This window comes from Camellia sinensis, chromosome 11 (genome assembly GCF_055761805.1).
Source record: "Camellia sinensis isolate YWXY chromosome 11, ASM5576180v1, whole genome shotgun sequence".
Classification (NCBI taxonomy): domain Eukaryota; kingdom Viridiplantae; phylum Streptophyta; class Magnoliopsida; order Ericales; family Theaceae; genus Camellia; species Camellia sinensis.
Window position 1 is genome coordinate 26,468,385 of NC_138971.1, and position 144,179 is coordinate 26,612,563.

The 144,179-nt window shown below is 40.1% G+C and overlaps 3 pseudogenes across 1 annotated transcript in view; 2 read left to right on the plus strand and 1 right to left on the minus strand.

Annotated features, from left to right (window-relative positions):
• The window catches only part of LOC114302241 (putative potassium transporter 17), a 14,496-nt pseudogene extending 1,706 nt beyond the window's left edge, over window positions 1-12,790 (plus strand).
• A 29,191-nt stretch (window positions 12,791-41,981) lies between these two features.
• LOC114276948 (sodium/hydrogen exchanger 7-like) lies at window positions 41,982-112,977 on the minus strand (annotated as a pseudogene).
• Window positions 112,978-139,881: 26,904 nt separating this feature from the next.
• LOC114276983 (putative potassium transporter 17) overlaps window positions 139,882-144,179 on the plus strand; it is an 8,044-nt pseudogene continuing 3,746 nt past the window's right edge. Inside the window, exons 1-3 of the transcript XR_014343659.1 lie at window positions 139,882-140,170; window positions 141,975-142,182; window positions 144,069-144,179. The exon at window positions 144,069-144,179 is cut by the window's right edge and continues 106 nt beyond it. The product of XR_014343659.1 is annotated as a putative potassium transporter 17 (transcript). The remainder of the gene's footprint in view (window positions 140,171-141,974; window positions 142,183-144,068) is intronic.

Here is a 144,179-nt window from a genome sequence, read left to right on the forward strand (position 1 = left end):
GTAAACGTTACCAAACACACCCTTACTGTACGAAAAACTTGGTTTAAAAAACTACTCTTAGAAAAGAATGAAAATAATTTGCATGTTGCCAATGCCATTGCAAGATCAGAGGTAAAGAACTTCATATCTGAGTGTTTTTATTCTGCTTTAATTTTGACCACAGCTATAAGACAATAATTTTTTACGAGGCTTCAAAATTTATTATTCATGCAACAATTTTTTTGTTCCTTCCATGTATCGCTTTGGTTGATGAAGTATTCTTATTGGTTGTGAAGGCTTTCATATGTGCGAAGGAGGGTGGGGACCCTCTCTACATAGCAATTGTGTGGTGCTTTTCACAACATTCTCCTTATACTTCATTCTTGAGCCGCCCATATTCTCTTATTAGGAAATTTGTTACCCACATTCAATTGAGTGAATTTGTTACCCAATTAAACTCAGATTTAGATTCAACTTGTCCTTATGAAGTGAATTTGATATGTGGAAGCTTGTGGACTCAAAAGTTCTATTCCGAGGAAAAAATATGATCAATCAATCTTGCATGTTTTATTACCAAGTTGTTCTTCGACAATGGTTTTGAGATGATAATGAAAGTCTTATATGGTCGATATACTTATCAAAACAAAAAGCTTGTTTCCGCGATACATTTAATTCTTTTATCATGACTAAATTTAAAATTTTGCTTGCTCAATATGTTAAATTCTATTCTTGATTTGTACGAACTATTTTTCCATATGTCACTTGCATCCATATGCACCCGTTTTCCTGAATTCTCAAATTCTGGATAATGATTTATTGCAGGTGGAGCATTTACTTTATATTCATTACTTTGGAGGAATTTGGATATTGGAATTCTTTCTTCCAAACGTGTAGCTTTGAACTCAAGCTCTGAAAAGTGAAGTAGGCCGGGTATTTTTTTCGAAAAAAGTGTGGTCGCGATCGGTGATGGGATACTTACACCTGCAATCTCAGGTTTGCTACCATTTAATTTAACTATCCTAAACCTTTTTTTCTTTCTTTTTTTTTTTTTTTTTTTTTTTGCAGCAGTATATGTGTTTAATTGTTCATAACAATCTTCTATCTTTTATCAAAATTGTTCCAGTGTTATCAAGAATGGACAGCATAAGAGCACCTTTTCCTTCTGTCAGCAAATGTAAGTATTGACATGGAGTTCTGTAACTTTAGCTAGTTCCTAATATTTGATTGTCGTTAAAGTTCAATGACTATGACACCTTTTGAAGGTGTCATTTTCTTGAAATCAAAAGCCCTTTAACTTTGTGTATTTTTTTCAATTAAGCCTCTAATCTATTTTTTCATTCAAATAGGCCCTCTAACTTTCCAAATTGATTTAATTTAATCCTTATGTTACAGTCTGTCTACTTTTTGCAGTTAAGCATATCATATTGTTCCCTAACTAAATGGTACATTGGTAAAATCAACATTAAAACCCATTTTTCTAGTATCAAAACAAACAGATAAGTAAATCCAGTGTCGACCTTGGAAACATGTGTTGGTGAAGGACTGAACTATTTCTCTGTGAACTTAAGTTTTCTCCTTTGAAATACTTGATATAAGCACTTGACAACAGATATATTAGCTAAAAAGCATGAGAGATGGAAGAGATCATAGTAGCAACTGAAACTTCTTTTCATTTTTATGGAGTTCAGTTTGTTTATGGGCTCACAGATTTCTTGGTTTTCAATTTGCAGCCTTAGTTGAAGTCCTGTCTGCAGTAGTTCTTATTGTTCTGTTCCTGCTGCAGAAGTATGGTACCTCACGAGTGAGTTTCATTTTCTCTCCCATTATGGGCGCATGGACCGTCACTACTCCTCTTATAGGAATTTATAGCGTTATTCGTCATTACCTGAGCATATTCAAGGCAATATAACCGCACTACATCGTCAGTTTTTTTTTTTTTCTGAGAACTGGAAAGGAAGGCTGGCTATTGCTTGGTGGCACCGTCCTTTGCATCACTGGTGAGCCTCGTGTTTCTGGTCTATTAGATTGTGGTTATTAACGAATGACATTACATTGTGGTTATTAACGAATGACACTACTGTTCTTTCCACAAACTACTGTGGAATGCATACTCCTCTAGCCTATAACCTGAATAGCAGTGCTAAATGCTAGTGTTAAAATTTGAAAATAATGTTCGAAAGCCATGATTTAGGTACTTTATTGCAGAAAGATTGAGGAAGACGATCAATTTTTCCTTAGTGGTTTAGATATAATGAATTTACAAGTAACAAGAAAGAATTGGTGCTTAAAGTTTTCTATGTTTTGGTTTGTATATGTACTTATGAAGGTCTTTACTAGGTTTGTTAATTGGATTTGAATCGAATTTGGCATATTTCGAATCCGTCCCAATTATAAAAATCTTAACCTGAACCCGTGCTGATTATGACAAATCCAATAAGAGATCACCTGAATCTGATTTATCTGGGAATTCTAATTCAAAAATTCAAGCTGACCCAATTTATTGTAGTACTCATTTTTTTTTTTTTTTTCCCGTTTGAATATCATTTTCTTGATTTCTTGGTTGCCTTGCCCCCTTTTTTTTTTTTGTGAAGGTTAGGTTCAATTGCTTAGTTGATCATGGTGGAAGAATCTATTGGTTAGGCAAGTACAGTGTTCTAGACACGCTTGATTCATTAATGTGAAATTTCACTTTTTTTAGGTTCAGAAGCATTGTTTGCTGATCTTGGTCATTTCAATCGGAAATCTGTTCAGGTATTGTTTTTGATAAGGATCCTTCATCATCTGTAGATACAGCAGTTATATAATAGCTAGATATATTCTGTTGTAGACTAGCATTCTATATAACAAGATACAATTACATAGTTACATAGTTAGGATTAGTTAGATAGAATTAGTTAGGTGGTTACCATGTGTATATATACTTGTAGAGTGATGGAATGAAATGTATGAAAAAAAATATCTTCAGACTTTCTTCATGGTATCAGAGCCGTTAAGCTCTAGCTAGCACTCTGCAATGGCTTCTTCTTCATCTATTCCTCCCAATCTCACTATGCTGATTTCAAATCTCGATTCTCTCATTACTGTCAAACTTGATAGCACAAACTTTCTCATCTGGAAAAACCAGATGCAGAACATTCTTCGCACAACCGATCTTCTCAAATTTGTTGATGGATCATATCGTTGTCTACTAGATTCAACTCGGAATTCTTCAGTTAATGAAATTTGTAATCTTGAAGCAGTACAATGGAGAGTGATTGATTCACATCTCTTGAGTTGTCTCACTGCTACGCTTTCTCTGGCAATATTTACCACTATTCTTCATCTTCACACCAGTTCTGAGGTATGGATGTTGCTTGAAAAACATTTCACCTCTTTGTCTCGATCTCACATTCATCAGCTGAATATTGTGTTGATTACTTTGAATGGATTGCTTGCTGAATATGATTCTCTTAAAACAGTTATCCGAGCTCGATCGGAGTGTATTAGAATGGAAGAACTTTCTTCTCTCCTCTGTTCCGAGGCTATTCATATTGAAGGTCAGATCAACCATCCCTCTAATCTGACTGTTGCTGACGCAACCATGAAGGATGATAATTCCCCTAAAGGTTTTACTTTGTATCATCATAATCGTGGTTCCCCTCGGGGTGATTCAAGAGGTACATATCGGGGAAATCGATTCGGTTCTAATCGAACTGTTTCCCGACATAAAGCCAGACTTGTCGCTAAGGGCTTCCTTTAGCAACAGGGCATTGATTTTCACGATACATTCAGTCTTGTGGCCAAGGAACCCACAATTTGGATCATGTTATGTTTGGCTTTACATCATAATTGGCCCCTCAAACAACTGGATATTAGTAATGCCTTTTTGCATGGTCATCTTGAGGAGGAAGTTTACATGGATCAACCACCTGGGTTTGTTGATCCCTCTAAGCGTACTACGGTCTGTAAACTACATAAGGCTCTCTATGGCTTAAAGCAAGCACCAAGATCATGGTTCTCTACATTTTCTGGATTTCTTCTTTCTCAAGGTTTCCTTCAAAGCAAATGTGACTCCTCTTTATTTGTTCGCAAGACCACTTCTTCTATCACTTATCTCCTCATCTATGTTGATGACATTCTCCTTACTGGCACTAATGAAGAATTTATTCAAGCTCTTCTCACCCACATGCACAAGGCATTTTCCATTAAGGAACTGGGCCACATCTCCTATTTTCTTGGCACCTCGGTTCAGTCTTCTCCTCATGGCTATTTTCTTTCCCAATCAAAATATGCTACTGATATTCTTGCGAAGGCTGGAATGAAGGATTGTAAACCTTGTGCTACTCCTGTCTCTCTCAAACCCCCTCTTCTTCTCCATGCTTCTCTTCCATTCTCCCAACCTTTTCTCTATCGTAGTATTGTTGGCGCTCTTCAGTATCTTACCATTACAAGGCCTAAACTCTCCTATGCTGTTAACTCTGCTTGCCAGTACATGCACTCTCCTACCAATGGACATTTTGCTGCTGTCAAACGCATTCTACGATATGGTCAGGGCACTTTGTCTCACGGTTTGCACTTTCAGCCCAGTAATTTTCATCTTCAGGCTTATAGTGATTCAAACTGAGCTGGAGATCCATCTGATCGTAAATCTACTTCTGGGTATTGTGTTTATTTGGGTGCCAATCTCCTCCCATGGTCTTCTAAGAAACAATCCACAGTATCATGCAGGTCCACCGAAGCTGAGTATTGCTCTTTAGCTCATGCCACTGCTGAATTAACTTGGTTGCAAATGTTGCTTGCTGAATTTGCTATACCTCAACCTTCTCTTCCTGTGCTATGGTGTGATAACTTTTCTTCTCTTTCCTTGGCTGCCAATCCCGTCTTCCATAGCCGTTCTAAACACATCGAAGTAGACTGTCATTTTGTTCACGAGAAGGTTGCCGCTCGCCGATTGTTGCTCAAGTATGTTCCAACCTCGGCTCAACTTGTTGATGTCTTCACTAAACCACTATCCTCTGCTCGATTTGCCTTTCTCACATCCAAGCCAAGGGTTTCTTCTCCACCCCTTATCTTGCGGGGGAATGATAAGGATCCTTCATCATCTGCAGATACGGCAGTTGTATAATAGCTAGATATATTCTGTTGTAGACTAGCATTCTATATAACAAGATACAGTTACATAGTTACACAGTTACATAGTTAGGATTAGTTAGATAGAATTAGTTAGGTGGTTACCATGTGTATATATACTTGTAGAGTGATGGAATGAAATGTATGAAAAAAAATATCTTCAGACTTTCTTCAATATTTAGCTCCCAATCTCGTGAATTTCCATTTCTCTGATATTATGCAGCGGTTTTCTAACACATTCTCTCCTAGCAACAAGCCTTTTTATTTACTATATACCCATCGTTGGTTCTGACATATGCGGGACAAACATCATACCTGATCAAAAACCCAAATGATCATGATGACGGGTTCTACAAGTTTATACCAAAAACAATTTACTAGCCTATGTTCATCGTAGCCACGTTGGCAGCAATTGTTACGAGTCAGTCCTTGATATCGGCCACCTTTTCCATCATCAAGCAATCAGTCACACTGGATTATTTCCCTCAAGTCAAGGTGGTGCACACATCGTCCAAGAAAGAAGGCGAGGTTTACTACCCGGAAATCAATAACATCCTCATGATACTTCGTATTGCTGCCATTCTCATTTTCGGTGATGGAAAGGATATTGGAAATGCTTTTGGTATGATAAACTAATTAACCTCGAATCTTTATTTATGTTTTAATCAAACATCTGAAAATTTACTTTCTAGTTTATCATAATGTTTTTCAAAAATAGTTCACCAAATGCGTTTTTCAAAAAAAATTAAAAAACTTAAAAAAAACACAATCAAACACGTCTACTATCATTCGTTCTATTGTGTTATGCAGCTTCTCTTTTCCTATTTATAAGTCATTTGACTTTCTTATTCTGTAATTTAATGCATCTACTAATCGTCAAGACATTGTTTACAGGTGTTGTTGTTAGCCTTGTTATGATCATCACCACAATACTATTGACATTAGTCATGATCATGATTTGGGGAACTCCACCGGTGTCGGTTGCTCTTTGCTTCATCGTATATTTTGTAATGGAAGGCATTTACGTCAGTGCGGTTTCCACAAAAATCCCACAAGGTGGATGGATTCCATTTGCCATTTCTTTCATCCTTGCTTTCGTCTTGTTCGATTGGTTCCATGGAAGTCACAGAAAGATCTAGTATGAGCTATCCCTCAAGATAGACAGAGACCGACTGAGAATGCTATTATGCGATCCCAAAGCCCAAAGAGTTCCCGGAGTTTGCTTCTTCTACACCAGCATTCAAGACGGTTTGACCCCAATGCTCGGGCATTACATAAAGAACATGAAATCTCTTCACAAGGTTACTATTTTCATGACCTTTCTATACTTGTTGGTTCACATAGTTGCGCCACACGAAAGAATTGTTGTCAGCAAACTAGGCCTCAAAGGGTTATACAGATGTGTGGTTCAATATGGTTATGTTGATTCTCTTGATCTTGAAGGAGACGATTTTTTGAGTCAACTTATTGATAGATTGCGGGCACATATACAGAACGGCTCTAACTATGCAACGTTAGTTACTTCTGAGCTTGAGGAAGAGATGTCTAATATGGAAGCGGCAAAGCTCACTAGCGCGGTTCACGTTCGGGGAAAGACAAGGTTTTATGTAAGTAAAAATTGTGGTGGGTTTGATGGGTATATGCTTGCATTCTATAAAGTTCTGCATAGGAATTGTAGGTCAGCATTTCCTGTTATAGGGGTGTCGCTATTACAGCCTGTTGAGGTTGAAATGCTCTATGAGGTTTGAGAGAGAGAGAGAGAGAGGAGTTTAAAAGCCAAGGTAATGTTTAAGTTTCAGGTAGTGAAAATTAGAATGCATTGTGGTTTGATAGAGAGATTAGTATAAAAGCCAAAGTAAAGTTAAGGTTTAGGTAGTGGCAATTAAAATGTAATGTGGTTGTAATTTATATATGTATTTTGGATTTTGAGTGGAGAGATAAAATGTATCATAAAAGAATATATAAATGTGACAAGAAATAGTGGATTGTGGTTCACAAGAAAATGATCTATTTATAACTACGAGAAACTATTTCTCAATTTATGATTTTTTTTATTTGGTATAATTTGTGTACTGGCCGATGTCATAGGATTTCGTATTAACTGTTTGTATATTTATTTGATAAGAATTTAATTTCTAGACAAAAAAAAATTAAATAAATTTGTTGGCTCAGGAAAGAAAATTGAAAAAAAGAGAGATAAAAAAAGGATAAATTACTTTATCTCGTTGTGGTTTGGTTTATATGCAGATTACTCATTTGAAAAAAAAGAAAAAAAAAAGGTAAATTACACTGTCCTTTTTATGTTTGATCACTTTCTCACTTTGGCTTTTAATTTATTTTTTCTTACTTTAACCCTTCAAATTTTAAGCTTTTTCTAATTTACTTCTAAATTTAATTTATGTTCAAAATTAGACAAAAAATATCACGACAATTGTCCCAAAATATAAAAATTATATTATGATATTGAGATTTGAATTGTGTCAGAAATGTGAGCTATTTATAATGAAATATTTTTATACCACGTGACCACCAATTTATCATGTTTTGTTTAGCTTTTAACAGAAGTTAGTTTAGGAGTAAATTAGAAAAAAAAAAAACACTTTAAGAGCCGAAGTGAGAAAGTGATCAAAAATAAAGAGGACAAAGTATAATTTATCTTGAAAATAACCACATAACCCTCACAAAGTTTTGTTAGAGTAATTCTGTTTACACACCACTAATAATCTCAGTGCACACTATTACTTAGTACACATAAATAACAATTTTTAGAGTTTGAAAATATTTTAATTTATACCTTAACTTAACATTACTAGTCATAAGATAACGCACCACTTATGCATTTGAATACACACCACAACCCACACCCAAATATCTATATCTTCAGAACACCATATATCTCTATCTTCGGCGTTGAAGATCTCCAACGCCAGCAGAGAGTTTTGTTCGGCTGGTGCATTCTCATTGTTTCACGTCTTCACTGTCGCTGTCATTTCGCCGTTCGCTTGCCAGTGTACTATCGTCATTTCAGATTTCTATTTTTGCCATCGTCTCGCCGTTATTTCGATGGTGCATTGTCAATATTGAAAATTTATCATTCCCACCGTCAATTCACACCTTTTATTCTCACATTGGTATGTTTTTCCTATCTTCTTTTGATTTGGTTATCGATTGAACTTACATAACAATTTCGATTTCGAGTTTAACTCAACTTTGATTATCTGAACATGATATCATCGTACAAAAAAATTAAATTGAACAAATTGAATATATTCAAAATATTTATGTTGAACAAAATAAATACATTTATAGTTTATATGTTGAATAATTTTAACTCGTTCAGACTTATTATGTTGAATAAATATTATATTTATTTATTTATTGTTTGTAAATGTTGAATACATTTACTTTTTGTTAAAAAAAGAAAAGAAAAGAAAATATACTTAAAAAAAATTAAATTATTAAAGTGAAAAATTGAGAAATGATATTCTTAAGGAATTAAAATGTTAAATTTTTTTATGTATGAACATTTATAATTTGGTCAACCTTAATAATTTGAACAAAATTGTTTTGTTCGAATAAAAATAATCGAACATTCGAATGAAAATAATCGAACATTGTGTAAAATTCAGTTCTAGTTATCCGAACATGTGAGAAAGTCACCTTTCCAACCATTATATGAATGAGATAAACAAAAAACAAAAAAACTATATTAATTTGACATTTTCATTGTTGTATTTTTTAAAATCAACAATCTCGGTGTCATCCATTGTATGCAAATTTTCAAAACCAATTGATTTCAATTTTATTAAACCCTAAATCTTCAAAATCATTTTTTTTTATGTCCTTAAACCCTAAATCTTCAAAACTAATTTATTTTAGACGTTTTATTTTGGATGTTTATATATTTAGAGGTGATGATAGTGTGTGAAGAGTATTTTTTGTTTTTATATATGAAATCTTCGAATGGGTAGAATATACCTCCATATTATCCTTAATGATCTTTTCATTTGAGGATATTAGTAAAATTTAAATTTAATCTGTTAGTGGTATATACTGAGATGATTACTAGTGTGTAAATCAAATTTCCCTTTTTGTTAATAGAACATATAAATTGACCTTTATATCCTCTTTTTCCTCTCTTTCCAATTATTCCTACATATATATGTGTACATATATATATATATACACATATTCTCTCATTCCCATGTAAACCAAACTCTCAAGCATTGATCACACCATATTCCTCTCTCTTTCTTCCACTCTCTTAAATTTAATCGGTTGGTTGTCCCATAGTGAATGTTCTTAATCAAGTATATGGATAGCAAACTTATATGTAAACTAAGTCATATATATGTAGACACCCCATTTTTGACGGCCCTACAAGACTTGGATATTCTTTTAGGTACATCCGATGACGAGTCTGATTGCTCATCGAGTGCTTAAAGCCCTCAACGGAACACCACAGGTTTGAGCCTTTCAAACCCCTGCATCCATTTTGTCTCCTTTTTGGACCATGTCTTGGTCTTTCCCTCCTGCAGTCTCTGGTGGCCTACCAACCATCTGTGAAGGCTGCCAGCCAGAGCTTCCAGTCTGTTGGCCATTGATGTGCCTTGTCGGCCATCAATGATGCCTTGTTGGCCATTAGGGATGGCCGGCCGGCCACCAGTGTTTGTTGTAGATATTTTGTGCCAACTGTGCCAGCTGGTTACACAGATGCATGCATCTGTCCACACGTGGAGGGTTGGATCTCCTTATATAGAATTCATGTTTTCTATATATAGGGAGTCCCTCTCTCATGTTTTGAGGTTAGAAGATTTCAAACTCAAAATTTTCTCTCTCTCTCTCTCTCTTTTGTAATTCTCTATACTTTTGCCTACTTACACTACACTCCTGCCTTGACTTCCTTGACAAAACTTGATCACCTTTGAGCTGCGGTTCTTTGAGGCCCTCTTGAAGCTCTACAAGTTGGTTTTGACTTGGATTGTTGCCTTGAATCACTCTTCTCTTCAAGAGGTATAATATTTGTTTTATTAGCTTAATTAGCTTAGCCCTAATTAGTTGCTTGTTAGTTTTTCTTTACTCATTCGGACTCTCCTTTGTGAGGGCAAAGTGTAATAATGTGTATGTCTTCCAGCCCCATGCCTTTCTTCCTTTTATTTAATCGCTTTTGATGGTTAGATTAGGGACATGTTTCAATTAGCATACCTTATTCTTGCAGACATTCATCTTGTCTCGCATGCACCGAGGCTCGGCGCATCATTCAAGCTGCATTATCATTTCAATACCTTCTTTGAATACGTGTTAATCGCATGTTATCAAATCGAATCATATGCCATATTAGTAGCCCAGCCTATTAATTGCATTATTTGCATGCGTTGCATTAGTCATTTGGTATAGTTAGGAATCATGCATATTTTTCTAACTTTGTCTTCCTTTGGCTCAGAGTACTAGGTGAGTTTTTAATACTTTAGCATACTTGCATGAATGTGAATGTTGCCATGTCTGGCATGCTCACCATGAGGCTAAATGCTTATTTGATAAACTGCTTGAATGCTTGTAGATGAAGGCTTATTGCTTGAATTGGAACAATTCAACAAATGTGCGTTTTAAGCCCACTATGTCTAGTGACAAATCAGTCTTAAGCCCACTTTGTTGAGTCGCAAATCCGCAAACTTTAGGCCCACTTGAGGTGGCAAATTCAAACCATTTTCCAAAACAAACATGAAGTTGAATTGTCCCAAATTGAGCAAACTAGTCTATACTTGATTGTGCGCATCACATAGTAATGCTAGTTTGATAATCAGAACAATAGCACATAATGTTTATAAAAAAATCATATCATGATTAGTAGAGGCTAATTTTTGATCGAGCGAGCGTGGGTGCTCAATTCATAACCTTTTCCTCTCGTACCCAAGTTCTCGAGCCGAGGAAACTTTAGTGATGACGGGCACGTGGCCTTTGGCACGAGTCATGGGTTTCCTAAATTTCCTGAAAAATAAAATATTTAGGTGGCAACTCTGTATCTGGAAAAGTAGTCCAATTTTGGCACTTTTGATTCAAAATCAATTTTCCAAAATGATTTGACGAATTTTGACTCTTTGGTGTTTATCAGTTTTACATTGTACTTGTGGGATTAGATTCAGAACTATAGGAGTATGAACTGTAGGGCTTCTTTTTGAGTTTCCAAAAGGGGGCGCAAAAAAGCCGAGCCACAGTTTCTGGCGACTCTGCTAGGGATTTAGAAAACTTGACTTGAACTCATGATATGACTCTTTTATCTACACTTATGTATTTCTTTCCATTTGCATTTGCATTGGTGTACCTAAGTCACTATGTTTGCCATCTGCTATTCCTAAATGGTTTGTCGGAGGCTTGCTTGGAAAAGCTTGCCAAAAGGCTGACCGGTTGTGGGCTTTACCACAATGGGAACACAACCCTTGGATCTGAACTATCGCTATACCATTTGATCTTCCTTTCACTTCTCAGTGTTAGGTGTGAGAGTTATATTAGGTAGTTTTGCTGAGGTACCCTTTTTTTTTTTACCAGTCGGCCTAGTTGCATATCGAAAGCCATAGAGACTGTTCCAAACTAGGACAGGTTGCTTACCCAAATGTAGGATTGTGTGAAACCACTTTGCTTGAATAGCTAACCCTAGTTCCTGACGAAACTATGACAAGGTAACCCTACCCCATCATAGGGGTGTTTTGGCTCTCACTTAACTATTATATGCTTTTAGAGTGAAACTCTACAGGAATGTATGTATCAGTTGCAAGTTTGAGTATCAGTTTTGGGGGTAGGAATCAGTGTTGAGTACAGTTCTATAGCTTATGATTGTAACTGCGTGTTGTTAATATCTAAACCGAGGTGCTGTGCGATTTCTGATTTTTGCTTTCTTTTTTTTTATTTCTTTTTGCAAGGTAGTTTTTTACAATTTCTTTAGACGATTCTATTACCCCCTAATCATTTTTGGACCCGTGTAAGGCGACTTTACAGATCTAGGGATCTTGTCAGGGGACAGCCAGTGTTGGTTTCACTCCCACCGGTTACGAGACGGAGGAGGGTTAGGCATAATTCACTAGTCCAGCAGTTACCTTTTACTTCACCTGTGCCTAGTCAGGCTCAATCTTCTACTTCCACTCCAGTGAGAGATTACTCACCAGTTCTGATGGCTCAATGTCCCCCAGTTGGCATGGAAAACATGCTTCGTCAGCTCCAGCAGACCATTGAAACTATGTAGCTAGATGCTACCCTCCAAGCTAAGGTCACAGCCCACCAAGTGGAAGTGATAAAGGGGCTGCAACAACAACAACCACAATCAGCGATAGCCTCGGCATCCCATGCATCTCTAGCGAACATTCTAGCACCCGGAGTCACTGTCAATGTCCAAGAGAATCTGGGCATTCTGGTAGATCCGATCCCACCTCAGACCTCCATGACGCCAGTGTACCAAATGAAGGCACCATTGGAATTCGAGGTTGACCCCACTGCACTGAAGGTCAACAAGCTAGAAAATCTCTTTAAGCGGGCACATGGTGTGAATTCAATCCCTGACATTGTGGATGGATACCCAAACTCTGCAGTAACTCTATCGGACAGATTCAAGATGCTGCACATAGACTGGTTTGATGGCTCTGAGGATCCTATGGTCCATCTGCAGTTATTTTATGATACCCTACGACCAACGGGTCTCACTAGACTTTAGAAGCTATCACTTTTTGGCCGGACCCTATCGGGTATAGCAGCCATCTAGTATGCCAAGCTAAAAGACTCTATGAAACGAAGTTTGGAGGAAATGGCCAAGGCCTTCATCGCGTAATACTCCTACAATACCCAAATCGAGGTCAAAACCCGTGATCTTGAAGCAACCCACCACAAGCCAAAGGAGGGCTTCTTGGGCTTTGTGACCCGATAGAGGGCTAAGGCCTCTATGATGACTATTAGGCCGTCTAAATGGACCAAATCAGAATGGTGGTCCATAACCTACAAGGGAGATTATTGCAGAAAATGATAGTCTTGCCATTATTTACATTCGCTGAGCTCCATGATATAAGGGTAGAGATTGAAGATGTGATGAAACAGGGGTTAATCGTTGATGAGAAGGAATAGCCCAAAAGGCCCTTTACACACAGCTCCAATACAACCACGAGTGGTAGCACCTCTTCACAACCTTCGGATGTGAGTATGGTTACCACTATACCCAAAATTGCCAACCCTTTCGCCAATTCATCCAACACAACTTCACAAACCTCAACTAGCTAGCCTTGATCTCAACGGATCTTTACCCCACTCTACATGCCTTTATCGAAAGCCCTAGGGGCCCTAATAAAAAAGGGGCATCTTAAGCCACTAGAGCCTCGCCCTCTGCCCGATCCTCTCTCCCCGAAACACAACCTGGCCAAATATTGTGTTTTTCACCAGCAGCACAGTCATGACACGGATCAATGTTATAGGTTGCGTCATGAGATTCAAGATCTCATTGACAATAAGGTGATAGCGTCTCCCCAAAAACCCAACGTCACTACAAATCCTTTCCAACCACATAATCAACTCCCTCTACCCCGGCATATAAACCTCATCCACACACTGGCCGTCCCTTATGACCCTAGTATATACATCACCCCTTCCCACCTACCTAAACTGGCATTGTTCATCCCTGAGAGCACAGACTTATGCATGATGAACGCTTCTACACTTCAAACTGAACCATGGTGGTGACAATGGTAGATAAAGGGAGGTTGACCTTGGTGGAAAATATCAGCCCATTGACTGAGGGCTCTAAGGACTTATCTGAAGGGGTGCATAACCCGTATTGCTATATTGTGCCAATCAATCAAGCTAAGTTGAAAGTGGTGTTGCCAGCTGAGATGGAGGTCAGTGTAGTTTGAGAGGATGGCTCAAGTTAGGGATTAGATGATCTGGACGACCTAGAGGAGAACATAGACAATTTGTAGTTCTTCGAGGAGCAAGATCAAAGGGACGTGCATATTGATTGGTTTGATTTGAATGGGTCGACAAACGATTCTAGGTGGTTAAGTGATGAACTTGATATAGATGAGGGAACTGAATTGAAGTTGGAGGAACAGGAAGCGAGAACCGCTGCAATGGTCGGAATGGCCGATGGAAAGGGTAAACTTCCAGAGAACACTGGTATAGAGCAATTGGCTCAAGAGCTGAGCACTGTTAGCACTGTACATACGGAGCAAGAAGCTGCATTGAAGCGTTTTGAGCAAGAAATGGGTGAAGACAAACAGAAAGTTGGAAAAGCCCAACACCTTACCGGGGAGATTTGTGACGAGAAGATAATCCCAACGGAGCTGGACAAATGCTTATCAGTTGTCGAATGAATCTAGTGGGATGAGAACGACCTACACCTGGTTCATACCGATGAGGATTGGGGTGAAGATCTTCCTAACAGCACTTGGTATGTGGAAGAGGTTGACCATATGACAAGAAGTGGCCGATATTTCAAACCACCATACCTAGACCAACCCGAGTCATCTGGGAAGGATAAAGAAGTAGATAAACAAAAATAAAAACTGCTGGAAGAAGAAGCTGTGTTGAAATAGTTGAAGAAGATTCAAGTTGATATATATATCTGGGGTCTGCTTATGGCTTTGCGAGTGCACAGACAGGTTGTATTATCGATGATGGATAATGCTAAGTTGTCCATCGACATGATCCCGGAACAAATGGTAGGATTAGTCTTCCCGAGAGGCATTGTGCTAACTCTAACCTTCTTAGACAAGGAACTACTGCCGGAAGGCTCTGCACACAACAAGCCTTTATATATATCAGTGGAGTGTCGAGAAAAGTGGGTACTAGTGGTATTGGTCGACACGGGGTCAGCAATCAATGTCTGTCCTTGTCGCACGGCTTATGCTATTGGCCTAAGACCAGCAGATTTTGTACCTACAGCCTAGTTGATTTGGGCGTATGACAATACCAGCAGAGAGGTAATGGGAACAATACAAATCGGAGTACAAGTCAGCCCAGCTTAACAGGATATTGAGTTCCATGTCCTGGATGTTCCAGCCACTTTCAACTTACTTCTTGGGTGACCCTGGCTGCACCAAGTGAAAGTTATCTCTTCCACCCTCCACGAAATGCTGAAGTACCCCCATGGGAAATGGGTGGCCATAGTCTTCTGGAATTCATCTATACATCCTCCGCCAGAGATCACTACACCTGTGCTGGAGATTGTGCATTCCGAAGAGGATGTTTCCCTTTCGGGGTTTACTTTAGCTGAGGCCTGAGTAGTGCAGAATATCTTAGCTGTTGATAAGGGCTTGTATGTTAGCACCCAATCTGTATACTTCATGAACAAACTCCAACACATGCCAGGAATGGGGCTAGGAAGGAGTGGCCAGAAAGGCGTCACTACATTGGCCGATGTACCACATAACCCGCACGCCTTTGGTCTTGGCTATACGCCCACCAAAGAGGATTGGGTTAGGAAAGGGAAAGAGATGGCCAGAAGAGCCAGAGCTAAGTAGACCGGGCAGTGCTATGAACTTGTGCACAGACTAATCCGGGGGACGCTGAATCGTTATTTTGTTCAGGAGGGAGAAGACTTCCCATGCTGTGATTTCCCTGAACCCTGGTTCAACTCTGAGAGGTAGCGGGTTCCCAGCTTTGAGATTTTCTTTGACTTGCAGCTACAAGATAGTGATACGGAAGAAATAGCTGAACCAATTGCTGAAACTGTGAAAATCATCGAAAGTGATTCCAACAACAATGATCTTGAAATAGGAGCAACACTGGCATGTCTTCTTTCGGATCCTCCAACCGACACAGAGAGCTTGGGGGATAACCTGACAATTTCCATGATCGGGGACCAACTGGGTTTGAACCCTTCTAGCAGCATTTTGGATGCATCTGACGGACTGTCTCTCGTTTGGCAGCTAGAGGAGGGCTACTTGTCTAGCAGTTTTGAATCGGGTAGGGAACCAGAATCTGATTCCATAGAGTCTGCATAGTCAGAATCATATTCCGGTTCTTCTGAGTCTGGGTCCGGTATTCTTGGGGTTAATAACCTGGATGCCGAGGTTTTATCTAGATTGTCTTTTTCTTTTTCCTTCGAGTCGGTTGTAACTGAGGAACTAGATCAGCTTGACCTTGTGAATGAGAATGCCACTGCAGATTCTGAGTATTTCTCTGTGCCACTTGTTTATTGCATTGATCATGATTTTCAAAATTTTGATGAAAACGAAGAGGAAGGAATTCCTCTGGTTTTGAAATTTTTGATTAATCGAGAGGAGGAGAGGCTTACAAAACCCCTCGCTGATGAAATCATTGCTTTTAATGTGGGTACTAAAAAGGATCCTCGTCTGGTCCAGATCGGGTCTACGTTGTCTTTAGAGGAGTGCGGGCGCTTAGTCGTTTTATTAGAAGATTTCAAAGATGTTTTCACGTGATCCTACAAAGACATGCCTGGAATCAATCCTGAGATTGTACAGCATTGGATCCCTCTTGACCCCGAGGCCCGACCCATCAAACAGAAGTTGTAGAGAATGTGCCCAGATTGGGCTTTGAAGATTAAGAAAGAGGTCACCAAGCAAATAGATGCAGGGTTCTTGCTAGTATCTGAGTATCCAACTTGGTTGGCCAACATTGTTCTAGTGCCAAAGAAAGACGACAGAATTTGGATGTGTGTGGACTTTAGAGATTTGAACAGAGCTAGTTCGCAGGACGACTTTCCTCTACCGCACATCGATGAATTGGTGGACTTCACTGCAGGCCATGCGTTGCTCTCCTTCATGGATGGATTTTCCAAGTAGAACCAGATTCTGATGGCGCCTGAGTACATAGAGAAGACTGCTTTCACTACGCCTTGGGCAACCTACTGCTGCAGGGTGATGCCGTTTGGACTGAAGAATGCTGGGGCTACCTATCAACGAGCTGTAACCATAATTCTGCATGATATGATCCATAAAGAGGTCGAGGTGTATATGGACGACATGATTGTCAAGTCTAAAGAAAGAGAGGGCCACTACACCGCTTTGAAGAAATTCTTTCAATGGATCAGAGAATACAGACTGAGGTTGAATCCACAGAAGTGTACTTTCATCATAACAGTAGAAAAAATACTGGGTTTTTTTATTACATAGAGGGACATCGAGTTAGATCCTTCCAAAATCAAGGCCATCCTAGAAATGCCCCCACCAAGGACTAAAAAGGAGGTGCGAGGCTTTCTGGGTATGTAAAATTCATAAGACAGTTTATCTCTAAATTAACCTTGACTTGTGAACCACTATTTGGTCTCCTGAAGAAAGGAAAGAAGTTCTGATGGGATGATCGATGTCAATTCACTTTTGAGTAGATCAAGCAGTATCTTCAGAACCCACATGTGTTGTCGCCGTAAGAGCCGGGGAAGCCCTTGATTTTGTATTTGTCAGTAACGGACACAACGATGGGATGCATGCTTGCTCAGGAATCTGAGGGTAGGGTGGAGAAAGCCATCTATTACCTAAGCAAAAAAATGCTGGATTACGAGACCCACTAGTTGGAGAAAGGTTGCTTAGCCTTAGTATAGGTTACCAGGAAGTTAAGGCACTACTTGTTAGCTTACTCCATAATTCTAGTTTCAAGATTAGATCCCATCAAATATCTCTTTGAGAAATCGGCACTTACGGGTAGGCTAGCTCGTTGGTTGCTTCTCCTTTTTGAATTTGATCTGAAGTATGTCACTCGCAAGTCGGTTAAAGGGAGAGCAGTAACAGAGTTCTTGGCAGATCACCCAGTAAAAGGGGATGAAGCGGTAGAATACCTATTCCTAGATGAATCCATTCTACAAGTTGAGGAAGAGATTTGGACAATGTACTTTGACAGAGCGTCTAACTAGTACGGTTATGGGATAAGGGTGTTGTTGATAGCACCCAACAATTCCCATATACCCTTAGCCTTTAAACTCCGGTTCAAGGTATCTAATAACGAAGCAGAATATGAGGCGTCTATCGCTGGTTTGGAAACCTCCCTAGAACTAGGGTCAAAAAGGTTGGACGTCATTGGGGACTCGAACCTAGTTGTGTCTCAAGCAAAAGGAGACTGGAAGGTTAAAGAAGAAAAGATGAAGGTCTATCATCAGACCTTGGATGTTTTGATTCTTAGGTTTGAAAAGCTAACCTTCACATATCTACTGAGAGAGAACAACAGGTTCATTGATGCCTTATCAACTCTATCTTCTATGATAGACATCCCATTTGGAGTTCAGATGCGTCTGATCATTATTAAGTAGAGATATATGCCGGCCTACGAGACTATCGCCGGAATAGATGAAGCACAAGATTAAAATCTTTGGTACTATGATATCTGGAACTTCTTAGAAAAGGAGGTTTATCCACCAGGGACAAATGCCAAAGATAAGAGGGCAATACGGCGGATGGCCGTTCAATTTATCATGCAGAGGTAAACTGTACAAGAGGGGTCATCTGGGAATGCACAAGTTATGTATCGACACAGGGGAATCAAAGCGCCTAATGGAGGCTATCCATGGAGGAAAATGCGGAGCGCACATGAACGGGGTAATGTTAGCCCAAAAGATTCTCAAGTAAGGTTACTACTAGTTTACTATGGAGGAGGATTGTATCGGCTTTGTTCGGCAATGCCATAAATGCCAAATTCATGCCAATTGCATGAATATCCCGTCGTCGAAGCTGTGCAATATGAATTCACCATGGCCTTTCTCAGTCTGGAGAATTGACATCATCAGCACAGTCATACCAAAAGGGTTAAATAGGCATGAATACATTCTGGTGGCAATTGACTACTTTACAAAGTGGGTGGAAGCTCAATCCTACGCAGTATTGAAAGCAACACATGTGGCTAAGTTTATTCGAAACAACATCATTTGCCGATATGGAGTCCCAAACGAGATCATTTTAGACAATGGCTCCCATTTTAAGAAAGAAGTGATCGACTTGTTGGAGAAATAGAACGTGGCTTTTCATAGGTCATCTACATACTAGCCGCAAACCAACAGAGCTGTTGGAGAAATACAACGTGGCTTTTTAGATAATGGTTGAGACCTACAGGGACTGGCTAGAAAAATTGCCATTTGCACTCTAGGGCTATAAAACTTCAATCTGGACGTCTACTGGGGCAACGTCCTATTCTCTTGTCTATGCTATGGAGGTTGTTCTGCCAATTGAAATAGAAGTTCCGTCGCTACAGGTTATGGATGAATGTCAAATAGCAGAGGCGGATTGGCAACAAAGCAGGTTTGAAGAACTCATGCTGTTTGATAAGAAAAGGTTGAAAGCACTGTACCATGTTCAAGGTTATCAACGCAGGATTGCCAAGGCTTTTAACAAGAAAGTTATGTCCCAAAATCTCAAAGAAGGGGATTAGGTGCTGAAAGACAACCGAGCTCCCATCTATAACCCTATGAGCAAGTTTAGACCCAATTGGACTGGTCCTTACATCATCAAAACTATCTGGTTGGGTGGAGCTTTTATTCTCATGGACCTGGATGGCCTAGAAGTTTCCTAACCAATCAACATGGACAAGTTGAAGAAATACTCTCACTGAGAGGCTCGCTAGGCCGAAAACCCGGAAGGGTGACCTAGGTAAAAAGTTAGAGCACAAAAATTAGAAATAAAAGAAAAACTAAGCTTGCAAGGTTGAAAACCCTAAAGGGCGGCCTTGGCAAAAGTTAGAGCGCAAAAGGAGAGCATTAATACTCGAGTGAACCCAAACCAAACTATGTAAGGCCTGATTCCCATCTTCGGGATACGTAGGCAACTTCATCCTGAAGTAAGGCCATAAAAACCCCCAATTCAATTGTCCTGTCCATGTGTTTGATCGGATCATCTTCGTCTGTTCTTTATCTAAAAGTTCAGTTGTGATCCATACTCTGAGAGAAGAGCTGGTTACAGTGTTGAACAGTGTTATTCAGTCAAGGGGAAATTTGTGATCTTTGAATTCGGGGTTATACATCTCGAGGATAGATTCTGCGCGTGTGAAGTGGTGATCTGATCCTTATCGAAAATGGTTTTGAAAAGTTTGAATAAAAGTTGATTTTGCTCAAATTTTCCCTTTAACAACTTAGACCATCTTTGGACCAAAAAGAAAAATTTTCAGTGCTCATAACTTTAATTTCATTGATTTCAATACAAAGTTCTCCAACTCTCAATAGAAATCAAAGTTGCTTTTATTACATTCATAAAACTTGGAAAGTAAGATCAAAGCAATAAATTAGGGGCATTGTTGACACCCCATTTTTTACCATCCTCAAGACTTGGATGTCATCGTTTGAACACTCGATGATTGTGCTTGCTTGTGTTCGTTTTGAGTCCCTGAAGGTCTCAGCTGAGAGCCTTGCCTTAGAGCCTCTAATCTTGTCTGTTTTGTGCTTAGTTGTGGACCAAGAACTTGTTGCTTCACTTCTGGAGGAGAGGGTGGCCTGTCAGCCATCCCCCTAGCCTGCCGGCCATGACTTGTGCCTGTTGGCCACCAGTGGTGGCCGGTCGGCTATGTTTATGGTCGGTCGGCTACATTTATGGCCAGTCGGCCACTGATGATGGTCGACGGCCATTTTTCTCATTTTTCAGATATTTATTTGCTAGATGTGCCAGCTGTTGTTCACTGATGCTCATCTCCATACACGTGTATGGAGGGATGAATACAAGCCTTTAGCTTGATTTTCTATATATCGGGGGGTCTCTCCCCCATTTTAGAGGGTTAGACAATTTTGAACAAATTTTTCTCTCTCTCTCTCTCTCTCTCTCTCTCTCTCTTTTCTTATTTTGTGCTTGATAGTTAGAATTTCCTACACTTTTGCACTAACACCCTTAACCAAACATTTTCATCTTGGAGTTGAGGTTCTTTGAGGCTTAGTTTGAACTCCTAAGGGTGGTTTAAGCTCAGAATAGTGGTTGTTTTTGTGCTGTGCTTCAAGAGGTAAAGTCTAACCTTACAAGCTTTATTTTAATTGCTTGCTTTGCCATTTTTTACACTATTTTTGAGCTAGTTTCCAACAGTAAAGATCTCTGTTTTTCAGTCCTAAAAATGGTGGTTTGAGCCTATTTTGAGTTAGGGGGTTGTCTCCGCTTTTGCTCTTTGGCTTGTGAAGCCTTTTTGTGCCATTGCTTACCATCTTTAAATCAAAATTTTTGGCCCTTTTAAACACTGAAATCCAAAGTTATTTTAGTGGTAAAAATCAACTCTTGAAGTCCAAAATAGGAGGGATTAGCCTCCCCTCCATGTGTCTTGCTTCCATGCCTAGTTAGCATCACATGTTAACTTGATTTTGTAGCTTGTGTTAGCCTAGTTCAAGCATGTTTTAGGCTTTATTTTTGCATGTTTCAACTCTGTTTTGGGATGGTTAAGTCCTTTGAGGCTTGTATTGCATGGCTATAGTGTAATGGTCTTCACTAGCTCATTGTTTTGAGGCTTTAAGCATGAAGTGTTTGAGTTGCTTGCATGTTATAGCATCATTTTACATGTAATTTCAGTGTATATAGCTCTGCCACATGCTTATTTACTTCACTTTTTCATTGCTTTTGGGAGTTGTGTTTTGAGTCTTGTTTGCAAGTTAACATGTGAGCATGTTTTTCTCCCCTTTTGTGCTTTAATCTCAGCATGTTTTGGGCACTATTTTGACTGGTCTTAGCTCTATTTTGAGTTGGTTTGGCCCTTCGAGGCTTGTATTGCATAGTTGTTTTGCAATCTCTCTCACTAGCTTAATGTTTTAGGCTTTGTAGCATGTATTGCATGAGTTGCTTGCATGATTTAGTGTCATTTTGCATGTCATTTCAGCACTGAAATATCTGCAACCTCCCTTGTTTCTTCACTTTTTCATTTGCTTTGAGGGTTGGTTAACCTTTGGGGTGTGTTTAAGCTTGAGATTGAGATTCGTGCTTAATGGTTTTAATCCTCTTTTGGGGGTTTCTACTAACCAACGGCATGATCTCTCTCATGTCTTAAGTCATCCTCTGGTTGACTCCTCTCTCATTAGAGGACACTCACCTTGGACTTAACCGGTTAAAGAATGGTTTGGTAATGTAAAATGAGTAAATAAAACATAACAAGTAAAACATGAACAAGATAAGCATGTTGTGTTGCATTGCATGTGTATGGATCGGATGTTAATCCAAACACAAGGAAAATGGGACGTTTCATACTCAAAGTGATGAAACGTACCACTTTTCTTAGTCACCGTCACCCTTGATCATGCATGATAGGGCGGTGGTTGTTTTGGTCTTAATTGTGCATTCATTGACCTTGTACAATCTTGGTTCTTTGGCCATCATGCATGAAAATGCTTGGTTGATGGCTTGAGAGCCAAGAGCTACACTCCTTTGAGCTTGAGAAATGATAAGGAGAGTAGAAGTACACACATATATTCCTTGGAATACACTGTTTTGCCTCTGTTTGCTCTCTGTTGCAGGAAAAAGGGAAATCCAGGAAATCAGTGGTCGACCAGCCAGTTAAAACAGCCGACCGGCCACCAATGGTAGCCGACAACCTCCATTGGTAACCGACCGGCCAGAAATGAATTTTGCATCAGTATGTTCCTGAGTTGGAGCAGAGGCATTCTGGGAGTTGGCACAATTTTCAGAGATCAAACGAGTGCAAATGGAGGCATTCAAAGGCAAGGCGGTGGATTCCCAGAAGGAAGCAAACCGAGCATGCAAGCATCCCTCGCTTCCCAAGGCCGTTCATTTAAATTGTTTAGCTTAGTCATTTTGTAATTAATTAGTTAAGTGTTTAATTAATTAATTCGATTTGTAATTAATTAGCTAAGTTAGTTAATTAGTTTTGTTTTGTAATAATTATCTTAGCTTAGTGTAGCTTAGCTTATTCATTCGAACCCTCCTTCGAGAGGGCGCAATGTTGTAATAAGTGTGCGTGCGTGTGTGCTTGTCTTTCAGCCCCACGTCTTTCGCTTTCGATGGTTAGATTAGGGATCATGTTTCGATTAGCATACCTTATGCTAGCATGTTTGCATCCATTCATTTGTCATGCATGCACCGAGGTTCAGTGCATCATTCGAACTGCATTGTCAATTCAATACTTGTTTGAATACGTGTTTCAAAGCATGTTATCAAATTGTTGCATTCACGTGCCATATTAGTAGTCGAGCCTATTAATTGCATTATTGCATGTGTTGCATTAGGCATTTTGTATAGTTAAGATCATGCATCTTTCTAACTAGTTTTTGTTTTGGCTTGGAGTACTTGGTAAGCTTTTATGCTTTAGCATATTGCTTGAGTGTGAGTGTCTCCATGATAGCATGCATGCCACAAGGCTATGTGCTTAAATGATTAACTGCATGAATGTTTGTGGATGGAGGCTTTATTGTTTGAATTGGAACAATTCGATGATTATGAGCTTTAAGCCCACTTTGCGAAGTGGCAAATCATGTTTTAAGCCCATTTGAGGTGGCAAATCCACATTTTAGCCCACCTGAGGGTGGCAATTTCAAACCATTTTCGAAAACAAACATGAATTTATTTATTCCAAGTCTTACGACTTAGTCTATGTTTGATTGTGTGTGTGTCACTTAGTAAAGTTAGCTAATAACCGGATAAGAACACATAAGTTTTATAAAACAACATATCATGCTTAGTAGAGGCCGATCTTTGATCAGGCGAGCGGGGGTGCTCATTTCAGGACCTTCCCCTCTCGAATCCAAATTCTCGAGCCGAGGTAACTTTGGTGATGATGGACACGTGGCCTTTGGCATGAATCAGGGTTTCCTAAATTTTCCAAAAATAAAATATTTAGGTGGCGACTCTGTAATCTGGCCAAGCAGTCCACTTTTACCATTATTTGATCTAAAATTGATTTTCCAAAATGATTTGTCGGATTAGACTCTTTGGTGTTTATCAGTCTCGTATTGCACTTTGTGAGATTAGATTCAGAACCGTGACAGGATTCCAAACTATAGGACCAATTCGAGCTCTCCAAAAGGGGGGCGCGAAGAAAGTCGAGTCTACAGGCATAGATGAATAAGGTGCTGCTGCGTCCCCCGCTTGTGCTTGTGGAAGCTTCTGATGCTAAAGTGGGCCCGGATTGTGATTCATCTTCGAGCCAAGACAGACACTCGCTAGAAAGTGCGCAACTAAAACTAAGGGCAGGAGCTAGGAGTTCTCTCGTCCTCCAAGCAGTGAGGTACCTAGCCAAAGGGGAATGAAACTGGGTACTTTACTCCCTCCTCTGGTTAAGTCTGATCATGTCCAAACTTATGCCTGAACTGGAACAAAAAGTAGAATACATAGTGTGTCAAGCCAATCAGCTAAATGCCAGGTTGTCGTGTCATGTTGTAGCTCATTTCGGTCAGATTAAACCAGGGGCAACGCCAAGCAATGTCAGCAGCAGACCTATTGCACATCCAGTGACACCACCATCCCTTATTCGGGAAATCTACTACCTGTTGGCAGAAAAAGTATGCTCGGGTTGAGTATGTAGGGCAAGAGTCCACTACCTTCAGCTTGTCCATTAGCCATATCTAGGGAGGGATGAAAGAAAAGAGAGATTACAAAATAGAGAGATGTATGTTAGGAGAAAAGTTAGAAAAGGGCTTTGAGAGAAAAATAGAGCATGAGTGTCGAGAGATGTGAGAAACACATATTAGAAAGGGTGGAAAACATTACCTAAAGGAGTAGTGGACTCCCCGCAACATTGTTTGTTTCTCGCCGATGGAAGACGTCTAAGCCCATTAAAGTCTCGGTTAACGCTAAGCTAATGCAACTCTTGCCCTCTTTCAAACCTTGGGCCACTTCGATGAGTCGAATTGTCACGACCCCAAACCCGCCCCTAAAAGTTTGGGCATGACCCGTTCGAAAATAAACATTTAGCTTGTTGTATATAACATACGGGGCCTTAACGGAAGCATAAGGTAAGAAAATAACTGTACATATAATCTCCATTGAGCTATACCTACATGCCAGGACCTCATATGCAACACATGCACCATAGAAATAGATAAGGTTCCAAACCATATCTCGCAGCATCGGTTAAATACACACACATATACAGTACCAGCCCCACCATGGGCTTATACCAAAAAATCATTGAAGTTCTATGCATTCAACCTTAATTGGGTAATCAAAAATAAGTAAACATTTTAACAGACTTTACATAAACAAATGGCTTCATGCAGTGCCTGGACACACAGAGGTTGACAAAAGAAAATGGTGGCATGGCTAGGACTGACCACTTGGTTGGTTACCTACAGAAACAGACATAACACAAAGTGAGCCAAGCTCAGTGAATAGTAATACATTAATAAAACGATGCTTAACTTGAAACATAACACATAGCAATGTGTATAAAGATGTAAAGTTCACATAGTTAGTCTGATTCTGTGCTAAGTACATAAAGGCCTTAGGTTCAATCTTGCAACATAAACTTGGTGGCTACAAGCCCTTGAAACATGGTGGCACAAGGCCCTTGAAGCATGTGGCATTAAAGCCCTTGAAACATGTGGCATAAATGCCCTTGAAACATGTGGCATAAAAGCCCTTCAAACATGTGGCATGAAAGCCCTTGTCAGAATGGCATAAAGCCCTTATCAGAATGGCATAAAGCCCTTGAAACATCTTGGCATTGAGCCCTTGAAAGATTGGCATGGAGCCTTTGGACATGCATATATGAACCTAAGAGGTGTCTCACACGGACTCTAGAGGTAACTCACAATGTAGCACTTAGTTCCGTGTAGCACTTTGTTTCATTTCATAACAACTTATACGGATGGCTATAAGCCTCATAACTTTCACAGAATGGCTTTCAGCCTCATAACTTTCACTTATGTATGGACTCAAGAGATGGCTCGTACGGATTCTAGAGGTAACTCGCACCGCAGCACTTAGTTCCGTACAGCACTTTGCTCCATCCCAGAAATTAATAGGTCTTAAGAACAGAACATTTCACATTTTGTCATGGCATAACATATCGATTAAACATAACAAAATATCCCCAGGTTCAAAGAATATACTTCCATAATAGTGTACCTTATACCCCATGGTTTCTTACATATTAACATAATTATCTTATGTGTATCAGAACATTAACAATACCCATCGACAGAAGTCATATACGTAAATACTATATGATCAGTAGGGACAGAATAATTCACCTCATAACGGAAGTTACATGATACAGGTATTGATTTCCAGTTCCCTTCTCAGTAGTCATTAACGTCTAATACGACCTGTGATTTGATTTGTGTATTTCCGATAAACATATTAGGTAAACAGCTATATCGTAAGGCATAAGGCGTGCATGGTAACATACAGACTATAGGAGCCCCTGATAGGACCTCCGGAACCTCATATTTCCGGTGAGTGAAGCTTACATTCTTAATTCTTTTCCAAACAACACAACGTTACCGTAATCACTTGTAAAGAACGGAGTGTTAACAATAAGAATCATTAACAGTACTAAACGTATAATTACAGTACTACTACTCACAGTGATGTAGCGGAGAATATAATTCCTCCCAGAGTGTGTCCTGCACACATTCAAACTTACAAATTAGTTCACTTCTCTTTGTTAAATCCTCTCTTGGTTCAATTCACTTTGAATGAATTTTACAAATGTTAGTAGGCATAAAATGCAAATTCTAAAAATATTCGAGGGTTCAGCACGCAAAGCGGAGAAACCCGTATTTTCTCACATGTGCCGCACGTGCGGCTGGGATCCCCGCACATGTGATGACTGGTCTCACACGTGCCTTTTAGGCAGAATCAAAACCCCAAACTTGTTCTTCCCCCGCACGTGCGGCCACAACCCCCGCACGTGCGGCGATTGACTCCCGCACGTGCGGCCATGACTCCAGCACGTGCGGCGATTCTGCAATTTCAGTCTGAAATTTGCTTCAAAATCACACTCTCTTGGGACACTTCCACAAGGCTCAAATTAACATATTTAATCAATAAAACATAACCTAAAACTCATGTTAATAGGATCTCCAAATACATACATATCAATCTAGACATAAACTAGATTCTTGATTCTCATAACTAAACTTCCTTATGCATTCAACATCACATATATATGCATGGTGAGTTCTTCATAATTCTCATGAGAAACAAAAGATAATCTCTCCACATATATGCATAGACAACTTAGTTCAAAATCATCTGATTCAAAAGCATGTTCCAAGTCTAGGTTGTACAATTATTATGGAATCACACTCAAATTCAAGAGAGGAGTTAGAGAAACTAAAGAACTTACTTCTGAGCTTAGATCTTTCCAATTTTCCCTAGATTATCCGATCTCCAATCTTGTTGAAGTTTCCCCTCTAGGTCTTCTCTCACTCAATCCTTCCTTGTTCCACTCTCCCCTTCACTTGTCCCCCAAGGGGGTTTTATGAGAAATTCTTAAGTCTTCTTCCAAAAAGGCTTCTCATAGACATACATATATATATATATATATATATAGAATAAAGACAAAAATCAATCACTCAAACATCCGAAATTGAAATTTTCCAAACATGCTGAATATTACATAAAAATTATGCTGATCATATACATATAATCAGTTTCAGATAATTAAGCCCCTAAGGCTTCCAATTTCTGCTTCTAACTTAGAGATGTAACAGATATTTTCCCTTGTTGAACAGATGGATACCCTTAAGCATGGGGTTTACTCACTTAGCCTCAATTCCTCATGGAATTTCAAAACAAGCATTCAAAAACACAGAATAGAGTCTGAAAATATATTAGAAAACATGTACGAGGGTCGGGTTATTACACGAATGCTAGACCCTCTGAAACTAGGGGCAAGAAGGAAATGAGCCAACATGAACAAGCAAAGGGCGTGTTGCCGAAAACCTTGCCAAAAAAGATTACCTCAGTCGCCAACTTCAGAAAATTGATGAATCAGACTGGGAATATCCATCTCTCCATTATGAACCAAGGATCAAGTCTTATGTAAAGTAAGTCCACACATCCTTCCCAAAGCTCGGATGTGGCCAAAACGGGGCTGAGGTATCATTTCCTCATCGCTCCAGGGTTCCATTAACATTTTGGAATTCTTTTATTTTCGGGCATACCTCTTGTCCCCCAAAGCTAAAGATGTGTGTATCGGGGTTCCAACATCTAGCCGCGGCATATATGAACGGAAAACAAAGCGGAGAATGAGTCAGCGGGAAAAGTACATTTATGTTGAAACCTTGGAAATGCACCTTTTTCGAGCCATCTAAAGTTGCAATCCAATTCAAGAGTTTTTCGGCGAAGAATGGCTCCATTTGTGAAGAATTTATAGCTGAAATGAAGAAACTATGAAGTCCAACCTTTTTTAGAGGATAAGGCACTGAGTGGAAGCTAGGTGTCAACATTTTGGAGGACCTGCACATTAATGGCTGGCAAGCCATATTGATGGCTGAGAGACCTTTTAGGCTTTAGCATGTTTGTTGAGTTCTATTCATTTTGTTTTGCTTATGGAGTTGTATTTGTATTGTTTTTGTTTATCGAGTTGTTATTGTGTTGTTTATCGAGTTGTATATTGCTTTTCATTTCGGTTGTTGGTCGGTTCATTACCTGATTAAGGAACGTTGTGCCAATACAAGCACTCGATTTTCATTATCAAGTTCAATCTCATTTCCATGCAATGTGGTGCTCATGATGCAAAATACAACACTTTTTCAAATAAAAACTAGTTTTCATTCCGATCATGGTTGTTTTTACAAAAAAGTGTGGTACAAGTTTTTAAAGAAAATAAAACCTGTCTAAAGCTGTACAATGTGCTCAAACTATAACAAAAAGAAACTAAGCAAAAATACAAAAGTCAGCGATGGTCGCCTCAGGACCGGGAAGCCCTCCTCGTCGTCTTCCTAGGAGGAGAGGACTTTGGGGCATTGTCTCCGCCGGTGTCGCTGTCTGAATCTAAACCAGAGTCTGAACCGGAGCCCTCTCCGCTCTTCGCCTCAGAGCTCGCCTCGACATCGCCCCCCGCTCTCGAAACCTGAGTCGGTGTCATCATCTCCCCTCTCAGATGACCCTGAATGCTGACTCGCTGCCTCCTCAGAGTCCCTCGTCTTGGCATCATCATCACTCAGAATGGGCTCTAAAGGGCTTCTCCTGTCTCAGGTGCCTCTAGCTCTGCCTCAATTGCGTGCTGGAATCTATCTCTCTCTCTTCCCTGCTGTTGGAGGAGGTACTACTGGTACAGGTACTGCAGCTCTCACTGGCGCCATCGGCATGGGTGGGATCTGAAAAGACAGTTGGTGCGCATCAGTTATAGCATGTGTGTCAAATGCAAGCATAGTATGCAGCATGAGTATGTGTAGAAGTCAAATAGAGTGTGTGAATATAGTATGCAAGTGTAGTGTGTCATATGTGGTCTATCGATGCAACGTATCAATGTAGTTTGGGAAGTTTTCGATGTTAGTGTCAGTGTGTCAGTGGAAAGTTGATGCCTGGAATGTAAAACTGAAGAAATTACCTGAACACCGAAGAGGCTGAGCAGCGTCTCTCTCCTCTGTATCATCCCCATCAGTGAGGCTATCAGCTCAAGGGTGCCTCTTGTATACTCAATTGGTGCCTGCAAGTGTATTTGAATGATTAGTATCTGCCATAGATATATCTGAAATGAAATATGGAGTGCAAGTGCTAAAGTGTGGCTCATGCTGAAGTCGGGCCTCAGACCCTGACAAGCTCATGACCAGCCACTGCAGGCTCAATCGGGACCTGGTAGGCCTCCCCTGTGTGTCACTAGCAAGTCAGCGTGGTGGGGAGCTCTGGCCAATCAGCCCTCCGCCTCACTCAGGAAGCCCCTCTGCCTCGGGCCCTACTCGCCTGGGTCACTCTGCGCCTCGCTCTCGTAGTAGGAGCCCCCGCCCCCTCATCTCCACGAACACCCGTCAGTGATGGTATCAAGTGTGTCAGGATGAAATCTGCATAATCACCCTCTGCTCGAAAGAAGTCGACGTCAAGGCCCACCATGAACTGGATGACCTCCTCAACTGATAGGCTCTCTGTGGACTGCATGAACTCTAGTGGAGCCATAATCTGGGGCCGAAAGCGCTCACCCAAGAACCAGGCCTAGTAGACTGGACCGTCAAGCAGAATGTGGTAGAGGGAGATGGCCCAGGCACCGGCAAACTAGTCCCGCACCCCCCAAGCATCAAGGCCCATAGATGCCGCGTGATCTGCGAACAAAAGTTGTACAGATTATTAGTTGTTGTTAGCTGCTAAGTGAACAGTTTCAAAACAAAAAATGATTCTGTTTCGGATTACCTCATGGGCGGCTACTGTGTCGAAGTACCGGCAGAAGAAAGTGAAAGGCTCGTGAGTCCTACGGCGAAGCTAACCGTCGTATATCCGCGAATAGGGTACCGTCAATAGAAGCTCCACTACAAGCTCCGGGGTGAGAGTCGGAGTGTATGTGTATACCCATAGCAGTAAGGAAAATGCAGTGTTATGTGATCAGTACAGTATCGAGCAGATGTAGAAAGTGCAAAACAGAAAGCACAGTGTATGAACAGTGTTCGAGCAGATACAGAAATACAAAGCAAAAAGCATGTATTAAAATAGATGTAAAGCAGAAACTGCAAAGTAAATATAAGGTACAAAAAGGGAATTGAGATGTGTACCTCCCAGGCTTGCCAATAGCCTCCAATCAGGTCTTCCCGCAGACGGGAGGTAGAGCTCATATATCCATACAGTGTGGTAAGGCCAGCTCTGCCCCAGTCATAGAAACGAACCCAAGGAAGGGTCACCAGGGCACTCAGCAAATACAGGCCAATGCTATTCCACCTGGTCAAAAACAAGGTGGTACCAAAGACAAACATCAGGAAGCCCCTAGCGTACTGCTCAGTCTCCTCTACTGTCTCGGGCTCAGTCCCTTTGAATCACTCTGCGAACCAAGTGTATCTCACCATCCTTGTCCGGTATATGGGTAGGTATGCCCCCAGCAGCTCAAACCAGGCTGCCTCTCACTCCTCCATATCTATATCAATAGGGATCAGATCACCCCCTATGTCTAAGTCGGTGATCATAGAAAATTTGTAAAGAGTCATCGCCATCTCCCCTATAGTGGAAAAGTGGAAGGAGTTGGTGGTGTCCCACCACCTCTCCACTAGTGCTCCTAGGAGGGGATGGCTCGTGACGACCCGTGTCAAGCCGGAGCAAAAGAGACCGAATCTGCCTTGTCAATCATGAAATGCATTAGATATAAGGGCAGTGCATGGTCAGATAAAGGCAATGTATGAAATGCAATCAAGTGGATCCGAATACGAGGCAGTGCAGGAATTGCAAGTAACTAAAGGCAAAAATACATAAAAAAGAGATTTTTTACCTCGATGGCAATGGCCGACAAAAGAGACTCTAGCTCCCTCAACAAAAGGTCCTCCGATGCACCACGGGCGAACTCGGTGAAGTGTCTGATGCCTCCGGAAGTGGGGAGTATGTGTGTCTGTAGGTAATATCTCGCCGGATTGAAAGGTTGTACCCTCAATGGTAGTGGCTCTAGCTCGGTCTCTGGCTTGAACTCCGCCTCTAAGTCAACCTCAAGATTAGCCATCGACTCCTCTACCTCCGACACGGGTGGAATTACTGGGGGAATCTCCGGAGGAGCCCCATCATGAGGAACCTCGTCTTCCATCTGAAAATAGGTGCGAAATGGGTGAAAAGTGACGAAAAATGAAGAAAAATGATAAACTTGGAAAAAGTCAAATCCTAGGAGAGAGAAAATGGAGGAAAAAGTCAAAGCTAGGAAAAGTGCACAAAACTCAAGAGAAACTCGAGGGGAATAAGCCTAGTATGGTGGAAGTGAGGAAAGAAGCACCGAAATCAAATTTCAATCGGTTCAAAGTGAAAGAAATAAAGAGATTTTAGCGAATCAACTTCGCGTAGGTTGTTGGAAAACGCATAGAAAGTGCAAATCTAGAGAGAATGAGCATCTAGAGAGAGAGGGAGATGATTTTCGGGCATGAGGAAGTGAGGAAACGAGGTATGGTGGCTCATACTTAAAGGCTTGAGCCGAATTGCCCAAATTGCCCCCAATCTGCCATCGATGGCTAGCAAGGACCATTGTTGGCCGACACCTGGTTGGCGGCCTTCCTTCATGGCCGGCAGGTGACCAGTAGTTTTCCTTGGGTTCTTGATGCTGTTTTGTGTCCTTGGTTTCCAAGAATTGAAGGGATTGTTTACTGTCTGATTTAAAATGTCTATGAGGAAACTCAAAACTGTGTTTTTGGTGCGCGATGTTCGTCACTTGTCAATATGAACAAGGTGTATCCTTTAAACACATTGTAATTCTTCCGTGAGGTGAATCAGAAGTTGCCTTTGAGTTTGTTCTTGTCAAATCATGCTTTGATATCTTGCATAGAACATGTATTTCTTATTTGTTGTTACATGGAACATGCACTTCACTTTGTGGCATAGAATATGCATTTCACATATGTTGTTATAAGATTTGCATTTCACGGGAATTGCATTCCCATCTTGCATTCGCTTTTGAATCATGCATAGAATATGCTCCTATTACCAATCATGCATAGAATATGTATTCTTACTATATCTCATTTGTTAAATCTCTTTCCTATACATGCACAATATTGTATGTACGGTTCTTTCGAGGGAGTTCCAGGTACAATAGTTCGTGCCCTTCAGATCACATCCTTTTTACTCTTTCTTCTCTCGCGTGAGACGCGTTAGGATTGATTGCTTCGGTTAAAAACATTCAGGTGCATCCTGTTTTCACACCACCTCTTCTCCTCTCGTGTAAGACGCATTAGAATTGACACTTTGGTTAAAAACATTCGGTGCGTCCCGGTGTTCACACCACTCTTTTCAGTTAAAAACATTAAGGTGTGTCCCAGTGTTCACACCACCTCCTCTTCTCTCGCGTGAGACGCGTTAGGATTGACGTTTCGATTAAAAACATTCGGGTGTCTCCCGATGTTTAGACCACCTCTTCTCCTCTCGCATGAGGCGCGTTAGGATTGACCCTTCGGTTAAAAACATTCAGGTGAGTCCCGATGTTCACACCACTCTTTTTGGTTAAAAACATTCGGGCGCATCCCGGTGTTCACACCACTCTTTTCTGTTAAAAACATTCGGGTTCATCCCGGTGTTCACACCACCCCTTCGGTTAAAAACATTCGGGTGCGTCCTGGTGTTCACACTGCCTCTTCTCCTCTCACGTGAGATGCGTTAGGATTGACCCTTCAGTTAAAAACATTCGAGTGCGTCCTGATGTTCACACCAACCCGCTACTGTTAAAAATATTCGGGTACGTCCTAGTGTTCACACTACTCTTTTCGGTTAGAAACATTTGGGTGCGTCCCATGTTCACACCACCTCTTCTCCTCTCACGTGAGATGTGTTAGGATTGGCCCTTCAGTTAAAAACATTCAGGTGCGTCCCGGTGTTCACACCAACCCCCTTCAGTTAAAAACATTTGGGTGCATCCCCATGTTCACACCACTCCCTTCAGTTAAAAACATTCGGGTGCATCCTGGTGTTCACACCACCTCCTCAGTTAAAAACATTTTGGTGTGTCCCGGTGTTCACACCATCTTTTCTCCTCTTGCGTGAGACGCGTGGGTTACTTGTATTAGTTAAAAACATTTGGGTGCGCCCGGTGTTCACACCATCATTTTTCTCCTTCCACGTGAGACGCGTTAGGATCTTGGTTGAGGCCTCGGGTGTGCCTGATGGTTACGTCGCTCTTTGTCTTTTCTGCGTGATATGTAGTTAAGCTTGCATAGTTTTCTTACATCATTTCTGCATGAAATGTATTTTGGATTTGTGTTTCTCGCACGTGGCGCATGGTTTTGTTTTCGTGTTTGGAATTGTTGTGCCTTGTTTCAATTTGTTTAATTGAGGCATTTTCTTTCAATAGCATTTGCATTTAAATGTTTCATTACACAGCCTCATTTCATGATCATAAGTTATATTACTGCATCATGCATATCATTTTCATTTTGCCCCAGAACTACGCTGGTTTGATTCCTTGCGAAGGGATACGTAGGTAGCCTACGGGCACAACCATTTTGTTTTCTATCTTGATTGTTTGTCCAAGTCTTATGACCTTGTCAAAATGGGTCATCTCTAGGTTTTGACATTCACTCAGGCCATTGCATAACTCCGAGTTCTGTCAAAGAGGGGCAACTGTAGACGCCCCATTTCTGACGGCCCTTCAAGACTTGGATATTCTTGCAAGTACATCCGATGATGAGTTTGATTGCTCGTCGAGCACTTGAAGCCCTCAGCAGAACGCCATAGGTTCAAGCCTTTCAAACCCTGCATCCATTTTGTCTCCTTTTTGGACCATGTCTTGGTCTTTCCCTTCTGTAGTCTTTGGTGGCTTCTAGCCATCTGTGAAGGCTATCGGCTAGAGCTTCTGGTCTGCCAGCCATCACTGATGGGCGGCCGGCCAGCCACCAGTGTTTTCTGCAAATATTTTATGCTAGCTGTGCCAGCTGGTTGCACAGATGCATGCATCTACCCACACATGGAGGGCTGGATATCCTTGTATATAATTCATGTTTTCTATATATAAGGAGTCCCTCTCTCATGTTTTGAGGTTAGAAGATTTCAAACTCAAAATTTTCTCTCTCTCTCTCTCTCTCTCTCTCTCTCTCTCTTTTGCAATTCTCTACGCTTTTGCCTACTTATACTACACTCTTGCCTTGACTTCCTTAACAAAACTTGATCATCTTTGAGCGGAGGTTCTTTGAGGCCCTCTTGGAGCTCTACAAGTTGGTTTTGGCTTGGATTGTTGTCTAGAATCACTCTTCTCTTCAAGAGGTATAATATTAGCTTTGTTAGCTTACTTTGCATACTTGTTTTCCCATCGTTTTTTTTATACTCTTTTTGGGCTATTTTTGAGCTGTAAAAATCTCTGTTTTAATGGGTTGAAATTGGTGTTTTAAGTCATTTAAGGTTAAGGGGGTGTCTCACCCTTCTTTATTCCTTACTTCTAAGGCTTTTGCACCTTTGTTTCCCATTTCCAAATCATTATTTTTGGGGCTTTTAACCACTAAATTTTAGAGTATTTTTATTGGCAAAAAGCATGTTTTGAAGTCCAAAATTAGAGGGGTTAGCCTCCCCTCCTTGTGTCTTGTTTGCTAGCCTAGTTAACTCCATGTGTTGGTATGTTTTTCTAGCTTTTTGTAGCTATATTTCAGCGTGTTTTTGCTTTTGTTTTAAACTGCTTTAGCTCTATTTTGGGCTGTTTGGGTCAGTTGAGCCTTGTTTTGTATAGTTGTAGTGTAAAGGCCCTCACAAGGGTGGTGTTTTAGGCCATTAGACACCCCTTGTTTGAGTTGATTGCATATTTTGTTATTGTTTTACACTTCATTTCAGCACCTAAAGCTCTGCAACCTCCCTCATTTCTTCACTCTTTAATTTTCTTTGAGGGTTGTTTCAAACTTGGGATTCTTTAAGCTTGAGATATTGAGGTCCATGCTTAATGGTTTAATCCTCTTTTCCGGGTTCATTACCAACAGCATGAAGCTTCTCTCACGCCTTAAACCACCTCTTGGTTGACACTTCCTTCTTTTTAGAGAACTCTCACCAATGGACTTAATTGGAATAAGGAATGGTTGGTAAGCCAAAATAAGTAACTAACAACTTGGGACTAAAATTGAACAAGATAACAACTTGTGTGTTGTGTGTTCAATCGAACGTTAATTGAACATAAGGAAAATTGGTACATTTCATACTCAAAGTGATGAAATGTCTCAAGTTTCCTAGGTCCCCATTGCCCTTGATCATGCATGATAGGGTGATGGTTCTTGAGTGTCTTGTTTTGCATTCATTGAGCTTTCACATCTTGAATCATAAGCCATCATGCAATGAAATTGCTTGAATTTGTGGTTTGTGGTTTAAGTTCACAACTCCTTAGATTTATCCATGAAAATGAGAGGTGAATTGTGCAGACAATCCTTGGAAGAACCCTCTTTTTGCTTTGTTTGTACTCTGTTGTAGCATAGTCATCCAGTGCATCAGTGGCCGGCAGTGCACCATAGATGGCTGGTAGGCCACCTTCATGGCTAGCAGATGACCGGCAGCATTCATTCATGGCCAGCTGGCCACTAATGTAAACCTCAACAAAATGTTGGTAAGGTGGAGCAGAATGGTTCTGGAAATGTTCAACTATGCAAGCAGAGGCTTTTGAGAGCAAAACGGAGGTCTTTTCGGGAGGTCTTTTCGGGTGGTATCCAAGCATGTGCATCTTCCATTTCCCGAGGTAGAGTAGTGGCAGTATAGTTAGAAATGTTAATTGCTTAGTTTACTTACATTTGTGTTGTAAATTAATTAGTTGACTTACTAGTTAATTCATTCAAGTGTTGTAATAATTAGTTTAGCTTTTTATTTGGTTTGTAATAATTAGCTTAAGTAGATTAGCTTAATTAGCTTAGCCCTAATTAGTTGCTAGTTAGTTTTGCTCTTCATTCGGACTCTCCTTCGTGAGAGAAAAATGTAATAATGTGTATGTCTTCCAACCCCACGTCTTTCTCCCTTTTATTTAATCGCTTTTGATGGTTAGATTAGGGACATGTTTCAATTAGCATACCTTATGCTTGCATACATTCATCTTGTCTAGCATGCACCTAGGCTCGGCGCATCATTCAAACTGCATTGTCATTTCAATACCTTCTTTGAATACTTGTCAACCGCATGTTATCGAATCGAATCATATGTCATATTAGTAGCCGACCCTATTAATTGCATTCTTTGCATGTGTTGCATTAGTCATTTAGCATAGTTAGGAATCATGCATATTTTTCTAACTTTGTCTTCCTTTGGCTCAGAGTACTAGGTGAGTTTTTAATACTTTAGCATACTTGCATGAATGTGAATGTTGCCATGTCTGGCATGCTCACCATGAGGCTAAATGCTTATTTGATAAACTGCTTGAATGCCTGTGGATGAAGACTTATTGTTTGAATTAGAACAATTCAACAAATGTGCGTTTTAAGCCCACTATGTCTAGTGGCAAATCAGCTTTACGCCCACTTTGTTGAGTGGAAAATCCGCAAACTTTAAGCCCACTTGAGGTGACAAATTCAAACCATTTTCACAAACAAACATGAAGTTGAATTGTTTCAAATTGAGCAAACTAGTCAATACTTGATTGTGCACATCACATAGTAATGCTAGTTTGATAATCGGAACAATAGCACATAATGTTTATAAAAAAAATCACATCATGATTAGTAAAGGCCGATCTTTGATCGGGCGAGCGGGGGTGCTCAATTCATGACCTTCCCCTCTCATACCCAAGTTCCCGAGCCGAGGCAACTTTGGTGATGATGGACATGTGGCCTTTAGCACGAGTCATGGGTTTCCTAAATTTCCCCAAAAATAAAATATTTAGGTGGCAACTCTGTATCTGGCAAAGCAGTCCAATTTTGGCACTTTTGATTCAAAATCAATTTTCCAAAATGATTTGTTAGATTTTCACTCTTTGGTATTTATTAATTTCACATTACACTTGTGAGGTTAGATTCAGAACCGCGAGAGTCTGAACTGTATGGCTTCTTTTCCAGTTTCCGAAAGGGTGCGTGAAAAAGCCAAGCCACAATGTACAAACCCACTTATAATTGCATTTAATAATTTTATTTGATCTAATTCATGTACCCACTTATAATTACATTCAATAACTTTGTTTGCTCTAATTCATGTATACACTTATAATGGCATTCATTAATTTTGTTTACTCTAATTCATGTCTCTGGATGGTGTTTCATGATCAATTCTAAGACCTAATTTGTTAGAGACAGTGGTGAGATTGGGTGATGCGCCAGCAATGTTTGATGGAGTTTATGGCAACACCAAGATATTTATTACTAGAAACATTTTTCAAATATTTGCAAGACAAAACCCAAATCCTACAACAATAGCACTAAAAACTCAACCTCCTTAAGTTGTTGATAGACTAAATGCAACTGTGATTTTTTCCAGCAGGTATACGAGGTGCTAAATGGTTGGAAAGAAAATGGAGTACAATGAGGAAACAATAAGCATTCTTTTGTAAATTTAAAGATGCATAAAGGATATTTTCGTCTTAAATTAGACATACTTTCCACACAACCGTATGACTCTCATAACCTGTTATTTTAGACGAAAAACTAACGGTTCATTGTAGTTCACAAATCACATAAGCATTATATAATTATTTCTAAATGATAACGAGACAATCCATACATAGACCAAACTATGAAAGGGTAAAGTAAAATTTGCCCAAGAAAAAAAAAAAGACTTCTCATTCTACTACTTTATACTAGTGCACTCTCAAAACAGGCTTCAATGAGTATTATAGTCATTGATAAAAAAAAAAAATTCTTTTCATAAAAATACTTGTTTAAATTAGAGCATATTATAATTTGGTATTTACAAAATTTAAAGAAAATTTACAAAATAACTATAAGGGAAGTGATGTTTTATGAAATAAAATGTTAGGCAACTAAAATACAATACATTCAGAAAATGTATAGTTGAAAAGTAAGCAATCAGTCCATTCCAATGTCCGAATGGTAAGGCAAGGAAAAAACCTCATCTCACATGAGATGCGATAATAAATACATATATAAATTTATTTAATTTAAACAAAGTATATAGCCTTTTTCATCCACACAATTCAACCAAGCTCAAATGATATGGACAAGCTATACCACAAAAGATAGTCCACGTCACCAAGCCACATAATCAACAAATTTTCATAAACTACAAAGTGACTCCAAAACCTTAGTATAATTACTTTTTTATTTTTTATTTTAGTATAATCCTATAAAATTTAGACAGTACTAGTAAGACCCTGTGGAAAAAATTGGGGGATGGAACATCACCCATGTGGGGAAGTTGGCTCAATTTCTTTTTCCTCTACTTCACCATGAAGATTGAAGAAGAAAAGAGAAGCTTCGCTTCTCTTGTGAACACCAAACCAGAAGATTCTAGAACAAGGTGTTCATCTTGAATTCAACCTCCTGAAGGTTAACAATGGAGGCACCTTGAAGCTTCCAGAACACGTTTGAAGGTGAAATTTCTGTCATCACCTATGCATCTCACCCTGAAGAAACTCTATAAATAGAGAGGTTAGCTATCGTATTTAATATGCAAACATTGAATTGAAGAAGAAGAGAATGGTGAGAAAACATCGAGTGAATTTGTCTCTCTCCAAAATATATAGAATTTTTGTTGCTTGTGGATGTAGGCTTTGCCGAACCATGTAAACTCTATGTTTCTCTCTTCTGTGTGTTTGTTTGTATCAATCTGTGGCTCCCCTGGCCTAACAATTGGTATCAGAGCCTGGCGAGGTGAATTTTCAGTAAATTAGAGGCATTTTTCAGAACTTCCCAGATTTTGAATTTGTCAAAATCAACTTCTGAACACACCATTAAATAGCTCTCATTAAGTAGAGGAATTTTAAAAAAAAAAATCACCTCAAACGGACACCAAAAGCTCTCCCAATCGCTAGTCAAAGTTGGCTTGAAAAAGTCAACCGTCCAAGCTGAGCCGCAAAGCCAAGTGGAGCCCAAGAAGAATATTCTGTGGAATATTTCGTGCCCTGCCAGCACGCCATGTTAACGTTGACCGAGCCACGTCTATGTTGACCAAAAACCACCTCACTGCCATATCTTCTCCGACAACCTGGTTAATTGCCACGTCAGCAGCCACATCAACATGTTTGACTACCACGCTAGCGTTGATCGCCACATCAGCAACCTAGCCAGAAACGAAATATTCCCTCTATGAAGAATATTTTGACAGAATATTCTCTTGAATAACGAAATATTCCCTGAGGTTTTGGTCAATTTTTGGGGCACTTTTGGGCTGATTTTTTACGTAGGGAGAGTAGCCCCTGCCTAAATCAACTGTTCCAGATGCAACCTTGCTATCCATTTCTTTAGATTTGCATCCAAATTTTGCAAAGTTGTTAAGGGTGTTGTATCCCAAATTGTCTTAGACATCCCTAAGAAAGGCTTTTTTGGTGGTTTCAGAATTTTGAAAAATAATGGCAGAAAAAATAGCTTCATCAAGTAACCGAGGAAGAAGGAAGACAAGGCTTGCAGATCTACTCAATCTAAATGTTGAAGTTGAAGACGAAGACAAGGCTTTATTGCTATTGAATGCTTTACCAGATGAATATGAGCACTTGATTACCACACTGCTCTATGTGAAGGAAGAAATCAAGGTTGAAGATGTGTCTAAAACATTGGTTAACAATGAGTACCAGAAGAAACATAAGAAGGCCCATTATCAAGACACATAAGGTGGAGCCTTAGTTGTACGAGAAAGATCAGATAAGAAGCAATCTGGGAGAGGATCATATAGAAGCAGCAAAAACTGATCCCGTTCATGTCTAAGGAACCGTCAACCAGAAAAATACCCGCTATAGATGAATGTGCCCTTTGTCGAAAGAAAGGACACTAGAAAGCTGATTGTCTGGAGATTAATGACAATGAGATATCTATAGTTAGCCTTGCTCAGGACAATAAAGATTCAGATTGTGTTTGTATTGCTCCATCATTTCCATGCCATTCTGATGAATGCATTATGGATTCTAGATGTACTTTCCATCGGTGTCCCAATTGGGACTAGTTTTTTTGACTTTGTGAAGCTAGATAGGGGAACAATTTTTATGGGTAATGCCACTGCCTGTGAGACAATGGGAATAGGAAGCATCCAACTGAAGGTACATGATAAAATAGTTCAAGCTCTGAAAGAAGTATAGTATGTACCAGAATTGAAGAAGAATCTTGTTTTGCTGAGTATTTTAGCATCCAAAGGTTTCAAGATTACCTTGGAAGGTGGAGCTCTCGAAGTAGCATCGAGAACTCGGGTAATAATGAAAGGAAACAAAAAAAAGAATTTGCATTTCTTGCAAGGGAGTACAGTTGTAGGTGGAGCAGCCACCAACAGTAGAAAGAATGAAGATGTTGACAAATTTGACACAGATTGCATGAAGACTAAAGTTAAGTTTGTGACAATAAAACATTGCATGGAAGAAAAAGTGGACTATGTGCATACCAATGCATGAGGGTCTTCCAAAGTTGCATCGAAATAAGGTAAGCACTGTTTTGTCACATCTATTAAAGAATATTCTCATTGTGTTTGGGTGTACACTATGAAGTATAAGAATGAAGTTGTGAACATCTTCACAATATGGAAAAACATGATGGAAAACCAAACTGGCAGAAAATTGAAGACCTTAAGATCAGACAATGGTTAAGAGAACATTATTGATCCGCTGAAGGAACTCTATCAGAAAGAAGGTAGAGTACATCACATAACTGAAAGGCAAAATCCACAACAGAAGGGAATGGTAGAATGGATGAACAGTACTCCATTGGAAAAGGTGCGTTGTATGCTTGCTCAATCTAGTTTAGGCAATCAATTTTGGATTGAAGTTGTGACATATGTTCATTGCCTTATCAATCGTCTTTTGACTACTTCAAATGAAGAAAGAACATCTTTGGAGGTATGGTTCAGCACTTATGCCAACGACTATGATCAATTGCATATATTTGGTAGTCCGACTTACTATCATGTGCAGAGAAGTAAGCTTGATCCTAGAGCTAAGAAATGGATATTCTTGGGCTTTAGTAATGAAGTAAAAGGATACAGGCTTTGGTGCCCTGAATCGAAGAAGGTCATAGTTAGTCGAGATGTCACATTTAATGAGTTTGAAATGCTTAAGAAAAACAAGCTTGAAGACTCTAGTGAATAGAACAACACCATTGGAATGGAACGGGTGGAATTTAATGCACCAATAGACTCAGAAGAATGAATTGAAGAACAATCAGTCAAAACAACATCCCAGCAATCAGAGTCTATTGCTACATGAAGTCGAATAGAGAGACCAGAAAACTGGCAAGATACGTGAATATCATATCTTATGCATTTCTAGCAGTTAGGAATGATATCTCAACAACTGAAGTTGCCAAGAAGAATCCCGAGCAAAAAAAGCATGTTGAAGAAGAAATATAGAATCTACACAAGAACATGATTTGGGATGTGGAATGACTACCAAACATGAAAAAGGTAATCAGTTGCAAATAGAAATTCGCCAAGAAGAATGGTGATTTGAATGAAGAAATTTACTTATCCCAACCTGGAAGGTTTTGAGTAACTGGAAAGAAAAATTTCATTGGAAAGAAGAAATCTCTTTTACAGAATGAAACAATCACCATGACAGTGGTATGATCAGTCTGATCATTTTACGGTTGCACAGAAGAAGACTCTTGGGATGGAGAATCCCCAAGAGAGGGTTAGGATTCGAAGCACGGTGCATCTCTCCCAACAGAAGAAAACCCAACAGAGAAGAACATAATTGGAGTTAAGTACAAACAGTGTTTGGACTTAATCCACTTAGAGCAAATGTAAGCACCTTCGGGTGCATGGCAGCATTGATTGCTCACTATATAGTTTGGATGGAGAATTTTTGCCAAGGTAGAGAATTGTGGGGAATTGGCTCAATTTCTCTCCCCTCTACTTTTCCATGAAGAAAGAAAAAGAAAAGAGAAGCTTGGCTTCTCTTGTGAAGACCAAACCAGAAGACTCCAGAAGAAGTGTTCATCTTGAATTCAATATCCTAAAGGTCAACAATGGAGACACCTTGAAGCTTCTAGAACGTGTTCAAAATGCAGTGAAATTTCTGTCACCGTTTACACATCTCACCTTGAAGAAACTCTATAAATAGAGAAGTAAACTATTGTATTTGATATGCAAACATTGAATTGAAGAAGAAGGGAGTGGTGAGAAAATATCGAGTAAATTTTTATCTCTCCAAAATATATAGAATTTTTGCTGCCTGTGGACGTAGGCTATTGTTGAACCGCATAAACTCTGTGTTTCTCTCTTATGTGTGTTTGTTTACATCAATCTATGGCTCCCCTGGCCCATCAACCCATAGCCTTTAAAAGAGCACATTGACAAAAATTGATTGATATAACCGATCCCATTTGAGTAAGACACAAAAGGTTAAGTTTGGTTTGATTATTACAATTTAGTATTGAAATACAAAAAATTGACTAATTTTAAAATGTCTCTAGCATGTAACCCACTCTCCATTACTAGGCCAATCTTCCCTATATTTCATCAGGTACATTCTTATTTAGTCAAAATTTCTTTTGTACATTACACTGGAATTTAAAAGTACTTCATATTTTCAAATGAATATCTAAAAATTAATTTACAATTGTGATAATCTAGATATAAAGAACAATCAAAAAGGCTGGCAAAAACAAAGCCTATTTAGTGAATCAATTCTCAAGATCAATTCGTCTTCTGCACTAGACTCATCGCTTGAGTCATCATCTATTACCGCACTATTTTGTGTGTCTAAACTTTGAAGTGGAGTTTCCGAATTTTGTTCTATGACCTTCAAATTCATGGTTGTGATTTCTCATAGTAGTGGACCCTTCTGATCTCACAAAAACAAGAACTTGCTTGAGACTTAATGGAACTACTGGATATGAAAGACAATGTGATGATTTCGATTGACTAACCAACAAAATTCTCACAGATGATTGCGCTTTATTGACCTATTAAAGAAAATAATTTAGACTTAAATTCAAAATATGAAAAAAAATGTAGGTGAGGAGTAAGTTCAAATCAAAAGCTAAAACTCAAAAAATATGGAAGAGTAAAAGGTAACTTCAAGGCATTATAAATTTAGATGCCCACAAGGTGATTGTAGTTGGGTGTTTTTTGTTTTTTTGAAATCTCTTTTCAAGATAAACAAAATAAATAACAAACACGAAAACTGAAGAGCATAACTTCAATAGCTTAAGTTTTTTCTCTTTTTTTTTTCAGCATAGTATTTTCTTGGGTAAATTACAGTTCTTACCCTCAAACTTTCACCCAATTTTTACTTTGGTCTGTCATCTTTTAATTGCAACAATTAGGTCATTAGACTTGAACCGTTTTTTCAATGTGGTTCTCCTATCATCCCACCATTTAAAATATGAGTAAAAGTTAAAACATGAAAGATTGAATTGAATTTTGAGTGAAAGTTGGAAGGTGAAAAGCATAATTTATCATGCAATTATTTTTCCCTCTAACGCTCTAAAATGTGCTCATGTGGCCCTCAAGTGAGCACTTTCAATCAAAAATTTTAACAGTAGGTAACGGAAGGACCATATTAAAACACAAGTTGAAGTATAGGAACATAATTATTGTAATCAAAAGACAGGGATCAAACTAAAATTTAAATGAAAGCTTCGGGGTAAAAAGTATAATTTACCATATTTTTTGTCCTTAATTAAATAGGGACACTAGCAATAAAACAACTCAAAACCCATTGTAGACAGGCCCGCGGGGGACCTCGCTACAGCTCGGACTCGACTTTCGTTAGTCACGGTTCTAAGTCTGAACCAAAGAGTCCAAATCTGGCAAATCGTTTTGAGAAAACTGATTTTTGAAAGAAGTGCCAAACATGGACTGCTTTGCCAGATACAGAGTCGCCACCTAAATATTTTATTTTGGGAAATTTAGGAAACCCTGACTCGGTGCCAAAAGGCCACGTGTCCGTCATCACCAAAGTTGCCTCGGCTCGGGAACTTGGGTACGATTGGGGAAGGTCACTTCGTGAGCACCCCCGCTCGCCCGGTCATAGACCGGCCTCTACTAACCATGATATCATTTTTTGAAAACATTGTGAGTTCTTATTCCGGTTTATTAGCCTAGGTTACTATGTGATGCGCACAGCATATAAATATAGACCGGGTCGCCTGAATTGGAACGAAACATTTCATGTTTGTTTTTGAAAATGGTTTGCTACCCGCAAGTAGGCTTTAGAACATTTGATGATTTATTCCAATTTAAGTAACCCAACCTTCACCCACAGGCATTCAGGCAGTTATATCAGATAAGCACATAGCCTTAGCCTCATGGTAAGCATGCTATTCATGGCAGTCACTCAGACGCATGCAAGGATGCTAAAGCATAAAGCTTACCGAGTACTCCAAGCCAAAATAAAAACTTCATTAGAAATCATGCGTGATCCTAAATATACAGAAATGCCTAATGCAACACATGCAAAATGCAACTATAGCAGGCTCGGCTATTTTAAGATGGTATCTGAAATGCTACAGCTATCATGTATTCAATTTGGAATTGAAAGTACAATGCAGTTAGTATGATGCGCCGAGCCCGGTGCATGCGATACAGATGAATGATGCAAACATGCTGTCATACTGTATGCTATTTTAAATATGCCCTAATCTAACCATCATAAGCGGATAAATAAAAGGGAGAAAGACGTGGGGTTGGAAGACATACAACACACTCACGCACACTTATTACAGTTATGCCCTCGCGCAGAGGGTCCGAATAAATAATACAGTCCAAATATTACAGTCCCAAATAAAAGAATATTACAGTCCAAAATATTACAAAATTCTAATTAATTAAAGAATTAATTAAGAAAGCAAATAAAACTGGCGTGCAGGCCAGGGACTGCCTTGCTTCTGATGGATGATGCATGTCCGGATTGTCTTGCGCGAAAATCCACCGGAATGCCCCAATTAGCCTCTGTTTACATCTGTTCTTGAAATGCGTGCCAAGCCCCAAAAAGTTGCTGATTCCTGATTTTGCTGCAACAGAGAGCAGGAAAGGGGCATAGCAATGTATTTGCACAGATATATGCATGTCTCGATCCTCGTGCCACCAATCACGCATACCAAGGCATGATGGCCGAGGAATCGAAATGCACAACTCAATATAGGATGAATGCACATGAAACTACAGCTAAAACCTAACTCCATCATGGATAATCCGGAGTGTCGGCGACTGGGGAATTGAGACACATTCCGTCACTCGGAGTACGAAAAGTACCTCGTTTCCCGTGCCCGGGCTAACTCCTATTCCGGACATGATGCAATATGCATGATATGCATTGAAAGGCAACTAAGATACAATCCTAACATATACAATGCTATGGAAAATGAGATGCCTCGAAATACGTGCACGTGGGCACGCAAACCGAGATGATACATGAATGCAATGAAAATGAGATGCCTCGAAATGCGTACACACGGGCACGCAAATCGAGGTAATGGTAAAATGCTATGAAAGTGAGATGCTTCGAAATGCGTGCACACAGGCGCGCAAACCGAGGCAATGGTAAATACAATGAAAATGAGAAGCCTCGAAATGCGTGCACACGGGCGCGCAAACCGAGGCAATGGTAAATGCAATGAAAATGAGAAGCCTCGAAATGCGTTCACACGGGCGCGCAAACCGAGGTAATGGTAAATGCAATGAAAATGAGATGCCTCGAAATGCGTGCACACGGGCGCGCAAACCGAGGCAATGGTAAATGCAATGAAAATGAGATGCCTCGAAATGCGTGCATACGGGCGCGCAAACCGAGGCAATGGTAAATGCAATGAAAATGAGATGCCTCGAAATGCGTGCACACAGGCACGCAAACCGAGGTAATGATAAATGCAATGAAAATGAGATGCCTCGAAATGCGTGCACATGGGCGCGCAAACCGAGGCAATGGTAAATGCAATGAAAATGAGATGCCTCGAAATGCGTGCACACGGGTACGCAAACCGAGGTAATGATATGTGTCTCGAAATACATGCACACGGGCACGCAAACCGAGGCAATGATGTGTGTCTCGAAATACGTGCACACGGGCACGCAAACCGAGGCAATGATAGAATGTGATGAAATGACATGGAGATAACAAATGGGCTTATACCAACATGAGTAAGCCTCAGCCACACTCACATAGGATGCCGTCGGATGAAAATGAAGTGCCTCGAAATGCGTGCACACGGGCACGCAAACCGAGGCGGTGGCGGAATGCAATGAAATGGCATGGAAATGACAAATGGGCTTATACCAACATAAGTGAGCCTCAGCCACACTCACATAGGATGCCGTCGGATAAAAATGAAGTGCCTCGAAATGCGTGCACACGGGCACGCAAACCGAGGCGGTGGCGGAATGTAATGAAATGACATGGAAATGACAAATGGGCTTATACCAACATAAGTGAGCCTCAGCCACACTCACATAGGATGCCGTCGGATAAAAATGAAGTGCCTCGAAATGCGTGCACACGGGCACGCAAACCGAGGCGATGCTAAAATGTAATGAAATATGGCAAAAATGATATGCAAGCATACTAATGGAATTTCAGCACTAAAATATGGGGGAAAACAGTCCCGAAATGAAGCGAAATGACATGAAATGCAAGGAAATGTCCCGAAATGCAACATTAGGCACCCGAAATGGCCTATAGCTATGCCAAACATGCACAATATGGACATACAATGCAAAGACAGAAGCTAGGCAGTCCCAAAAGATGCACTTTCACAGTTATAAACATGGACAAACAGCAAGTATAGGCAGGGGAAAAATAGCATGCAAGAATAGGGGCCAAAAGAGGGGTAATGAAGCGAGTGGTATAAGCAAAACCCAAACTGAAAAATTTCCTTCTACAACACTGAAGAGGGACCAAAAATATGAATATTTACAGTATATGGGAGCCTCAAAATCAGTATACAAACATGCTAAAAATATGATGCAAAACAAGGCTCAAAAGGTGCTATAACATGAAGTATATAAAATAATCACCAAACAGAAAAAAAGTGTTAATGAAACATGAAGTATAGGCCAAAATAAGGCCACTTTCAGTTCGGACCAAGGTCCAAAAACAGAAGGAAAGAGGGCTATCAATTTATGAAAAAATGGGGCCAAATAAGGGATATAACTACAAGTGACACATGGAGACACCAAACAATGTTGAGCCCTTCTCCAATATTGAAGAAGGGCTCAAAATAAGCCTAATATCAGTTTACAACATGCTCGAAAATAAATTTCTCATGGGTCAAAAATAGCATGCAAAACTATGACATACAAGATGATCAATGAAGCAAGTGTGTTATGGAGGGCTCAAACAGGGTTGAGCCCTTAATGAGAAGTGAAGATGAGCTCAAAAGATGGCCCTTTTCAGTTAGGGCCGGAGCTTGAAACAAAAAGCAAGAGGGGCTTAGAAATAGATCAAGAAAAAGGGTCAAAAGGGTAAAAGTACTACTTACCCTTGAAGACTCAAGCTTTTGTTGCTTCTTGGATGGATTTGCAGCTTCTTTTGCCTTCTAGAAACCTTCCTTGCTACTGGAAGTGAGGTGGTGGTGGTAGAGCTTGGTGGTGTAGAAGGAATGAAGGTTAGGGACTTAGGGTTTTTTTGAAGAATTGAGAGGGAAGAAGATGGAGTTGGCTATGGAGACTTGAAGGAGAGTTTTTCTAACTCTAACAAAGAAGGCCACCAGCTGGTTATATGGACAAAAAGAGGGTGTAAAGGTGCGGCAAAAAGGAGGTAATCTTTCCCCCACAAGATATTTCCCTCGGATACAGATATTTTGGGGGAAAAAAAGTGCACAGCTGTAAAGTACCAATCATGAGGATCACGGCCGGCCAGTTTTGGAGCTGCAGGTGGCCGGCCGGCCACCTATTATGGCCGGCCGGCCAAGGGTCAAAAGGGTCAATGAGAATTAGTAGTCGACCACCAACTTTTAGGGTTCCCCCATGTGTGTACATCACAAATATGTGGTTCAAAGTTCAAGAAAATGTCCCCAGGGTGTTCAACATTAGCCCGGAAGGAGGGGTTCAAAAGGGTCAAGCAACATTAGTAGCCGACCACCAACTTTTAGGGGCCTCCCATGTGTGTACATCACAAATATATGGTTCAAAGTTCAAGAAAATGGCCCCAAGGTATTCAACATTAGCCTCAAAGAGGAGGGGCAAAAATGGAAAGAACAATTAGTGGCTGGCCATAACTTTTTTGGGTTCTCCAAGGTGTGTAGATCACAGGTATGTGGTTGAAAGTTGGCAACACTAACCCCAGAGTGTTCAACATTGGCCCGGAAGTCAAAAAAACGGGCGCCGGGAGGCTCCGGAGGAGAGATAATTGGTTGCTGCAACAATTACTAGCCTCCCACCCTTCAGTGACCTTCCTGGTGATAAAACAGAGGTACCTGCCAAAAATGAGCAAAAACCGATGCAAAACGAATGTTCGGGGGCCAAAACACGCAGTTCGGGATCCCGAAAATGGGCTGTTAAGCACTGAAAGTGGCGTTCGGCCACGAAGTGGGTTTCCGGGACCCCAGTGTCCCTCAAAAGGGAGCAAATAGGAAGTATGCCAAAAAACAGAGCAAACAGAGATGGTTAGGCGGTCCCGAACCGAGGCACACGGCCTAACGGTCTTGGAAAACCGGAAACCGGGCTCCGAAATGGGCAAAATGGCCTACGGCCACCAAATGTAGCCTACGGACATTGAGAGATGGTCTACTAGACCTCTCCCTCCCCTCAGGAAAAGAAACCGAGAAAACCGAGCCTGGTTCACAAACCGAGGCAAGGCACAGAAGAGGGTTCGGAAGTTCGGAGGCAGGGCGCACGGCCGTGACTCTGAAACTTCTGAACGAGCACATTACACAACATCACCAAGCGCTCAATCAGTGACGTCTGAGTCTTAAGGTCGGTCAAAAATGGGGTGTCTACAGTTGCCCCTCTTTGACAGAACTCGGAAGTCACAAGTGACGGGAGTGAATGTCAAAGCCCAGAGACAACCCATTTTTGACAAGGCCGAAGACTTAGACAAACGGGCAAGATAACAAAGATGTGCCCGCAGGCATGCCCACAGGCAAGGGGCAAGATGCAAAACGATATGCAAGAAGATTTTGAAGATTGGACTTATACGCTACGCGAAGCCGGTTTTGAAAGTTGGACTTATACGCTACGCGAAGCCAGTTTTGAAAGTTGGACTTACCTCATGGGGCTAAAATGCAATGTAATAGCTAAGAGGTAAAGGCACCTTACAGGGGCAATTGGCAATGACTTACCTCATGCTGCTGGGGATCTTTCGCTTCTTTCTTGGTTGAACTGCAGGTATTACTTTTCTTCCTGACCAAGGTCGCAGCTTTCCCTATTCTCCAACGGGGTGACAGACTAGGTTGGTTCAGTATCCAGAATTGAGGTGCATACATGCTATCTCAACCTATGGGGCTTCCATATAGATTTCAAGCCGAGGACGCGCCTCTGGGTATTTAAACCAGACTTTAGTCTCGGAAATCCCGAACCTTTGCGTTCTAGGCATAAACCATTCGAACTCTAGTTTCCACCGTCGCAGTTGGTCTCCTAGGAACTCACTGCAAACACAGGCAGGTGGCTATACCGGATCACCGAAAGTCGTTCGGGCACGACAAACACCAAAGGAATTACACCTTTAGAGGATTTAAGGTCTCCTAGACCAGGAGTGCACAAGATAGTGCGAATAAAGATGCAGGATTTAAGGTCTCCGCAGACCGGAGGATTTAAGGTCTCCTAGACCGGGGAGTGCACAAGACAGTGCGATGCAGAGTGAATGCACAAAACAGTGCTAAACAGATGCACAAAATAGTGCGATGCAGAGTGAATGCACAAAACAGTGCTAAACAGATGCACAAAATAGTGCGATGCTAAAGGTGTACAAAACAGTACGAGCAAGGTGAATGCACAAAACAGTGCGATACAAATAAGGTGCGCAAGATAGCGCGATACAATGCACTAACAAGTACAGGTGAGATGCGCAAGATAGCGCGATGGAATGCATGCAAAATGCAAGTAAGGTGCACAAAACAGTGCAATGCGCAAGAAAGCGCGAGTGATTTGAAATGCACAAGACAGTGCGATACGCTAAACAGCGCGATTGAAATGAAATGCACTAGACAGTGCGATACGCTAAATAGCGCGATTGATTTGAAATGCACTAGACAGTGCGATACGCTAAACAGCGCGATTGATTTGAAATGCACTAGACAGTGCGATGCGCTAAACATCGCGATTGAAATGAAATGCACTAGACAGTGCGATACGCTAAACAGCGCGATTGATTTGAAATGCACTAGACAGTGCGATACGCTAAACAGCGCGATTGATTTGAAATGCACTAGACAGTGCGATGCGCTAAACAGCGCGATTGAAATGCACGAGACAGTGCGATGTGAGATACAACCACCAGATGCACAAGACAGTGCTAGTGAGACACAAAGTGTAAGTGCACAAGATAGTGCGAGTGAATGCATGTTCTATGCAAATGAGGTGCATTTTCTATGCAAGTATGGAAGAGTGCATTTTCTATGCAAAAGATACGAGCATTTTCTATGCATAAAACAAGCAGAGCATATTCTATGCGGAATCAAAAGCAAGCATATTCTATGCATGAATCATTACGATACGCGGCACGTATGCAACAACAGTGTATATGAAAGTTCACATTCCATGTAGTAGAGGAGCATCAAATATGTACTCTGGTGCCTCTGATTTACCTCTTAGAGGACTTTGCAACATACTCAGCTCAAAAGGGGCACACCCTGTTCATATTGGCGGGAGATAACATCTGCTGCTGCTGCTTTAATTGCCGTTCTGGCTTGAAGCATGCTTAAGCTTGGAGTAGAGGCACGCTCATTCTTCAGGGCACTGGCAAGGCCTGAAGAGGTACATATGGAATGCAATCTTAGAATTTTCGGAAGGTGAAACACACTCAGATGCTCAAAATTTTCCCTATTTTCTTTTGCTTCGTAGTCCGGAACTTATATAGCTTCGGATAGGTCCTTGTTTTACCGCTCACACTTATCGGGGGTGGACCCTGCAGTTTTATGAAAGAATGAATCTTGTTTTGCACAGATGTGCAGAACGGCACGGCACTCGGAGCGCAAAACGATTTTATTTTGAAATTGATAAATGAGCTCTCGACCGGGTATCGAGCCTACGACTGAACACAGCAAGACAACTCAACACGGAAATAAAAGGCACACAACCTAGACACATCGAGTAACACTAGAAACGACTCAAAACAAGAATCGAGATAAAACAAAAAGACACGACACTCAAATGTGCACAGGGAGCCTGTTTCACCGGGTAGTGTTTCCCACCCTTTCTTATTTGTGGTTCTCACATCACTCGGCCCTCAAGCTCTGTTTTTTCTGAAAAAGCCCCTTTCTCACTTTTTCTCTCATCGTACATCTCTCTATTCTTCAATCTCTCGTTTTTCATCCCTCCCCTGGGTGGTTGATGGATGAACAGGAAGTTGCGGGCTCACGCCCAACATAATCAGCTCGCGGCTTTTTCCTTCGGTGACATCTGTCGATGCGCCGGATGAGGGAATGGAGCATCTTGATCCATTCCGAATTGTGCTTCGCACTCGGCTTGATACCTTGCTGCTTGGAGGATGGGAGAGCTTTCAGCCCTTTGTTGTTAACTTCGGTCATCCCCCTTTTTTTTTTGGCGGGTAGAGTGGCCTTTCTGGCAAGTATGTTGGCAATGGGGAAAAGACAGGAAGCCTGACTCAACTGTGCCCGTAGTTCATCATTTTGACCATTTTTTAGTTTTAGTTTTCTCCTTAAAAAAAAAAATTTGACCAAAATGAGAGTTAGATTAACATACTTGTTCAATTTTTTGATTTAAAATCATACAAGTTAGGCTGTGAGCACTGAAAATTTTCCTCTTTTGGGTCCAAGAAATGGTCCAGTTTTGAAAATGGAATACTTTTCGAGAAGATTAGTCAACCTCAGTAAAAATTCTCAAAAACTATTTTCGTAAACGACCACTGCTCAACGAGCATGGGACCTACTCTTGAGATGCGCAACCTCGGATCCATGGCAATGAAAAATTGCCCCTTGTCTGAAGGACACTGTATGGCAACAGAATGTTGCCCCTTGTTTGAATTGACACTGCGGCGTTCTGAATGGCAACGGAAAGTTGCCCCTTGTTTGGATAGCACCGCAGCGCATTGAATGGCAACGGAAAGTTGCCCCTTGTTTGAATGACACCGCGGTGCATTGAATGGCAACGGAAAGTTGCCCCTTGTCTGAATGGCACCGTAGTGTATTGTAGTCAGTCCTCAGAGCGACGAACGCAACCAGACTCTCAGATATAGAGAAGGCAAAGATTATCAGAACCATTACATGGACACGATTGAGTTTGAAGTGTTTTACGGCTGGACTTCAGAATAAAGTTGCCTACGTATCCCAAAGATGGGAATCAAGCCTCACGTAGTTCGGGGTTAAGGTACACTCGGGTATTAACCTCTCCTTTTTAGGCTCTAACTTTTGCCAAGGCGCCTGTTGCAGGTTTTCGACCTTGCGAGCTTTGTTTTTCTTTTCTTTTCAATTCTTTTCATTTGATTTTCTCTTTTGTTCTTTTCTTTGCATTTTTCTTCATTTTTCTTTTTTTTTGTTTTCTCCTTTTTTGTTGTTGTTTTTTTTTGCTTCTTTTCTTTTTTCTTTTCTATTTTTCTCTTGCTCTAACTTTTGCCTGGGTCGCCCTTCTGGGTTTTCGGCCCAGCGAGCCTCTCAAAGGGTAAAAGTGTAACAAGTCCATGTCAAATGGTTTTGAGATCCTAAAGTCATCTGAATCCAGGAGAATGGCTGCTGTTTTGCAAGAGGACTCATCTTCAGTTCTTCGAGCATGTCTGATATCTTTGCCCCTAGTTCGGGGGGTACTTCTGTTCTAGCTTTGCAAGCTTCTTCTGATCTTCTGATCTTTTGATCTGACTTTCCTAGCCTCTTGTTCGAGGGCTGCTTTGAATCTGGCCACACAGGCCTCACATTGTAGTTGACCGTTGAACGTTCTGAATGGGCCCAAGGTTTGAAAGCAAGGGCTCGAGTTTCGAGGCTGAGAGCGATCCTACGCTGCACAGTCTCAAGAGCGATTCCACATAGGTCTTCGCGGAACCGCGCGAAATATTTTGTTTTTGAAAATTTTTAAGAAAGCGACAAATCGCTCGCGCTGAAGATAGTGTAGAACCAATCTGGATCGAGCTAGGATCCTTCCCAGTACTTACGCTAACAAGCATGATCTCAATCATTAAGGGCTTAGCATGCCTCTCTTTCTCTCAAATGATCAAAGTTTTGCAAATCCCGAGGAATTCCTTCCTCTTCGTTTTCACCGCAGTGTTTAAAAAAAAAATTTGAAAAAACTTAGGTCAATGCAATGATTTTGGGGTGCAGAAGAGTAGGTGGAATGCACTGCCATTTCATTCAAATCCCGGCACAACTAGCACATGGCAGAAGCAAATGTGAGAGTGTGGAAATCACTGCTGTTTCATTCAAAATCTGTTGGTACAACTGGCTCCCTGGCAGAAACAGACTCAAAACAAAACGAAAAGACAAACACAAAACAAAATGGTGATGCCCGAGGTAACACCCCCCGGAATCACCCGACTCCTATACAACAGGACTGACTCGATACAACAAGACAGATCCAAAATAAAAAGAGACTGACTCAAAACAAAAAAAACAGACTCAAAACAAAACAACAAGACTGACCCAATACCCGAGTCGGAAACCGGCATTCGCCAATGCTCAAAACAGTGCATGCCATCCACCATATCTGGAGTAAACTGAGCGCTGCCCGCAGGTGGTTCATCCCTCCAATCGCATCACACTATCCCCTACAAATTCACTGATCAAGTGCCGATAGACTTTGCAGGACCTGGTGTGGGGATGACCCCATTGTCAAATAGATCCTGTACTTCATGGCGAAGACGGAAGCAGGCGTTGGTAGTATGGCCAGTTTGTTGATGGTACGCGCAGTACTGGGTAGTATCATGTGTAGCCGGAAGAGGGTTCGGGAGAGGCCGAGGCTCAAGGGGTTTGAGATGGCCTTGTCCAACAAGGATTTGGAGAGCTTTGGACAAAGGCATATAGAGGGCATGGAAGACCCTCCGACCTCGAGGTTGGTACTTCAAGGCTTGTGGATTTTTGCTGGACGCACCAGCAAAGGGATTGGCCGATGCTGGCCTGGTTTGCCGATCTCTTCCGAGTGGAGGATTAGAGATAGCAGGATCGTCTCTAGTATGACAGTCCTTCTCCCGATGTTCCTTTTGATTCAGACCGCCCCCAACTTGAGCAGCGAAAGTGTCATCCACAGCTTTTGCAACAACTGCGAGGACTTGCTCTTTGTTCAACCCCCCGGCTTTCAAAGCCTCAATATCCCACCGAAGGTGTTCATGGGGACCAATGCCTGCCCCTACTTTGCTCCTACTAGTCGCTTCCACTTTGTCAAGAGATTGGCTTTCCTCAAATGCAGCCCGTCCCAACATCGGGGAGTCTTTCGACATGAGGTTCCCGGTATGTGGTGTGGTCAATGATGGAGCCAATGTCCCGGAGGCCAGATCCGTCACGGTTTTTTGAAGATCTTTAATCATTCCCATCAACTCAGAAGTAGTGGGTTCACGGGTTTGAGATGGTTGAGGTTCAGGTGCACCCATCATGCATAAGTCCATGCTTTCTGGAATAAGCACCTTAGGCTTGGGTAGATGGGCCGGGGTGATGTATATGCTGGGGTCAAAGGTGGACAGCAGTATGTAGATGTGATTGAGGTAGGCAGGAGATGTTTGGTCATTAGGGTCTGAAGGTGGAGCTATCGTCCGGTTGTCGATGAGATTCTGGACCTCATGACGAAGGCGGTAGCAACGGTCGGTGCCATGACCGCGCTGTTGATGGTACACACAGTACTTGGCGGGGTTATGTCTGGCTGGGAGTGGGTTGGGAAGAGGTTGAGGATCGAGGGGTTTGAGATGCCCTTTTTCCATCAAGGCTTTTAGTGTGCTAGTCAGGCTCATATAGAGGGGGGCGAAAGTTCTGCCCTGAGCTCGGGCTGGGCCAGCTGTTTGTAGGCTTGGTTTGGCAAAAGGGTCGGCTGTGGCGACTGTATTGATTTCGGTGGGTTTGGAAATAGCGCTACTACCAGCGTTGGTACTCCCTGAAATCACCCTGCTTGTCAGTTCCCTTGTCCTGGGAATGATCCCACTGTTGAACGCATTCTCGACTTGAACCCCCAGTTCATGCAAACTTTTGAAAGTGAATAGTGGAGCGACTATCAACTTTTGCAACATATCATGCTCGAGGTTTCGGACCATCATCTGCACTTGATCCTTCTCAGAAGGGCGACGATCTGTCATTTGTGCTGCCTTTGCTCTCCACCTTGCAACAAATTCCACAAAAGGCTCTGTTGGGTTCTAGCGAGTTGCTTCAAGCTCTTGGATGGTCATTTCAACTTGGGTATTGTAGGAATACTGATCGACAAAGGCCTCAGCCAGTTCTTCCCAGTTTTGCTTCACTGTATCCTCCAATTTGGTATACCAGGTGGCTGCTACACCCGACAGGGTTCTTCCATACAGAGAGAGTTTTTGTGGCTTAGTCAGACCCATCGGTTTTAGGACATCCAAGAAAAGTCGGATATGTACCATTGGATCTCCAGACCCGTCGAAACGGTCGATATATGGCATTTTGAATCTGTCTGGGAGCCGGATGGAAACCTCGGTGTGCCCATCCTCAATGCCAGGAATGGAGTTAAGGCCCTGTGCCCTTTTGAATTGCTTCTCAAGGTTTGCAATTTTCACTGCAGTCGGATTGAACTCATCAACATGAAAGGGTTGAGTTTTCTCATTAGGTTGCACCAGGGGTCTGAGCACCTGAGCTTGAGCCAAGCCTTCTCGAGGATTCAGATACTGCAAGTCTTCAATTGGCAGAATTGGATCAAAGTTCGGCTGGGGTCCCAAAGCTGGATGTTAGGCAGATGCTCCAGATGGGCGCTGCGTTTCAATACTGGTCTCAGCCTGCATGGTAGTTCCCTGATTTAGCGCTGCTGTCACGGCCGCTAACTCTTCCGAACCCTGTGCCATCACGGTCTGCTGAGTCCGAACAAAGGTGATGTGACTGGCGACTGACGGATTAGATGAACATATGAGCCCTGACCGGCTTTTCTTTACCTTGCCTCAGCGAAAGAACACTGATTACCCTTGAACTGAATCTCTGACCTGACAAAGTCTATCAGCACAAGTTCGATGAACCTCGGGGGATATCGGAGCCTTCTGAACCGACAGTTCCAAGACTACCTAGCAAAAGAGAAAACAGACAGCACCTCAGCCTGATTTCACCTGAACAGATACGAGCATAGTTGAATGAGTGTGCCCTCTACTGAATTCTGCCCAAAATTCGGCCTCAAAATCTGAGTCTGATACCCACAGGTAAAGCTGACTCCCAAATACTGATAGTAATGCCCGCAGGCCTGATGCCAAAATTCGCAAACTGGTGCCCACAGGCCTGGTGCCCAAACTCATACACTGATACATGCATTCCTGTAGAGACGCACTCTAAAGCACATAACAGATAAGTGAGAGCCAAAACACCCCTATGTTGGGGTAGGGTTTCCCTGTCCTATTGTGTTAGGAGCTAGGGTTTCATTATGCACGCAGCGGTTTCAAACAACCTATAAACGGGTAAGCAACCTGTCCTAATTTGGAATGGTCACTATGGATCCGAATATGCACTAGGTCGAATGGTCAAAGAGGGTGCCCCGGTAAAACCGGGGTTTGTGTTCCCATACTGGCAGAGCCCACAACCGGTCAACCTTATGGTCATGCCTTGACAAGACAAGCCTCCGGCAAACCGTTCAGGAATAGCAGAGGGCAAACACGGTGTCCTAGGCGCACCAATGCAAATGCAATGCAAAGAATCACACAAGTGTAGTCAAAAACAGATATCATGAGTTCGAGTCAAGCTCTCTAAATCCCCAGCAGAGTCGCCAGAAACTGTAGACAGGCCCGCGGGGGACCTCGCTACAGCTCGGACTCGACTTTCGTTAGTCACGGTTCTAAGTCTGAACCAAAGAGTCTAAATCCGGCAAATCGCTTTGAGAAAACTGATTTTTGAAAGAAGTGCCAAACATGGACTGCTTTGCCAGATACAGAGTCGCCACCTAAATATTTTATTTTGGGAAATTTAGGAAACCCTGACTCGGTGCCAAAAGGCCACGTGTCCGTCATCACCAAAGTTGCCTCGGCTCGGGAACTTGGGTACAATTGGGGAAGGTCACTTCGTGAGCACCCCCGCTCGCCCGGTCATAGACCGGCCTCTACTAACCATGATATCATTTTTTGAAAACATTGTGAGTTCTTATTCCGGTTTATTAGCCTAGGTTACTATGTGATGCGCACAGCATATAAATATAGACCGGGTCGCCTGAATTGGAACGAAACATTTCATGTTTGTTTTTGAAAATGGTTTGCTACCCGCAAGTAGGCTTTAGAACATTTGATGATTTATTCCAATTTAAGTAACCCAACCTTCACCCACAGGCATTCAGGCAGTTATATCAGATAAGCACATAGCCTTAGCCTCATGGTAAGCATGCTATTCATGGCAGTCACTCACACGCATGCAAGGATGCTAAAGCATAAAGCTTACCGAGTACTCCAAGCCAAAATAAAAACTTCATTAGAAATCATGCGTGATCCTAAATATACAGAAATGCCTAATGCAACACATGCAAAATGCAACTATAGCAAGATCGGCTATTTTAAGATGGTATCTGAAATGCTACAGCTATCAAGTATTCAATTTCGAATTGAAAGTACAATGCAGTTAGTATGATGCGCCGAGCTCGGTGCATGCGATACAGATGAATGATGCAAACATGCTGTCATACTGTATGCTAATTTAAATATGCCCTAATCTAACCATCATAAGCGAATAAATAAAAGGGAGAAAGACGTGGGGTTGGAAGACATACAACACACTCACGCACACTTATTACAGTTATGCCCTCGCGCAGAGGGTCCGAATAAATAATACAGTCCAAATATTACAGTCCCAAATAAAAGAATATTACAGTCCAAAATATTACAAAATTCTAATTAATTAAAGAATTAATTAAGAAAGCAAATAAAACTGGCGTCCAGGCCAGGGACTGCCTTGCTTCTGATGGATGATGCATGTCCGGATTGTCTTGGGCGGAAATCCACCGGAATGCCCCAATTAGCCTCTGTTTACATCTGTTCTTGAAATACGTGCGAAGCCCCAAAAAGTTGCTGATTCCTGATTTTGCTGCAACAGAGAGCAGGAAAGGGGCATAGCAATGTATTTGCACAGATATATGCATGTCTCGATCCTTGTGCCACCAATCACGCATACCGAGGCATGATGGCCGAGGAATCGAAATGCACAACTCAATATAGGATGAATGCACATGAAACTACAGCTAAAACCTAACTCCATCATGGATAATCCGGAGTGTCGGCGACTGGGGAATTGAGACACATTCCGTCACTCGGAGTACGAAATGTACCTCGTTTCCCGTGCCCGGGCTAACTCCTATTCCGGACATGATGAAATATGCATGATATGCATTGAAAGGCAACTAAGATACAATCCTAACATATACAATGCTATGGAAAATGAGATGCCTCGAAACACATGCACGCGGGCACGTAAACCGAGATGCCTCGAAATGCGTGCACACGGGCACGCAAACCGAGATGATACATGAATGCAATGAAAATGAGATGCCTCAAAATGCGTACACACGGGCACGCAAACCGAGGTAATGGTAAAATGCTACGAAAGTGAGATGCCTCGAAATGCGTGCACACAGGCGCGCAAACTGAGGCAATGGTAAATACAATGAAAATGAGAAGCCTCGAAATGCGTGCACACGGGCACGCAAACCTAGGCAATGGTAAATGCAATGAAAATGAGATGCCTCGAAATGCGTACACACGGGCGCGCAAACCGAGGCAATGGTAAATGCAATGAAAATGAGATGCCTCGAAATGCGTGCACACGGGCGCGCAAACCGAGGCAATGGTAAATGCAATGAAAATGAGATGTCTTGAAATGGGTGCACACGGGCGCGCAAACCGAGGCAATGGTAAATGCAATGAAAATGAGATGCCTCGAAATGCGTACACACAGGCACGCAAACCGAGGTAATGATAAATGCAATGAAAATGAGATGCCTCGAAATGCGTGCACACGGGCACGCAAACTGAGGCAATGGTAAATGCAATGAAAATGAGATGCCTCGAAATGCGTGCACACGGGCACGTAAACCGAGGTATTGATATGTGTCTCGAAATACGTGCACACGGACACGCAAACCGAGGCAATGATGTGTGTCTCGAAATACGTTCACACGGGCACGCAAACCGAGGCAATGATAGAATATGATGAAATGACATGGAGATAACAAATTGGCTTATACCAACATGAGTGAGCCTCAGCCACACTCACATAGGATGCCGTCGGATGAAAATGAAGTGCCTCGAAATGCGTGCACACGGGCACGCAAACCGAGGCGGTGGCGGAATGCAATGAAATGGCATGGAAATGACAAATGGGCTTATACCAACATAAGTGAGCCTCAGCCACACTCACATAGGATGCCGTCGGATAAAAATGAAGTGCCTCGAAATGCGTGCACACGGGCACGCAAACCGAGTCGGTGGCGGAATGCAATGAAATGACATGGAAATGACAAATGGGCTTATACCAACATAAGTGAGCCTCAGCCACACTCACATAGGATGCCGTCGGATAAAAATGAAGTGCCTCGAAATGCGTGCACACGGGCACGCAAACCGAGGCGATGCTAAAATGTAATGAAATATGGAAAAAATGATATGCAAGCATACTAATGGAATTTCAGCACTAAAATATGGGGGAAAACAGTCCCGAAATGAAGCGAAATGACATGAAATGCAAGGAAATGTCCCGAAATGCAACATTAGGCACCCGAAATGGCCTATAGCTATGCCAAACATGCACAATATGGACATACAATGCAAAGACAGAAGCTAGAAAGTCCCAAAAGATGCACTTTCACAGTTATAAACATGGCCAAACAGCAAGTATAGGTAGGGGAAAAATAGCATGCAAGAATAGGGGCCAAAAGAGGGGTAATGAAGCGAGTGGTATAAGCAAAACCCAAACTGAAAAATTTCCTTCTACAACACTGAAGAGGGACCAAAAATATGAATATTTACAGTATGTGGGAGCCTCAAAATCAGTATACAAACATGCTAAAAATATGATGCAAAGCAAGGCTCAAAAGGTGCTATAACATGAAGTATATAAAATAATCACCAAACAGAAAAAAAGTGTTAATTAAACATGAAGTATAGGCCAAAATAAGGCCACTTTCAGTTCGGACCAAGGTCCAAAAACAGAAGCAAAGAGGGCTATCAATTTATGCAAAAATGGGGCCAAATAAGGGATATAACTACAAGTGACACATGGAGACACCAAACAATGTTGAGCCCTTCTCCAATGTTTAAGAGGGGCTCAAAATAAGCCTAATATCAGTTTACAACATGCTCGAAAATAAATTTCTCATGGGTCAAAAATAGCATGCAAAACTATGACATACAAGATGATCAATGAAGCAAGTGTGTTATGGAGGGCTCAAACAGGGTTGAGCCCTTAATGAGAAGTGAATATGACCTCAAAAGATTGCCCTGTTCAGTTAGGGCCGGAGCTTGAAACAAAAAGCAAGAGGGGCTTAGAAATAGATCAAGAAAAAGTGTCAAAAGGGTAAAAGTACTACTTACCCTTGAAGACTCAAGCTTTTGTTGCTTCTTGGATGGATTTGCAGCTTCTTTTGCCTTCTAGAAACCTTCCTTGCTGCTGGAAGTGAGGTGGTGGTGGTAGAGCTTGGTGGTGTAGAAGGAATGAAGGTTAGGGACTTAGGGTTTTTTTGAAGAATTGAGAGGGAAGAAGATGGAGTTGGCTATGGAGACTTGAAGGAGAGTTTTTCTAACTCTAACAAAGAAGGCCACCAGCTGGTTATATGGACAAAAAGAGGGTGTAAAGGTGCGGCAAAAAGGAGGTAATCTTTCCCCCACAAGATATTTCCCTCGGATACAGATATTTTGGGGGAAAAAAGTGCACAGCTGTAAAGTACCAATCATGAGGATCACGGCCGGCCAGTTTTGGAGCTGCAGGTAGCCGGCCGGCCACCTATTATGGCCGGCCGGCCAAGGGTCAAAAGGGTCAATGAGAATTAGTAGCCGACCACCAACTTTTAGGGTTCCCCCATGTGTGTACATCACAAATATGTGGTTCAAAGTTCAAGAAAATGTCCCCAGGGTGTTCAACATTAGCCCGGAAGGAGGGGTTCAAAAGGGTGAAGCAACATTAGTAGCCGACCACGAACTTTTAGGGGCCTCCCATGTGTGTACATCACAAATATATGGTTCAAAGTTCAAGAAAATGGCCCCAAGGTATTCAACATTAGCCTCAAAGAGGAGGGGCAAAAATGGAAAGAACAATTAGTGGCCGGCCATAAATTTTTTAGGTTCTCCAAGGTGTGTAGATCACAGGTATGTGGTTGAAAGTTGGCAACACTAACCCCAAGGTGTTCAACATTGGCCCGGAAGTCAGAAAAACGGGCGCCGGGAGGCTCCGGAGGAGAGATAATTGGTTTCTGCAACAATTACTAGCCTCCCACCCTTCAGTGACCTTCCTGGTGATAAAACAGAGGTACCTGCCAAAAATGAGCAAAAACCGATGCAAAACGAATGTTCGGGGGCCAAAACACGCAGTTCGGGATCCCGAAAATGGGCTGTTAAGCACCGAAAGTGGCGTTCGGCCACGAAGTGGGTTTCCGGGACCCCAGTGTCCCTCAAAAGGGAGCAAATAGGAAGTATGCCAAAAAACAGAGCAAACGGAGATGGTTAGGCGGTCCCGAACCGAGGCACACGGCCTGACGGTCCCGAAAAACCGGAAACCGGGCTCCGAAATGGGCAAAATGGCCTACGGCCACCAAATGTAGCCTACGGACATTGAGAGATGGTCTACTAGACCTCTCCCTCCCCTCAGGAAAAGAAACCGAGAAAACCGAGCCTGGTTCGCAAACCGAGGCAAGGCACAGAAGAGGGTTCGGAAGTTCGGAGGCAGGGCGCACGGCCGTGACTCTGAAACTTCTGAACGAGCACATTACACAACATCACCAAGCGCTCAATCAGTGACGTCTGAGTCTTAAGGTCGGTCAAAAATGGGGTGTCTACACCCATAAACATGCCCGCTTCTTAAAAAAAAAAGAAAAAATGAAAGCATGCTTCCTAAAATTGATGAGGAAAAAAAAAAGGCAAGAAGAAAAAATGAATTGTTCTTGAATCTTGTGTTATAATTTTTTTGTTTTGAATTTTTCATCCAATAAGTTACTTCCAAACATAGACTTAAAGTAAAGTAAAGAAAAGATAAATTGAACATACCATTCTTTCAAAGTTGTTCAGTTGCAATGCCTTAGCAGACATGTTCACTTGTTGCCTTGGATTGAAGAAATGCTCAGGCCAACTCATAAGACCACAATATTCTTGACTTAGGAATCTAGAGGGGTGATCAACTGAATGTGACACCACTGAAGACGACCCTCTCTGGAGACTCTTATGGGCTTCAAATGCAACGATGTCAAATAATATTACTCTTGCACTCGATTCAAAGTGATACTAGGATGCTTGATGAGAAAAACTGGCTTGCCTAGTACCTGTCATTGATTTAAAAAAGGAAAGATTATACATAGGACCTAGTTTCATAAAGTTCCCAAAAAAAAATAATAATATGGCTTTCATTTGTTTTAGTTCAATTGCTTCATTGAATTGGAGACAACTGCGAACTGAAAAGAGGGACCATTTTTCCCTCTGCAAGTTAACTGCAACGGCTGTTTCTCACGACAAGTTCAAGTGGCAGCACCGAAAATACTGGAGATATCGACGCCGACAAAGTACCTCAGCAGCTTTGCCACGGCAAGTGCTACCTCAGCAAGTTAGTTGCTACAATTTTCTTTTTTCCTCATCAAGTTCAAATGGTAGGGCCAACAGTACTTGGGATAGCGGCACCGACAATCCTAGAAATGGCAATGCTGAGACAAAAGTGCCTTAGCAACTTGACTACTAGAGGAGTTGGCTCCGCAACTTGACTTAACAATTTTTTTTCATGGAGCTTGTTTGGACCTTTGGCGGGTCAAACCTGTTCTGGCCTACTGTTGACCCACTTCCCTTGGGCTTTAGCCCATGTTCTTTTAATCATTCTTACTCGTATAATAGGGGCGACCTCAACACTTAGGTCCACACTTAATTTCGACCTTAATTTCTGACCCTTTATAGTCTTTATATGCTACACAATGATTTTTTATTTTTATTTTTATTTTTTTGGCTGTGTTTTATGAAAATAAAACAAACATGTAGATAATATACATGCATTTAGCCGAGCGTGGCATGGGTTTGACACTACATAAAGTTCTAAAACCAATTTAATTAAAGAGAAAATTAATCCCACATTAGGGGTAATTAGCTGTTAATAAGGTGAGTAAAAGACCTAGGTAAATCTTGTGGAGGTAAGAGGGAAGAATAATAGTTAGGTGTGCCATTGTTATTTATTTGGAAACATATTTATTATAATTGTTAGGTCCCTACTTGTTGCCAATTCTGCGAACAAGCTCTGTTTTATAGAGTTGTAATTTTTCCTTGGTTTTGGTCTTCCCGCTCAAACGGGAACATTTGCGCTTGAGCGGAGATTGCACCCTCTCAGTAGATTGGCTTGTCTAGACAAATACTGGGAGGCATGTTTTTGCGCTCGAGCGTGAGTTCCAACGCTTGAGTGGAGACCTGTTTTAATCACACGCGTTTTAGTGACTCCGCTTGTGCAGCAAATTCTGTGCTCGAGCAAGGTACGCGGCTTGTGTTTTCTATATATATGTGTTTAAGTTATTTTTTAGGGTTAAGGCTTCTAGATCTATTTTGGGAGCTCTAGGGTTTTCTTTAGAAGCTATTTTACTAGTTTTCCATTGATGTTTTCTTGAGTATTAAACTCACATGGTTTGATAATTCACATTAAAGGGTTGTTTGAATGATCATCTTCAAGAGTGTGCTTCTTCGGTGGAATCCGGAGATTCAAGCATGAAGCGTTCGAAGGTGTTCGAAGCTGTGGGCAGTCATTGAGTTGACGTGGATGTTGTGGAATCAACATCAATCTAATCAATCCAAAGACGAAGGCTACGGTGGATGATATACAAAGCGTTGAAGACAAATTGACAGAGGTCGGGTAATTTGTTTGGGTATTTTGTATTCTTTCTTTCCTTCATAGTGAATTGATTTGTGGCGTTTTGCCCGTGGTTTTTTAATTACAATTGAAGGTGCTCCAATAGTGATTTTTTCTATGTAAAAATCGTTTGTGTCTATTTATTGTTTCTAAAACAACACTCTAAATCACTTGCGTACATGCTTGATGATTTAGATTGTGAGTTTTAATAGTTTGGGAATTGGTACAATTAAATCTTGATCTAATCACGAATCACTTAGGTTTTTCAGTAATTATGTCTTAATATAGAAGGGAGAACTTTGAACTTAGGTGTGCCATTGACCTTGCTAGGCTCCCTCTAATTCCTCCATTACATGAAACCTATTTCTTCAAATAGACGCATTTAATTTAATTTTTTATTTTTTTTTTAATTTTTTTTTTATTTTTTTTGTACCTACAACCCATCTATGAATTGTTCTCATTCCAAGAGCTAAATTCTCAAACATGTTTCTTGAATGTTGACTAGTTTTTCTGAAGATTTATAGGTCTCTTAATGTGGATTTATTTAGGCTATCAAATTTATATTGTTGGACAGCTTGACATATATTATTGCGACTATTGGTGATCTAACATGGTATCAGAGTCCAGGTTGGGGGACATCTTGGATTCAATTCTCTCCAATTGCAATTGGTTCCTGCTTGCATTCTCTCTTCTCTGTATGTAAGGATATCTACATCTCTATGTGTTGTGTGTGAGGGAGGGTTTCAGAGAGCTTGATATACATTGTAAGGCACATTTCCCCTTGTCAAGTGAAAATGCAAACCCAAAACACAAAGACAAGGTCACTAATAGTTATAAACAATGAATTTATATCAAACCCCAAGCAAAAACATCATAATTATACATAACAGAAAACAGTATGTAAACAAAATGTGGAGTACTAGTAAACATGCATATTATGGGATGCTAAATAAATTTCAATTACCTAATGTTTCTGATCCTAGGAAGTTTAGATCCCCATATGAAGGAAATAGTGCTGCAAGATATGTAATCAATTCTTCTTGGATAACTTGTGTTTTTACGAATCCTTCTAATAGAAGGCCAATGGAATGTTGAGGTATTTCTATAGTTTCTCCCTGTAAGCATATACTCATTATTGACCTTTCTGCAACAAGGGTTCTCATGTCTTGCGTGGCCATTTTCTCAAAACATTGAGGAAGTAGAAGTTTGGCAAGAATAGCTGCTCTTTCCTACCAAAAGACAAAAAAGAAAATATACCCATCTAATTTATAATAAAAAATGTAAAACAAAAATAACAATAATAGATAACTTGCATGACCCATTCTGTGAAACACATTTTTAAGGGATATGGGACACCATAACCACTCTAGAGTTAATCAAAATTTTTACTAAATTGTAATGCCATTTTACCCTTATTTCCATAGTTAACATCCACAGACGAAGAAAACACATCAATAGATGAACGGCATATCCTTGACTTGGTGGCATAACTTAACAGTTCATGTCCAGTTATAGATCTAATGGAATGTATATTATGAAATTAAGAACTAGAAATCAATGTTCTATACCAAGTTTGTGTTTGGGAGTTACATACTATGTTACTATGGACTTAGGAATTAGTGTCGGCTAGAGGTATGTAGGTATTTGTTGCTCATTTCCTAACGTCTTAAGCTTTTAGGACAAATGGTGCCTTAACATAGTATAAAACTCAGGTTGAGAGAGACCTTGAGTTAAAATCTTTCTGTTGGTATTTGGTATTCGGTCCCCATTTGGTTTCTTCTTTTTTGTTTGGTTGTCTAGTTCTCTTTTTGTTTGCATTTCCATCTACAAGACGGGGTTGAACATAAGGGATGGTTTTGGATAGCTTGATATACATTGCTGGGTAGTTTAAGCTTTTGGAACAATTGGCGACTAAACAGTATTAAGTTCGTCAAATTCGTATGTCTTAAGGACATCACGATGTAACTAGATTTTATATGTTTAAATACTTCTTTTTTTTTAGGATAAAATGTTGTTGAACAACAAACATAGAGCCTTTTATTGCATACAATGGGGGCCATGCATATTTATATACTAGTAAACTTGACTACTTAAGACATACTTGTTAGATGCATGTCTAACTAAATTTATCGGTCACGTATCCCATGCATTTCCTAAATGTTTAGTGACATGGGTGCTTTACAAATTTAGAAAAGTCCAAGTAACATAGATGCCAATGAATGAGGCCGTAGATGTTCTACACTGATTAGAATCACGAACTCCCAATATCATCATACGTGCCAAAAGATATCCTCTGCTGCTGAATTAGATTTGAGCACTGTACATATCTTTTCAACTTCAATGAAGTAACTCAGTACCATAGAATTTGTGATCATGTCGCATACGCACAGCTTGCCAATCAACACTTCATACATGCCAAGAGTACTTCCATGGGTAAATGTTGGATGTAATAAGTGCTTATTTTTTATACTATTACTTGCCCACTACAGAACAAAAATTCGCATTTGTGACATATTGAAATTCAAAAATTGTAGTGAGAGATCTTAAATGAAATAAAATTTTATCCCTCAGATTCTAATTGGCCCAAGCAAATTGTTTAATTACCTTCACCACATCATTTAAAATGAGCCAAATTCCATCAAGCTTCGAACCCTCCTTAAATAGTGTCACACCACATAGTTTCATTATCTCTTTGGGAGAACCTGCAAGTTGCTCATGGACAGAATAAGGAAGATCTACCAAGAAACGATGGACACTGCTTGGAATCTTCGCTAAAGGAGGGTTCCTTAGTAGCCTTTTAAAATTGGTCTGCATAAAAATTGGAATAATACTCTCAATATAAATGGAAAAAAAAAGATTAAATTATATACATAAAGGAAGACCATAAGAAGGAAAAATGACAAAACAAAGTATTTATCATCGAGCCTGGACAGCATCATGAAGATGAGTTGTCTTTTTTTCTTCCAATAACCTCATATTCTCAAGATTTTTGACATAATCAATTAATTGATTAAGCACACAATGTGTTACTTGCCTTGTTTTCATATAATGAAGAACCGGAAAATGTATCTGGACCTATTTATTGATGTTTGAGCATGTATTAATAACTTTGTTGTATTGATTTAATATAAACATTGTATATGTTTTGAAAATATGAATTGTATATTCAATATCGAGAACTTGTTTATCATTATGATAAGAATGGATGACTGGTGGACGGATCATGGTTATGAATTTGATTTACTACCCTTGTTGTAATTGGTTTAAAACATGGATTTGATGTTTGGTTTAAATTTCAGGGACGAAATTCCATAAGGGAGGGAGGTTATAGCGATTCTGGTTTAGACCCGACCCATTTAATGTTCTAGATTCGGGTTTCATCATCTTACATGTGATTCAAGTCTTGCTTCTCTTTGTCCTCATTGAGTTTGGTCATTGGAGTGTCAGGGTTGTGTTTGGAACAGATTGTGAGTTAGTTTTTCAAAATTGTTGTTGCCCAAATTTTGACTCTTACACTCAAGCGGACTTTGTGAATTCTCAATACTTTTGCAGGCCTGCAAAACTAGTAAGAGTGTGCATTCTTCACTCGAGAGGTGTTTTCTGCACTTGAGTGGTATCCTGCTCAAGCGAGACTTCTTGTGCTCAGGTGGTGGTTCTCTAATTGTAAAACTACTGGGAGTTTGTATTTTACACTCGACTAAAACTTCTTGCACCCGAGCTGTCACATCTTTTGTGTTTGGATACTCGAGTGACACTTCTTGCGCTCGAGTGGTCTGCGCATATATCAGTCCATAAAAGTCACTTTTTATATCACTTTTTCATCTCTCTCTCTCTCTCTCTCTCTCAAAACATTTCAAAGCCTTAAGTTGAGACACTCTCTCTCTAAAACTCACATTCTCTCTATAAATCCACCTAGATTCGTTGATCTTTTCACTCGTGTGCCTTTGTTAAAAAGATATAGCTCGACGAGGGCTTTGTTCTAACTAGAGCAAAGTTGATTTTTAGCGTCTTTGGGTTTCCTTCACTCACTCTCTCTCTCTCTCTCTCTCTCTCTCTCTCTCTCTCTCTCTCTCTCTCTCTCTCTCTCTCTCTCGTGGTTTAGCTTGTGGTAGGGATACTTTCCACACTTTTTATGAGTTTTAACGTAGTTATTTGTTATTTCTAAACAATATTGAGATTTTGGAAGATTTGGAACAACCTAGGGTTTTGGGTAAAAATCAACAGAGGGGTTTTTTAAATAGGTCCTTCAAAATGATTTTGGTATGGAAGAAAATGTTGAGTTGGGGTTGATTTTGGTATTTGGGATGCATTTTGGAAAGAAAAGGGATTTTTCCCTAAATGCCTCAAATGCTGATTTTATATAAATTATGAGATTGATATTAAAATTGTGAAATTGGATTGAGGTTGATGATGAAGGTGGAGTTAGATATGCATTATCACTCACCTTTTGAAAATTTGGAGTATTTATCTTTATTGATAATTGTTTATCTGTTTAGAAATATCTATTTTGGGCTATCGGTGGAGGATAGTTATGAGTGTTGTAGAAATTATATGTGAATTAGGATAATTGAAATTATTTTCTCATTCATTTGCACTGAGCATTATCTCACACTTATATATTGAAAATGTTACTATTTTGAGAAAATGGGTGAATCTGGGAAGGAATTGTTGTTACATCAAATAAGTTACTATGTGTGTCTAGGGTGAAAGTCTTAAAAACCATGTGTATATATGGGTGCCAATCCCACGGACAAAAATTCCGTAAAATGGCAATAGTTATGCTTGTATAACCTTTGTTTACATAGGTCTTAGTTTATAGTTTCCTTCGGACGAAATTTCCGAGAAAGGTTGTATAGTTTGAAATTCCCAGAGTGTGATTCACCACCCTAGTTTCTATTATAAAGGAAAATGATTTATGAACCATGATATTAACTTGGCATTGCATGGTTTTGGAAAGAGCGTAAAATGTTTTGGTACGAGCATTGCATATGCATTCATCTTATAGCTTTGTTAAGGTTCATATATTGTGTTGGATTATTTCTACTGGGCTTTGGCTCACCCTATGTGAGAAAAACATTTCAGGTGCCGATGATATACCTCTGCCAAGGAAATAGCTTGGGAGGACTTGAAGCGAAAGCTTCTTTTGTGTATTTACCGTATTTACTTTTGTAGAAGCCAAGGGCTTTAACTATATAGGACTTAAGTCCACTTTTGTTGTATCAAAGCATTGTCTTGAAAAGATGTAAGCATTTAGGGTAGTTCTTATTTGTCTAACTTTTATCTTTTCTAACTTTTATCTTGTCTTTCTATTATATCACCCTTTCGTAAAGTTTAATTGTAAATCAATAAGAGATAACTACTTTATTATTGTGATCACTTTTTTATGTTGAGTATGGGTTATAGTAATTATTTCAGGGCGTTACAGATTCTAAGAAAAATCTAGCATAATTAACGATTAAAAGTACATTCAATGAGGGTGTTTAAACACAGAAACCTGAGGAAATGTAGCCGGAACATCTTCCAAGAATTTTCTTGCTTCCTCTCCTTTAGCTTCACTTTCTTTAATGACATTAGTTGCAATGCCACTATCACCTAAATTGAAAGAAAAAAAAACACGTGTAAGAATTAAAGGATTGTCTCCAATAATAGAGAGGTAGTACAAACAGATTAGGGGCAAATCCATTTTTGCCCTTTATGGATTGCTGTATAAGCACTTTACCATGTGTTGTTTGAAAATGACCAAATAACCCTCATGTGGTTTGGGAGTAATGCATTGCTACGAACTATGTCCAAATTGATGGATATTGTAACATGCCTATCTAAGAGTTAGGATGAGAAAAAATCAACCCAAAGTCAACTTTTAATGCAAAAAGGCAATTATTTACAAGAGGACAAAACAAAAAATCTGTGTCATTTTCATCTTCATCTTTTACTGTATTTATCAATATATATATATATATATATATATATATATGTATATATCATATTTGCAAGTTGGCACCCCTACAACCACTGCTCAACCAATAATAATGGCAAGACCGTGCATGGAGCTACATGTAGACGTCCCCGAACGCCCCGGGAGGACGAGTCCCGCCCCCCATTCTGTTCGTTTTGCGGGTCTACTACAGTTTGGACTCTCAAATTGTCACGGTTCTAAATCTGAACCAAAGAGTCCAAACCCGGAAAATCATTTTGAGAAAACAGATTTTTAGAAAGAAGTGCCAAACATGGACTGCTTTGCCAGATACAGAGTCGCCACCTAAATATTTTATTTTGGGGAATTTAGGAAACCCTGACTCGGTGCCAAAGGCCACGTGTCCGTCATCACCAAAGTTGCCTCGGCTCGGGAGCTTTGGTATGATTGGGGAAGGTCAGCTATGAGCACCCCCTCTTGCCCGATCCGAAGATCGGCCTCTACTAACCATGATATCCAGTTTTGAAAACGTTATGTGTTCTTATTCCATTTATTAGCCTAGAATTACTATGTTATGCGCGCAACAAACAAGTATAGACCAAATCGCCTAAATTGGAACAAAACATTGCATATCCGTTTGTTTGGAAAACGCTTTGGAATTTGCTACTCAAAGTAGGCTAAAATACGGATTTCAATGAGTTATCCCAACTCAAACAATCTAACCTTCATCCACAGGCATTCAAGCAGTTATATCACATAAGCAGCTAGCCTCATGGTAATCATGCAATTATGGCAACCCTCACACGCATGCGGTATGCTAAAGCAAAAGGACTTACAGAGTACTCCAAGCCAAAACAGAAACTAGTTAGTAATCATATGCATGATCCTAGTTCATGTTAAGATGGCTAATGTAACACATGCAGGATGCAGCTAGAATCGGCTCGGCTATCTTGAACATAGCATGTGAAATGCAACAGATAACACGTATTCAATTTGGAATTGAAATACAAATGCAGTTAGAATGATGCGCCGAGCCCGGTGCATGAAAAATGAATGAATGGATGCAAACATGCCATCATACTGTATGCTAATTGAAACATGCCCTAGACTAACCATTGAAAGCTAATAAATAAAAGGGAAGAAAGACATGGGGTTGGAAGACATACACGCACTCACGCACACTTATTACACAATTGCCCTCGCTCGGAGGGTCCAAATAAATATTACAGTCTGAATAAATAATACTAAATTAATTATTACAGAACTTCTAATTAATTAACAAATTAAATGCAAAAGGAAGGGGGCCACAGCCCAGCCTCGGAATGCGTGAATGATGCATGCTTGACCCATCTCGCCCGGAAACTCGCTGCCATAGCACAGTTGCCTCTATTAACACTGCCCTGCTCCTCTGAAGACTGCACAAGTCTTGGAATAGGTTCTCTGCACACTTTGGAGCACCACCGGATAGGAGGAATGGTCACTGGCCACGGGGAATGATCACCGGCTGCATTTTGATATATCGGCCGCAAATTCCTGGCCGGTCGGCACTATATATAGCCGACCGGCCAAAACTTCCTGCAGAACCTGCAATTGACAGCAGCAGAGGGCAAGCAGTGTATGGCATGGAATTTTCAAAGCAATGTATGCATGGCCACTCTCCCAATCATGTAATGGACTCAAGGGAGTATGCCCCTCGACCCTCGGGCAATCAATTATGCATGATGGCCTAAGAGGCCAAGTTTTGTAATTTCGATATCAAATGAAATGCAAGCACAAAACACATCAAAGGGCCCCAACCCCTATCATGATTGATCAAGAGGCAAGGGATGCATGCTCAATGAATTACAACCTAGGCATGCAGGCTAAGTATGCAACATGAACATGCAAATGAGCAATGTATACTAGGCGCGCAACCTAAACATGTAAGCAAACATGGCATGCAACAACATGAGATGATGGACTTAAACTAACATGGATAGCTCGCAAGCATGCCAAAATCAGTGGCCATTAGATGAAAATCAGACACTCGAAATACGTGCACGCATGCACGCAAATCGAGGACCGAACCTAAGGCATCAAATGCCACTCTACCAAAGCATGGCAAGGCATGGAATATGGTATGTAAACATGCAAATTTCAGCACTGAAATATGATAAAAAATAGTCCCGAATCATGGAAATATGGCACCCGATGCATGAGATGAGCCCCGAAACTCAAAACTAGGCACATATGATGGCTTACAGCTATACAAAGCATGCATTATTTGATCATGAAGCATGAAGACAGAGTCAAGGCAGTCCCAAAACATGCATATTTCCAGTTCAAAGCATGGCCAAAAGATGTTAGCAAGATGGACTAAAATAGCATGCAACTTTGACTAGCAAACATGGGTTGTATGGCAAGTATATGATGCACATGGAATCTCACCAAACCATCAAAAATCAGTGAATAAAACATGTAAAAATAGGCCCAAATAACCACTGATATGCAACCATGGCATGCAAAAATGATGAGTTACTTTAGAGGGCCATGCAAGGAGTTATTAAGCACATGCAAGATAGACATTTAGCAAGACCAAATCAACTCTGAAAATGAATTCTGAGGGTCCTAAAACCCACTAAAAAATGCCTAAACCGAGCTCAAGATGTGTGCAAACATAGGCCCCTTTGTAAGGCCAAAAATGCAAGTAATGAAGACAATAAGGAGAGGGGATGGCCCTCTCCTTCTTAGGACCTTAAGACACCCTCCTCACCACTGAAATCCCTTAAGATTTCAGTGGTGAGGAGGCCAAAACAAGGTGGTCCCGGAGCTCACCAAAAATGCATAAAAATGAGGCCAAACAAGGCCTAAGAGGGGGTAGACAACCCCAAACACAAAAGTGTTCTTAAACAAACTTGAAAAGGAGCTAAAAACAAGACTTTTTTCAGTTATACACTAAGCTCAAAACAGAAAGCAAGATAGGCTAAAAGTGTGTGCAAAAATGGGGAACAAAGAGGGAAAAGTGTGTTACCCTTGTAGCCAAAAGGTGACAGCAGCTCTTTGGTCCAGAAAATGAGCTCCTAGCCTCTGAAAATCAGCCTCAAGGTGTTTGAATGGATGGTGGAGGTAGTAGGCTTGGAGGTGTAGTGTAAAGGGTCCAGAACCTCACACTTTAGAGCCCTTTAACACACCCAAATGAGGAGAGAGAGGGAGATATAGAGAGAGAGGGGGATATATATCAGATATATATGTATAGGTCTGGTTTTTTGTTCAACCCATCAACCCTTAACAATGGAGGAGGAGAGGCCCTTAAATAGGCAATGGAAATGGCTCTAAGCTTATAAGACAAGCTTAAGAGAAAGAGTTAAGGGGGGCAAGAGGGCCAAGGCTTCTCACGAAAGCTAGGACAGCTGGTAAGCTTCTTGAGGAAGCCAAGATAAGGGGTCAAGGCTTCCTCAAGAAGCCTTGAGCAAAGGGTGCAAAAAAAGGGGTCAAGGGCTCAAAACAACCACCTATGTGTATTAGGGGACGGGTTTGTGCATCCCAGCTGGCACAGCTGGCATGCACCATGCCTGGAAGTTGCAAAAAGGTCAAACCTGCCAGAAAAGGAGGTCGTCGGCCAAAATAAATGCCCGGTCAGCTAAATAAATTTTCGATAGATGCTGCCAAGGTCAACAAGTGGCCAGTGGGTGTCCAAATTAAAGCCCCAGAAGTTAGCTTTCCAATGCCGCAAACCTTGCATTAAAATTCCTCTTGTGAAAAAAGTTATGCCCTTTTTGGTGAAGCCGCGCAGATTCGATCCAACCGGGATGATGCCCAACTTCAACCAACCATATCTCCCCCACCCCGACTTGGCTTTAGGAGATTCTTGAGTGAAAAATGAAGCCCTGGAAGTAAGCTTTCCAACAATGGTAACCTCATAGCTAAAATCCAAGTATGCAGATGAATAAGCCTGATTCAGCAAGGGTCGCTCGACTCCCTTCTAACCGGATCCTTGCCGAACTTCTTCTCCAACTTGTTTTCTCCCCTCTTCTCCTCTTTTCTTCAACTTCAAACCCCTAAGTAAGGTGTTTTGAAAGATTTTTCAAAGATTTCATCTCTCTTTCATTAATTTCCACTTTGTCCTTGCTCGGTTTATCGAAAAGCGCATTATTTGACAAAATGTGAGTCTCAGAGCATCGTAGGAATTTTATTTCAAAAATGTTTTGAAAGAAAGCGTTTTAAAGTCTAAAAACTATCCAAAATAGCTTTGGTCCAAAATGGGGTGTGAAGTTGAGATTTGGCTCTCTCCTTGCCGAAGAAACTGAAATTTTGCCCTACACACCTTTCTCCACCAAGTAAACCATCAATAACGCCCAAGTCTTAAGGGCGGTCAAAAATGGGGTGTCTACAGTTGCCCCTCTTTGACAGAACTCATGAGTCATGAAATGACGTGAGTGAATATCAAAGCCCAGAGATGACCCATTTTTGATGAGGCCAAAGACTTGGACAAACAAACAAAATACAAATGAATGAATGGTTATGCCCGCAGGCTGCCTACGTATCCCTTTGCAAGGAATCAAACCAGCGTAGTTCAGGGGCAGGATGCAAATGATATACAGGAAGATTTTGATAATTGGACTTATACGCTACGCAAAGATGGCTTGTAATTGGACTTATACGCTTTCGCGAAGCCGGTTTGATAAAACAATGCAAGTGGAATGTGCGTGACAACGCAAGCGAAGAGGTGTGCATGACAATGCAACCTAAGATGAATTCCAAACACACTGAAATCGTGTGGGGAAATGGGACAAGGAGAAACATAGGGACATATCCCGGTGTTTCGGAATGGTGTGAGCATTAGAACGTATTCTGAATGCTTTTAACTGAAGAGGGAGAAACATAGGGACGTATCCCGAGGATTAGGGATGTATCCCAAGGATTACGGACGTATCCCAAAGGTTAAGGACGTATCCCAAGGATTAGGGACGTATCCCAAAGGTCAGGGACGTATCCCAAGGATTAGGGACGTATCCCAAAGGTTAGGGACGTATCCCGGTGTTTAGGAGAGGAGGAGAAACATAGGGACGTATCCCGGTGTTTCGGCGAGAAAGAGAAACATAGGGACGTACCCCGTTGCTTCGGAATGGAAAGAGAAACATAGGGACGTATCCCGTTGTTTCGGAATGGAAAGAGAAACATAGGGACGTATCCCGTTGTTTCGGAATGATGTGAGAAACATAGGGACGTATCCCGGCGCTTCGGAAAAGTAGGAGAAACATAGGGACGTATCCCGTTGTTTCGGAATGGAAGAAGAAGCATGGGGACATATCCCGGTGCTTCAGAAAAGAGAGGAGAAACATAGGGACGTATCCCGGTGTTTCGGAAAGAAAGAGAAACATAGGGACGTATCCCGATGTTTCAGAATGGAAGTAGAAGCATAGGGACATATCCCGGTGCTTCAGAAAAGAGAGGAGAAACATAGGGACGTATCCCTGTGTTTTGGAAAGAGAGAGAAACATAGAGACGTATCCCGGTGTTTCGAAAAGAGAGAGAAACATAGGGACGTATCCCGTTGTTTCAGAATGGAAAGAGAAACATAGGGACGTATCCCGGCGCTTCGGAAAAGTAGGAGAAACATTGAGACGTATCCCGTTGTTTCGGAATGGAAGAAGAAACATAGGGGCGTATCCCGGTGCTTCGGAAAATAGAGAAGAAACATAGGGACGTATCCCGGTGTTTCGGAAAGAGAAAGAAACATAGGGACGTATCCCGGTATTTCGAAAAGAGAGAGAAACATAGGGACGTATCCCGGTGTTTCAGAAAGAGAGAGAAACATAGGGACGTATCCCGGTGTTTCAAAATGAGAGAGAAACGTAGGGACGTATCCCGGTGTTTCAAAAGAAAGGAGAAACATAGGGACGTATCCCGGTGTTTCGGAATGGTGTGAGCATTGAAACGTATTCCAAATGCTCTTAACCAGAGAAGGTCTAACCCGTCGCACACGCGAGGAGAAAGAATGATAATTGCAAGTGAAAAGGTGCATAAAAATGCAAGTAATGAGCGTGACAATGCTAGATAGATGTGCAAAATCAATGCAATAAATGAGTGTAACAATGCTAGTGAAGTGGGTGCATAACAATACAATTGGAATGTGCATCACAATACAAGTGAAGTGGGTGCATAACAATGCAATTGGAACGTACATCACAATGCAAGTGGAACGTGCGTGACAACGCATATTTGAAACAAAATGCCGAATAAGGGAATACAAGCCTTAACAAGATCAATTCAAATATAACCTCCAATTTACCTCTAGGAGGGGTCACAATATATTTCAAAAGGATACACCTTGTGCATGCCAACTGACGATGAGCTACGCATCGAAGACATGAATTGAAAATTTCGCAGAAACAATTTGAGCTGAAAAGTGGGTTTCTCTTGCTTATACTTCCAAAACGCAGTTACTACATTTCTTTCCCGGCCATGTTCACAACTTTCCCTATTCTCCAACGGGGTGACAGACTAGGTTGGTTCAGTATCCAGAATTGAGGTGCATACACGCTATCTCAATCTATGGGGCTGCCATACAGATTTCAAGCCGGGGATACACCCCTGGGTATTTAAACCAGACTTTAGTCTCGGAAATCTCGAACCTTTGTGTTCTAGGTAATTGCCGTTCGAACTCTAGTTTCCACCGTCGTAGTTGGTCTCCTAGGAACTCATTGTAAACACAACCAAGATGCCTCTGGCAGGGACTGGTTTCCTGAGGGAGCACTTTGATTGCCATTCTGGCTTGAAGCAGACCTAATCTTGAGCATGAGGTAGAGGCACACCCATACTTCGAAGTAGTGACAAAGCCTGAAGAGGTACATCCGGAGTACAATCACGGAATTTGCTGAAGGTGAAACACACTCAAATGCTTTGATTTTCCCTCTTTTCTTTTGCTTTGCTGTCCGGAACCTATATAACTACGGATAGATCCTGATTTTACTGTTCTCACATGACCTGGGTTAAACCCTGCAGTTTTCGAAAGAACAAATTCCTTTTTTTGCACAAATGTGGAGAATGGCACAGCACTCTGAGCACACAACAAATCATTTTTTGAAATTGAGAAAATGAGTTCTCGACCAGGTATTGAGCCTACGACTAAACACAGCGAAAAAGACTCAACAACGAAAAACAAAAGGTAAACAACCTAAACACATCGAGACACGCTCGGAACGACTCAAATCCAAAATCGAGACATACAAAACAAGAGACACGACACACAGACATGTTACAAAGACGAGAGACCTCTCAGCGCACGAGGAGCCAGTTTCTCTGAGTATTGTTTCCCACCTTTTTCTCATTTGTGATTCTCACGTCACTCTGGCACTCAATCTCTATTTTTCTGAAAAAGCCCTTTTCTCACTTTTTCTCTCAGCGCACATCTCTCTATTCTTCAATCTCTCATTTTTTATCCCTCCCCTAGGTGGTTGGTGGATAAACAAGGAGTTACGGGCTCTTGCCCCTAGCATTCTGCTAGATTCTCTTCTTCTGCTCACAACAGTGATCTTCTCCCACGGAGAGGTTGTGATGCGGCTGGATGTGCAGCAGATTTGTAATTGACATCGGTTGACGATGCTTTGCTGGGGAGTTTGGATGTGATCAGATCTGTCCAGATGAGGGAGTGGAATATCTTGACCCTTTCCAGTTTGTGCTTCGCACTTGGCTCGATACCTTGTTGCTCAAAGGATGTGAGAGCTTTCTGCCCTTTGTTGTTATCTTCAGTTGTGCCCTCTTCTGGCAGGTAGAGTGCCCTTCTTGGCAAGTATGTTGAAAATGGGAGAAAGACAGGAAGCCTGACTCAACTGTGCCCCTTGTTCATCATTTTGACCATTTTTATTTTTGGCTTTCTACTAAAATAACTTTGACCAATATGAGAGTTAGATTAACATGCTTGTTCGATTTTATGATTTAAAATCATGCAAGTCAGGCTGTGAGCACTGAAAATTTTCCTATTTTAGGTCCAAAAAATGGTCCAGTTTTGGAAAAGTGGAATAATTTTCGAGAGAATAGTCAACCTCAGTAAAAATTCTCAAAAACTATTTTTGCAAACGGCCACTGCTCAATGAGCACGGAACCTACCCTCGAGATGCACAACCTCAGATTCGAAGGAAAATTGCCCCTTACTTGAGGGGAGCTGCATGGAAACGGAAAGTTGCCCCTTGTTTGAATAGCACCGCGACACATTGTATGGCAACGGAAAGTTACCCCTTATTTGAATGACACCGCGGTGCATTGAATGGCAACGGAAAGTTGCTCCTTGTCTGAATGGCACCATAGTGTATTATAATCAGTCCTCAGAGTGATGATTACAACCGAACTCCCGAATACAGAAAAGACAAAGATGACTAGAACCTTCACATGGACACAGTTGAATTTGAAGTATTTTACAGCTGGACTTCATAATGAAGTTGCCTACGTATCCCAAAGATGGGAATCAAGCCTCACGTAGTTCGGGGTAAGGTACACTCGGGTATTATCCTCTCCTTTTTAGGCTTTAACTTTTGCCAAGGCGCCCATTGCGGGTTTTCGACCTTGCGAGCTTTGTTCTTCTTTTCTTTTTAATTTTTTTCATTTCTTTTTCTCTTTTTTTTTTTTTTTGCTTTTTTTTCTTTCTTTTTTTCTTTTTTTGCTTTTTTTTTTTTTTTTTGTATTTTTCTCTTGCTCTAACTTTTGCCTGGGTCGCCCTTCCGGGTTTTCGGCCCAGCGAACCTCTCAAAGGGTAAAAGTGTAACAAGTCCATGCCAAATGGTTTTAGGGTTTTGAAGCCATCCGTATCCAGGAGAGTGGTTGTTGTATTGATTTATTGAAGGATCCATCTTTGGCTCTTCGAGCATATCTAACATTTTTGCCCCTAGTTTGAGGGGGGGCTTCTGATCTAGCTTTACAAGCTTCCTTTGATCTGATCTTCTTGATCTGACTTTGGTGCCTCTTGTTCAAGGGCTGCTTCAAAATGGCCACACAGGCCTCACGTTGTGGTTGACCGTTGAACATTCTGAACTCAGGTTCAAGGCTTGAAAGTGAGGGGTCGAATCTCGAGGCTGAGAGTGATCCTAAGCTGTACAATCTCAAGAGCGATCCCACACAAGTCTTTGCAGGACCGCGCAAAATATTTTTTGAAATTTTTTTAAGAAAGAAACAAATTGCTCGCGCTGAAGACAGTGTAGAACCAATCTGGATCAAGCCAGGGTCCTTCTCAGTACTCACATTAACAAGCATGATCTCAATCATTAAGGGCTTAGCATGCCTATCTTTCTCTCATTTGATCAAGTTTTGCAAAACCTGAGGAATTCCTTCCTCTTCGTTCTTATCACAATGTTTCGAAAAAAGTTTTGAAAAACTTAGGTCATTACAATGACTTCAAAGGCATAGAAAAGGCAGGCGAAGAGCACTGTCATTTCATTCAAACTTCTGGCACAACTAGCACACGGCAGAAGCAAACACAAGAGTGTGAAAATCACTGCTGTTCTATTCAAATCTGTTGGCATAACTGGCTCCAAGGCAGAAACAGACTCAAAAGAAAGCAAAAAGACAAACACAAAACAAGATAGTGATGTCCGAGGTAACACCCTCGGAATCACTCGACTCCTACACAACAGGACTGACTCGATACGACAAGACAGACCTCGAAACAAAAGGACTGACTCAAAACAGACTCAAAACAACACAACAAGACTGACCCAATATCCAAGTCAGAATGTACAAAACTAGCATTCACAAATGCTCAAAATAGTGCGTGCCATACACCACATCTGGAGTAAACTGAGTGCCGCCCGCAGGTGGTCCAACCTCTGATCACATCACATTATCCCCCCACAAGTTCACTGATCAAGTGCCAATAGACTTTGCAGAGCTTGGTCCGACGATGACCTCATTGTCGATCAGATTTTGTATCTCGTGGCGAAGACGGACAAAACTGTCGGTGTCATGACCGGTTTGTTTATGGAAGGCACAGTACTTAGCCGGGTCATGCTTTGTAGGGAGAGGATCGAGTAGGGGCCGTTGTTGTAACGGTTTCAGATGTCCTTTCCTGAGTAGGACCCCTAGAGCTTTAGACAAAGGCATAAAGAGTGGGGTGAAAACCCTCTTGCCTCGGGGTAGATAGTCCGAAGTTCGGGGGTTTGAAGTAGATGCACCAACAAAGGGGGTGGCTGCTCTCGGTGTGGTGGTGGGGACCATGCCCACGTCTGAAGTCCTAGTAGCTGCATCACCGCTGGTGGTCGCATTCGAACTGCGGGTGAACGCCCTCCTGGGCTGCTCCTTCTCCTGGTCAATGAGGCCCTGCTTCATGGCATCCTCGATCTGTACTCCCATCTCATGCAAATCTGAAAAGGTAGGGAAGGGGAGCACGATCATTTTCTGCATTAGCTTAGGCTGGAGATTGTGCACAATCATCCGGATTTGATCCTTATCAGTAGGCCTTGGAGTCATCATCGAGGCCTTCGCCCTCCATCAGGCCACGAATTCCGAGAAGCTCTCCATAGGCTCCTGCCTTGTCGTCTCAAGATCACAGGTCGAAATCTCGATTTGAGTGTTATAGGAGTACTATGCAATGAACGCCTCACCATCTCATCCCAGTTTCTCTTGACATCATCTTCCAGTTTTGCATACCAGATGGCCGCTACACCTGACAGGGTCCGGCCAAATAGTGAAAGCTTCTGTAGTCTGGTGAGGCCCATCGGCCTTAGAATATATGAAAACAGTCGCAGGTGCACCATGGGATCCCCGGATCCGTCAAAACAATCAATTTGTGGCATCTTAAACCGATCTGGCAGCGTCACAGCTGCGTCGGTATACCCGTCCTCAATGTCCGGAATGGACTTCACACCTTGAGATTTCTTGAATAGCTTTTCAAGCTTGCTCACTTTTAATGCCATGGGGTCCACCTCGGACTCGAAGGGAGAATCCGGTTGATTGATAGGAGTGGTGCCTTGGATAGTTGAGGTAGAATCGGGGGCGAAGCCTGCCCCGTTGGGATGTCTGTATCCTCCTGAACGTTCTGAACATTCGCCGTCTCCCCGGGTATTGGGACTCTTGGTAGGGGAGGGACCTGGTGTGGAGCAGATGCTCCGGTTTGCTGTTGTAACCGGGCAATTAACTCTGCCTGTTGAGCCATGACCTCGGCCTGTTGTTTGGCAAATTCAGCTTGACGAACAGCGTCCTGCTGCATGGTTTTCATACTTTCTTGGAGTTGGCGCACCATCTCTTCCATTCCTGCCATACTACCCTGATCTAACTGATCTATCGGTATATCTGTCTTTGTGGTAAAAGCAGATATCTCAACCCAACTGCACGCAGGTGAGATGGATAATGACTGCTGATCCGAAGACTGTTGAACTAATGATCTGTGCGTGACTGGCGTTTTTACCCTGTCTCTGGTGAAGGAACACCGATTGCCCTTGAACTGAATCTCTGACCCGACAAAGTCTATCAGCACAAATCCAATGTACCCGGGGGATAGTGGAGCCTTCTGAAGCTATGGTTCCCAGACTACCTAGAAAAAGAGAAAACAGACAGCGCCTCAGCCTGATTTCGCCAAAACAGATATGAGCATAGTAGGATGACTGTGCCTTTCTACTGAATTCTGCCCCAAAATTCTGCCTATAAACCGATACCCTCAGGTAAACTGAATCCCAAAATACTAAAATGGTGCCCGCAGGCCTGATGCCCAAACTTGCAAACTGATACATGCATTCCCTGTAGAGACGCACTCTAAAGCACATAGCAGATAAGTGAGAGCCAAAACACCCCTATGTTGGGGTAGGGTTTTCCTGTCCTATTTTGTCAGGAGCTAGGGTTTCACTACGCACGCAGCGGTTTCAAACAACTTAGCATCGGGTAAGCAACCTGTCCTAGTTTGGAATGGTCACTACGAATTCCGAATATGCACTAGGTCGAATGGTCAAAAAGGGTGCCCCGGTAAAACCGGGATTTGTGTTCCCATACTGTCAGAGCCCACAACCGGTCAGCCTTATGGTCATGCCTTGACAAGACAAGCCTCCAGCAAACCGTTCAGGAATGGCAGATGGCAAACACTGTGTTCCTAGGCGCACCAATGCACATGCAATGCAAAGAAGCACATAAATGAAATCAAAACAGGATATCACGAGTTCGAGTCAAGCTCTCTAAACTCCCCAGCAGAGTCGCCAGAAACTGTAGACGCGCCCGTGTGAGGCCCTCGTGCTACAGTTCGGACTCGATTTTTTGTCACGGTTCTAAATCTGAACCAAAGCGTCCAAATCCGGCAAATCGTTTTAGAAAATATATTTTTAGAAAGAAGTGCCAAACATGGACTGCTTTGCCAGATATAGAGTCGCCACCTAAATATTTTATTTTGGCGAATTTAGGAAACCCTGACTCGGTGCCAAAGGCCACGTGTACGTCATCACCAAAGTTGCCTCGGCTCGGGAGCTTGGGTACAATTGGGGAAGGTCAGCTATGAGCACCCCCTCTCGCCCGATCCGAAGATCGGCCTCTACTAACCATGATATCCAGTTTTGAAAACGTTATGTGTTCTTATTCCATTTATTAGCCTAGAATTACTATGTTATGCGCGCAGCAAACAAGTATAGACCAAATCGCCTAAATTGGAACAAAACATTGCATATCCGTTTGTTTGGAAAACGCTTTGGAATTTGCTACTCAAAGTAGGCTAAAATACGGATTTCAATGAGTTATCCCAACTCAAACAATCCAACCTTCATCAACAGGCATTCAAGCAGTTATATCACATAAGCAGCTAGCCTCATGGTAATCATGCAATTATGGCAACACTCACACGCATGCGGTATGCTAAAGCAAAAGGACTTACAGAGTACTCCAAGCCAAAACAGAAACTAGTTAGTAATCATATGCATGATCCTAGTTCATGTTAAGATGGATAATGTAACACATGCAGGATGCAGCTAGAATAGACATGCCATCATACTGTATGCTAATTGAAACATGCCCTAGACTAACCATTGAAAGCTAGTAAATAAAAGGGAAGAAAGACGTGGGGTTGGAAGACATACACACACTCACGCACACTTATTACACAATTGCCCTCATTCGGAGGGTCCAAATAAATATTACAGTCCAAATAAATAATACTAAATTAATTATTACAGAACTTCTAATTAATTAACAAATTAAATGCAAAAGGAAGGGGGCCACAGCCCTGCCTCGGAATGCGTGAATGATGCATGCTTGACCCATCTCGCCCGGAAACTCACTGCCATAGCACTGTTGCCTCTATTAACACTGCCCTGCTCCTCTGAAGACTGCACAAGTCTTGGAATAGGTTCTCTGCACACTTTGGAGCACCACCGGCTAGGAGGAATGGTCACCGGCCGCGGGGAATGATCACCGGCTGCATTTTGATATATCGGCCGCAAATTCCTGGCCGGTCGGCACTATATGTAGCCGACCAGCCAAAACGTCCTGCAGAACCTGCAATTGACAGCAGCAGAGGGCAAGCAGTGTATGGCATGGAATTTTCAAAGCAATGTATGCATGGCCACTCTCCCAATCATGTAATGGACTCAAGGGAGTATGCCCCTCGACCCTCGGGCAATCAATTATGCATGATGGCCTAAGAGGCCAAGTTTTGTAATTTTGATATTAAATGAAATGCAAGCACAAAACACATCAAAGGGCCCCAACCCCTATCATGATTGATCAAGAGGCAAGGGATGCATGCTCAATGAATTGCAACCTAGGCATGGAGGCTAAGTATGCAACATGAACATGCAAATGAGCAATGTATACTAGGCGCGCAACCTAAACATGTAAGCAAACATGGCATGCAACAACATGAGATGATGGACTTAAACTAACATGGATAGCTCGCAAGCATGCCAAAATTAGTGGCCATTAGATGAAAATTAGACACTCGAAATGCGTGCACGCATGCACGCAAATCGAGGACCGAACCTAAGGCATCAAATGCCACTCTACCAAAGCATGCGAAGGCATGGAATATGGTATGTAAACATGCAAATTTCAGCACTGAAATATGATACAAAATAGTCCCGAATCATGGAAATATGGCACCCGATGCATGAGATGAGCCCCGAAACTCAAAACTAGGCACATATGATGGCTTACAGCTATACAAAGCATGCATTATTTGATCATGAAGCATGAAGACAGAGTCAAGGCAGTCCCAAAACATGCATATTTCCAGTTCAAAGCATGGCCAAAAGATGTTAGCAAGATGGACTAAAATAGCATGCAACTTTGACTAGCAAACATGGGTTGTATGGCAAGTATATGATGCACATGGAATCTCACCAAACCATCAAAAATCAGTGAATAAAACATGTGAAAATAGGCCCAAATAACCATTGATATGCAACCATGGCATGCAAAAATGATGAGTTACTTTAGAGGGCCATGCAAGGAGTTATTAAGCACATGCAAGATAGACATTTAGCAAGACCAAATCAACTATGAAAATGAGTTCTGAGGGTCCTAAAACCCACTGAAAAATGCCTAAACCGAGCTCAAGATGTGTGCAAACATAGGCCCCTTTGTAAGGCCAAAAGTGCAAGTAATGAAGACAATAAGGAGAGGGGATGGCCCTCTCCTTCTTAGGACCTTAAGACACCCTCCTCACCATTGAAATCCCTTAAGATTTTAGTGGTGAGGAGGCCTAAACAAGGTGGTCCCAGAGCTCACCAAAAATGCATAAAAATGAGGCGAAACAAGGCCTAAGAGGGGGTAGACAACCCCAAACACAAAAGTGTTCTAAACAAACTTGAAAAGGAGCTAAAAACAAGACTTTTTTCAGTTATACACTAAGCTCAACACAAAAAGAAAGAGAGGCTAAAAGTGTGTGCAAAAATGGGGAACAAAGAGGGAAAAGTGTGTTACCCTTGTAGCCAAAAGGTGACAGCAGCTCTTTGGTCCAGAAAATGAGCTCCTAGCCTCTGAAAATCAGCCTCAAGGTGTTTGAATGGATGGTGGAGGTAGTAGGCTTGGAGGTGTAGTGTAAAGGGCCAAGAACCTCACACTTTAGAGCCCTTTAACACACCCAAATGAGGAGAGAGAGGGAGATATAGAGAGAGAGGGGGATATATATCAGATATATATGTATAGGTCTGGTTTTTTGTTCAACCCATCAACCCTTAACAATGGAGGAGGAGAGGCCCTTAAATAGGCAATGGAAATGGCTCTAAGCTTATAAGACAAGCATAAGAGAAAGGGTCAAGGGGGGCAAGAGGGCCAAGGCTTCTCACGGAAGCTAGGATAGTTGGTAAGCTTCTTGAGGAAGCCAAGATAAGGGGTCAAGGCTTCCTCAAGAAGCCTTGAGCAAAGGGTGCAAAAAAAGGGGTCAAGGGCTCAAAACAACCACCTATGTGTGTGGGGGGACGGGTTTGTGCATCCCAGCTGGCACAGCTGGCATGCCCCATGCCTGGAAGGTGCAAAAAGGTCAAAACGGCCAGAAAAAAAGGTCGTCGGCCAAAATAAATGGCCGGTCTACACAATAAATTTCCGGTCGGCTAAATAGATTGCCAATAGATGATTCCAAGGTCAACAAGTGGCCAGTGGGTGTCTAAATTGAAGCCCCGGAAGTTAGCTTTCCAATTCCGCAAACCTTGCATTAAAATTCCTCCTGTACAAAAAGTTATGCCCTTTTTGGTGAAGCTGCGCAGATTCGATCCAACCGGGATGATTCCCAACTTCAACCAACCATATCTCCCCCACCCAGACTTGGCTTTAGGAGATTCTTGAGTGAAAAACGAAGCCCCGGAAGTAAGATTTCCAACGGTGGTGGCCTCATAGCTAAAATCCAAGTATGCTGATGAATAAGCCTGATTCAGCGAGGGTCGTTCGACTCTCTTCTGCCCTGATCCTTGTCGAACTTCTTCTCCAACTTGTTTTCTCCCCTATTCTCCTCTTTTCTTCAACTTCAAACCTCTAAGTAAGGTGTTTTGAAAGATTTTTCAAAGATTTCATCTCTCTTTCATTAATTTCCACTTTGTCCTTGCTCGGTTTATCGAAAAGCGCATTATTTGACAAAATGTGAGTCTTAGAGCATCGTAGGAATTTTATTTCAAAAATGTTTTGAAAGAGAGGGTTTTAAAGTCTAAAAACCATCCAAAATAGCTTTGGTCCAAAATGGGGTGCGAAGTTGAGATTTGGCTCTCTCCTTGCCGAAGAAACTGAACTTTTGCCCTGCACACCTTTCTCCACTAAGTAAACCATCAGTAACGCCCAAGTCTTAAGAACGGTCAAAAATGAGGTGTCTACACTACCAAACTGTGACCAAACAACCATGGCAAACTCATAACCGAATATAGAAGCCACCCACAACCATGGACAGAGAGGTCAAAGAGAATGAAGGGAGTGAGCAAAAGAGACCAAAGCTCAAAACATGTGCTTTAATGGCAGTAGCTATATTTGGAGAGAAAAAATTAAGTAGAGAAATGAATCAAGAGAGGGAATTCATGATCGCACTATCTGGAGAGAGAGAGGGAGGGGGGAGAATTCAATGGAGTTTTGTGTTTATAGTCACTTGCAAGTGGAGATCAAACAAGAAGTTTGTGGCTCTAGACATCAAGGATAAACTGCATCCAAATTCGGGTTCAAACTCACTTTTCCTAAATCTTGTATTTAAAACACTTGGTCTAATGGATTGTTTACTCTAAGAGGGCTAATCATGGTTTTTCCACATAGGAATGGTTGCTCCTAGGGTTTTCCATGTATATTTCTTGTGTATCTTATTATGACTGCAATTTGTGTGGTTGCCTTTGGATTGATTGACAATACTTTGAATTGTTATGTTGAACTGATTCCTATTATTGCTTGATCTAAATTTTTAATTGGCTTGTAATACCTAGGGTTTGGCCTATTCACTCCCGTCTTGGCACAAACATTGTATGCATTCTCTTTTTCATTCTCTATTGTCTAAACTAAAAAGAAGCATTTTTAGTTTCATAGAATTTGTGCACTCCTACAAAGTAAAAGACATTGTAAAAGACAAAGTTATGACAACCTAAAACATTCAAGAACATACAAAAAATTCTTACAAATGAAGTCATGTACTTGCCGTCGTACGATTCTATGGGCTTGGAGAAATGCAGCAGAAATGCAACAGGCAGATTCCAACCTTTCCACAGTGAAATATGTAACCAGCTTTGGTAGACAAATGCTTGATTGAAGAAACTTGTAATAATTTGGGAAATGCACCTGTGCTTTTAAACCTTTCCAATCGCACAAGGGCCTATGAGATACCAAGTCAATTGCTTCATCCACAGATTGCATCAAGGTATTTGCAGTAGTTTGCGTGATCATTCCCTTGTCAAGCACTTCCCAATAAGCATCTTGAACACCTATGATGAAATGTCTTTTCTTAAATTAATAAATGGAAGTTAAAATCAAATTAAGGGAGGCTTTAAAACGTGACACAAGCTAGTGGGTGCTAACATTAATTTGATTAGCATGGAAAAGAATTTAACTAGTTTTGTTATATGTTTAAGGTAAGAGTCTACAATGTAAATCACCAAATTTCAGAATCTATGGAATTTCTAAAAAGTTAAAGAGAAAATTATTAATATTTTACTAGTTGTGACGATCGGGTCTTGTTTTCTTTCTTTTTCTTTCGTTTTCACTCCATTCTCTTCTCGCTCTTATTGGGTTTGAAGCATTCGAAAATAATTTTCAAAATAAAGTTCTTATTCTTATCTTCTTCGGTGTGGAATTTCACCTATTCCGGAGAGTGCACAGTTGGGTTCGAAGTGCCCGGGAGTGGAATCAGGAATTTTTGGGCTGCTGGGTGAGAGCCGCACATGTAGGGTCCTAGGCCGCACGTGCAGGATGGGGGCCGCACGTGCGAGAGGGCAGGCCACACGTGCGGGAAACATGGGAGGCTGGGCAGTGCATACTTGAATAAATGCACGTTGTAGACACCTCATTTTTGACCATCCTCAAGACTTGGACGTCATCGCTTGAACACTCGATGATCATTCATGTTCGTGTTCGTTTTGAGTTCCCGAAGGTCTCGGCCGTGCGCCTTGCCTTAGGATCTCAACTTGTCTGTTTTGTGCTTGGTTGTGGACCAAACACTTGTGTTTTTGCTTCTAAGGGAAGAAGGTGGCTTGTTGGCCATCCCCTCAACCCATCGGCCAAGGCATGAAGCCATCGGCCTTGTTTTCTTGCCATCGGCCAAAAGTGTTGGCCGATCGGCACTCTTTTTAGTCGATCAGCCCTTGTGTTGGTTGATCGGCCATGTTTTTTGGCCGAACCCTGTTCATTTGCTTTATGCAGATATTTTATGCCAGCTGTCACAGCAGGCATGCACAATTCACATCCTCCATACACGTGTATGGAGGGATTTGAACCTTGTTTTAGCTTGCTTAGGAAGCTTTGGAATTGGAATTCTATAAGAAGGGAGTTCCTCCTCCCTTCTCAGGGGTTCTGAAAATCTGATATAGGAGTGATACATATCTCTCTCTCTCTGTATATCTTCCTCTCTCTGCATTTGTGTGTGTGTTTGTGCTCTAAAGTGTATTTTTGTTCACACTTTAGCACTAGAGCACCTAGTAGAACACCATCCTTGGTTGCTGAGGTGCTAGGGAGTTGGTGTTAGAGTTCTTGAGGTGGTTTAAGCCTGGAAAACCTGCTAGAGCTTTGTTCTTGAAGGTGTTCTTCAAGGGTGAGCAAACTTGCTTTTAAACCCCCATTCTTGCCTAAGCTTTTAGCCCCTTTTGCTTATTGTTTTAAGCTTGACTCTAAACTACAATAAGTTCTGATTTTTTATTCTTTAAATCTTTGTTTAAGGTCACTTTTTGGTTGGGGGTTATCTCCTCCCTCCAAGGCCTTATTAGGCCTTGCTTTAGGACATCCCTTTTGGCCCTTGTTCTTGGTCTTGCATGAACTTCCTACCACTGAAATCCAGAGGATTTTTAGTGGTGAAAAGGTGGTTTTGAGGTCTTAAATAGGAGAGGGTCATCCCCTCTCCTTGTTGTCTTGTATGCTAGTATAAATGGCTTATATTGGTAGCATGCTTGCTTATCTTGTTTTAGCTTCATTTCAATATGTATTAGGCTTTGTTTTGCCATGATACAACACTATTTTTTCTTGGTTTTGTCACTCCATGCATGCCTAATACACTTGTAGTGTAAGTCACACAAACTAGTCTTATATGCTTCATGTTTGAGCATGCCTTTCTAGCTTATGTTGACTCCATTTCAGTAGGTCTTTGGTGTTGTTTTAGCATGCCATGACTTTATTTTGGGTGGGCTTAGTTGGCTCTTACATGCTTCATGTACTTGTCTTACAATCCTCTCAATTGCCTTAACATGCTTTGTGCTTTAAGCCATGTTTTTAGCATGATTTTGGCTTGACCCAAAGAAGTTTTTAGCCTTGTTTTACCATGCTTAAAGTCTGTTTGGTGTTGTTTTGGTCATGCTTGACTTGCTTTGTATAGCCTTGGTTCAATCTAGCTTATTAGCTTTGAGTATTGAGTCCTCTAGCATGCATTACTTGGACTATTATCATGATTTGGCATCATTTAAAATGTTATTTCAGTCCATGTTTCATGCTCACATACTTGCACTTATCACTCCTTTAATGCTTTAAAGAGTTGATGTCTTATGTCTCATGAATGGATCATTGTGCATGCCTCCATGCTTAGGTCTTTGGGATACCATCTAAGTGGGTTTTTGGGCTTATTTTGATATGCCATAACTCTGTTTTTCATTGGATAATTCATTCCATGTTTGGTTTTGATAGGTGTAGTGCAACACCCCTTTGTAGCCTTGCATGCTTCATGCCTTTTGGAGTTGTATTCTAGCTTGTGTTGGCTAGTTTCAAGCATGTTTTTGGTCTTGTCTTGACCTGCCTTGGGACTATTTTGAGTGCCCTTGGCCCTTTGGGGCTTGCCTTGCATGGCCATGGTTTGAGTCCTTTGGCTAGCCTTGAGCTTTGGGCTTTCTTGTATGCTTTTCTTTCTTTGTTCGGTTGGTTTGGCACCTTTCCATGCATGATTTCAGAGCTTACAATGTTTGTCACATGTCCATATTTGTCCCATTTTAAGTGCTCTTGAAAGTTTCCCTCCTATGCCTAGGTGATGGACCATTTATATGTGCATGTTTGCTTTGCATTTTCATGCTTCCAATTCATAACTTTGGCCACTGATTTGGGCATGTTTGAGAGCTGTCCATTTTAGTTTAAGTCCATCTTCGCATGTTGCATGCTTGCCTTACATGTTGTCGCATGCTTGTTGCATACTTGGCATATTACATGTTGTTACATGCTAATTCCATTACATGTTGTTGCATGCTAATTTCATCACATCATGTTTTCATGTTTGCATAGCATTGTGTGTGCATGCCTTGCCTCTTGAGCAAACATGATAGAGGTTGAGGCCCCCTTATGTGTTTTGTGCATTCATTCCACATTGAATTGCACACTTGGCTCCTTTGGCCATCATGCATTGGAATGCGTGATTGATGGTCCGAGGGTCAAGAACTACACACCTTTGAGCCTTAAACATGATAAGGGGTGTAGTTGCAAACATTGTCATGTAAATGTACTGCCATACCTCTACTGCAGCAAAACAGCTTTTTGCAGGAAAAGATGGCCGATTGGCTAAAAGTGTTTGGCCGATGACCTCATAAATGGTCGATGACACCTTTTCTTTGGCCGATGGCTTCACCATTTGGCCGATGGCCTCTTAGCATGTCCATGAAGTGGTTCTAGAGCATTACATGACTTTTCACAGTTCTCAGAGGTGCAGAGCAGTGCAAACAGAGGCAACATGAGGTATGGCAACGGATTTCCGAGCAAAGCCGATCAAGCATGCATTTGTCCCTCTTCTTAAGGCCTCTTTATTGTTTTTCGTAGCTTAACTAATTTGTTAATTATTTAAGTGTTGTAATAATTAGATGTAGCTAGTTATTCATTTGATTGTGTAGTAATTAATTAGCTTGTTAGTTAGTTAATTAGATGGTTTGTTTTATTCTTTCGGACCCTCCGTCGAGAGGGCCTATTGTTGTAACAAGCGTGCGTGTGTATGATGCATGTCTTCCAACCCCCATTTCTTTCTCCTTTTTACTTAACTGCTTACGACGGTTAGTTTTAGGGTATATTTCATTTAGCATCCTTATGCTATGCATGTTTGCATCATTCATCTATATTGCATGCACCGGGCTCGGCGCATCATACTAACTGCATTGTATTTCAATTCCTACTTGAATACATGTATCAAGTTGTCGCATCTCATATGCCATCTTAGAATAGCCGAGCTTATTTCTAGTTGCATTTTGCATGTGTTGCATTAGCCATCTTAACATGGACTTGGATCATGCATTGATTACTAACTAGTTCTTTATTGAAAAATGCTTGGGAGCACTAATTAGTGCTCCCACTAATTAGGTGGCAGTGGGTCCCGCCATTAATGATGTGATGTTTTGGTCTTGGAGTTGTATTTTTTTTATTTTTTTTTTACTTTTTTAATGCATTAGTGCTATTAGTGGTGATATTTTTAGTGGGATGAATCATTGTTGTTCTTTATTTTGGCTCGGAGTACACTGTGAGTGTTTACGCTTTAGCATCTTGCATGTATGTGAGTGTTAACATGATAGCATGCTTGCCATGAGGCTAATTGCATATGTGATATAACTGCCTGAATGCTTGTGGGTGAAGGTTGGATTACTTGAATTGGAACGATTCATTGAAATCCGTGTTTTAGCCTACTTGCGAGTAGCAAACTTCAAACCATTTCCAAACAAATGGATATGCGATGCTTTGTTCCAAATTAGACAGTCTAGTCTATACTTGTGTGTTGTGCGCATCACATAGTAATTCTAGCTAATTAGTCAGAATAAGAACGCGTGTATTTTCAAAAACAAGATATCATACTTAGTACAGGCCGATCTTTTGATCGGGCGAGCGGGGGTGCTCATTGCATGACTTTCCCTTCTCATACCCAAGTTCCCGAGCCGAGGGAACTTTGGTGATGATGAACACGTGGCCTTAGGCACGAGTCAGGGTTTCCTAAATCCTCCAAAATAAAATATTTAGGTAGTGACACTGTATCTGGCAAAGCAGTCCATGTTTGGCACTTCTTTCTTAAAAATCAGTTTTCCAAAACGATTTGTTAGATTTGGACTCTTTGGTGATTTATCGGTCTTGCATCGCACTTTGCGAGATTAGATTCAGAACCGTGACATTGAGTCCAAACTGTAGTAGCTAGAGAACAAAACGAGATTTTCTCAGGAGTTCTCTGGGCACGTCCACACACGTGCGTGAAGAGGTGCAGGGAGGTGTCGCACGTGCGGGAGTGAAGGGCCGCACGTGCGGGAGACACTTGCCGCACGTGTAAGAGTGGGCTCCGCACGTGTGGGAAAAAGCCAGATCCGATGCTCTGCTTTTTGTTCTTCTTTGGGACTAATTGTATATCATTTTCATTACACCTCTCTCTCTCTCTAAAATATATCCCTCTCCTTCTCTCTATATTTCTACCCCAAAAAACAAGATTAAACCCTTGATCCTTCATCATTCATTAAAGATTTGTCCATGGTTTCTCCGTCAATGTTGTAGAGCACCTCTAGAACTACTTTGTGCACGGTAGAGATTGGATTTCTACACCACTTGATCCTAGGGTTTCAACTTCTCCTCTTCATCAAACATTGAGGTAGGGATTTCTTGAGTCATATATACAAGTTTTGCCATATTGATGTTGATTTAAAAGTGTTCTTGAAGTTTTGTGTTGGTTTTAGATTTTGATTCAAAATGTAGAGAGTTTTGAATGTGGGTTTGTAACTCAATCTTTTTACTATTTCTTAAGGGTTTTCCCTCTATTAAACTCATGAAAAATAGTTGATGGAGTTTCTCTTGGAAAATAAGGAAGGTTTGTTTCTAATGAAAACCCTAGAAATTGGGATTTTGGAAAAATGGAAAATGCCCTAGAAATTATTTGTTTTCTTGTGTCAAGGGGATGAATGAGAGCAAGTTTCATCAAATGTTTAGCAAAATGGCAATTTACTTGATGTTTGAGAAATGATATGTCATTTTAACATTATCACTAATACTTGAACATGTAATGTTGTAAATGGAAATTGTGGTACACCATGGGTTATGAGAATTGTAACCATTGGAGATTAATATTTGGAAACATCATATGTAATCTTGAAGGGACTTGATTGTTGAGGCATGTGAAATGAGAAATTGTAAATATGTGTTTATGACATATGGGGGTTTTGTGAAGGTGATTGTGGATATTCTTTTTGAAACATTTTGAAATAAAGAAATGCTATGAGTTAGTAATTATTTGCATCCCATTTTCAATCGATTTATTGTCATTATTGTACATCTTGACATGTGCTGGAAAATGTTTACTTTGAAGAAAGATTATATTGTAATGAGAACTATGGTATTGTGTATAGGGTAAATACGTGATAAGTCCGGATAGGGGGTGTAGTTGAACTCGATAAGTTGGCCTACGTGTCCATGGTGAAAGACCAAAAAACCTCACGGATAGGTGTCGAGCCTTCCGGTTAATACCGGCAAAAATGACAATTTGGTAGTACTTGTAAAGTCTACTTGTAGACACCAACCTAGGGATTACCAGTGTCATATTTACCGTCCCTATTGATTAAATTGGAAGTTTTAAAATGTGTTGCGATTGTAAGCTTGTATTGAAAAATGGAAATCTTCAAGAAGAGCATGAAATGAATTTCTTTAAAAGAGCATGGCATGGCATGGACATTTGCATTTTTATTGGGAGTTGCATAACTGTATATACTTTGTGAGAATTCTCTACTGAGCTTTATGCTCACCCCTATGGGATTTGGTGCAGGTAAAGATGTGGTGTTCCCGCCGAATTGACGACATGGATATTTTGTGAAGAGTAAATAGCTCTCTTATTTTGTTGTAAATTTTTGTAAGCCAAGGGCTAAATGTGTATGGGTCCGAGAGACCATTTTGTGTAACCGGGCCTTTGCCTTGGAAGATGTAAGTCCTTAAGGGCATTTTATTGTTTTGAGACTAGATGTTTCACATGCTATAGATTCATGTGTTCTTTTGTTTCATTGAATGTATACCGCATGTGGAACTTTTGTATTGGACTCAATTATTAAATATGTAAAGATGGAAGGATTATTGTTATTGTTAAGTGAATGTTCATTAATGTGGGTAGTTCATGTTGAATTATTTCGAGGCGTTACACTAGTGTTAGTTAATGACAAAGGTTGGGTGCAAATTATTATAGTGCGAACAAAAGTAATAATTGAAAACCATAGAAATTTAAGCCTAACCACATCACTTGTAATGTACTCAAGAAGTGTATAATTTTATAAAATAGAGTCCACTCTATGTAGAAAACCACCATATTTTAGGAGTAACCCAATGGTTCACTTGTTCAAACAATGGTTAGGTGATTCCCCATCAGTTGTATAAAATCCCAGTTTGGAACTTTTCTACCCTAATTGTTCTTTCCCCGATGAGAGAATATTTTGAGGAGTTGCATTTTGTCTTTATCTTAAATCTCTATAGTTTTTAATCATCTCCTACTCCTCTTTCTACCTTTTCTCGAGTGACCCTTTCGCCCAGAGCTCTGATTCTTCAAATGTATTAATCAAAACCCACAACAAACCTAATGGTAAGTAGATTATAGTGCCCATTAGTGATTCTCTAGCTGTGAACATCGAAAATTGCTTTACCCTAGTCTATTATTAGAATCTTACGATTCCCGATTCGATTCGTAATTTTTACAAATCAATACAAACTTATGAGTGAATCTATTTTGGCAGTGAATCTTTTGTGAATCGCACAATTCACAATTGATTCACAATTCAATTCACTTTTTACGATTCATGCAATTCTTGAAACTATCATGTCCAATATATTTCAATTCTTTTTTCTCCCCTTTTCTAGTTAAATGACATGATACAACTAATAGTGTTTAGTACAAAAATAGCCAATATATTTACATGATTTGTTGTTATTTTGGGGATCAATTTGCTTTCAATAGGATCCAATTAGATTTAGTTAGACCCAACATGTTTTTAACCTTTTTTTTTCTTTAAAAAAAATCATAGTGTTTATTTTAAAGATGTTAAGGTTAAAGCAACTTGCAAGATGAATAATCTATTGTTATTTTATTGAAATAAATATACTTCAATATTGTTTATTTGAGAGAAAACTAACTTAGAGAATGATTAGACAATCATCCCTTTTATATTGATAATAGGTAGCTTACAATGGAAACCTTGGAGGCATAAATAAGGAAATAAAATAATAAGGAAATAACAACTAATAGAATAAGAAAGTCCTGAGGCACTAATTAAGAAATCAAAATATAATCTAAATAAGGAAACAAATAATAGAATGATCCTAACATATTGTAGACACCCCATTTTTGACCGTCCTCAAGACTTGGACGTCACCGTTTGAACACTCGGTGATTATCCATGTTTGTGTTCGTTTGGAGTTCCCGGAGGTCTTGGCTCGCGCGCCTTGCCTCAGGATCCCCGAACTCGACCGTTTAGTGTCTGGTTTCACACCAAACACTTGCATCTTGCCTTTGAGAGGCAGGGTAGGGCTTGTAGACCATCCCCACCCACCACCGGCATTGGCTAGAGGCCACCGGCTGGTTTTTGTCTCCACCGGCAATGTAGTTTGCCGGCCGGTAATGTTTGTTGCCGGTCAGCACTATTTTGTGTCGGTCGGCACTCCTTTTGGCCAAGATGGCATTTTTAGCCGGCCGATTGCTGTTCATCTACTTTTGCAGATATTTTAGGACAGCTGTCTTGCTTTTGCATCCCTCCATACACGTGTATGGAGGGATCTCCCTCTTGTAAAGCTTGTCTTGTAAGCTTTACAAGACAATATAGAGAGAAGCTCTCTCTAGTTGCAAAAAGGAGAGACTTGGAGAGACTTAGGATATTTCTTGAGAGGAAGAACAGCCATTGTTAGGGTTTGAGTTCTAGGGTTAGAGTTAGATACATTTTCTATCTCTCTTTCCATCTCTTTTGTTCACTAGGTGCTTTGTGTCTTACTATTGCACACAAACACCTAGTGTTTCACCTTCCTTTCATTACTGAGGTTCTAAAGGACTGATTTTGTAGTTTTGGTGTTAGATTCAAGCTAAAGGAGGCCATTGGAGCACCATTTGTGAAGGGGTCTTCAAGGGTGAGATTCTAGTCCATTTTTTCCCCATTTTTGCATTGATTTTCTACCTATCTTAGAGCTGTTTTTGTGCTTATTGTATAACACAAAAAAGTTCTTTTTTTAATCCCTCTTTATTGTTTATTAAGAGTGTTTTGTTGTTTGAGGGTTTTTGACCACCCTTAGGCCTTGAAAGGCCTCATTTTGAGCCATTTTGTGCTAGCTCCGGGATTTTGGTGTTGAGGTCTCTTCACCACTGAAATCTTGAGGGATTTCAGTGGTGAAGATGATGCTTTGAAGTCCCAAGAAGGAGAGGGCCACCCCCTCTCCTTGTTGTCCTTGAAAAGGGCATGTTTTGGCCTCTTAAGGAATCCTATGCTTGAGTGTGTGTTGAGCATGTTTAGGTTGTTTTTCATGCTTATATATCCATAATATAACATGATTTCAAGTTGGTTTTGGTACTCCATGCATGCTTAGCATAGTTGCCTTGTAATGCCTTTTTATGCCTTAACATGTCTTAGGTTGTTAGCCTTTGTTGAAGCATGTTTTAGGCTTAGTCTTGTGAAGATTATGTGCTTATCTTGACATGTTTTAGGTCTGTCCATAAGTGTTTGGGTCGATTTTAGTATGCTTGGTATAGCTCCTTTGTATTTGGGCTTGTTGGCCTTGAGTATGTGCATGTGTAGCATGACATCTTTGCATTGTTTTGGTGATTTGAGGTCACTTTATATGTTATTTCAGTCCCATTTCCATGCTTGTTTGATTGCCTTGCATGTCTCTTTGATGCTTTGAAAGCATGTGTAGCAATGCTCCATGTTTTGGTGCTTGTGCATGCCTTTGCATTTGAGTCATTTAGATGCCATCTAAGTGGTCCTTAGGCCTTGTATTAATGTCCCAAAACTCTGTTTTTGGTTGATGAGTGCATGCCATGTTTGGTCATGTTAAGTGTAGTTCAATGCTCCTTTGATTTGCTTTGAACACTTGGACTATTTGGTGCATGCTTAGCTTGATTTGTTGTTTGGTTTGGCACCATGTATTAGCATGATTTCAAAGCTTATAATGCATGCTAATTATTCATGTTTGTCCTTTTCAAGTGTGCTTGAATGTTGCTTGATTTGTGCTTAAGTGTTGGTCCTTATGTGCATGTGTGTGTGTGTATGCCATTTAGCCCTCACTTTTTAGCACTTTGGCCACTGTTTTAGGCCTTATTAGAGTTGCCTAATTCATGTTGAAGTCCATCTTTACATTGGTTAACATTGCCTCATGTTTGCATGTATGCTTGCCTAAGCTAATTGCCATGCCATGTTGCATTCTTAGCTTGTATGCCTAGGTTGCATTGCATCTAGCATGCATGCCTTGTTCCTTGAATTGGTGATAGGAATTGGGCTTTGTTTGTTTGATTTGGTGTGCATGCATTTGAAATCAAAATTGCATACTTGGTTCTTAGGGCCATCATGCATGGAAATGCGTGATTGGTGGTCCGAGAATCGAGGCACATGCCTCTTTGAGTCATTACAATGATAAGGGACATGGTTGGTGCATATATGCCTTGAATTGTGCTGCCATGCTTTGCCTTGCCCTCTGTTGCTGTGAGTTGCAGGTTCTGCAGGAATACTCTGCCGACCGGCAGTGTAAGGTGCCGGCCAGCAACAAATTCTCTGCCGACAGCTTCAATTTTGTGCCGATGGCCATACCATACTGCCGGTGGCAATTTCATTCGGCCGGTGGTGATCCCCTCTGTCCAAGGGAGCAACCCTGAGGTTTTGACAGCCTCCAGAGGAGTGAAGGAAGGAAAACAGAGGCAGCCCATGCATGGTGGCGAGCTTCCCGAGGCGATTTACTGTTTTCCTAGATTTGTTAATTAATTAAGCAATTTGTAATATTAATTAGCTTGCGTAGTTAATTAATTTGTAATATTTATTTGGTCCCTCCGAGTGAGGGCAAATCTGTAATAAGTGTGCGTGAGTGTGTGTATGTCTTCCAACCTCACGTCTTTCTTCCCTTTTATTTACCTGCTTACGATGGTAGATTAGGGCACGTTTAATTTAGCATACCTTATGCTATGCATGCGTGCATCCATGCATTCGTATCACATGCATTAGGCTCGGTACATCATGCTAACTGCATCTGTATCTCAAATTCCAAACTGAATATGTGATAGTTGTGCATTTCTCACATACCATGTTTAGGATAGCCGAGCCTATTCTAGCAACACTTTGTATGCAATGCATTAGGCACTTAACATGGACTTGGATCATGCATGTTTGCTAACAAGTTCTTTGTTTTGGCACGGAGTACGATGTAAGTATTTCCGCTTTAGCATATCGCATGAGTGTGAATGTTGCCATATCAGCATGCTTAACATGTGGCTAGATGCTTATGTGTTAAAATGTTTTGAATGCCTGTGGGTGAAGGTTGGATTGTTTGAGTTGGAAAGACTCGTTGAAATCCGTATTTTAGCCTACTTGCGAGTAGCAAATTCCAAACACATTTTCCGAAACAAACGGATGTGCAATGTTTATTTCCAAATTAGGCAATCTAGTCTATACTTGTTTGCTGCGCGCATAACATAGTAATTCTAGGCTAATAAATGGAATAAGAACACATAACGTTTTCAAAATCGGATATCATGGTTAGTAGAGGCCGGTCTTCGGACCGGGCGAAAGGGGGTGCTCATAGCTGACCTTCCCCGATCGTACCCAAGCTCCCGAGCCGAGACAAACTCCGGTGATGACGGACATGTGGCCTTCGGCACCGAGTCAGGGTTTCCTAAATTTCCCCATTTTAAAAATATTTAGGTGGCGACTCTGTATCTGGCAAAGCAGTCCATGTTTGGCACTACTTTTTTTCAAAAATATGTTTTCTCAAACGATTTGCCAGATTTGGACTCTTTGGTTCAGATTTAGAACCGCGACAACAAAAATCGCGAGTCCGAACTGTAGTAGCATGAGGCCCACGCGGGCGCGTCTACAGTTTCTGGCGACTCTGCTGGGGATTTTTAGAGAGCTTGACTCGAACTCGTGATATCCTGTTTTGACTTCATTTATGTGTTTCTTTGCATTGCATGTGCATTGGTGCGCCTAGGAACACAGTGTTTGCTATCTGCCATTCCTGAACAGTTTGCCAGAGGCTTGTCTTGTCAAGGTATGTCCATAAGGCTGACCGGCTATGGGCTCTGACAGCATGGGAACACAAACCCCGTTTTACCGGGGCACCCCTTTTGACCATTCGACCTAGTACATATTCGGAATCCATAGTGACCATTCCAAGTTAGGACAGGTTGCTTACCCGATTATAGGTTGTTTGAAACCGCTGTGTGCGTAGTGAAACCCTAGCTCCTGACAAAATAGGACAGGGAAACCCTACCCCAACATAGGGGTGTTTTGTTCTCTTTACTTGCTATGTGCTTCTAGAATGTATTTCTACAGGGAAAGTACATGTCAGTTTGCAAGTTTGAGTATCAGACCTGAGGACACCAGTATCAGTATCAGTTATGAGAATCAGTTATCTGCGGGTATCGGGTTCAGTTTTGGGGGACAGTGATTTCTGGGAACAGTGATCAGCAGTAGGGTACAGTTGTTTGACAACACCCATGTTTGATCAAGTTTGGGCTGAAATGCTGTCTGTTTTTCCTTTCAGCTCAGAGAGTTGCAAAGTTGATACAGAATAGCCAGTGTCTCCCCTTGCTGTGGCAGGATTTATGGCGGCACAAAATTCAGAAGAAATTGTGGTTATGACAGCTGCATTGGAGCAGGGAACCGCTCCGCAGAGTGAGGCCAGCATCAATATGTCACATCCACCCAGGTCGCCCGTTGTGCACCCGGTCTGGGCTCCCCAGTTATACCAGGCTCGTGAGCCCACCACCTTTGAATTGATGGGGATGATAGGTGACCTCCAGAGGTCCGTGGCCGATCTGGCCTATGGAATGTCGACTTCACCGCCAGCGGCGCTGTATGCCGGGAATTTCATACCACAGGAGCCTCCGCTGTTGGGGCGGATTGTGATAGAGCTCAGCCAGCCAGAGGTGGCTTCCGGCTACAGCCGCGACATGTCAGTAACAACCGGGCTTCGCTCTGAAGTAGCAACCCAAACCCTTGACCAGGCTGAGGCCGGAGAAAAAAACAAAATGAAGGCAGATGCCGATCCTATCGAACAACTGCTGTGGGCAGTCGAGGCTTTGAAAGCCGGGGGGATGAACAAGCAACAGATATCCGCAGTTGTGGCAAAGACTGTGGAAGACGCTTTCCCCACTCCACCTGAGGGTAGTTCAAGTCAGCCGGAAAATCGGGATAGGCCCCGTCATGCCAAGGCAGTTCCTCCTATTCCCGCCCCTGCACCCAGGAAAGATCAGAAAGCTAAGGTGGCGCCTGCCGACCCTTTCGCCTGTACAGCTAGTAAGGGCGCTCAAAAGTACCTGCCCCAGGGGCGCCGGGCCTTTCACGCTCTCTACATGCCTTTGTCCAAGGCACTTCAGATCCTTGCCGAGAAGGGGCACCTTAAACCCTTGGAGCCTCGGCCTCTCCCGAAAAATCTCCCTGCAACACATGATGCTGCTCAGTACTGCGCGTACCACCAGCAGATAGGCCATGCGACCGACAATTGCTTCCGCCTCCGTCATGAGGTGCAAGATTTGATTGATAACGAGGTTATCCTCCCACCCACCTCAGCCAAGTCCGCTACCCCCCAGTTGTTGGATTTCGAGGGCTCAGATACTGCGAGTATGTAAAGTGAACCGCCTGCGGGCGACATTTGGTATGTTTTGGATGTAGCGTCTGGCACGCATTTTTGAGCATCGGTGAAACCGAGTTTTGTAAATCCTGGCTTGGATATCAAGTCAGTCTTTTGTTTTGAGTCTGTCTCTTTGTCTTGAGTCAGTCTTTTTCACTTAAGGGTCTGTCTTGTTGTATCGAGTCAGTCCCCTTTGTATATAATACCAGGTGATTCTGGGGTTGTTGTCCCGAATACCGTTTTGTTTTGTAATTATTTGTTTTCGTTTTGAGTCTGTTTCTGCCGAGGGGCCAGTTGCACCAACAGATCCAGATGAAACAGCTGTTGCTATCTCAACTTCATGCTTGTTTTCAGCATAAGTGCCAGAGAATTTGATTAGGCTGACAGTACATCTCACCTGCTCTCCTGCGTGCCAAACTCATTGCATTAACCTAAGTTTTTCAAAAAAAAAACTTTTGAACACTGCAGTGATGAAAACGAAGAGGACGGAATTCCTCGGGTTTTGCAAAATTTTGATCATTTTGAGAGAAAAAGAGGCGTGCTAAGCCTTTTAATGAATGAAATCATGCTTGTTGGCGTGAGTACTGGGAAGGACCCTGGCCTGATCCAGATTGGTTCCACACTATCTTCGACGCGAGCGATTTGTCGCTTTCTTAAAAACTTTCAAAAACAAATGTTTTACGCGGCCCTGTGAAGACCTGTGTGAAATCGCTCTTGAGATTACGCAGCCTAGGATCTCTCTCGGCCTCAAGATTCGACCTGTTGTCTTGAGCCTCGAACTCATTCGAAACATTCAACAGTCAACCGTCAGAAGAGGCCCGTGTGGCCAGTTTTGAAGCAGCCCTCGACCAAGAGGCGCCGAAATTGAATCAAGAGGAGTAGATCTCACCAGAAGAAGTTCGTGGAGTAACCGGGATGGATTCTTCCGCAAATCATTGCAACAGCCGTTCTCCTAGACACAGAGAGGCTTCAATTCAGAAAACCATTTGGCATGGACTTGCTACACTTTTACCCTTTGAGAGGCTCGCTGGGCTGAAAACCCGGAAGGGCGGCCCAGGCAAAAGTTAGAGCAAGAGAAGAATAAAAAAAATATACAAAAGAAAAAAAAAAAGAAAAAAGAGAAGAAGCAAAAAATGCAAAAAAAAAAAAGAAGCAAAAAAAAAAAGAAGAAAAAGAAATTAACAAAAGAAAATAAAAAGAAGCTCGCAAGGTCGAAAACCCGCATTGGGCGCCTTGGCAAAAGTGAGAGCCTAAGAAAAGTGAAGGTTAAAATACCCGAGTGTACCTTAACTGGAACTACGTAAGGCTTGATTCCCATGTTTGGGATACGTAGGCAACTTCATCATGAAGTCCAGCCCCCAACGCTTTCATAGCGTCTCAGTCCATGCAATGGTTTCGACTTCATCCCAAAGTCTAGTCGCCAACACCTTCCAAGGTGACTGTGTCCATATATTTGTTGTGACCGTCTTCGTCACCTCTGTGTCCAAGAGCTTGATCACCGCTAATGGAGACTGTCTGCGGACTGCTGCGGCACCATCCAAACAAGGGGCAACTTTCCGTTGCCACAAGCCGGCGTGAGGCGCAATTCAAACTAGGGGCAACTTTCCGTTGCCTCTCACCCCCTTCAAACCAGGGGCAATTTTCCATTGCCTCCGATCCGAGGTTGCGTATCTCAAAGAGTAAGTTCCATGCCCGTTGAGCATTGACTGTTTGAAGAATAGTTTTTGAAAATTTTTACTAAGGTTGACTATTTTCTCGAAAACTATTTCGTTTTCCAAAATTGGACCATCGTCTTGGACCCAAAAAGGAAAATTTTCAGTGCTTACAGCCTAACTTGCATGCTTTTCAAATCAAAAGTCGAACAAGTACGTTAATCCGACTCTCATTTTGATCAAAACTGTTTTAGTAGAAAGCAAAAATGAAAAAATAGTTAAAATGATGAACCAGGGGCACAGTTGAGTCAGGCGTTCTGTCTTTCCCCCGTCATCGACGTACTTGCCAGAAGAGCACTCTGCCCGCCAGAAGAAATAGCCGTGAGCTAACGGTGTTGAGCATGAACCCACACCTTTCTTTTCATCCATCAATCACCCCGGGGAGGAATGAAAAATGAGAGAATGAAGAATAGAGAGGTGTAAGTTGAGAGAAAAGTGAGGAATAGGGTTTTGAGAGAAAATCCGAGCTTGAGAGTCGAGTGATGTGAGAATCACAAATCAGATAGGGTGGGAAACAATACCCAGATTGAACTGGCTCCTCGTGGTCCGAGGTCCCCTGTCGTCGTCAACGCGTCTGTATGTCGTGTCTTTTGTTTTGTTTATCTCAACCTTTGTTTTAGGTCTTTTTCGAGCGTGTCTCGTTGTGTTTAGGTCGTGTACCTATATTTGAGTCCTCCCTACTGTGTTCAGTTGTAGGCTCGATACCACGGTTAATAAAACCCCTTTTCCGAAAGTTAATCGTTTATGCTCAGAGTGTTGTGCCATTCTCTATATCCGATTGTGTTTCAACCCTAGCTGGTTTCACCTTTGAAGGCCGTCTTGTCAGATTGGGCTGTTTTGTTTAAAGTTTGCTGTGTGCAGGATGAATCGAATGCTGTGTTATGAGCTGTATGCAGATTAATCCCCAACAGAGTAAGGGCTGTGTGTCCAGAATCAGGCAGTGGGTTATTTTGCTATTGGCTGTTTAGCTATCTGATTATTGCAGTGCAAGTGTTCAATTTTCAGATAACCAATCAATTTCATTTACATTGAGGTGTAACATGATGAAATGCGATGCAATACATGAGATATGTAAATGTAACACTTTTTAAGCAAAAATCTGTTCATTTCATAATTTTTCTCCAGTACAAAGTTTTGAGGAAAACAAAATCTGCCTGTGGCAGCACAAGGTAATCTAACTACCAAGGAAAAGAGGAAAAGTACAAGAAAGAAAAGAAAAATAACAAAATCTGCATCTGTGTCGAGCACTCCGAGGGCCGTCAGTCTGTCCTGATCCTCTTCCTGGACGAGGGTCCAGGAGCATCATCAGCATCGTCGTCAGAGCCCGAGCTAGAACCGCCTCCGGTCTCCTCCTCCGATGACTCGGACTCCGCCTCTGCCTCTGCCTCTGACTCCTCGTCATCATCATCGTCCGAGACTGGGGCTCGCGAGCTACTCCCGACATGAGTACGCCCTCCCCTGGTGCGAGGAAATATCCTACCCCCTTTATCTCTCCCCCGAGCAGAAACAGAAGGTCCAGCTGGGACACCTCCTGCCATCGGAACCTGGAAAGGAGGCTAAAAAAAGTACATGAAGGGAAATGCATCAGTATACTGTGAACAGTTTAAAGGTGCAGAATACAGTGTATGAGTACAGTGAGTGTATGCCGTGAGCAGTTTATCAGTGCAGAATGCAGTGGAATGCAGTAAGTGCAGTGTGTTTGAATGATTCAGGGCTAGTGCAGTGTGTGTGCATGTGCCAATCTCAAGCAGATATCAGTTGTATGTATGTTTACAGTCAACTACAGTCTACGGCATATGGCATGTCAGATTCAAGCAGTTAAAGAATACGACTAGCTACGGCAGTTTTGTATTCTACATTGCAGAAAGTAAAGCAAAAGAAAGAGAGTTACCTTGGAAGTGCCAAATGAAAGGTGGGAGGTAGGCTCGCGCAGTAGTAGCTCAGGCGCCACGTGCCTCTCAAAGCTCCGGAACTGACGCAAACCGTCGGGGGGCAGAACATGGATCGCCGGTCGGTAGGTCGCCGGGTCGAACGGGCGCTCGCCCAACGGTAGGAGCTCGACCCCGGGATCCATCTCGTGGTCCGGGGGAGTCCCGCCACGTGGAATGTCGTCCACCATATCGAAAATGATGAGAAAATGGCCGGAGGAAGCGAAACCGGGTTGGAATGCGAAGAGTCAACTGAAAAGTCAACTCCCGAGAGGGTCGGAAATGGCCGGAAAGGCCGGAATGTGAAAAGGCACGGGAATGAAGAGGAAAGCAAGGGGAACAAACCCCGAAAAGGCGAGAACGCCAAACGAGGCACCGAAACGAGAATGCGATCGGTTGAAAATGTCCGAAACGCGAAGAGAATCGCGAATCCGACGACGAAACGGGCGTAGAACGCGAAGAAACGGGCGAAGAACGAGAGAGAAACGCTCTAGAGAGAGAGAGCAAGAGATTTCGGCGGAAGAGAAGTGAGGAAATAGGGCTTGGAGCCCTATTTTAAAACACCCAAGGTGAAAAGTCGAAACTGCCCTGAATCAGCAACTGTTTGCCGATCGGCAATGTTTTGTGCCGGCCGGCACTTTTTTGTGCCGATGAACTTATTTTGATGCCAGTGGCCAGCCGGTGGCCTCCCCTTCCGGCCAGTGGTGTTCCCACAGCCTTGTTTAGGCCATACGAGAAGTTTGTGGTCTTCATAGCTCAAGAAAGTGCAAGAAAGTGCATCTCCGACGTTCAACCGGCCTCCGTTTTTTACTTCGGGCCGGGTCTCCAGTGCGTGGCACTCAAATTCGTGCAAGGTGTATCCTTTTTGTATCCTTTTAAATTCAAAAGTTGCCCCATGTGTGTTGCACGAGTTCATCACACTACTTCGGTGCATTACATCGCGCTGTCATGCGCCTCGAATTCGCATCGTCTTGCATACTACATGCGTTGTAACACGCACCCTTTTGCATTGTCGTGCACATTTTTCATGCATTGTCATTGCATTTTTATTCCATGCATTGTCATGCATTCCGGAATACGTGCGTTGTTGCGCACTTAAGCCCTTTTACATTCCGTGTGGCATGCGTGTCACACTTAGCATCGCACTGTTTTGTGCATTGTATTTGTTCGCGCTGTTTTGCGCATCGCACTGTTTTGTGCACCTCACTTGCATCCAGCATGTATCCTCTCGCGTTATCTTGCGCACCTTATTTGTACTTGTTAGTACATTGCATTGTTTTGCATACAAACTGGCTTCGCGTAGCGTGTAAGTCCAATTTTCAAAATTTCGCATTTCGTGTGGCATGCGTGTCACACTTATATCATTTTGCATTTTATGAGGCCCGCGTGTCTCAGTTGTATCATCTTGTATCATGCTTCATTTGCATCGGCATGCGTGCCTCATTCTTACATTGTCATGCATGTTGCGCCACGGTCTTGCGAGACCTTAAACACGCACGGTCTGGCGAGACCTTAAACACGCACGGTCTAGGAGACCTTAAATCCTTGGGAGGTGCGAAACCTCCGGTGCATTGATGTGCACAGTTTTTCGTGGCGTGTAAGTCCAATTGTATCAGTTTACATTCCATGTGGCATGCGTGCCTCATTCTTGCATTGTCATGCATGTTGCGCCATGGTCTGGCGAGACCTTAAACACGCACAGTCTAGGAGACCTTAAATCCTCGGGAGGTGCAAAACCTTCGGCACATTGATGTGTGCAGTTCATTTGCATTGTCATGCATATTGCTAACAATATTGTACCTGTTAAGTCTGTTTTCTTTTCAGGCACGTTATTGTATGTACGGTTCATTTGAGGCTGGAGCGACCCGACGAACCGTGCAGGTATCCCCAGTCTAGGAGACCTTAAATCCTCTGAAGGTGCAATTTCTTCGGTGTTTGTCGTGCCCGAACGACTTTTTGGTGGTCTGGTAAAGCCACCTGCCTATGTTTGCGGTGAGTTCCTAGAAGACCAACTGGGACGGTGGAAACTAGAGTTCGAACGGCTTATGCCTAGAACGCAAAGGTTCGGGAGTTCCGAGACTAAAGTCTGGTTTAAATACCCAGGGGTTTACCCTCGGCTTGAAATCTGTATGGAAGCCCCATAGGTTGAGGCGGCGTGTCGACGCCTCAGTTCTGGATACTGAACCAACCTAGTATATCACCCTGTTGGTAAGATAGGGAAAGTTGCAATCATAGTCATTGCATCATAGTGCATTGTCATGCATTTCCATTGTAGCTTGCATTCATTGCATTTTCCCAGTAGGTCGCATCATACTGCATTGTCATGCATTTTGTGAATATCCATTCCATTGCATATTTGTAAATATTGCATTGTAGATTGCATGCATTCATTGCATCACCTTCCATCTATGGCTTGCACCTTTCCATGTTGAGCTTGGTCTGGTATGTGCCCTTACTTTTCACGTAAAACACAGTTCTGCATGTGTATCGCGCCGATTCCACGCTGGTATGTTGGTTGAGGGTTGCGGCACCTTTTCTGTGTTAGACATGGCTTGTATGTGTACATGCCTTTCCTAGGCAAGATTTGGTTTGGCCCGCGTGCCATATCCATTGCATTGTAGTTTGCATGCATTCATTGCATCACCTTCCATCTATGGCTTGCGCCTTTCCATGTTGAGCTTGGTCTGGTATGTGCCCTTACTTTTCACGTAAAACACAGTTTTGCATGTGTATCGCGCCGATTCCACGCTGGTATGTTGGTTGAGGGTTGCGGCACCTTTTCTGTGTTAGACATGGCTTGTATGTGTACATGCCTTTCCTAGGCAAGATTTGGTTTGGCCTGTGTGCCATATTCATGTCCATTACATTGTAGTGTAATTTTTGCATCCGGCATTAGGATCATTGTCATTTCCCCAGCGGGTCGTTTCCCCACTTATGTCAATTCCACCCAATACTTGTTCTTGTGTCTGTCTACAATGCTCACAGTTCAGTTGACCGTTCTGTGGTAGACAGACTTGTTACCTCCATCAATCTATTTGACATAGGTGTGGTTTCGAACCACTCGTAATTGGATCGTGATTCGATTGCTTTACATTTAGCTTGCATTGTTTCAATTACATTGCATCTTCATTTGCATTGTTTATACATTGTTTTGTATATATTGCATATCATCCTTGCATTGTCATGCATGTTGCTAACAATATTGTACCTGTTAAGTTTGTTTTCTTTTCAGGCACGATATTGTATGTACGGTTCATTTGAGGCTGGTGTAACCAGACGAGCCGCACAGGTATTGTATCTCCGAGTGAGACGTATTGAGAATTCCATAATTCTCTTACATCCTTTCTGCATTGTAGTGTAGTTTGGTATGCTAGCTTAAAACTGTCGCATGTTTGCTTCATTACAGCTGTCTTTGCATGATCGTAAGTTATGCTCGGCTCTGTGCATTGTCTTGCATTTTACCCCTGCCTTCGGGCGCATACCTTATTTGTCTTGCATGTTTGTCTAAGTCTTCGGCCTTGTCAAAAATGGGTCGTCTCTGGGCTTTGACATTCACTCCTGTCATTGTTATGACTTTCGAGTTCTGTCAAAGAGGGGCAACTGTAGACACCCCATTTTTGACCGTCCTCCAGACTTGGACGTCACCGTTTGAACACTCGGTGATTATCCATGTTTGTGTTCGTTTGGAGTTCCCGGAGGTCTCGGCTCGCGCGCCTTGCCTCAGGATCCCCGAACTCGACCGTTTAGTGTCTGGTTTCACACCAAACACTTGCATCTTGCCTTTGAGAGGCAAGGTAGGGCTTGTAGACCATCCCCACCCACCACCGGCATTGGCTAGAGGCCACCGGCTGGTTTTTGTCTCCACCGGCAATGTAGTTTGCCGGCCGGCAATGTTTGTTGCCGGTCAGCACTATTTTGTGCCGGTCGGCACTCCTTTTGGCCAAGATGGCATTTTTAGCCGGCCGATTGTTGTTCATCTGCTTTTGCAGATATTTTAGGACAGCTGTCTTGCTTTTGCATCCCTCCATACACGTGTATGGAGGGATCTCCCTCTTGTCAAGCTTGTCTTGTAAGCTTTACAAGACAATATAGAGAGAAGCTCTCTCTAGTTGCAAAAAGGAGAGACTTGGAGAGACTTAGGATATTTCTTGAGAGGAAGAACAGCCATTGTTAGGGTTTGAGTTCTAGGGTTAGAGTTAGATACATTTTCTATCTCTCTTTCCCTCTCTTTTGTTCACTAGGTGCTTTGTGTCTTACTATTGCACACAAACACCTAGTGTTTCACCTTCCTTTCATTACTGAGGTTCTAAAGGACTGATTTTGTAGTTTTGGTGTTAGATTCAAGCTAAAGGAGGCCATTGGAGCACCATTTGTGAAGGGGTCTTCAAGGGTGAGATTCTAGTCCTTTTTTTCCCCATTTTTGCATTGATTTTCTACCTATCTTAGAGCTGTTTTTGTGCTTATTGTATAACACAAAAACGTTCTATTTTTAATCCCTCTTTATTGTTTATTAAGAGTGTTTTGTTGTTTGAGGGTTTTTGACCACCCTTAGGCCTTGAAAGGCCTCATTTTGAGCCATTTTGTGCTAGCTCCGGGATTTTGGTGTTGAGGTCTCTTCACCACTGAAATCTTGAGGGATTTCAGTGGTGAAGATGATGCTTTGAAGTCCCAAGAAGGAGAGGGCCACCCCCTCTCCTTGTTGTCCTTGAAAAGGGCATGTTTTGGCCTCTTAAGGAAGCCTATGCTTGAGTGTGTGTTGAGCATGTTTAGGTTGTTTTTCATGCTTATATATCCATAATATAACATGATTTCAAGTTGGTTTTGGTACTCCATGCATGCTTAGCATAGTTGCCTTGTAATGCCTTTTTATGCCTTAACATGTCTTAGGTTGTTAGCCTTTGTTGAAGCATGTTTTAGGCTTAGTCTTGTGAAGATTATGTGCTTATCTTGACATGTTTTAGGTCTGTCCATAAGTGTTTGGGTCGATTTTAGTATGCTTGGTATAGCTCCTTTGTATTTGGGCTTGTTGGCCTTGAGTATGTGCATGTGTAGCATGACATCTTTGCATTGTTTTGGTGATTTGAGGTCACTTTATATGTTATTTCAGTCCCATTTCCATGCTTGTTTGATTGCCTTGCATGTCTCTTTGATGCTTTGAAAGCATGTGTAGCAATGCTCCATGTTTTGGTGCTTGTGCATGCCTTTGCATTTGAGTCATTTAGATGCCATCTAAGTGGTCCTTAGGCCTTGTATTAATGTCCCAAAACTCTGTTTTTGGTTGATGAGTGCATGCCATGTTTGGTCATGTTAAGTGTAGTTCAATGCTCCTTTGATTTGCTTTGAACACTTGGACTATTTGGTGCATGCTTAGCTTGATTTGTTGTTTGGTTTGGCACCATGTATTAGCATGATTTCAAAGCTTATAATGCATGCTAATTATTCATGTTTGTCCTTTTCAAGTGTGCTTGAATGTTGCTTGATTTGTGCTTAAGTGTTGGTCCTTATGTGCATGTGTGTGTGTATGCCATTTAGCCCTCACTTTTTAGCACTTTGGCCACTGTTTTAGGCCTTATTAGAGTTGCCTAATTCATGTTGAAGTCCATCTTTACATTGGTTAACATTGCCTCATGTTTGCATGTATGCTTGCCTAAGCTAATTGCCATGCCATGTTGCATTCTTAGCTTGTATGCCTAGGTTGCATTGCATCTAGCATGCATGCCTTGTTCCTTGAATTGGTGATAGGAATTGGGCTTTGTTTGTTTGATTTGGTGTGCATGCATTTGAAATCAAAGTTGCATACTTGGTTCTTAGGGCCATCATGCATGGAAATGCGTGATTGGTGGTCCGAGAATCGAGGCACATGCCCCTTTGAGTCATTACAATGATAAGGGACATGGTTGGTGCATATATGCCTTGAATTGTGCTGCCATGCTTTGCCTTGCCCTCTGTTGCTGTGAGTTGCAGGTTCTGCAGGAATACTCTGCCGACCGGCAGTGTAAGGTGCCGGCCAGCAACAAATTCTCTGCCGACAGCTTCAATTTTGTGCCGATGGCCATACCATACTGCCGGTGGCAATTTCATTCGGCCGGTGGTGATCCCCTCTGTCCAAGGGAGCAACCCTGAGGTTTTGACAGCCTCCAGAGGAGTGAAGGAAGGAAAACAGAGGCAGCCCATGCATGGTGGCGCGCTTCACGAGGCGATTTACTGTTTTCCTAGATTTGTTAATTAATTAAGCAATTTGTAATATTAATTAGCTTGCGTAGTTAATTAATTTGTAATATTTATTTGGTCCCTCCGAGTGAGGGCAAATCTGTAATAAGTGTGCGTGAGTGTGTGTATGTCTTCCAACCTCACGTCTTTCTTCCCTTTTATTTACCTGCTTACGATGGTAGATTAGGGCACGTTTAATTTAGCATACCTTATGCTATGCATGCGTGCATCCATGCATTCGTATCACATGCATTAGGCTCGGTACATCATGCTAACTGCATCTGTATCTCAAATTCCAAACTGAATATGTGATAGTTGTGCATTTCTCACATACCATGTTTAGGATAGCCGAGCCTATTCTAGCAACACTTTGTATGCGATGCATTAGGCACTTAACATGGACTTGGATCATGCATGTTTGCTAACAAGTTCTTTGTTTTGGCACGGAGTACGATGTAAGTATTTCCGCTTTAGCATATCGCATGAGTGTGAATGTTGCCATATCAGCATGCTTAACATGTGGCTAGATGCTTATGTGTTAAAATGTTTTGAATGCCTGTGGGTGAAGGTTGGATTGTTTGAGTTGGAAAGACTCGTTGAAATCCGTATTTTAGCCTACTTGCGAGTAGCAAATTCCAAACACATTTTCCGAAACAAACGGATATGCAATGTTTATTTCCAAATTAGGCAATCTAGTCTATACTTGTTTGCTGCGCGCATAACATAGTAATTCTAGGCTAATAAATGGAATAAGAACACATAACGTTTTCAAAATCGGATATCATGGTTAGTAGAGGCCGGTCTTCGGACCGGGCGAAAGGGGGTGCTCATAGCTGACCTTCCCCGATCGTACCCAAGCTCCCGAGCCGAGACAAACTCCGGTGATGACGGACATGTGGCCTTCGGCACCGAGTCAGGGTTTCCTAAATTTCCCCATTTTAAAAATATTTAGGTGGCGACTCTGTATCTGGCAAAGCAGTCCATGTTTGGCACTACTTTTTTTCAAAAATTTGTTTTCTCAAACGATTTGCCAGATTTGGACTCTTTGGTTCAGATTTAGAACCGCGACAACAAAAATCGCGAGTCCGAACTGTAGTAGCGAGGGCCCCCTCGCCGCGGGGCGCGTCTACACATATATTCTAACAATCCCCCCTAAGATGGTGCAAAGATATCTCTCATGCCCAACTTGCCAAGAATATCATGAAATGGTTCACTACCAACTCCCTTAGTGAGAATATCTGCAAGTTATTCACTATACTTCACAAATGGAGTACATATTGTACCACTAATGAGCTTCTATTTAATGAAATGACGATCAATCTCAACATGCTTGGCCATGTCATGTTGAACAAGATTGTGAGCTATGTTGATGGCAGCCTTACTATCATATTATAGCCGCATTGAGTCTTTTTCGTCAATTACCAAATCATGAAATAACAACTTGATCCACAAGAGCTCACACACACCTTGTGTCATAGCTCTAAACTCAGCTTCCGCACTAGACTTGGCAACCATATTCTGTTTTTTACTTCTCTAAGTATCCAAATTGCCCCCAACAAAAATACAACACCCTGAAGTGGACCTCCTATAAGTTATTGATCCTACCCAATCAACATCCGTATAAGCTTCCACACCAAGATGATCATGCTTGGAAAAATAAAGACCTTTTCGAGGAGAAGATTTCAAGTATTTCAAAATTCTCATAACTGCAGCCAAGTGTATTTCATGAGGAGCATGCATAAACTAGCTAACCACACTAATGACAATAGCAATATCAAGATAAGAATGGGCTAAGTAAATAAGCTTACCCATTAGTCTCTAATAACTCCCGCTATCAACAGTTGCTTCCCCACTATTATCACAAAGTTTCAGATTAGGTTCCAGTGGTGTGTCACAGGCTTTACTTCCAAGCATCCTTGTTTCCTTCAACAAGTCAAGGACATATTTTCTCTGACAGATGAAAATTCCATCTTTGGACCAAGCTACTTCAATCTCCATAAAGTATTTCAGGTTTCCCAAGTGTTTAATTTCAAACTCACTGGCCAAATATTTCTTCAACAAAAGGATTTCCTCAACATCATCTCTTGTAAGCACCACGTCATCCACATATACAATGAGAGTTGTTGTCTTACCATGAGAAGAATGTTTAACAAACAGAGTATGATCAGCCTGATTCTATTTGAAGCCATATTTTGGTATTGCTTGAGAATGTTGCATGCATGTCCATGTAATTAGATGTTGTGGAAGGAGAAGGGTTTTTTTTTTTTTTAATGCTTTCAATTTATTTAACAAAAAAATTTATCCACAATCTTTTGGTGCCAAAAGAAAAAAAGCTAGGACGGGGATGCATTACTAACTTATCTTTATGACGTTCTTATTTTCCCTATTACCTACAAATTAAAATGACACAATTAATTTAGTATTGTTCCATAGCATACTTTTTGAATGTGAATGTCCCCTTTTAACCAAATTCACTCATGTAAATCCTATGCCCTTAAAACTAGAAAACTGGGATGGAGATACATCACTAAATTATCTATATGATAGTCTTATTTTCCCTATTACCTACCAATTAAAATGAGATAATTAATTTAATATTGTACCCTAGCATACTTATGTTAAACAATTATTCGTGGCATTGTCATGCCAAAAGCCAATAAAAAGGGTCATTTTCATGTTATTTTCCGAATTAGTAGTTGGAGAAATTATTCATTACTTTCAAAATAATATTTAATTCTATTTATTAATTAATACTTTTTATGTTGTCTCTTAAAATTTTAATACAAAAGTGATGAATCTTTAAATTTCAGCCATAACTAATAATTTGAAATACCATATGAACTTTGTTTTAAAAGTACTGAGTATTTGAGATTTACTTTTTGCTAATGTATTTGTAGGGGTACCATACATGTGTAATGATGGGTTCCATAACCCCATCAAGCTATCCAAAAAAAAAATTAATTATTTAAATTAATAATATTTTATTTAATATAATTTAATTCTATAAAAAAATTAGGGACCCATTAAATAAGGATTCATACCCGTTAGACACCTTGCCATGTTGCGCTGAGGCCCTTGTGGCTGAGTGGCATGTAGCCGCGCCTTAGGGTGTGATGAGTGGAAGGTCTGGGGTTTGAGTTGATGAATTAACGGTAGCCCCTTTACGTTGTAACCTAACTTTACTAACATACTAACATTCTATTTTTGAAAAAAAAAAAAAAAGGGACACCTGGCCATGTTTAGTTTGCTTTCAAAAACTTGTTTCAATTTTTTTTTTTTTTTGAAAAACTAAAAATTAGTTTTTTGAAACAATTTTTTTTTTATATATATATATATATAACACTTAGGGTTTGTTTGGTAACGTTTATATTTACCATTTTCAATTTATATTTACATAATTTTTGAAAACTGTGAACAAAAACGGGTAAATTATTTATAAGTCCTATTTGGAATAAGATATGATCCTATGAAAAGCTCATAACCTAATAGGTCCTATGGTTTTCTTGTAGACACATCTACCTCCAATCTTGATTAATTAATAGCCTAATTAATGATAATACCATATATGAAAAATCTAATGTTACCATAGGTTGTGATCATATGGTTAGAAATTTAAAATTCAAAATAACCTAATTAATGACAATACCATATATGGAAAATTCAATGTTACCATAGATTGTAATCATATCTATATGGTTAGAAATTTAAAATTCAAAATAACCTAATTAATGGCAATATCATATGTAGGAAATCCAATGTTACCATAATTTGTAATCATATCTATATGATTGGAAATTTAAAATTCAAAATGTAAATATAGCATGTAACATTCCAAACCCAATGTGACATTCTCATAAACTTCTGAAATTCAAAATAACTTGATTATTGACAATATCATATATGAGAAATCCAATATCACCATAGATTGTGATCATATCTATGTGGTTGGAAATTTGAAATTCAAAACATAAATGTAACATGTAACATCCCAAACCCAATGCGACATTCCCAAACCCAACATCACATTCTCATATGCTTCTCATCCCAAACACAACGTAAATGTAACATGTAACATCCCAAACCCACCGTGACATTCCCATATACTTCTCATCCAAAACTCAACGTGTCATTCCAATACTCCACCATTAAATTATGAATAATGTCACCTCCTAAATGTAACATATAACATCTCAACCCAACCCATGTATTGAACCACCATCACTCCCAACCCAACGTAACTTCAACATCAAGCGATAGGATTCAATCCACATTCTATTACAAACCCAAATCCCCAATAATTTTGCGCAATGTACTATGACATTGTAGACACCCCATTTTTGACCGCCTGCAAGGCTCAAGCGCTTTGCCCGGTACACTCGATGATGAAAGTGGTGTTGTGCGTTGTTTGAGGTCTCAACGAAGGGGCCATGTTTAAGCTCCGAAACAATCCCAAACCTTCCATATTGCCACTAATTATACCCAAGAAATCCATTTTTACACATGGTACCACCTTATGCTGAGTCTGAAGGAAAAAAACAGGGGAACAATCTGAAGCCCGACCGTAGCTATTGATGGCCGGCCGTGCCTTAGTAGCGAGAAACATTGTTCTGAGCGGGAGCTCGCCAGCTGTCCATTTTTGAAGATATTTATGACCCCTCTTGCTCAAATTCCATAAAAACGACCATATATCTCTGTTTTGAGAGTTGAAGAATTTCTAAAAAGCCTCTACACCTTCTTAAGAGCTCCTTCTTCTCATTCGTTTTGTGCAAGCAACCCTTTGAGCAAGCCTATCACCTTGAACCTATATCCATACATCATATATAGCTTCACACCTTAGCCTGGGAACCTTGGTTGAGCCTTGAACATCATAATTCAAGCTTGAGAGTGTGTTGGGACTTAGTTTGATTCATAAACAAAAGCTCATTTCTTTGAAAGGTATAAGCTTGTCATCCTCTCTTTTACTTCTTGTTCTATCTATTACTATCTAGTTCTTTTAGATTTGTGTTGTTTTGATTCTCTTCCAATGTTTAAGTTTGGGTTTGGAGAGCTACCAAAAGGGTAGAGAGAGTTAACACTCTTTCTTACACCTTTACCTATAGCTCAAACCCTTGCTTTTACACTCTTTTTCTTTGCTTTCTAAATTGATTTTTAGAGTTTAAAAAGGGCTAAAAATCATGTTTTGAGGTTTCAAAAGTGGAGGAGTTAGCCACCCGTCCTTGTTCTTACTTACTAGCTTTATTTTCTCTCTTTGTTGTTTAGCTTATTAGGCTCTTTTCATACACTTTGAGCCACTGTTTTTCATCCATTAAGGGCTGTTTTAGAGCTGTCCTAGGTTGTTTAGTTAGTTCATGCTTTGATTAGCTTGATTGTTGTCTCATAAGTCTGTATACATAGCTTGTTTAATATTGTTATAAGCTTTTCTTTAACTAATTTCCGTGTTTAGGAGCCTCATTTTAAGAATCAACTTGCTATTCATTTCTTTCATTTAAGAGTTGTTTCAATCGGTTGACAGTTATTCAAAACATAAACTAGAGATCTACGCTTAATGGCTTAATCTCTACGGAGGTTCATTATCAACGGCGTAGTCTCTTTTTCATGTTGGGAATCACCTCCCGTTTGACATATTTCTCACTTAGTGGACATAATCATTAGTGGACGTAAAAATCATCTTGGACTTAATGGATTAAAGGATGACAAAGACTAGTGAAATGAACCAATCGACATGAAGAAAATGAGTTATATTGCTTGGGGTTTGGCCGAACGTTTTGCCGAGTCCATTGTGTCAAGGGTTGTCTTACATCAATTCATGATATTTTGATGAATCTTGAAACGTCTCTACCTCCCTCTTTGAGTTCACTCCATGATAGGAGAAAGGGTGGTTGTTGTTCCTTTCATTTATTGATCTTTGTCCAAATTATACCCGAAATCATCAAGCAATCAACTTGCTCATTGATGGTTTTGGAAACGATTCCAACCTTCTTTCGAGGCTTTCCCATGACAAAGAAATGTGAGAAGGACAAACAAAGTCTAGAATAACTCTGTCTGCATTGTTTTCACTTCAGAGCACAAAACAGAATTTTGCATGAAATTGATGCACAACTTGCCTTCTTTAGGCTTGGTCGGGCTTCATTGAGGGTTGGTCGGTCATCAATGTTTGGTCAGTAGTGTATTTTGCAGAAAATAGAGGGAAGTGGCTAAAGGTGAAACAGAGCAAGCCTAGGCAAACAAAGTTGTTCTTGGACACTATGCATGCAACCCTTGCGCATCCTTGCTTACATCATTATTATAAATTAATGCTCCGAGTATTGTTGTAATTAATTTATTTATTATTGTTACAATTAGTCTTGTTAATCATTAGTGTTGTAATTATTATTATTGTTTATTTGTAATTGTTATAGCTAATTAGCTTAGATAGTTAGTTTACTTCTCATTTTTATCCTTGTTGTAATAGAGTGGTTAGCTAGTTAATTCCTTGCTTATCCATTCATTCGGTTTTGTAATAATTAGTTTAATTTGGACTTTCGAACTTTGATTCGCACCCTCTTGCATGAGGGCAATTATGTAATAAGTTGTATGTCTTTCAACCCCACATCTTTCTTCATTTTACTTACTCGCTTACGATGGTTAGTATAGGAACATCTTTTTTCAAATTAACATTCTTATGCGTTCCATCCATTGTCTTGCATACATTCAAGGTTCGGCTCATCATACTAACCCGATATCAAATGTTCAAATTGATTACTTGAATATGTGCTTTATCACATATCTTCAATGGAATCATATGCCATGCTCATAGTCGAGCCTATAAATTACATAATGTGTGCGTTGCATTTAGTCATATTACATTAATTAGCAGTATGCATATTTTTCTAATTATTTTTCTTTGTTTTGGCTTGGAGTACTAGGTGAGCAATTTTTGAGCTTTAGCATCTTGCCTCGAATGTTTGTGTTACCATGTCAAAACATACTTCCATGAGGCTAATTGCTTAAATGATATAACTGTTTGAATGTCTGTGGATGAAGGCTAGTTGCTTGAATTGGGATAGTTTGATTAATGTACATTTTAAGCCCACTTTTTCAAGTGGCAAATTCACAAAACAATTTCAAAATAAAAATACAAAATCAAATGTTCCAATTCTTGCAAATTAGTCTATACTTGTGTGTGCGTCACATAATAATAATAGCAAATAATCGGAACAAGATCATATAATGTACATAAAATCACATCATGATTAGTAGAAGCTGATCTTTGATCGGGTGAGTGGGGTGCTCAATCCATGACCTTCTCTTCTCGTACCTAAGTTCTCAAGCCGAGACACTTTGGTGATGACGAACTAATGGCCTCTGGCACAAGTCTTGGGTTTCCTAAATTTTCCAAAAATATTTAGGTAGCAACTCTAAAATCTGGTAAAGCAGTCCATTTTTTGCATTTGATTCAAACATCAATTTTCCAAAAGAATTGTCGGATTTGGACTCTTTTTGTGTTTTCACTGTTTCACATTACACTTGTGAAATCAAATTTAGAACCACGGGAGTCCAAACTATAAGGCTATTCGTCTTCCGAAAGGAGCTCGAAAAGTCAAGCTACAAACATGTATGTAAACATTGATTACAACAAAGACACGATACATGTTCAGACACATATACAACTGAACAAATGCACAAACGTCATCTATTACATAGTGTATGTGGATTAACGTTACACACTAAATGTAACATGTATTGTAACATGACCATTCAAGTCTCAATGTATAATTGCATCCTACGACGTCGTTCACATTCAACATCTAATTAACAACCAAAACCAAATACCCCCAACCCAATCCTTGAGCCCATACACACCACTCCATACATTGAACATATCAAAATGCATCAACTATCACAATGTCAAATACACACATTCAATTAGAACATTGGCCAAAGTGCACTTATCAATGAGTGTAATAGATTGTCAATGTTGTATTAAAGATGAACAATCCACACTTCAACAAATAGCAACACATTTCAACACCAAAAAAAAAAAACATACCTTTTCCCCTCAACTAATTGGTGTCAAAATCTGTCGAAAGAATCAACACACAACCCTTAAATTTCATCATATCATCAACCATATCTACATCAATTTAAGCAACATTTAGAAAATGTACTAGAATCCCGCGATCAAGGCAAAAAAAACTCGCACAGTCGTTTCCTGTAGACTTGTTTTTCCTAAAAGCCTTCCCAACGTGATATGATGAATGAGAAAATAAGGTACAATATGGAAACAAATTAAGGGTATAATAGTACACTAATGTCATTCATTTATAACTCATAGGAATTTGTGGAACACATTCCTATTTAAATAGGACTTCAAACTCTAAAAAAATATTCATAGGACTTCACATTAAATAAATCTTCCAAATAGGACTTATAAATAATTTTCCCAAGCAAAAACTCATTTGGTTTATGCTTTTGTTTTCAAAAGGTAAGAAACAATTTATAAAATTTACTAAATTTTGTAAACACAAAAAAAGTTGATTTTGTCTTTTGTTTTTATTTATTTTTTCATGTCTTCTTCTTTCTCCCATTCTTTCTGACTACCACCCATCACTCTCCTATCCTGATCTACCCTATTTCCACCTCAATCTTATTTATTAAATATATTTATATAATTTAATTTTTTTAATATAACAAAACTAAAATATTAAAATATTATACTTAATATTTATTTTCACTCATTTATTTATCGTATTATATTTTTTTGACTCTCATTAATTATAATTATTATCTATAATATATTATATTACCTTTAATTTTTATTAATTTTTTATTTGTAAAGCTACAAAACCAATCTATCCCTGCCTCCGATATGATATAGGGTGGGCGAAGGACAGTAAATTCGCTTCAAACCTATCTCGTTGTCATTCATTCTCATCGCTATCAATTACCATCACCAATAATGACATCATATGTCAACCATCTTCAGCTACCACATCTCTCAACCGCCAACCAACTTCCATTACCACTAACCATGTCTTACTGGCGGTAACCATCTTTGACCATCACTTTATATTAAAAGCTACATTCAATTACCACTTTAGGCGGCTAATCGACCATCATCTCCAACTATTGACAATCACTTTTGACCAACACTTCTTGCGGCCAATAACCACCTCTAGCCATTGCCAACTGTCTTTTATCGATGGCAACCACTTTCGTCCATTACCTCCTATTCCCCACAACCACCTTGGGCCTACCTGTCATGTGGGTGACTCGGGTTCTATCCTTGGCAACGACACCAAAAATTGATGGCTTACTTTAGTGTAGCAAAAACAATTTTAATATTTGTAAACCTTACCATTTTAATATTTGTAAACCTCGCAATTTCAAATATGATTTGATCAAAAGGTTATCGATGTTCAATTAATTTGATTTTTTTTATAGGGATATATTACTCAACGGACTCTGAAAAAATGAATGGTTAAGATTATCAAAATAAGATCCAAAGTGAGTCTCATTGAAAGAACAACAATGACAGATATACAACAATCACCCCATTTTCAAATCTCACTCAAATAAAAATGCTAACTCTAATTTTTAGAGGGATTAACAATTCCATAAAATTTTCAATTCCATTATTTTTTTACAACTAAAAATAAATTATATGAAGAAAAGAGATATATCTATTGTTTACTAATTCAATGTCACAATCAAAAAGAGGTATAACATTGGGAAATTACATATTAGTGGAAAAAATAAAAGAAAAAAAAATATTTATAAAAAAGTGAAACTGTTCATGATTTTAATTGTTAATATTTATAATATTTATCACTTTTTTATAGATATTTTTTACTTTTTTGTAAATATTTTTTTGTCTTCTCCATTGATATGTAATTCTCCGATATAGCATTACCAAGAGTTTTTAAACAATAGGTGTATCAAGTTACTAATATATTATAGGTAGGGGTATGTGCGGTGTGATTCGATGCGATTTGAGAGTAAAATTATAAATCAAACCGCAATTGGCGGATTAGCAAATAATCGAACCATTGTTTGGATGGTTTTGGCTATTTAAATTTGCTAGTTGATTGAAGAATAATTTTAAATAATTATCAAGCATTTGCATAATATCTAACACTAATTTGCATAATAATTTCATTTATATAACACTAACTAATTCTACATAATATTTTTCATATATATAACACTAATTTACAATAAATTTTAGTTCTTAAATCTTTCTCATACTACTTTTTATTTTAATATTTCATTAGAGGTAAAATATAAACAAACAAGCGGGCAAATTGTGATAGTAGTCCCTGTGCTTTGGTTCTTGTGTCATTAGGGTCCTTGTAATTTCAATTGTCTTGATTTTGACCATAAATTTATGATTTTGTTTCAATTTGGTCTAATTGATTGTAACTCTTAACATTTTTTTATGAAAAATATGCATATAAATGGCATGCGTCATATTTTTTAGAGTAAAATTAAGAATTTATTAACCTCGGTGAGTTAACCTCAACCAATTCAATAATTATTTTCAGTCAAAAACACTAACAATATTATCAATTGAACCAAATTGACACAAAATTTAAAATTAAGGGTCAAAATTGTGCAAGTGTAAGAACTAAAATGACATAAGGGGTAAAATGTAAAGACCACCAACGAAATTTGTCCAAAAAATATATGTATTAATTATAGAGGAGCAGAGCAGTTTTGAAAGCTAATTATAAATTTCAAACCGCGATTGGTAGGTAGATTGAGCAAATATGGATTGAGTGGTATTTTACACAGCTCTAATTATAGGCCACTACTAACAAAGAGATACAGCAGAACATATCAAATCTTAAAAATTCAAGAAACAAACCAAAGATGAAAGTACAAGATAATATGATTAGGAAAAATTATTCATCTCTCTAATTTTGTCCCTCCATTCTACCCCAATGATGCGGAATTAGTAAGACTAAAAATGAGAGAGAGAGAGAGAGAGAGAGAGAGAGAGAGAGAGAGAGAGAGAGAGAGTATGAAACCACTTTATATGGATCTTAACCATGTCATTAGGGATGAAATTAGGAGGTCTCAATTAAGAGATGTAGCAGACTGATTAGTTCATGATCAAGTAATAGACAGAACATAGCTTAGTCAAATGTGATGTAAATGTTCACCTTCCATATGAAGAAAAAAAATTAAAGGGTTGTTTGAAAATTGAATTTTTATGAAAAGATATGTAAAAAAATTAAATAAATAAATATAAATAAAAATAGAGATGATGAGGTTTTTGACATTTTGGCTAGAAATATGGATTTCCAAATGAGACCTACGTATTAAGTATATTTGATACGTGCAACTGAAGAATATTATTTTTAAATAAACGATTATTTTGAAAATTAGTTATTTTAATTAACTTTTAAAAAATATATATGTATAAAAAAATGAAATAATAATTAACTTATTAATAATAATTTTTGATATTTTAATTAAAATAGAGACTTCCCAAACTCGCCCTAATAAAAAAGGTATTAATTGAATATGTTGCAGTGGATATGGGTGGTCCTAAAATAAGCTGTCCAAGTAGACCACTTTGGTTAACTGACTAAATGTAGAACTTTGGGTTAGTGTTATCTCTTATAGGCATAATATCGTAGTGTGAGATTTTGAATGTGCGTCCCAAATTTATTTTAATAATCTGAACTGTTCATAGTATAGGGTTTGTTCGGCAGATAATCTATGAAAAAATTCAAATTAATTAAACATCTGTAACCCATAATATGATCACGTTTATGTTTAGAAAAAATAAACGATTAGTTTAATTTTTTAAGGTTATTATTCAATTTGATCATCGGGTTATACTTATCTAGGGGTGTAAATTTGGCCCAGCCCGGCCCATGTCGGGCCTCGTGGGCTTCCGCCCAGGGGGTATTTGGGCCTTGGAAGGGCCGAGCTCGGGCCAGGCCGGCGGGCTTGGGATTGGGCTTGGGTGGGCCTGAACAATTATTTTATTTTTTCTACCAAAATTTTATTATTTTTCACTAAAAATGACATTGGGCCTCGGGCAGGCTGGGCCTCGGGTCGGGCCTTGAGTGGGCTTTAAGCGGACTGATGGGCCATGCTAGGCCTAGCTTCAAAATGATGGCCCAGGCCCAAGCCCAGGGTCTCGGGCTAGGCTCAAGCCTTTGCTTAAACGGGGTCGGGCCCACCCCGGGCCGCCTACGAGCCGTGGGCCATTTTTACACTCCTATACTTATCCAATTAAATTAATTTTTTATATGAATGATTGTAACATGCCCGGGGGGAACCCGTGCGCGTTAAACAGTTTGAACTCCCGAGATCTCTTTGATTTAGTCTCATGAGTGCAATGTCAAACATAGATGAAAATCCAAATTTGACAACTTGTAAAAAATCCATTTTATTGCAAAACCTTTTGTCAGAAATGGACTGCATCATTAGATCTCAGAGTCACCACCTAATATTTATTTTGAGAAAATTAGGAAACCCATGACTCGTGCCAAGGCCACTGTTCGTCGTAACCAAAGATGCTTGGCTAAGAACCTTAGGTATGAGAGGGGAAGGTCAATAACGAGCACCCCCGCTCATCCGATTGAATATCGGCCTATACTAAACCATGATATGAATTTTATTTACTTTATATGTTCATATTTCAATTATTTAATAAATCCTAAAATTTACTATGTGAAGCATACAAGTATAGACTATGTCATTTATTTTGGAATAATTTGATTTTATGTAGTTTTGAAAGAGTTTTGGAGATGTACAACCCAAATAAATTGAGTTTACAAGCATGAAAATCAATACTATTCCAAATTAAGCGACACAACCTCCATACACTGGCATTCATAGAGTTATATCACATAAGCAAATAGCCTCATGGTAGAATGCTAAACATAGTAAGAAAAACACACACAAATGGGGTGCTAAAGCATAAACACTTACATGTCTAACGACCCGTGAACAAGCTACAAAACAAAGTTAGTAAAATATGCATCCTAATGCAATTCACTCATGAGATGCAACTAAAGATTCGGCTTCTAAGATATGACGTCTCAAGAACATGAGGTAGCACACATAATCACATAGGAATTGATTAAATCCACAAATGAAAAATTAGCCGAATCAAGATGCATGAAACATGGATGCAAAGCATGGATATAATGAAAGACGAAATATGATGCATATTCACAGATAAAGAAAGCAAGTAAAGGAACGGGATAGAAAGAAGGGGGGCGGGGAATTATTACAACACTTTGAATAAATTATTACAAACCAAATAAGAGAGAGAGAAAGGAATATTACAACAAAATAAAACCCTCACAAACTCTCAAAATAAAAAAATAATAATAATAAAAGTAAAGAAACTTCATGTGCTTTGGAGATTGCCAGAAAATATTCTGCTTGACGCAGAAAGACTGCTCCGTTCTGCCTGGGAAAACTTATTTTGCGGGAGCACTATTCATCTCGGGTCACTATTCATTGCCAACAGTACTATTCACCACAATAATTACTATTTACCCTTTTTTATCGCTATGCATTTTATCGGGCATTTTTCATCCGCAATTACTATTCTTCGTTGGAGGTACTATTCATTGTCGGGGTTACTATTCACCGCCGGAGGTACTATTCACCGCCGGAGGTTACTATTTATCTAGTGGGGTAAATTATTTAAAGTAATAAATTACAACAGTTTATATAAAATATTTAAATTACAGCAGATATGTGGGTGGTGCAACCTTCCCGTTAAAGCAGTAAAACAGTTATGAAAAGCAGTAAATGAAGTATTTAAATAAATTATAACACATTTTTAAATGAAATGAAAGTTTGTGAAAACTCACCTTTTGGGGAAATAATGAATTTTCTGATTCACAAACTTTCTTTTGATTTCCCTGAAGTCTGTGTAATGTGTTCTCAATTCTCAATCCAAAATTTGGAATTACAGCTTTAGTGGTTGGTTTTTGAATGGTGTATTGATGAAATAGAAATAAAAGTTTGGTTCAGAAAAATAAAATATCTAACAAAATATTTTATTTTCCCTCTCTCTCTAAAAACAACTAATTTTCCTTCTTTCTGATTCTTTTTCTCTCAAACTCTCTCGCACCACTTCATTTTTCTCTCTGATTAGCCCCCCCCCCCTTTTTTTTGCCGAGCCTCTCCCTCTTTGTCCTTATATAAACAAAAAAGTATAACATAATAATATAAATATAATATTATAAAGATTATAATATAGATATTATATAAAGATATCTTATATATATGTTATGCTAATAGCTTTGGATGTCGGTAATCGAGGGCTTACCTATATATATATATAATACAATATATAAAATACCTAAAATATATAATTGATACCAAAATACTAAACATATAATATAATAATATAACTTTTTATTATTTATTTTTATATATACAATATATAATTTATATCAATTTATATAAAAACACCAAAAATATGAACAAACACATAAAATTATGCAAAATTACAAAAATACTAAACTAATGAAATATTTAGTATTTTAAAATAATTTGGCTATAATGGTGAAGGTTGGGATTAAAGTTCAAATTTCATCTCTCGTACTGAGGATTCTGTGAGAAACAAATTCTAATTGTCCTCATCGGGTAATCAAAAGAAAGCGCCCAAGTCTTAGGGCCGGTCAAAATGGGGTGTCTACAGTTGCCCCTCTTTGACAGAGCTCGAAGTCATTTCATGACGTGAGTGACTGTCAAAGGCCGAAGACAACCCTTTTGATAAGGCTGTAAGACTTGGGCGAACAAACAAATGTGCAAATGCAAGTGGTTGAACCAGAATGTTGCCTACGTATCCCATTGCAAGGAATCAAACCAGCGTAGTTCAGGGGCAAGATACTAATGATATGCACGAAGATTTTGAGAACTGGACTTATACGCTACGCGAAGCCAATTGTTTTTGAAAACTTATGATCATTCAATGAACAATGTGATAACATGAATGAAAAGCTTAAATCAAAACAAAAAGCAAGTCATGTCTCACACGGAAAGAAGTAAGAATAACAAGACGGTGCAACCAATTAGAAACATCTTCTTGCATTGTATACGGAAAGAGAGGGAAGACCTCAACCAAGAGAAATCAACAATCTAACATGTCTCACGTGAAAGGAGGAAAGATGGTATAAATATCAGCCGCACCTGATGTGTTTAACCGAATAAATCAACAACCTAACTCGTCTCACATGAAAGGAGGAATGATGGTGTAAACACCAGGCACACCTGATGTTTTTAACCAAGTAGGACAACAACTTAACATGTCTCACACGAAAGGAGGAAGGATGGTGTAAACATCAGGCGCACCAGATGTTTTTAACTAAGTAAAACAACAACCTAATGCGTCTCACGCGAAAGAAGGATGGAGGGTGTAAACATCAGGCACACCTGATGTTTTTAACTAAGTAAATCAACAACCTAACGCGTCTTACGTGAAAGGAAGAAAAGGTGAACAAATCCAAACGCTTCTCACGCGAGAGGAGAAATAGTGAACAAATCCAAGCGCGTCTCACGCGAGAGAACAAATAGTGGTGTAGCCTACAGATGTTCCTAGTCGTATTTCATATGAAAAGGGAGAAGGTTTCAAGTTTCACATGAAACGAGCAAAGGTGGTGTAACCAACAGGCGTACCTAACCATATCTCATACGGAAAGGGAGAAGGTTTTAACCGAGAGGAAAAACAACGGTGAAACCAACAGGCATTTCTTAACGTATTTCATACAGAGAGAGAAAAGGTTTTAACCAAGAAAAACAATAATGGTGTAACCAATAGGCGTATCTCAACGTATTTCATACAGAGAGAGGAAATGTTTTAACTAGGTAAACTTCTCATCCTAACACGTTTCACATGAAAGGAGCAAAGGTAAATTCGAAGTCCAAACGCATCTCACGCGAATGAAAGAAGGTATGGTAGAATGACAAGGGGTAACCTCTACATGTAGAAGCCACTGATGCCACTTTTCTTCCTGATCATATTCACAACTTTCCCTATTCTCCAACAGGGTGACAGACTAGGTTGATTCAGTATTCAGAATTGAGTCACATACATGTTACCTCAACCTATGGGGCTGCCATACAGATTTCAAACAGAGGATACATCCCTGGGTATTTAAACCAGACTTTAATCTCAGAAATTCTAAACCTTTGCGTTCTAGGCATCGCCATTCGAACTCTAGTTTCCGTCGTCGCAATTGGTCTCCTAGGAACTCATTGCAAACATAGGCAGGTGGCTATACTAGACCACCACCTGAAGTCGTTCGGCAAACACCAAAGGAATTGCACTTCTCGAGGATTTAAGGTCTCCTAGACCCTGGGAGTTCACAAGATAGTGCGATGGAATTGAAATTGCACAAGATAGTGCGATGTGCACAATAGCGCGATTGATTTGAATTTGCACAAGACAGTGCGATAGAATTAAAATTGCACAAGACAGTGCGATGGAATAAAAATTGCACAAGATAGTGCGATGCGCAAAATAGCGCGATTGATTTGAAATTATACAAGACAGTGTGATGCGCAAGATAGCGCGATTGATTTGAAATTGCAAAAGACAATGCGATGTGCAAGATAGTGCGATTGAATTGGAATTGCACAAGACAGTGCGATGCGCAAGATAGCGCGATTGAATTGAAATTGCACAAGACAATGCAATGGAATTGAAATTGCACAAGATAGTGCAATGCACAAGATAGCGCGATTGATTTGAAACTTTGCACAAGATAGTGCGATGGAATTGAAATTGTACAAGACAGTGCGATGGAATTGAAATTGCACAAGACAGTGCGATGTGCAAAATAGCGCGATTGAATTGAAATTTGTGTGGTAGGTGCTCGAAGTGAGATTATTGTGCGATAGATGCACAAAATGAAAGGAGGAATTCTAAGTCGAACCAAATATCGTATACATATATTTAAATACAGAAAAAATACACACAGATACGGACATACGATATACATATATGCGTATACAGACAAAATACTCACAGATATGTACATATGGTATACATATACAGATTCAGGGAATATACCATTTGTGGCCGTTAGCGAGAAGATGTCGTCACTGAGAAGGCATATTCCATTTGCTGATGTCAGTGCGCGTACGCAAAACATGCAAAAAGAAAGGAGAAACACAAAATGAATGGATACGGGGGCTCGACGCTCTGATCTCAAGCTTAGTTTCCCAGTCCTCCACCACTGAGCCGAACCACTGAACCAAACCACTCTTGTGACAAAATATTCAAACAAATATATATACATATAATACATAGGTATACAAGATATATATACATAAAACCAAAATAAAACAAAAGAAACACTCATTGTTATGGGGGCTCGAACCTCTGATCTCAAGCCCAGCCCCTCAATCGTTAACCACTGAGATGAACCACTGAGCCTAAGCCACTCTTGTGACCAAATATTCAAACAAATATATGGAATACATAGATGTACAATACATGTACACATATATATACATATACAACTCTCCTGCATCTCTCTCTGTTTTTGTCTCACTCTCTCTTCCTTCATCTTCTTCAAGCGTCGTGTCTAGCGCGCGATTTCAATAATCGTGGCGCCTGACCGACAGGCTATCCAATCCTGCCCCGATTGTCAATAATCGTCTCGGCCTGTCTCCCTCTTTGTCTGCTTCTTCGCTCTCTCCTTAAGTTGAGGCCTGCGAGAGAGAGAGAGGCAAAGCAAAATCCTACAAACTTTCTCTACCACCACTTTGCAACCTCTTTCTTTTGCATTACTCTCCTCTGCCATGGCTTTTTCACATGGTTCTCTCACTCTTTTTCCAGACCTGAACGAGTACACGATAGAGATGACCGATTCTGACTCCCCTGAACCTCAACCACAGGCTCCTCATTCTTCCCATGTTTTCAACTTTCCAGTGATGTCAGTTGAACAAATAATGGCACCACAGTCTGATATTGAAGCAAACTCGTATACGCTAAGGTCATGTGTGGGGACCATGATTGCAGTCTCCAACTTGTCCTGTCGACTGCAGAACAGGATGTGTGAGGTACATCAGTTAAATGCACAACTATTCCTCCTCCAACTTATGTACAAAGACGCTCGAGTAGAAATGAGTGCACTAAAAAAGAAAAACAAAGAGTTGAAACAACAGGCCACCTGCATGGCTTGATTCGGAGTTTCTTCGCATAACCAATTTGATGGCCGACGAGGAATAATCTCCTTCGGAAGCTCTGCTAAGGCCGAGGCAGAGTCTACAAGAGCTTCGAAGGAGTAAAGATAAAGCGAGGCAGTTGATGGTAAAGTCAGGCAACGAAGTTGTGTGCAAATGAAGTCGGTTGTAATCTTCGCCGCCGAGCTGCTGCCGGAGAAGAAGAAAAAGATCCCTCTCTCTCTCTCTCTCTCTTTCTGTTTTTTTTTTTGTTGCTTTTGTTTTTCTTCTTTCCTTTTCTTTTATTTTTGTATATATGTTTGGGTTGTTCAACTCTCTTGTTCTTTTTCTTTTTTTGCAACTCTTTTTTTTGTTATTCTGGTTTTTTTTTTTAATTTTTTTTTTGTCTCTGTAATCGGGGATGTCATCCCCTAACTTCAATAAAATCGGTTTCCTTTTTTGCACATGAATTGCGTGACTGGCATATCACTTTGAGTTTGAAAACCATTTTAATTGAATTTGAGAATGATTGAGTTTTGAACTCTGAATTGGACACTGATTCCATACTGACCCATACTGACCTAAATCAAAGAATGACTTAACGAAAGAAAAATGAAGAAAAACGATCCAAATACACTTATTTACACTGACTGGTATGAAAGAAACTTAAAAAAACAAGACTCTGAAGCACAACCATTGAGCCTAAGCGATTCTGTAGTTTTTCATGATGGGTTGAAATTGACACTGGTGGGCAGACCAAAAGGTTGGAATCGAACCCCGCCAGATGAATAGCAACTTCCGATGGTGAATAGTTGGCTTGAGCAGTGGGAAGACAGAATCTTTGACTTGACTATGCCCCTAGTTCATTACCTTGACTTTTTTCTCTTGATATAATTTTGTAAAAATGTTTTGATCAACATGAGTTAGATTAGCATACTTATTCCATTTTCTATTTTGAAATCATGTAAGCTAAGATGTGAGTACTGAAAATTTTACCTTTTTAAGTCCAAAGAATGGTTTGGTTTTGCAAAAATGGAACAATTTTCGAGAAAAAATTAGTCAGCTTCATTCAAAATAATCAAAACCTATTTTTGCAAATAGCCACTATCCAACCAACATGGAATCAACCATTGGGGTGCATAGCCCCAAGCCAGATAATCAATGGTGATAACCAAACCGAGCCGATCCGAACCGAATGAAGCCGAGCAGAACTGGACCGAATCGAACCGAACCAAATCAAACCAACTGAACAGAGTAGAACGAAGACAAATCAAGCAAAGGGGAATAGGATAACCAAGTCGACTAAGGATACACCAATCAAACATGGACGAGATGAATGAGTTAAAAAATTACTAGGGCCGAACTTCAAGATGAAGCTACCTAAGTATCCCAAAGATAGGAATCAGGCCATACGTAGTTCCGGCTAAGGTTCACTCTAGTATTGACACTCTCTTTTTGTGCTCTAACTTTTGCCAAAGCCACCCTTTCAAGTTTTCAACCTTGCGAGCTTTTCATTTTTCATTTTTTTTCCTATATTTTTCATCTTTTTTATTTTTTCATTTTTTTTCTATATTTTTTTTTTGTTTTTCTGCTCTAACTTTTGCTTAGGTCGCCCTTCCGGGTTTTCAGCCCAGCAAGCCTCTCAAGGGGTACTTTCATTTTAGTTTGTCCATGTTGATTGGGTGTGAGATCTCTAGACCATTTATAAGAATGACTGCTACACTTGACCAGTAGATATGATGATGTAGGAACTAGGCTAATTGGGTCTGAATTTGTCCCTAGTGTTGCCTCTAGTGTAGTGGATAGGAACTCGACTGTCCTTCAATAATAAAACTCATTCTCTCATATTTCGGGATTTAACTTCTTTTTTGGTCTTCATTAGCTTGAGAAACATTCTAGTTTTAAATCTTTGATCATATCCAACCTTATTGCCCCTAGTTCAAGGGTTGCCTCCATTTGAATCACATCATTGCCCCTAGTTCAAAGGTTGTTTCCGATCTGAATCACATCATTGCCCGTAGTTCAAGGGTTGCCTCCATTTCGACTATGCAAGCCTCACACTTTGGTTGATCGCTGAATATTTTGAATCACGGTTTGAAAGCTAAGGAGGTCGGACCTCAGGTCAAGAGGGATCCTATGCTGTATAATCTCAAGATCAATTCTAGGCATGTCTTCGTAGGACTATGCAAAAACAGTTTTTGAACTCTTTTCACAAAGTGACTAATCACTCGTACTCTTACGAAGACAAGATAGAACTAATTTGGACCAAGACAGGATCCTTCTCAGTACCCACATTAACAGAAATGATTTTATTCATCAAAGGCTTAGCACACATCCTTTCTTCTCAGTTGATCAAAATTTACAAATCCCTCAGAATTTCTTCCTCTTTATTTTTATCAGTTTCTAAAAAAAGTTTTGAAATTTTTGGTTAATGCAATGAATTAAAGGCACAGAGAAGTAAGCAGACTCTATGGCACTTTTATTGAACAAAAACTACGACTCAGCAATGATAGCAGACTCAAAAGAAAATGACAAAAAAAAAGACCTAGACAGGACAAAAATGTCTAGGTTAGCACTCTCAAAATCAACAGACTTTGACTCACTAGAATGACTCGAGCTTGATCCCAACTCTACAAACTTGGTGGAATCAAACTTAGACTCAATACTCAATTTCAAACTCAGAATACAACCATTCTCAAATTGCCATTCAAAGTGTGGGCCATCCACAATACTCAAAATAAAGCCTGTGTAATCAACAAGTGGTCACTCCCCAATTACAGAAACAAAACGGAACTTCCAATTATGCCCTCATTAAAAACACACTGAACCCCACAAACTGAAATGCCTGAACCACTCATTCGAATTTGAGAACCCTTATATAGATCTAATACATTGCACATAACACATAGCAGGAAAGAGAACAAACACCCCATGGAGGGTAGAGTTATCCTGTCCTATGCTTTTGAAATGATCTAGGATTCACTATTCAAACAAGCGGTATCATACATCCTAGAAATAGGAGAGTGTCCTGTCCTAACTTTGAAAGGTACTATAGCTCACTATATGTACAAGGTTGGCTTTACTTTAGGGGTTAAAGTCAATGTGACATTACCAAAGAGTCCTTCGGGCCATAACCAATGAAGATCTATAGAAAATCAGAAGACTCAACGTAGCCTCTCTTCAAAGTCTGAGAACCTTCAAATCTCAAAAGGTTATAACACAAGGCCTCCAAAGTAATATAGAGATAAGTGTAGTGTCACAAAAAGTGTGCATGTGCTTCCCCCAGTATCTGGGCAACACAGGAACTTTAAGTGCACTAATGCATGCAATGTAATAAACATATAATTGAAAATAAAAGTAATATCATGGAGTTCGAGTCAAGGTTTCATAAAATCCCCAGCAGAGTCGCCAGAAACTGTAACCTGCCTGGGGGGGACCCGTGCGCTTTAAACAGCTTGGACTCCCGAGATCTCTTTGATCTAGTCTCACGAGTGTAATGTGAAACATAGATGAAAGTCCAAATTTGGCAACTTGTAGAAAATCCATTTTATTGCAAAGCCTTTTGTCATAAATGGACTGCGTCATCATATCTCAGAGTCGCCACCTAATATTTATTTTCGAAAAATTAGGAAACACATGACTCGTGCCAAGGCCACTGTTCGTCGTAACTAAAGATGCTTAGCTCGGAACGTTAGGTATGAGAGGGAAAGGCCAATAATGACCACCCCCGCTCACCCGATCGAAGATCGGCCTTTACTAAACCATGATATGAATTTTATTTACTTTATATGTTCATATTTCAATTATTTAATAAATCCTAAAATGTACTATGTGAAGCATACAAGTATAGACTATGTCATTTATTTTGGAATAATTTGATTTCATGTAGTTTTGAAAGAGTTTTGGAGATGTACAACCCAAATAAATTGAGTTTACAAGCATGAAAATCAACACTATTCCAAATTAAGCGACACAACCTCCATACACTGGCATTCATAAAGTTATATCACATAAGCAAATAGCCTCATGGTAGAATGCTAAACATAGTAAGAAAAACACACACACATGGAATGCTAAAGCATAAACACTTACATGTTTGACAACCTGCGAACAAGCTACAAAACGAAGTTAGTAAAATATGCATCCTAATGCAATTCACTCATGAGATGCAACTAAAGATTCGGTTTCTAAGATATGAAATCTCAAGAACATGAGGTAGCGCACATAATCACATAGGAATTGATTAAATCCACAAATGCAAAATTAGCCGAATCAAGATGCATGAAACATGGATGCAAAGCATGGATATAATGAAAGGCGAAATATGATGCATATTCACAAATAAAGAAAGCAAGTAAAAGAACGGGATAGAAAGAAGGGGGGCGGAGAATTATTACAACACTTTGAATAAATTATTACAAAACAAATAAGAGAGAGAGAAGGGAATATTACAACAAAATAAAAACCTCACAAACTCTCAAAATAAAAAAATAATAATAATAAAAATAAAGAAACTTCATGTGCTTTGGGATTGCTAGAAAATATTCTGCTTGACGCGGGAAAACTTCTTCGTTTTGCCTAGGGAAACTTATTTTGCGGGAGCACTATTCATCCCGGGGCACTATTTATTGCCGACAGTACTATTCACCATGATAATTACTATTTACAATTTTTGATTGTTATTCATCTTATTAGTCATTTTTCGTTTCTAGTTACTATTCATCACCGGAGGTACTATTTATCGTCGGGGTTACTATTCATCGCCAGAGGTACTATTCACCACCGGAGGTTACTATTTATCTGATGGGGTAAATTATTTAAAGTAATAAATTACAATAGTTTATATACAATATTTAAATTACAGCAGATATGTGGGTGGTGCAGCCTTCCTGTTAAAGCAGTCAAACAGTTATATAAAAAAAAAAGTAATTTACAACAAATATGTGGGTGGTGCAGCCTTCCCGTTAAAGCATTAAAACAGTTATGAAAAGCAGTAAATGAAGTATTTAAATAAATTATAACACATTTTTAAATGAAATGAAAGTTTGTGAAAACTCACCTTTTGGGAAAATGATGAATTTTTTAATTCACAAATTTTCTTTTGATTACCCTCAAGTCTGTGTAATGTGTTCTCAATTCTCAGTCCAAAATTTGGAATTACAGCTTTAGTGGTTGGTTTTTGAATGGTGTATTGATGAAATGGAAATAAAATTTGGTTCAGAAAAAGAAAATATCTAAGAAAATATTTTATTTTCCCTCTCTCTCTAGAAACAACTAATTTTCCTTCTTTCTGATTCTTTTTCTCTCAAACTCTCTCGCACCACTTCACTTTTCTCTTTGATTAGCCCCCCCCCTTTTTTTTTCTGAGCCTCTCCGTCTTTGTCCTTATATAATAATATAAAGATTATAAAGATATCTTATATAATAATATCTAAATATAATAATATAATAAAGATATCTTATATAATAATATCTAAATATAATAGTATAATATTATAAAGATTTCTCTCCGATTATTATCTAAATATAATAATATAAAGATTATAATATAGATTATATAAAGATATCTTATATATATGTTATGCTAATAGCTTTGGATGTCGGCAGCCGAGGGCTCACCGACATCAAAATAATTTTTTATTATGTTTCTTTTATAATATATATATATATATATATATAATACAATATATATAATATCTAAAATATATAATTGATACCAAAATACTAAACATATAATATAATAATATTAAACATATAATATAATAATATAACCTTTTATTATTTTATTATATATATATATAATATAATTTATACCAATTTATATAAAAATACCAAAAATATGAACAAACACATAAAATTATGTAAAATTACAAAAATACTAAACTAATGAAATATTTAGTATTTTAAAATAATTTGGCTATAATGGTGAAGGTTGGGATTAAAGTTTAAATTCCATCTCTTACTGAGGATTCTGTGAGAAACATATTCTAATTGTCATCATCGGGTAATCAAAAGAAAGCGCCCAAGTGTTAGGGCCGGTCAAAATGGGGTGTCTACAATGATATATTCAATGAACCCTATAATATGAATAGTTTGAATCATCAAAATATAGTTTGAATAAACTTCACGAGGTGTGACAGTATGGGCCCCAACTCTTGTAATTATGCGCACTTAGAAAATAACAATTACACTAGGTCGTAATGGCTTATAAGTTGACTTTTTTACTGATTACGAAAAGATGTACAAAAATGTAGAGAGATGATGTAATAAAAATAAATCAATAAGCAGTTTATTTATGGTGTTGCCAAATGAGCCCTAAGTAATAATTAAGTTACAATGAATACCATAATAAATCATAATTAAAGGATACAAATATCATAATTATGATAATACACACCTATTTGAAGGCGTGTATTATAAAATTTCCACATAGTTCTTTTATCAATATTTTAAGAATATTGTTATTCAGACTTCAAAATTAGACTCAATGATGTAGCGCTTTATTAAAATATTAAAGTCAACTTTGTCTCTTAATTATTTTTTTATTTATCAACCAATTATCTTATTGACATATCAATAAATAGATTAGGATCAACTCTCTTTAGAGTCCATCTTTACCCAAAAAAAGATAGTCATACATCATGTAGGACTCTTGTCCTCTATCTAAATATCTCGGATTCCGACATTACTGCATCATATCTCGACAATATCACAATAACCTCGGTACCATGGCTCACCCACGTGGCACCTCGGCCAACACCTCGGCTACATGGCACAACCCTAAAAATACATTTCCACAACTGCCTCCTAGGTTCTATTACCTTAGCAACCTAAGGTGATAGAACCTACATTGTCTAATCTTTCAACATGTTGGCCAAACAACACGCTAGAAATACTTCTTCGACCAAGGTCATGACTCGTCAACATTAAGAAACAAGGACTCAAGTGTCCACTCATCAAGAATCAAGAACCAACATGTTCTTTCATCCAAGATTAATATCTCAATCGAGATTGCACTACTAGCTGAGATCGTAACTTGCTAGTCCAAGAATATCAAGATTCAAAATCTGTCATCTCAAAACAAACTCAACCGTCATACCAACATCATGATGTGTCAAAATATGTGTCAAATTTTAATTTGTTACATAGTTAATGATGGAGGGCCCAACTCCTTTGTCACATTATTGTGAATGAATTTGTGGGTCTAAATGTGGGATGTAGTTTTTACCACAATGGGTTACCTCATTAGATAGTATTAGGAACAACCTTGTATGCTATATTGTAACATGCTGATGTGACTAAATGGGCATGGAATTTAATTTCTAAGATATTGATTGGGTCTACAAGTTTCTAGAAGTCTTGTTAGAAAGGCACTTGATCACTGCTATTTCTAACTAGAACTCTAGCAACGTCGCGAGACGATCATTATCTAGAAAGGAAGTTTGTATGTGTTTATGTGATTATGTGGAGTGAATTATCTATTGTCTATCGCATTAGAACATGACTGAGTTAGCTTCAGCACATTTGTAAATATGTTTATCCCTTATGTTATCTTCATTAAGATGTCAGGACGTGGACGTGGTGGTGGTAGGTGTGGCAGGCCTAGATGGCAGGAAATGTTGTTACCGGATGAAATTGTAGCATAGAAGGAAAAAGTTCATTAGGCCAATGTGGCCGAACCAGTTGGTCAACAAGCCATGGGTGCTTTGACCTGTGAAATGGCCGGAGCTTTGCGAGAATCCATGGACATTCTCAGGGCTAACAAGCCCATGTTGCTAAGATAGGGCCGCCGGTCTTGAAAAGGGAGTTCTTTCGGTCTAATTCGGATGAGTTTTTAGGAGATCCAAAAGAGCCTTTGAAAGTAGATGAATGGCTTAAGCAAATGGTGAAGACGTTCGAGATACTTGGCATTGAGGACGACGGGCTAAGAGTGACTTTGGCATCTTTCCGGTTGAAAGGAGATGCGGGTTAGTGGTAGAAGAATGTGCATGGACGCATTGGAGTGACTTGAGCACCTTCCATTAGAAGTTTTTACCTCCCACATCTAGGGAGAAGTTGAGGGAGCAGTTTTTGAAGTTCAAACAGTTGAACACACCAATAGCTAAGTTCGAGGCAGCTTTTACTAGACTCTCTGATTTGCACTAGAACTTGTAGTGATGGAGGAACGCCGTTGCATTGAGTTTGAGAAGAGGTTGAGGGCCGGGCTTCTTTTCAAAGTGGCTGGGTCTATGATTAGGGACTACAGATGCCTTGTGGAGGTGGCGACGACTCATCTTGAGACTGTGGTTTAGACTTGGGACTGTAAGAGGCAAAGGAGTTCCACCCCACAGTAGTCCGAGGGAGCACAATTTAGGACCACTTTTCCAGTATTAAGTTATGGGGCAGGGAGAGGTGGTCATGAAGGGCTCACTGGTTTCAAGTGTGGCCAGTTGGGTCACAAGTCTATAGTTTGCCCATAGAAGGGAAAAGGGCAATAGTTTGTGCTGCCTGCGGCTCCTTCCCAGAGCTAGAGCCAAAGGAGAGGCCAGCCGCCTACCTATTATCAATGCGGACAGTCGGGGCATGTGAGGAAGTTTTGCCCACAGTCGGGTGGCATATCCAGTGCGTCTACTTAGAGGCAGACTCAGAGCCATCAGCCTACACTGTCAACACAGGCCTCGATGGCCAATCAAGGAGCCTCTTTGCCTCAGTCAGTGTATCAGACTTATGCTCTGAGGGGTGAACAGGTAGTACAGAGACTTACAAAGTGTGTGTATGCTATTATCGTGCCAAATTTAGTACTAGTGCCTTCGGTAGTGAAAGGCAACTTCTTATTGTGTAATTCTATTGCTAATATGTTGATTGATACGGGTGCATCCCATTCTTTTGTCTCGGCTACATTTGCATCAGCATTGGGGTTGGAAGTGGCTCAGTTAGCATCTCCACTCAGAGTAAAGTCACCTGTTGGTAGTGGAGTTGTGCTGGATCAGGAATGTTAGGGTTGTGAGATAAAGGTTGCCGATCGTCGAATTCCTTTTGCATTTGGGTTAATTGATATGTTGAGTTTTGATGTCATTTTGGATATGGATTGGTTGTCATCCTATCATACTGTTATAGACTGTTACCGTTAGAGAGTTATTGTATGTACCTCGAGTGGTGATTGTTTTTACTTTTTGGGGGACCGGGTTGATAGAGCCTTGTTGCCGGTGTATCATCCACGTGGTCGGGGCGAGCTTAGTCTTCTTCTTGCTATATTCTTGGGTGTTGAGAGTGATATGGTCCGAGTTGAGTTGCCAAGGGTAGTTTGTGAATACCCGAACGTCTTTCTCGAGGATCTCTCTAGTTTACCACCTCACTGTGAGATTGAGTTCTCTATCGATTTAGTACCTAACATAACACCGATTTTTATGACACCGTATAGATTTGCACTCACCGAGCTGAGTGAGTTGAAGATTTAACCCCAAGAGTTGTTAGATAAGGATTTTATCCGCCTTAGTACTTCGCCTTGGGGAGCACCAGCTCTCTTTACCAAGAAGAAAGATGGCACTTTGCGACTTTATATTGATTACCTGAAGTTGAACAGGGTAACTGTTAAGATATAATATATATCTTATATAATATATAAATTTAAATTAATAGATTACTTTCCATATTTAGTCACCTGCAAATTTAAATTTTAAAATGAATTAATATATTTTTTATTTTTCTAAATTTCATATAATTTCTATTTAAAAGTCATAAATTAAGAAATATTAATATTTATTTATTTATTTATTTACTTGAATAAGAGTGAGCCAATAATTTTTTTTTTAACTTTTAAAAATCAAAAAATTACAAAATTTAATTAGAGATATTAGACGTCTTATGGGTTAAAAATCTAATTTTCTTTATATAATAAATGGATAGACAAATAGATAGACATGTATGTTATAATTTGGATAGACAAATAGATAGACATGTATGTTATATTTTATATTTAGGCCTCGTTTGGGAACCTTTTCTTTTAGTCAAAAAGTCAAAAAGTTATTAAATTAGTCAAAAAGTCAAAAAGTTATTAAATTAGTTAAAAAGTCAATAATCCATACTAAAAAGTCAAAGATTATCTTTTCTCTCTACTTTTTGCACATCTTTTCGTAAAAAGCCAAAAAATTATTCCAAACATACTAATTTTTTTTAGCTCATATTTTAACCAAATAGACAAAAAATTATTAAATTAGCATGTTTCCAAACGGAGCCTTAATTTATGTGTTTATAACATGATCGTTTTTTCATTGTCCTTCTATTTTATATTTTATATTATCCCACCTGACCACTCGAAGAAGCTCTTTTGTTCCGTTTTTCTATGTCTTGTTCTATTTTATATTTTATATTATCCCACCTGACCACTCGAAGAAGCTCTTTTGTTTCGTTCTCTCACTAAGAAAGAGAGTGAGAGAGAGAGAGAGCAATGAAGAGAGAAGTGGTAGTTGTGGAATGTGAGATGGATCGGCAACCCGGAATCCCTGACTCGGTCGGCACTCGGTCGGACGACGACGCTTTGGTGGTGTTTGATTCCGCCGCTCCTCCTCCTCCTCCAATCCCACCTTCAGGGGACAAGGTACGTATTTATTACCCTTACACGCACACACACTGTACATCTATGTAACTATACGTATATATTCATATGTATGCATCGAAATTTTGTACTTCTCTCCAATTTATATTGGACTGGACCCGTCACGCAAAATCTAACTCGTCCATTATTTGATCGATGTAAAAAAATTTGGGATTAATGTTTTAAAAATCGGACCGATAAGCAAATCAAAAAAGTAATCGGTGGACGGGTCATCATTTCTGTTGTTGGGTTTAATCGAAATCGAACCGTCAAGCCATAAATTTATTAAAATTATATTTAAATAAAAATAAAAATAATAAAATTATAAGTTAAAAATATTAAAATATATTAAATATTTGTTCTAATATTTTTTTTAACTAAAAAATGTAATAATATATTTTAAAATATTATTAATTTTACCTTTGGAAGAGGAATCAAATATTTAATACAACCATTCTTGAGACCCCTTTTTTTTTTGGAGACCACACAACTCCTTTGGATCTCCACCATAAATTTTTTGAATTTTTTTGGAAGAATTTTTTTTCTTATAAATAAGTAGAGACTTTCACAATAATTTCAAATTCTTAATGGAATTCCGCACAAGAGGAGACCCTTGAAAGAGAGTTTATAATTAAAATTTTCTTATATTATATATATATATATATATATATATTTATAATAAGAAAGAAAGAAAAGAAAGAAAGAATAAAAAGATAGTTTGAAAATATAAAAAAACAAATTCAACATTTTTAATTTTTTTAACCCAACCATTTCGCTTGATCCATTATGGGTCACCCGGTTAGCGGTCCAGCCGCTGGTTTTCCGGTTTTCTCTAAATAGGTCGGTTTTTAGGTTGGAATGGTTTATAGGGTATATCCGAACCGGAACCCCAATGGTTCAACCGGTCGAACATGCCGATCCGGTCCAGTTTTCAAAACCATGGACGAGATATCGATAGTTATTTAATCAGATCATACAAGGTAACAGTAAATACGATTTTTAAAATAAATTATTAAATTATTAGCGTAAAAAAAAATATCACTTTTTTTTTTTTGTGTGGTAATTATACATTATTTTTTGACAATTTAACAAACCAGGATTGAATTACAAAAGTGTTCAATAATTACTGGATGGATGTGGAGTTTTATCAGTTATTACCAATTGTAAAGGTATTTTGGCTAAAACAAAAAAGCATCACAAAATTTCTGAATTATTGTGTGCTTTATAGTAATATAATACATCTATCTATCTCTCTCTCTCTCTATACTATTATAAAGGTGTTGATGTTCCAGTTTTTGGGTATTCTCAAAATACACTGATAGTAGTTATATGGCCAGTTATACCCTAAATTCTATTTTTTTAAAATTAGAATTTTTTATCAAATAAAATTTACAATAAAAACTTGTGTCATAGATATTTGTTGTTTTCCCTGATAATCAAACAAAGAACAATTATTTAGTTTACATTCTTTTTGTCTTTTCCCACAACAAATCAAAAAACAAATAGAATGTTAGACCATTGTCATTCTAGTCCTATGTCTCACTATTATTTTCATTGTTCATTTTATTTTATTTTATTTTTTATTTTTTAATAATACATGATCCAGTTCGGGCCAAATTTGTTAATTTGAAGTCGTTACGTTTATGTTTAATAGTTCATTTAGAAATATTTGAAATTATTTACTACTCTAACTTCAATTATGTGTCTTATCTTTTTTTGTTTTTCTTCTTAATATGAAGTTTTAGTTTTAATTTTTGAAAATTTTTATAATTTGAAGTTGTGAGTAAAATCTGTTATGTTGGATCAGGGAACTCATAAACTTGCTTACAAGACATTAGGAGTTGTTTTTGGAGGGCTTGTGACTTCCCCACTATATGTTTATCCTTCAATGCGACTGAAATCTCCAATTGAAGATGATTACTTGGGTATCTACAGCATCATGTTTTGGACCCTCAGTCTAATTTGGGTCATCAAGTATGCTTGCATAGCTCTCAGAGCCGATGATCACGGTGAAGGTATAAAATAATTTAAATGATTCATTGTAGTTTTTATGTTTATGCTAATGGCTAACATTGTGGTGAGGATTCCCTTTTTGCTTCCAAAATTTGGCCGCCTATATGTTTTGCTTTTATGTGACATTAACCATTTATCTTGCACTTTGTCGTGAATTTGACTCAGTTCTTTCTTTGTCAATATAGTTTATCCTTTACATTCAACTAGTCAGTTGTCTCTTTCATTTATAATTTTCTTTTTTTTCATTTTTTATTATTTGTCTGCCTTATTTTAAGTATTATGTTGGAAACAATTCCAAAATTAAATTATAGGAGGATAATTTTGATGTAGTTCCCTTACCCTTTTTTTTCATTTCTTTGTCATGATGATGAGAATTATTATTATTATTATTGCTTGTTATTATGACATGTTTTTCTTTTTATCATTTTTCGATTTGGTTTAATTTTGTGTTTGGCCACTTGATCCAAATGATTCGTTTCTTGGAAATACTTTCTCCTTCAACTTCTGTGTGCTAACAAATCTTGTCCATTTCTACTAGACAAAAGTGACCTAGAATTATGTTTGAGGCATGACCTGCAATTTGGCAAACATGGGTAATACGCTTTAAAGATGCTGTTGAATGGCTTTTGTGGTAACTGTTGGGGTGATGCCAAAAGTATGATTACATTTTTCCTATTTAGCATGCTTTTTGCTTATCATTTGTAGGAAAGGATGTTTTCGTTGGCTGGAAAAGATTGGCCTATTTGCAAATCCCATCAATGTTTTGTTTTTTGGCTCAAGAGATTTAAGGGGCGAGGTTATTTGTAGATATGTTTTTTTGGCTTTTCCACAAACCGTTTGGTATATGATAGAATGATAAGAGTTTTTGTTTTTGTTTCTTTGTTTTTTTGTTTTTCGTTTTTTGCATCACTATCAATAAATTTCTGTTTCTTGTGGGATCAAAGACTGAAACCTAATTTTTGCCATGATTTTTGTATAGTGAATTGCGCAAAATGAGCCTTATTGGAAATAATTTTGTTAGGGACCATGATACCATTACCAAGATTGATAGTTCAAATCATGTTCGAAGAGCTATCTGGACTTTCATCCTATATGTGACGTACAATTTTAAATACCATATCTAGTACCTTATTGTACGAAAAACTTGGTTTAAAAAACGACTCTTAGAAAAGAATGAAAATAATTTGCATGTTGCCAATGCCATTGCAAGATCAGAGGTAAAGAACTTCCTATCTGAGTGTTTTTATTCTGCTTTAATTTTGACCACAGCTATAAGACAATAATTTTTTACAAGGCTTCGAAATTTATTTTTCATGCAACAATTTTTCTGTTCCTTTAGTGTATCGCTTTGGTTGATGAAGTATTCTTATTGGTTGTGAAGGCTTTCATATGTGCGAAGGAGGGTGGGGACCCTCTCTACATAGCAATTGCATTGTGCTTTTGACGACATTGTCCTTACATTTCATTCTCGAGCCGCCCGTATTCTCTTATTAGGAAATTTGTTACCCACATTCAATGTTATAAACTCAAATTTAGATTGAACTTGTCCTTATGAAGTGAATTTGATATGTGGAAGCTTGTGGACTCAAAAGTTCTATTCCGAGGAAAAAATATGATCAATCAATCTTGCATGTTTTATTACCAAGTTGTTCTTCGACAATGGTTTTTAGATGATACTAAAAGTGTTATATGGTCGATATACTTATCAAAACAAAAAGCTTGTTTCCGCGATACATTTAATTCTCTTATTATGACTAAATTTAAAATTTTGTTTGCTCAATATGTTAAATTCTCTTCTTGATTTGTAAGAACAATTTTTCCACATCACTTGCATCCATATGCATCCGTTTTCCTGAATTCTCAAATTCTGGATAATGATTTATTGCAGGTGGAACATTTGTTTTGTATTCATTACTTTGTAGGAATTTGGATATTGGAATTCTTTCTTCCAAACGTGTAGCTTTGAACTCAAGCTCTGAAAAGTGAAGTAGGCTGGGTA